Below are 126,358 nucleotides of genomic sequence, written 5' to 3' on the forward strand. Positions count from 1 at the left end.
TGCCCTGTGTAGGCCTACCCTGAAGCTGTAACACGCTGCAGGCAGGCTATATTAGCTAACAGTGGAACTTATGTCCCTCACTTGGGAACAAGTCCTGCCCCTGGGAGCTGCCGGCCAATCTGTTTGGCCAGCAGCTCCATCACTCCCAGCAGCGCCAGATCTCAGTAGTGGGAGCTGCGGAGAATGTAGGAAGAAGGCCAAAGAGAAACATGGCTGCCACAAGAAGGTAAGTCCTAGGATTTTACAGCAGGGAGGGATCCTAGATCCCAAAGACAGGACAGAGAGGGGTAGGTGGCTGGGTTCTGTCAGGTAGGCAATGCGGAAGGAAGGGGATTGGCATCTTGGGGGGTGACCCTGATGTGCACAGGTCACCCGCCGCACTTTAGGAAGGATGACGGAAGGCATTGGAGAATGTGCGAAAAGGATTCACGGGAACAGCTCCAGGAATGAGGAACTTCAATCATGGAGATAGATTGGTGAAGTTAGGACTGTTTTCCTTGGAGAAAAGAAGGCTGAAAGGAGATTTGTTGGAGGTATTCAAAATCATGAGGAGTCTGGGCAGACTAGATCGGTATAACTGTTCCCACTCATTAAAGGATCGAGAACAAGAAGGCGCAGATTTAAGGCAATTAGTGAAAGAAGCAAAAACAACATGGGGAAAATCTTTTTCACTCTGCGAGCGGTTAAGGTCTGGAATTCACTGCCTGAGAGTGTGGTGGAGGCAATTTCAATTGAGGCATTTGAAAGGGAATTAGACTGTTACCTGAAAAGGAAGAACGGTCAGGGTTAGGGGGAGAAGACAGGAGAGCGACACTAAGTGAATTGCTCATTCGGAGATCTGGTGCAGACATGATGGGGTGAATGGCCTCCTTATGCACTATAACAATTCTGTGATTCTGTGATATTGTGAACACAATCAGTTCCATAGGACCCAAGGAGGAATTAGAGCATATTTCATAAAATGTGGTGAATTCTGAGATGTAATAGTTTTGGCAACTTTTGCCACCACACGGAGATTATCATATCACTGCAACAAAGTAAGCAAGAGAAGATTTCAGTTCAGGACTGTACTGCTGTTTGCATACTTGTGATAATTGGGCCATTTGTAGGAGCACACTCTAAACTCAGCAGGAAGCTCAGCACAAGTAATATCTCAAAACTGTAATTCTTTGTGGGAAAGCTAGAAGTCTCAGAAACTAAAAACAAGCAAGTAACTTGTCATTTTGCTCAGGTATAAAACCCCTTCCATTCTATCACACACCATTAGTGAAAGGCGGAATTAATAAAACAAATGGGAGAACAGTTTGTCTATGCCATGCGTACATGTTGTTCATGCACAGAAGAAATCTCTTGAAGAATTTTTTCCCTCCCTCTCTGAAAACAATCAGTTTCCAGGAGTTTTCCCATTCTTGTAATTGCTTTTTGTACACTGGTACTATGGGCGTGCCCATGCTTTGATTTACTTGATGAAGTAAAGGGCATATCATCTATGTTAATAACATTGGAAGTGCCATGGAAGCACAAGGCAAACAAGTAGGTTGGTTACACTGGGAAATGCATCAAAAGGCCTGCCTTCCATTTCCTTTTCACACAAACTTTCTAGAAGACAATGTGTGTGTGTTTGTGTGTGTGTGTATATATATATTAATGACAATTTTGCTCCTGGGATCATTTGAAGGGTGTGATCATTGTTACTTTGTGTGCATTTTAAAAATTATTTATTGCACCTGTAAAGCTCCAGTTGCTGTTGCTGCCACATAAGGTGAAGAAACATAAATGTGAACAATGTCACCCACATGCTTTAGGCGAGGCTCTTCCAATAGTAGCATGCAATTTTCCTCTAAACCCTTTTCTTTCACTTTGCATTCAGTCATATTTCGCTCTTCTTTCAATTCCTGCTCAGTATCTGATCCCCTTTTCTTGTGAGTCACGTGGAGGTGTTTTGTGTGAAATTAATGTAAGTTTGTTATAGTCATTGACTAATTATTACAAAATTTCTTTCTCTGCTATTTTAACTGTCACAAACCCATTTGAAATAAATGTGCTAATGCCTCCATTAAAATAGCAGACAACAGAATGACAAATTAACTAATTAATCATTGATTCACCAATATTTAGAGAACCTAAATAAAGATACGAATGTAAAATAAATTGCATATCACACATGCAATAACCATAACACGGCAAAGCTTGCTGGAGTGGGGCACTATTGATCTTTTTCCTGCACTCTTCAGCTTGAATGTGATGTGTGCTATAACTTACTGAAAGTGCAAACTAATAAAAAAGTAAATGGGGTATTAGGGTCCCTCAGGAATAATGGGACCAACGGTTTATCTCCCAAACTGAGATTTAGGCTTCAAGAAAGAAAGAAAGAAAGAGAGGAACACCAGAGTAATTGGGGGAATTACAATCAAATCAGGTGGAGAAAGAGCAATACAGAGAGGGAAAGAAAAACTAGATAAAGAGAGAAATCAAAGGGACAGAAAGGAAATGTAAGAAAACTAATTAAAAATTTAAAATTGACGTTTTGTAAATCTCCAAGAAAAATTTAAATTGTTCCCTTTCTGCATCAGAGAGATTTATTGGTATAGCATGAACAATTACCAGATTGTTAAATGGGTACTTGCATTTACCCCATCCCTCTCCCTGACAACTGCCAAAGGCTGAACCAGACTGTTTGCTACCTTGCCATCTTATTTGACCCTGAGCTAAACTTTTGACCCTATATCATCTCTAATAGTGCCCATTTCCACCTCCATAACATCACCCTTCTCTGCCTTGCTTCAGTTCGACTGCACTGAAACTCTCATCAATTCCTTTCTTACCCCTAGACTCATCCATTCCAAGTCCTTGCCTTAATATGCCTCTTCTTACGCTGTAACTCTCCCACAATGTTCACAGGGGGTACACCTGCTGATCCTCCTCCATAAGGGTGTCCAAGGCAGACTCCTTGAGGAGACAAGGTAGCTGGAGTGAGATCAGGCTGCACTGCACCCCTCTCGCATACACACTGTTGGAGGCCAACTATGGCATCAGCAATGGAGTTCAGCCCACACAGCAGTGCAGGAATGATATCCTGGACTCTACGGCAGTTGCCATCCTACCAGTGTTGACCTCAGTGCATTGGCATGCTGGCTCTATCACCTCAGCCTAAAGGCAGATGGAATCCTCCATCGTGCCTTGCAATCTGATGCTCCTGAGCTCACCTCTGCAGCCCCAGCAACTGCGACATGACCGATTCCAGAGGCTCGTCATGCTGTGGATCAGATAGTGCGATGTGCTCACCAGATTGTGATCCCGAGGCTGCTCTAAAGCTAGGTCCCACCCGAGGTGTGTATCTCTGTGCTGGTGAAAGGTGTGGGTGAGTGCTGTGACAGGACTTTAGGGAGGGTGCCTTCAGATTCCTCTTCTGAGTTTCCCTCAGGGCTTGCTTGGAGGCTTTGGGTTGTGGACTCTCTTGGCTGTTTGGCAGAAGTGCCTGCGAAAGCAAGGAGAGATAATTAGTGTATGGCAGTGGCCTGTGGGACACATCACTCACAGCATGGTTATCTGGTGTATGTTGCACTGGCTGGATCCTCACTTGGTTGAGCACCGCTGACCTCACTGTCAGCACAGGAACGGTCCAGATCCTCGCCGGCCAGCTGGTTGGCTCTGTTTTCAAAGTCCGTGGGGACCTTGATTTCAGGCATTCCTCCACCAGTCTGCGACCTCTCCCTCTTGTTGTGTGCCAGCTTGTCCTGCATGAATACACATGGAGAGAGTGTAAGCAGGACGCCTACCAGGCCAGATGATAAGTATGCCTGGCATGTGTGGGTGGTGAGTGGCCCCATGGACGGGTTGAGGATAATGAAGGTGTGTGTGAGAAAGTGAATGGTGAACTGACAGTGAGTGAGGGCCCTGTGGATGTGTGATGGGTTTGTGAGTGTGTGAGTTGGGAGTGATGAGAAGAGTGACTTACCCTGGAGGAATGAAGGAGATCGTTCATCCTCTTGCGGCACTGGGTAGCTGCCCTCTTTTGCAGGGCGTTGACGCTGACCACCACTGTCACTGCCTCCCAAGCCGGAGTGGGGGTAGAGGACATCACGGCGGGCCTCCACTGCATCCAAAATGCCCTCAAGGGACACATCATTGAACCTGGGGGCTGCCGTTGTCTTGCCTTGCGGGGCCATGTCTTCCATGCAGCAGTCCTGGGCTGGAAGCACTGAGAGGTGTGTGTGAGCGGCTACACTTTAAATATGCAGCCCGGAGAGATGAAGTGGTGAGGTGATGGCATGGAGGGTGAATGAGAGCCTGAACGTCATGGAAACGGCGTGTTTCCCAGGAATGCATAATTAATGCAGCAGGTTTGGGATGATATGGTGTGAGAAGCCGCCATTGCGGCCGAAGGGTAAAACGTCGTTTTCGCTGTCCGCTACCGCACTTAGTGCAAATCTAGGTCAATTCCCACTGACTGAGTAAAAAATGACTGCAGTAAATTTTCCAATCCCATCTTCAGTAACATTGGACACCGATGCATGGCAAAACTGGCAGTTTTTCCACTTACAATGGCAAAAGTATGAGATTGCAACTGTCTTAATTAACAAGCCTGAACCAATAAGAGTAGCCATACTGTTAACACTGCTGGGAGGGACTGCTACAAAGTGTATGCCACACTTAACCTAACAGACAAGCAAAGAAAAGTGCTGACAGAGATTTTCAAAGCCTTGAATGCACATTTTGAACCGGAAGTGAATGTTACATGTGAACGTTATATATTCAACAATAGAGTTCAGAGTGAAAACGAGACCATTGAATGTTATGTGATAGCAGTAACGCAGCTGACAGAATCATGTGAATTCAGGAAACTAAAAGATAATCTGATTAAAGATTATTCCTAAGTGTGAGAGACCCCTCAGTGAGAGCAAGTCTACTGAAAGATGAGTAACTGATGCTGAAGAAATCGATAGATACGTGCCAAAATGTGGAAGTTATGAAACATTAGCTAGAGCATATGTATGGCTGAGCAAACCAGGAGATCCATTAAGCTGAGAAACAGTCCAGAAGCAATCGCAGACAAGGGGCAGGATACAAATACTGTGGAGGACAGTATACAAGGAAAGGGAGGATTGCCTAGTATGGGGAAAGCAGTGTCTTAATTATAAGACACTGAATCATTTCACACACAAGTGCTTGGCCAGAAAAAAGCAAAAAAACACTATACAGATGGCCACTGGAGAGATATCAGCAGACAAGTCTGATGAAGAACCATACATGATACAACAGGTTGGTTCAGTCAAGTCTATAGGCAACAAATGGTACCATGATGATGGCAGAAAGAAAGTACCAAGTGAATAAGAAATGCCAGATAGACACTGGCGCATCATGCAACATCATGAACTTCACATATCTGTGTGAAGTGGCCAAACATGGCAATCCGAAAATGAAACTCTCGAAAGTAAGATTGAGGCTACATGACAGCATGAAACTCACACCGAGAGGACAAATTAGTCTGAGGGCGCAATGTAATGGCAAGAAGGAAGATCTAGAGTTCCAGATCATCGATGGGACACAATGGCCATTCATTTCAGCTGAAGCAAGTCTAAAGTTTAGACTGGTAACCCTAAACATGCCAACAGCAATTCACAATGTGTCACGGCACACAAAGCCATTGACGGCAGAACAGATCCTAGAGGAGGACAAAGGTGTGTTTATACGGTTGTGATGTCTACCAGGAGAATATCATCTGGAAGTAGGTGAGAGTGTAAGACCAATTCAGCAGCTGCTGAGAAGAGTTCCAGCTTCCCTCAAGTCAAGCCTAAAAGACAAGATAGAAGAGCTGGAAAAGAGGAGAGTAAGCAAAAACGTGACAACTCCTACAGACTGGATCAGCAGCATGGTAACAGTGAAACAACCTGGAAAGCTGTGAGTATGCTTAGACGCAAAGGACCTAAATAAAATGCTGAAGAGATCTCACTGCCCGATGCCAACCATCAAAGCAGTGTTGCCACAACTTCCCAAGGCAAAGATATTCATTACTCCAGATGCGAAGGATGGTTACTGGCAAGTGAAGCTGGATGACAGCTTTCGAACTACATTTTGGATGCCATCTGGGAGATACAGATGGTTGCAGATGCCATTTGGCAATGCCATGGCTCCAGAAGAGAATCAATGCAGACAGCGTGAGATAGTCAATGATCTTCCTGGAGTGGAAGCCATAGTTGATGATCTACTAGTCTATGGATATGGAGACACAATGGAAGAAGCCATAGATGACCATGATCAGAATTTAATGTGACTGCTAGAGAGAGCTCACCAGATGAACCTGAAGCTGAACAAGAAAAAATTGCAACTGAAGATGTCTGAAATCAAGTACATAGGTCATGTATCAACAGGAAAAGGTCTTCGACCAGATCCTGACAAGTTGAGAGCTGTAGCAGTTATGCTGCATCCAGCAGATGTAAAAGCAGTGCAATGATTTGTTGGATTTGTGAACTATTTAGCAAAACTTCTGCCTAATTTGCCAGCTAATTGTGAGCCATTACGCAAGCTCACTGCCAAGGATGTGCAGTGATATTGGGGAATAGGACAAGAAAATAGCGTTCACTAAAATCAAACAACTTGTGATGATAGTGCCAATGCTGAATTGCTATGGTGTCAATGATGAAGTCACCTTGCAGTGTGACGCAGGCGAGATGGGTCTGGGAGCAACCCTAATGCAGCCAGGACAACCGGTCACATTTACACCCAGGACACTAACGCAAATGAAGCAACGCTATGCTCAGGTTGTCAGGTTGAGAAAGAGTGCCTGTCTATTGTTTTTTGCCCATGAGCATTTTCATCAGTTCCTGCTTGGGAGAGACAAAGTAACAGTGCAGTCTGACCACAAGCTTCCTCAAAGTATTTTTTGTAAACCCCTACCATCTGTTCCAGAACGACTGCAAAGAATATTACTTTGTTTACGAAGATATGATCTAGACATGACATTCAAGCAAGGGAAACAGATGTACATCGCAAACATGCTGCTGAGGGCAGTGCTCCCCATGAAGAAAGTTGAGGAGGCTACAACAGAATGCAACATTTTCCAGATTCAACGTGAAGTGGTAGCTAGACATGCTCTGGAAGCGATTGGCCCAGCAGATTAATTGAGTCTGACAGACAAGTGCCTTACTCAAATCAAGCAAACTACCCAACAAGATGCAACTTTAACAGAACCAGGAGAGGTAGTGATGAAAGGATGGCATGAGAGCATCAAGGACACATCTGTGGTCACAAGGGCATAGTGAGCAAACCAGGATAAATTGAGAGCCCAAGATGGCATCTTGTACAAAGGAAATAGAGTCATCATCCCTAAGAAATGAGAGGAAAGATGCTGGAGGGTATCCATGCAAGCCATCGAGGAACTGAATCGAGTCTGAAAACAGCAAGGGGTGTGCTTTACTCGCCAGCTATGAGCAATGAAATTGAAGACCACTTTGGCCGGTGTGGTGTGTGTAAAGAATACCAAGTTAAACAAGCTAGAGAGCTATTGATGACGCATGATATCCCAGACAGACCATGGATGAAGCTGGGTGTAGACCTTTTCACTTTGGCAGGACTGATTATCTTGTCACTGTAGAATACTATTCTGACTACTGGAAGTTAGACCAGCTGTCTCCAACGTTGATGAGAAAAATGGTAGCATGTCTGAAAGCACACTTCAGTCGATACGGCATTCCAGACATTGTGATGAGTGACAATGGCCCTCAGTTCACAAGTGAAGAATTCAGCCGATTCACAAGGGATTGGGAAATTTAGCACTACACATCATCTCCACACTACCCCAGTGGAATGGAAAGGCTGAGGTGGCAGGGAAAATCACCAAAGGACTCGTCATGAAATCGAGCAAATCTAGCACAGATGTATACAAGGAAATCCTTGAGTGGAGAAACACACCGATGGAAGGCATGGAAAGTAGTCCTGTCCAGAGACTGATGTTACGCCGCATGAAAACTACTCTTCCAATAGCAAAAAAGCTACTGAAACCAGAAGTAGTGACAGGTGTGAGTGAAATGACCTCGAAGTGAATGATCAAATATATGGACACAATCGCAGGCATATCCAAACAACTGGAGAAGCTGTTCTTTTACAGCACGAAACTCTTCCTTCATAGCAATCGGACAGTCAGGAAGAAGGGATCTCACCAGCTGCACTGAGTACAGAACTACCATCAATCCCAGAGGTCCACAAGTCCCTAACAACCGCAATGGAACAACAACAGCCACCAAAGCAACAAGGACCACGGGAACGACACTCTCCGGACAAGGAACATCACCCAGATGTACAGCCGATGTCAACATGCACGTGTTCCATTCAGAGACCTGCACAGTTTAAAGACTATGGTGGGAATTTTCTGCCCCCATTGGCGTCGGGCATCATGGTACACATGAGCGGACAATATGGCAAGAAGGCCAAAAATCAGTTTTATGCTGTTGTGAAACCAGTTTGCAATCGTCTGCTCCGCTCGTCAATGGCGGGCCATTTTTCCCACCATCCAACATCGGGAGCTTAATTTCAATGCATTTGCATCCCATCATTGTGCCTGACTGCCAGAATCATCGCCTACACTGGATCATCTGGGCATGTTGGCACGATTGCATGCCGACATGTTTCACAACTGAACGTAAGCGACGTGCACCTGGTGAGCAGCACTTCACTCAAGACTTTGAGGTTCGTTTGGCTACCTTGCTTTGGGCAACACACGTCAGGCTTTGCAGACAGCACCACCTCACTTTGAGGGGGACTCACGGGCAGGTGTCTACCTATCAGACCAGCCATAAGGCGGGGGTGGCTTTTCAACTGCTGCGGGGCTAGGGCTTGCTTGGGGAAAGGGGAGGAGTGGCCTCAGGCAAGAGAAGAGGCTGCAGGGCTATGGCAGTACTGGGGAAGGAGGGTATCCCAGGGTGTGTGTAGGGGGCACAAGTTGATCTGTGAAAGTGGCCTCAAGAGGGTGAGGGCTGAGGAGACAGTCTCCAGAGGAGATGAGTCCAGATGGAGATGCAAGGGTGTGTGTGAGAGAGTGAGTGGTGATGTCCCTTGAGCTGGCAGTGAGTGAGATGCTAATGAATGTGTGATGGACGTGAGTGTATGAGTTTAGATTGATGAGATGGTTGCCTTACCCTGGCAGACAGTATGAGATCATTCATCCTCTTTCTGCAGTGGATGGTGAAACTCTTCTGTGCAGCATTGGCACTGATCACCACTGCCACCGCCTCCTAAGCCAGAGTGGTGGCACTGATGGGCCTCCTGTGGCCAGAGCAGGGGTAGGGGACATGGCGGTGGCCCTCCATAGCGTCCAAAAGGCATTCCAGGATACGTCAGAAAACAGGGGGTTGCAATCTTCTTGCCTGTCGGGGCCATGTCTTCTGTGCAGCAGTCCTGGGCTGCAAGCATTGAGAGCTGTGCACACTGCTGCAGTTCAAATATGGCGTCTGGCGTCAGGAAACAGCGAGGTAACATGTGGTGGGCGATTCAGAGGAAGCCCACCGGTGAAACAGCATGTTTCCTGTGACTGCATAAATAATGAGGCAGGAAGAGGACGATATGGCGTGGAATACTGCCATTGCGGCCGGTGGGTAAAACGTCATTTTACACGCCCGCTACTGCTCTTACGGCAGAATTGACCCAGAATTGCACTGAGTGCAATGCATGTGCAGTGACTGACTAGAAGAACAAAGAGTTGTTAATGCATCAGAACAGTGGGTGTCTAGTGGGTAACTTGGGTAACTCACAGTCATACAGGATCATGCAAGCAAGCCTGTGCTATGTTCGCTAGGAAAAGTGCGTGTTTGTATCTTTTGTTTGATATGAAAACACCCCCCGTGTTTGGGTTTTGGAAATGCTGTCTTACTAAGTGTACCACCAGTGAACCACCTGGCTCGCTGTAGACATGTGACTCTGCCATGAGACAAGCACTGTAGGCTGCCATTTCTAACAAGTTCAATAAAGGCTCTTACTGAGAAAGGCACTAATGAAGACTGCTGTCCATATAAATAAAACAGGGACCCTGTGCAAGTCCCAATGTGCTGACCTCCGTGGGAATTGCTGGGCAGTTTGAACTTCCAATGTACAACTTCCCTGCTTTCCAGACCCTCTGTGAAAGTCTCCAACTCTGACTTCAGACAGTTCTGTGGGACTTACCTGAATAGCTACCCAGGAAATGTTAGACAGAAAATTCCTCGTCTAACTTCTGGGTAATTCCAGAACTGACCCCCAAATCATTCAACTGAGCCCCCCACCCCATCTATCCCCCTGACTTGACCCAAATACCACCTTACCCACCCCACCCACTCACCTCACCCACCCCACCCACTCACCTCACCCACCCCACCCACTCACCCACCCCACCCACTCACCTCACCCACCCTGCCCACTTATCTCACCTACCCTGCCTACCACCCTATCCATTCACTTATTCATCCATTCACTCATTCATCAATATTCACGCAGGATCTTTAAACTGACCATATGGCAGCTAGCGCAGTAAAAAGGGGCTCTGTCTTTCTTCCCCCCCTGACCCTACTGTGCTGCGATAGGGTTCTATGATGGACACTGCACCCCTTATTTCTGGAAAAGCTGGGTTCGAAAGACCCAGTAAGAAATATGGAGCAGTGCCGGGACATTGTAAAGTTTGAGCGGAGTGGTAATCCGAGGACGATTGCCGCTCTGTGGAAGATCAGCGCCAATGTTTTAAGGTGAATATGACACAAATATGAGGCAAAGATCTTCCATAGGTGGCCAATTAGGAGGCTACTTCAGTGTTCACTGTCCAATTAGAGACAGTGAACAGATTCCTGAAGCAGTAGAGGACATCACGGTGCATTCCAATGAAAACACCAATCCTCCACTGGAAGAGTTGATGGTCCGGAAAGGAAGAACGGCAGCTGCCATTAGTATCCATGAGGCAGCTGAAAGGTGACATGTGTATGGCCATCAGGGTACTCCACCTCCACTGGTTCAGACCTCAATGGCAAGACTGCAATACATGGACAGACAGCAGCCTTGCTATTTGCTGCCGATAAGCTCTTCAACAACCTTAGAAGTTATGAGGCTCCAACCACCAGGTGTCTCCTCTCACCAACTGGGGAGTGTACACAGTGAACATAGAATATACAAATTAGGAGCAGGAGTCACTTGGCCCCTTGAGCCTGCTCTGCCATTTAACAACACCATGGCTGATCTGATTATAACCTCAACTTCACATTCCCACCTACCCCTGATAACCTTTCACCTCCTTGCTTATCAAGAATCTACCTTTGTCTTAAAAATATTCAAAGACTCTTCCTTAAAAGGTGGTGGAAGCAGAGAGTTCCAAAGACTCACTACCCTCTGAGAGAAAAAAAAATTCTCCTCATCTCTGTCTTAAATGGGCGACCTCTTATTTTTTAAATGGTGGCCCCTAGTTCTAGATTCTCCCACAACAGGAAACATCCCTTCCACATCCACCTTGTCAAGACCCCTCAGGATCTTATACAAGGGATCTGTGGGCTACTTGCAAACTTTTAACTCTATCCAATATTAGGGCTTAATTTGCCCTTTTAATTGTCTTAATTGGCTACCTGTTGATGCAGTTTGAGTAATTGCTGCTGCTGGGAGCCTGCCTCTGGGAAAAGTGCTCAGAGGTGGGAAGACCTGGTCCTGATCCTGGAGCTGACCCGCCCTGCGGAGTTCCAATTTTCCACACCTCCGCCCCCAGCTCTAAAGCTGCCTTCAAAGGGCTAGGAAGATCCCAGTTTCTCCTCAAAGGTACAATTGTTCTCTGGTAAAGTTTACAGGTAGATATATCATGGCTAGGACAGATGCTTGGCTGCTAATGAAAGTACTTGCACTATATTTTCAAATTCTGGTTGCAACTCAAGTGAAGTATTTGTGATTTAATTGTATTAATTGGAAGAGTTTGAATGTTTAGTGGATAATGTGTGATTGGTGATATATTGACATTGTATCTATACCAACATCACCATATGTTGGCAACTACCTACCCATTAACTTTTCTTGAGCAACATTGATGTTTTGTAAAATCATCCTCAGAGCTATCTGAAGATTAACAGCCATTAAAATAATCTTTCGGAACATAGGAACATCGGACTTAGGAGCAGGAGGAGGCCATTCACCCCTTCGAGTCTGTTCTACCATTCAATAAAATCATGACTGATCTGGTTGTGATCTCAATTCCACTTTCCTGTCTGCCCCCCCATAAACCTTTGCTCCACTGTCTATCAAAAATCTGTCCAACTCTGCCTTGAATAAATTCAATGACCTAGCGTCCACTGTGCTCTAGGGAAGAGAATTCCATTGATTAATGACCCTCTGAGGGAAAAAAATCCTCCTCATCTCCATCTCAAAAGGGAAACCTCTTATTCTTAAACTGTGTCCCCTGGTTCTAGTCTCTTACACAAGGGGAAACATCCTCCCGGTATCTACCCTGTTAAGTCCCCTCAGGGTCTTCTATGTTCCAATACGATCACCTCTCATTTTTCTAAACTTGAAGGGGTATAGGCCCAACCTATTCAACCTTTCTTCATAGGATAAGCCCCTCATCCCAGGAATGAGTCGAGTGAACTTTCTCCGAACTGCTTCTAATACAATTATACCTTTTTACAAATAAGGAGACCAGAACTGTACACAGTATTCCAGATGTGGTCTCACCAATGCCCTGTACAGCTGCAGTAAAACTTACCTACTTTTATATTCCATTTGCCTTCCTAATCACTTACTGTACCTGCATACTAACTTTTTGTGATTCAATGCACAGGTACCGAGATCCCTCTGTACCCCCGAGTTCTGCAATCTCTCTCCATTTAAATAGTTTACTGCTTTTCTAGTCTTCCTGCCAAAGTTGACAAGTTTACATTTTCCCACATTATACTCCATCCACCAATTTTTTGCACACTCATTTAACCTGTCTATATCCCTTTGCAGATTCTCTACCTTATCTTGACAACTTAATTTCCTGCCTATCTTGGTGTCATCGGCAAATTTAGCTATGATACATTCAGTCCCTTCATCAAAGCCAGTGATATAGTTTGTAAATAGTTGAGGTCCCAGCACTGATCCCTGTGGCACTCCACTAATTACAGCTTGCCAACCTGAAAAAGACCCATTTAATCCCCTCCCCCTGGTTCCTGTGAGCTAACCAATCCTTTATCTAGGCTAATATGTTATCCCCAAACCATGTTCTCTTATCATGGGTACTAACTTTGATGTTGCACCTTATCAAATGCCTTTTGGAAATTCAAGTACACCGTGTCTGCAGGTTTTCCTTTCTCCACCACACTTGTTACTACCTCTAAAAACTCTAATAAATTTTTAAACACAATTTGCCTTTCAAAAAGCCATGTTGACTCTGCCTGATCACATTATGATTTGCGAAGTATCCTGCCATAACCTCCTTAATGATGAATTCTAACAATTTCCCTATGACAGATGTTAGGCTAACTGGCCTGTAGTTTCCTGCTTTCTGTCTCTCTTCTTTCTTGAATAAAGGTGTTACAATGGCAATTTTTCAATCCACTGGGACTCTTCCATTGCCGTTGTGCTTTGACACACCAGCTGATTTACTTAGAGTTATGCTGGATTTATACCTGCTATGAGTGAATCCATGTAAAAACCAGGGTAAGTATGAGGCAATGGGAAGTCTTCACCTAAGGACCGTGGTTGTGTGCACGTCAGGACTTCCTAAGCGTTGATGCATCTCCCATAAAGGAAGATATAGGCCAATAAAAACTTAAAATAAATAAGTAACTAATTCAATCCTTTCAACTTATGGTTATCCTGTAAATGAAGAACACAATTGTTTCATATGGAAAGAGAATTCTTTCTTGAATTCTCTGCCTGACAGGGAGGCAGGTCCCAAATCCAACCCAGCTAGAACTGGGATCAAACTCTGTGCTGTTGGCACCAATCTGATCCACACTGGCCAACTGAGCCAACCAGCACCTCAAGAAGTCTGAGTTACTGTGGCAACATACACTTTTACAGGCATATTGTACCCTGAGCTATGGATAGTGATGATAGAGGCTCCAATTTCTTTCCATCACATGGCTGACCAGGAATCTCTCCCACTCTTACCTCTTGCTATTGGTATATGTTGGAAGGATTAACAAGTTGATACTCAACCTGTTTGACCAAGTTATGAACACACCTTCCTTGGGCATCAAGTCCTGGAGTGGGACTTGAACCCAGAGTTTCAGGCTCAGAGGCAGGGATACACCCATTGTGCCACAAGACTGCCTAGAAAGGGGGTTATATAATTATATTCACCGTGATTTAAATTGCACCTAAGTGCAATAGGAATATTAATGAAATATTATTGTATCATGGGCCATTGGGAACAAGTACAGTCCTTCTTTACAAATTGGAATTTGTCCAAGAAAAACCAACATTCCTACTACCTGAAGAAATCAGGTAGGAATGCTGCGTACACGTTTAAGTCTAGAATGTGATGATTTTCACAGGACATATGCAGAACTCACAGATCCTAGGATGTGGAATTTGCCTTTATTTACATTGTCAGCAAACATGTGTACAGTAAATCTTGTTGTTATGAGGAGTTTATTGAATATCTATCAAGCAACAAATTTGAAGTAGAGCATATATAAGTCCATTCAGTCTGCCAGAGCTCATCCCTCTCATACCCTACTCTAATATCACAGCATTTAACTTTATCCTGAATAACCACTTTCTTATTACTGCTACAACCCTATGGGACATTACTTCAAAAATTTATAATTCCTATGTAATTGGGGGTATTTTCAAAGTATAAACAAAGTAGGAACAATGAGGTTTGTGACAAACCAATTGAGGCATCAATCAAGAATCTTTTAAACTAGGTTGGGGGGGAATAGGGCAGAAAGAAATTTGAAACTCAGATAATTGTAGAGTGAAAGATGGGTATAGACAAGAAATTGACAGAAACATATATGAACCGGAGCCCAGTAACAAGTGGACAATAGAGAGCAAGAAAGAAATCAAATCTAGGACAACAGACTGGTCCATGATCATTAGAAGTAGCGGATCTAGAAGTACAAAATTCTTGAGCCAATAGTGCAAGAGGAATATCAAAAATATCTACGACTTTATACAGAATGAAAACAGATACAAAACATAGAGTATTCAAAAAATATACAGTGGACAAAATATGAAATGATACAGCTGGGAGGTAAAGGGAGTTGATCCTGTAGGAGATGTGATGTCACATAATGGATTTACTTTGTGGTTAGATATCTTTAATATAACAAAGATAAAGCCAACAATAAATGAGCATGAACTTATTAGTTCAAAGTGAAAGGAGAGAAAACAAATCCCACAAAAAACCTTCAGGAGAAAAGACAAGGATGAATTTGGATGAATTAAGGAACATGCTAAAAGTATCATCATAGGGTGAAGTGAGATCTGGAAGAAGCATCTGGAGGATGCAAAGCATAAAGTAAGGCTTTCTTTCAGTATCAACAATAAGAACAGTGTTAGACATGAGATGAGAACTATAAACAATGTAACTGGAGCTGAAACAGAGGTTAATGTTCTGAATGATTACTTCCTCCAAGTATTCACAAGGGAAGATGTGAGTAACACTCCTTCCCTAAGCAGAGATAGCCCAAGCAGAATTAATTACCAGAAATAAATGAGATGGAAGTCCTTCGTGAAACGTAAACTTCTATGACCTTTCCTCATTGGCCATCTGCTTTAGACTTGAGATCAGTCTTCTTGTTTACTCTGCCCTTTCCAGTTTAAGCAGATCTACTTGGTGCATGATAACTGAAACTAAATACAATATATTAAGTGTGGTCCGGCCAGTGCATTGTAATGCTGCAACACATCTCTAGATTTCAAATTGCTCTGTTGCTGATCACATGTGTCACTATTAACCAGTATGTATCCTGTGATCATTGTTAATTTGCTGTTTTGAGTTTTTTAAAACAACTTTTCTCAGTAACTTTGTGCCCACTGAATAAGCTTTTCTACCAAACTCACAGCCAGAGGTGTTGCCACTAAGCCCAATGAAAAAGAATCTGGCTCTATCGAAGAACCCTGCATGTCTTCACCATTGGTATAGTAGATATTGAGCCCAGAACTCCCTTTGCCCAGGGGGTTGTACCCAAGAAGATATACTGGGGTAGCCCCAGAAATCCCAATGCAAGAACTGCACAGGAATTGCCTGGGAAGTTTAAACTTCCCATGGGCAATTACCCTGCACTAGGAACCAACTGAAACTCAGAGATTTTAAATCAGACTTCAGATGGTTCCAGATCTCTTAGCAGAATAGCTACTCAGAAAGAGTTAGAAGGATTAAAATCACATCTAACTCATGGGTAAATCTGCCACTGACCGCCCTGACCCCCAACTGGACCCTCCGGCTACACCTCTCACCACCTCCTCGACTACCTTCCCGAGCCCCTGACTACCCCTGACCCATCCTATACCCCCTAACCCATCCCACCTCACACCCATCCTACCACTTACCTTACACACTTACCTTCCTCCTAGCACCTCAAAGTGGCTGGGACCTTTAAATTGCCTTGGTTTACAGCAGCTAGTGCTGGAAAAAGGGGAATGGCTTCACTTCTCCCAATGCTGCTACCCTGCAATGAAGAATCCTAGGAACCAGTATGCTGCACATTCCTTAGCAGGTCCGAGTTGGAAGGTCAGGTGAGAAATGTGTAGCTCCCGACTAAGTGAAAAGGAGTGGAGTGGCAATCTGACTGCGATTGTCACTCCTCGGAAATGCTGGCCCCTAGTCTCAGAATTGTTAACTCATTCAAAACCTATCCATTAACAGTGGTGACCAAAAGCTTGGACAAACAGGAAGGCTTTAAGGAGCATCGAAAAGGACAGGAGAGAGGAAGAGAGGCAGAGAGGTGTTGGGAGTTCCAGAGTTTAGAGTGCAAACAACTGAAGAAATGCCTCTAAATGATGGAGCAAAAACCCAGAATTGGAAGAGCGCAAAGATCCTGTAGAGTTGTAGGGCCGGAGGAGCTAACAAAGACAGGGAGCAATGAGGCCATGGAAGGATTTGAAAATGGGATGAAAAATTTTAAATCAAGGCATTGCCGGTCTGGAATAGGGTGACAGATGAAAGAGATGTGTGAGTCAGGATACCGGCAACAGAGTTTTGGATAAGCTCACATTTATGAGGTATTATGAGGTATTATTATGCATTGCAAGGTAGAGTGAGGAGCACACGAGGAGACAGGCGACTATGTCAGAGTGAGATAGAGACTGAGCAAGTAGTGAATTAGGTTCACGTGGGAATTTGGTGCACGGGGGAAAGAAGTGTGATATACATAGGAATTATTCAAAGTTAATTAAGAGGGTAATTAAATTAAGCTAACTAAACTACATAAGAGAGCCCATAAAGCAGCAGAGAGAAACCTGGGAATTTACATGTAAAATCTAAACGTGACATCACAGTAAGTTGATTGGTTGGTAAGTGTAGGCCTTTCTGGACTTGGCACAGAGGAGACAATTGGTGAATGACAGGTAGGTTATTATATTATACCATACTGTAGTAAACACTTCATATAAAGTTTAAGGTATGTCAGTGCAGCTCGGTCATGTGCCCTTGACAACTACATCTGCAGGAAGTGTCACCAGCTGGAGGAACTTGAGCTCCGGGTTGCAGAACTCAAGCAGCTGGAGTCACTGTGGTGCATCTGCAAGGCTGAGAATTACGTGGATAGCATGTTTAGCGAGGTAGTCACACCACAGCTAAGAAGTGCACAAGCAGAGAGGAATTAGTAACCGCCAGAGTATCTAAGAGAAACAGACAGGTAGTGCAGGAATCCCCTGAGGCTATCTCGCTCTCAAACTGTTTTTCCATTCTGGATACTGGTGAGAGGGGTGGTTCCTCAGCGGACTGTAGCAAGAACCAAGTTTGTGGCAGCATGGGTGGCTCACCTGCACAGGAGTGGAGGAGGAAGAGTGGAAGTGCTATAGTGGTAGGGTATTCCATAGTTAGGGGAGCAGATAGGTGTTTCTGTGGCCATAGACATGACTCCAGGATGGTATGTTGCCTCCCTGGTGCCAGGGTCAAGGATATCACAGAGCAGCTGCAGGACATTCTTTTGGGGGAGGGTAAACAGCCAGAGGTCCTGGTCCACATTGGGACCAATGACATAGGAAGAAAAAGGGATGAGGTCCTGATAGCAGATTTTAGGGAGTTAGGAAGGAAGTTAAAAAACAGGACCTCAAAAACAGTAATCTCAGGATTACTCCCAGTGCCACGTGCTAGTGAATATAAGGATAGGAAGATTGAGCAGTTCAACACGTGGCTGGAGAAATGAAGTATGAGGGAGGACTTTAGATTTCTGAGGCATTGGGACTGGATCTGGGGCAGGTGGGACATGTACAAGAAGGACAGGTTAGACATTAACAGGACTGGGACTAAAGTCCTCTCGGGAAGGTTTGCTAGTGCTGTTGGGGAGGGTTTAAACTATATTGACAGGAGGATGGGAACCTGAGGGGAAATTCAGAGTGGAGAGGAGAAAAACTGGCAGTGAGAAGTAGATAAGTATTAACTGATAAGGAGGATGTATCAGAGAATAATGTCAAGATAAATAGAATACTTGGCGAGTTTGATAGCATTAGAGTAGGCAATAATAAGTCATTAGATGGGGTCAGAGTAAGGGGGAAAGTAAAAATGCCCTAATCAGGGTTAATGGGCATATATGTGAATGCATGGAGTGTGTTTAATAAAATTGGTGAATGACAGGCACAGGTTGACAAATGAAACTATGATATTATTGCTATAATAGAGACCTGGCTCAAAGAAGGGCTTCAAGGTGTTTAGGAGAGACAGGAAAGGAACAAAAGGGAGTGGGGGTGGCGAGTGGCAGTATTGATTAAATATGGTATTACAGTACTGGAGAGAGAGGATGTTCCAGAGGGGTCAAGGACGAAATCTCTCTGGCTAGAGGTAAAAAATGAAAAAGGTGCAATAACATTGTTTGGTGTAATATATAGACCACCAAATAGTGAAAGGGATGTGGAGAATCAAATCTGCAAATAAATTACAGAGGTGTGCAAGAATTATAGAGTAATTATAATGGGGTCTTTAATTCTCCAAGTATAGAGTGGGATAGGAATTGTGCAAAGGAACAAGAGAGGCGAGAGTTTCTGGAATGTGTTCAAGATAATTTTCTGCAGCAGTATCTTTCCAGTCCAATGAGAGGTAAGGCACTGTTGGATCTGGTTCTGGGGAATGAGTTGGCCCAAGTGGGTCAAATATCAGCGGAAGAGCCTCTAGGGGACAGTGACCATTGTATCGTAAGGTTTAGGTTGGTCCTGGAAAAGGACAGGGAACAACCCAGAGCTGGGTAATTAACTGGGGGAAAGACAACTTCGATGGGATGAGAATGCGTCTGAGTTGTGTGAGTTGGAATCAAATGTTGGCAGGAAAGACAGTGGCTGAATAATGGGCTACCTTCAAAGAAAAAGTATTGCAGACAATGTCAAGGTATATTCCCTTGAAGGGGAAAGGTAGGACAAATAAATCCAAAGTGCCTTGGATGATGAGAGAGATAGAGGTGAAGATGAAAAGGAAGAAGTGCACGTATGACAGATGTCAGGTAGAAATTACAATGAAGAATCAGGCCAAATATAGAAGGACCAGAGGGGAAGTGAAAAAACTAATAAGAAAGGCAAGGAGAGAGCATGAAAAGAGACTGGTAGCTCATGTAAAAGGGAATCCCAAGGTCTCTTAGCATATAAATAATAAAAGGGTGGTAAAAGAAAGAGTAGAGCCAATTAGGGGTAAAAAAAGGGAGGGAGAAGTAGCAAAGGTGTTAAATGAGTACTTTGCATCTAACTTTACAAAGGAAGAAGGTGCTACCCAGGCCGAGGTGAGAGAGGAGATAACTGGTACACTAGAAGAATTTACAATTGAAAAGTAGGAGGTTTAGAAAGGCTTTCTTTACTTAAAATAGACAAAGTACCATGACCGGATGGGATGCATCCAAGGGAAATGAGGGTGAAATTGCAGAGGCACTAATGATAACCTCACAGTCTTCCTTAGACACAGGGGAGGTGCCAGAGGACTGGAGAATTGCGAATGTTACACCCTTGATCAGAAAGGGGTGCAAGGATAAAGTTGGCAACTACAGACCAGTCAGCTTGACTTCAGTGGTAGGGAAACTTCTGGAAACTATAGTTTGGGACAAAATCAGTACAGGCTTTCCTCGGACTTATGACACAATTGGTTCCTGAAAACCGTGTCATAAGTCGAAACGTCTTAAGTCGGAAACGATTTTTCCATAGGAACAATCTGAAGGATTTTCCCCTCGCTGATTTGGGGGCGGGGCCCGATCGCCGAGGGGAAAATGATGCGGGATGAGGTCAAGAGGAATCCCCGACGTCATCCCAGTCCATTTAAACATTCAGGAAACTCTTTCGAGTTATCAACAGTCACAGATTGCAACTCTTTCGAGTACAGTCACAGTTCTTGGTTTTCCGGGAGTGGGACATGAACCCACAACCCTCTGATTCAAAGGCGAGAGTGCTATGAACTGAGCCACAGCGAAGGCGGACGGACAGCGAAATCAGCTGTCCGCCGGCCGACCTGTCAATGGCCAATTAAGGCCATTGACAGGCTAATTAACCTTGTTAAAGACCCTGCCCGTCCAAGCTAAAAATATTTTAATATTTCTCTATTTTTTGACTTTTCCTACCTGTCAGTAAATACCCTGAGACAGCACTTTGCCTCAGGGAGCAGTGCGCTCTTTCACACGCATGCGCGAAAGAGCGCACGTTGACAGTTGGGGATTCCCTCACCCCCCCCACATAGGAAGCGCTATGCGCTTCCTGTCGGGCAGGCCACTGGGCGGGCCAATTAGCGGCGGGCCGCATTTTGGCGGCGGGGATCGGCTGCCCGCCCACCGCCGAGCCGGTGGGACCCGCTCACCCATCAAGGGCTAAATTCTGCCCAATGTTATAAATGGGGGATTGGTTTGTGAACCAAGGCCCGATACCCTATTTACTAGTTACCCATTTCTCCTTTTCGACTTAGTCTCAGGAGTTTATGTTCAATATTTTGGTAAATGATTTCACACTTTTTAACCCGTTTTCGGGATTTTTATAGGGAGATAATGGATCTTTTTGGCCCATGAAGAACGACCTCCATCCCCATGTGTTTTACTGCTTCGACCTGGTTAATTTAGACCTCTCCCAGAAGGCTGCCCGAGGGCTGGCTGACTTGGCTTTGGCAGCTTTGGGTGACACTTGAGCAAACAGGTTGCACAGAGCCGGTCGGATGCAGCGTTCCAGGATGATTGGTGTCAGACCACAGGCACCAGAATCCCATTGTAACCAATAGGATTAAACATCCTGCACTTGTCTCAGTGTCTACAGGTAGTCCTTGACTTTGCGACATTCGAGTTAGGACGAGTGGCACTTAATGACATTTATAAATTGACACCTTGTTCTGACCTCACAACATTGGTGTCGAATTTATGATGCCATGCCAGTGAACGAGTTCAAACATTCATAAATGTGCATCGATGTTCTGCGCTGCCCATCTTTCATATTTTTATTATACATTGGGTCCCTGACCCAGAACGAGCCCGGGGAAGTGGGCAAGGCCACATATTTACCAACAAATCGCAACCTCATTTCCTGCAGGTTTTAGACGTTCGTCCTGATGCATTCAGAACTCTGCCAGAAGCCAATTTACTTTTGGGGCTGTTCGACATCGGCTGAGCACCCTCTGATGCAGCGAAGCATTCAGACACAGGAATTATTCACCGAAAACCATTTTCCATCTTCTGGGCTCTAGTTTGGCAGGGCAGCCGGTGACTGAAGGGTCCTGCGGGCCGAATGTTTGGAGGGAGATTTCTCCACTTCCCCGGGCTCGTTCTGGGTCAGTGACCCAATGTATAATAAAAATATGAAAGATGGGCAGCGCAGAACATTGATGTGCATGTATGAACGTTTGAACTCGTTCACTGGCATGGCATCATAAAGTTGACACCAGTGTTGTAAAGTCAAAACAAGGTGTCAATTTATAAACGTCGTTAAGTGCCACTCGTCCTAACTCGAATGTCGCAAAGTCAAGGTCTACCTGTAGACACTTAGACAAGTGCAGGATAATTAACAAAAACCAGAATGAATTCATTAAGGGAAAATTATGTTTAACGAACTTGCTGCAGTTTTTTGAGGCAACAGAGAAGGTTGATAAAGGCAAAGCTGTTGATGTGGTGTAAATAGATTTTCAAAAGACATTTGACACAGTGCCACACAACAGGCTTGTGAACAGAGTTCTAGCTCATGGAATAAAAGGGAGAGTAGACATTTGGATAAGAAATTGGCTGAATGGCAGGAAACAAAGATTAGTGGTAAATGGATGTTTTTCAGATTGGAGGAAGGAGCTCCTCAGGGCTCAGTGTTGGAACCCTTTCTCTTTCTGATATATATTGATGACCTAGTCTGTGGTCTTCGGGGCATGATTTCAAAATTTGCAGATGATACGAAGATTGGAAATGTTGTCAACTGTGATGATGATAGTCTTGAACTTCAAAAGGACATGTTGGTGGATTTGAGCAGACAAGTGGCAGATGAAGTTCAATGCAGAGAAGTGTGAGGTGATTCATTTTGTCAGGAAGAATATGGAGAGACAGTATAAAATAAAGGGAAAGACTCTAAAGGAGGTGCAGGAACAGAGGGACCTCAGTGTATTTGTACACAGGTCATTGAAGATGGGCATGTCTTGTTAAGAGAGCAATTAATAAAGCATATAGTATCTTAGGCTTTATTAATAGGACCATTGAGCACAAGAGTAAGGAGGTCATGTTGAACTTGTAGAAGACACTAGTTAGGCCTCATCTGGAGCTCTGCGTCCAGTTCTGGGCACCATACGTGAGGAAGGATGTGAAGGCATTGGAGAGAGTACAGAGGAGATTCACAAGAATGATCCCAGGGATGAAGAACTGTAGCTATGAGGATAGATTGAGAGGTTGGGACTGTTTTCCTTGGAGAAAAGAAGGCTGAGAGGAGACTTGATAGTGGTATTCAAAATCCTGAGGGGTATGGACAGGGTTAATAGTGAGAAACTATTCCCACTCAAGGGCACCAGAGGGCACAGGTTCAAAATAATTGGCAATAGCAATAAAAGTGAGGAAATTTTTTTTCATCCAGAGGGCTGTTAGAGTCTGGAACAAACTTCCTGAGAAGGTGGTGGAGGCAGGTTCGATCGAGCTATTCAAAAGGGAATTGGATGGCTCTCTGAAAAAAAAGAATATGCAAGATTAAGGGGATAAGGTAGGTGAGTGGGATTAAGTAGAATGCTCTTTCAGAGAGCAGTGCAGACTTGATGGGGTGAATGGCCTCCTTCTGCACTTCAAAGATACTGTGAGTCTGAGTCTGGCCAGGAGAACATTGGATTAGTTGCAGCTAAAGCAACAAACATATGGATGAGGATTTCAGCAGTGGATGAACTGAGGCAAGGCTGTAGTCAGGAAATGTCATGCAGTTGGAAGTAGGCAGTCTTGGTGCTTGTGGGAAATGGAGCCAGAATAATACCTCTCAGCGGCAGATAAAATATTGAGGTTGTGTACAGGCTGGGTTAGGGAGAGGTGGAGTCATTGGCTCAGGAATGGGGTTTGTGGTGGGGTCTGAAGACAATGCCTTCAGTCTTTCCAATATTTAATTGAATGAAATTTCTGTCCATCTAATACTGGATTTTAAACAAGGAGTATGACAAATCTGAGGCAGTGGAGGGCCAAGGGTGGTGATCATAAGGTAGAGCTGGGGTTCATTAGCATTCACGTGGAACCCAGCTTTCAGATTATATGTTCAGATTGTGTCGCTGACAATGTACCACAATTAAGTGATGAAAGAAGATAAATTAAATGATGAACACACAGAAAAATAGATGCGACATAGAAGAGATGAAGATGGGAAAAGTTACAAAATTATACCACAGCATTTTTTTTTGCTGCACCTACTATTGGTTATAAGGAGGGTCTCCTTACAGTTGATAAATCATTAGCTTGAAGTAACCTAAATGGAAATTATTTGAATAAAGGGATCTCTGATCTTGCCCTTTCAGTAAAAATGTATTCCCTTTATGAACAGTATTACCATCATTATAATTATCCTTGGAATGTAAGCTCTTTGAGCACAGAAACTCTCAACCTCTGATCCAATGTGAGTATTATGCTGTGCTGAATTACAGAAGCTCTTTGTCAATGTCCATTTTCATGTTAAATACTACAAGTGGGAAAACCTTACTGAATGAGTTTCAAATTAATGTAGATATGGTGTTTGCTATCTCTCTGTGCTAAAGTCAAGCAATGGGCTATAAATATTTTTGCCAAATTTGTAACACATATTTAGAGATGAAAACCAGGTGATAATTTTTGTACTGCACAATCAGAAGGAATTTCTATTTTTTAAAAGTTTATCACTACATGAGTTGAAGAGGACAACTTCTCTTTGATATTGTTTCATTACAATCTTCTGCTTGTTTTTTTGTTCAAATGTATCTTTTAGTTCTTATTTTTCCCAAATTCTTTTATTTAAGTGTAGCGTTATCATCCTATCATCAAAGAAACTCATTGAGAGAAGTTCCTAAGCTTGATAGTGAGGAAGCTGAATTAGTACACACAATTCAGATGACAAGATAATTGAAGCACCTGGGGGTAATGACTATCTGCTAATAATTCAGTTTTATAACCATTGAGTAATCATTTTTAGGTCTTGAGTACTGATACTGGCAAGAAATACCTAGAATGGCATCAGCACAGAGACATTGCAATGGATTATTCCATTCAACTCATGCAGATAATTATCAAACATATATTATGTTTTGGAGACACAAAATACTCTACTCATTAAAATTGCTTTCAATACTGGGGAGTGCACTTGACAACATACATCATGAATAAGAATGTAACATTGAACACGTTTCCACAGAAGGAAAACATTCTCCTTTATTATTCCTGTTAATGCCAACTCATATTGTGATTTCAAATACTTTGGTATATTTTGATACAGCCGATGGTAAAGGTTGAGTTGTTCAAATCCCAGAGGGAAACTTGAAACAACTGTCATAACCTTGTTTTGCAATTTGTATGTTTCAAGATGGAGGCTTTATTTATAAGGCTAAATTAAACATTTATTAATACAAGAAAGATTGTAAGTACATACATATTTGTATAAAATTACTACTATAATAACTACAAAAATCCCCAAATTAATCTGACTCTCAGTTACACTACCGTTAAGGCAACAGTAAATCTCATAGATTTAAGCAGACATCTGGCAAAGCACAGCCTGGACAGTCACATTCATAATGAGTTTCTTTCAGCTCTGGGTTCTTGCAGACAGCAAGGCTTACAGGCTTGAGGCTTCTTACACTTGTTGAATCTTAAAATGCCTCTGCCTTACACATAAATTCCTTTCTCCTTTATACATATCTTCCTCTTCAAATGTAAATTTTCCATTGTATCACTAGGCTTTTAACTTTACCTCTTCTAACCATAACATCCTTTAATCCAACCAATTTTATCAGTTAGCTGAAAAAATGGATGCTTGGCATCTTTTAGCTAGGTGTAAGATTTCATCTGAAATCTTGAATGGTTTCTTTTAACAAATGCAAATTTATGCTTTACCTTCTACCCTCCTTACGTTTACCTAATTAACATCTCAAAACTACTATATGTCAAAGCACCCAGGCTAGTTGGCTTTAATCCAATTAAGACACACACAGATATACACATAGACACAGATCCCATTAGAACTCTATTTAAAAAAATAATTTCCAATAACATTATAGACATTAATATCTCTTCATGATAAGTAAGAAAAATTGGATTATTCAATTTTGGATGCTGTGGTCATCATTCTTCAAATGAAGGTTAAATTTCATATAAAGGGAACAGTGAGATATACAACTGGGATAACCAAGCATCTGTGAGCGGAATTGTCCCAGATTCAGTAGCAGGCAGGAAAAAAGATGTTTTTCCCACCATCCGCAATGGCGGCTTTTCACACCGTATCGTCCCAAAACCCCCAGATTAATTATGCATTCCCAGGATACATGTCGCTTCAATGGCGGACGGGCTCCAATTCGCCTGCCACACCATCACCTCAGCGCTTCATCATGCCAGGCACCACATTTAAAGTACAGCTGCGCTCAGTGCTTCCAGCCCAGGATTGCAGCAAAGAAGACATGGCCATGAATGGCAAAAAGACTGAAGCCCTCGAGTGCCTTTTGGATGCCGTGGAGTCCCGCTGTGATGTCCTCTACTCCTGCTCTGGCCGCAGGAGGGGCAGCTACATTACCACTCTGGCCTGGTATGCGATGGCAGCGGTGATCAGTGCCAATGCTGCACAGAAGAGGTTAGCCATCCAATGCAGATAGAGGATGAATGATCTCACCTGTGCATCCAGGTTATGGCAAGCATCTCATCACTCTAAACTCACACACTCAAACCTATCAGACATTCACTGGCATCTCACTCACTGCCAGCTCAAGGGACATCACCACCCATTCTCACACACATACCCTCACATGTCCACCTGGCCTCATCTCCTCTGGAGACTGCCTCCTCAGCCCTCACCATCTTGAGGCCACTTGCGCATGTGCTCCCCCACACACCCTGGGATACCCTCCTTCCCCAGTACAGCACTTGTCTTGCAGCGTCTTCCCTGCCTAAGGCTACTTGTCCCCCTTCCCCAAGCAAGCTCTTGCCCTGAAAACACTGAAAAGCCACCCACATATGGCTGGTCTGGAAGGTAGAGACCTGCCCGTGAGCTCCCCTAAAAGTGATGTGTTGTTGTCTGTGAAGCCTGACGCTGAATGCGAGTGCTGACCGAAACAAGGTAGGCAAACAAACCTTGAAGTCCCGAGCGAAGTGCAGCTTGCCAGGTGCATGCCTTATATATGCTGTTGTGATACTCGTCGGCAGGGGCGGATGACCCAGCTGTGGGGGGTGGGGGCGGGTGAGTCCGGCGGGCAAGCCATATAACGATATGCTGATGTATTACAATGAGGTTCCTGATGTCCAATGGCGGGGAACGCAGCCCACCATCGATGGGCTGAGTGGATGATTGCAAACTGGTTTCACGATGTCATGAAAACCATTTTTGGCCTTCTTGCCATATTGTCTGCTCACGCCACCGTACATGCTCGACACCAGTGGGCACGGAAAATCCCAGTCTGTGTCTTTAAGAAATTTAAAGAAGGACACCTAGTGTAAAGTAAATTAGATATAACTCTATACCAGTTGTATTTCTTTTTTGTATTATTTTCTCTCATACCCTCCTCTAATGCATGCATTGACCCCTCACTGGGGTATGGTTTCGCAAGTACCAGTTGCTTTCTCAACCTTAGCCAAGAGACAATTATTCATGAGTGAACCTTAGCAACGAGTTGTTCAGCAGGACATATGACTGTGGAGGACATCACAACTGAGCTTGATTATGTTCTCGTTCAGCATCCACATATACTCACTTCCAGCAGAGGACACTACATAGCTATTAACAGGAAGAAATAAAAATAGAAAATTCTGCACATGTACAGAGGCCAGTTAACATGGGCAAGACAGATTAGGATTCATCAGGCTTTCATCAGTGATATGTTAGGATGCAAATCCTTCAAACTAACCTACATGTAGCTGAGTGAAAAACGAGGTTTGTAGAATGCACCCTAAATTTCAAAGATGATAACTGAACTATTTAAATTATTATTTAGATATACTCTTATGTATAACAGGTATCTGCCTCAGGTGGTACCTCACAGGATATGTCCTTGAATTTTTTTCAAAGAAGAGCCAGTTTTAAAAAATATAAGAAACACTGTCTTCAGATGACTTATTTGCTCTTGTGCTCACCAGGGAGGTGAGTGTTGACAGTGGAAAATGGAACACCCCCATTTTACGCAGCTTGAGTCAGCATCAGTCAATGTTCTGTCAAGCCTATGATAGAGTAGATGCAGAGTAACACTCTTTCTACTCTGCCCCAGGCTTACAACCGCCTTTTGTACTTATGTCTCTGCGAGTGAGATTGTAAATTGTGTTGTGGACCAGAAACTCGTTTGATACTGAGAAAACTTAGTTTTGAATAAAATGTTTACAGCCAATGTACAAGAGGACATTATTAATTCCAATAGCTGGGACTGGACTTAAACCATTTATCTCAGAGGTAAATCTCAGCAATATATCTTAACACAGTAACTCACTGCATCACACTGTTCCCTATTGTACATAGATTCTTTAACCAGACATATCTGTTAATCACTGATTGTGTTTTATACATTATTATTTATTATTTCATTTATTTTCCCATTTTTCCTTCTTCAAATCTCATCATAAATTGTTTTATTGTTAACACTATCCTGTTTCATAATGGATTTGGATGCACATGTTCAAATGAAAGACCACTTAGCCATTTAGTTCACTTGATGGCATTTTAAGGAGTCAGATACAGAACTGGTGCCCTTAATGCTATTTTTCTACTCTTCATCAACCTACTCAGCATCTAATTTACGTCTTCTACATCCAGATGCAGGACTCAATGTACCATACAATGCAAATACAGAGTTCAAAGGGACAGGGTTGGGTGACAACTAAGAATGCTGACTAAGGAAACGCAAAGCTGATTGGAGATTCAATCAACTAGATTTAAAGGTTATTCCTGTATTTCAATAGAATCCTTTCTAACCCATGTACCTATTGCCTTCTGTGGGTAGACAGGGTCAAAAAGAGTCACAGCAAAAGGCCATCCTGTAAGTGCATTCAACATAACTAAGAGTACAAGGTCAGCCTCCCACAAGCTGCCCTCTGTAAACTGGGCATCATTCAAAACCCCGCTGCCAGTGTTCTAACTCACACCAAATTCAGTTCACCCTGTGCTTGCTGATCTACATTAGCTTCCAGTTAAACCACGCCTAGATTTTAAAATTCTCTTCCTTGTTTTCAAATCCCTCCATGGCTTTGACCTACCTATCTCTGTAATCTCCTTCAGCCTCATAATCCTCTGAGATATCCTCTAATTCTGGCTTCTTGAGTGTCCCTGTAGTATAAGGGACTGGCACATAAAGGGTTAACGTGGGACTGAGTACAGTACTGCCCACACAATGATGTAAGAGAACACATGACCTGCACCTAGGGGTCAGTGTAGTGTTGGATAGAACAGTGTATAGAACAGTAGGAGACAGCTCCTAGCTTTGACCTTTACTGTACCTATGTATATAGCTTTTAGTAGATAATTCTTACTGTTGAACTACCTAAGACTGTGAATACCTTAATAAGACCTACTGAACAATGCCCAACACCTTACAACAGTCCTCAATTTTTGTTGCCCCACCATTGTTGGCCTTCATCTAGGTAGGCCCTTCCCCTCCCTAAACTTCTCTGCTGCTCTACCTCTTTGTCTTCTTTTAAGACTCCTTAAAACGTACCTCAGATCAAGCTTCTGAACATCGACCCTAATATCTCATGTGACTTGGTATCACGTTTTGTTTTATAATGCTCCTGTGCAGCACCTCTGGGACATTTTATTAACTTAAAGGCAATATAAAATTCCAATGGTTGTTATGTAAACATTTTTTTTTAGCAATTTTTGCCATTTTCTGAAAGAAAGGCATTTACTTACAAATTTTTTTATTCGTTCACAGGATGTTTTCATCACTGGCTTGGCCAGCATTTATGGCCCATCCCTAATTGCCCTTGAGAAGGCGGTAGTGAGCTGCCTTCTTAAACTGCTGCAGTCCATGTGGTGTAGGTACACCCACAGTGCTGTTAGAGAGGGAGTTCCAGGATTTTGACCCGGCGACAGTGAAGGAACAACGATATAGTTCCAAGTCAAGATGGTGTATGGCTTGGAGAGGAATTTGCAGGTGCTGGTGTTCCCATGAATCTGCTACCCTTGTTCTTCTAAGTGGTAGAGATCATGGGTTTGGAAAGTGCTGTTGAAGGGGCCTTGGTGAGTTGCTGCAGTGCATCTTGTAGATGGTACACACTGCTGCCACTGTGTGTTGGTGGTGGATGGGGTGCCAATCAAGTAGGCTACTTTGTCCTGGTGGTGTCGAGCTTCTTGAGTGTTGTTGGAGCTACACTCATCCATGTAAGTGGAGAGTATTCCATCACACTCCTGACTTGTGCCTTGTAGATAGTGGACAGGCTTTGGGAATCATGAGCTGAGTTACCCTCTGCAGAATTTCCAGTTCCTGACCTGCTCTTGTAGTCTCAAGCTAATCAGCATTTCTACCTGAATACAAAGCCAATGTGATTCACATTGCCATGGTGATGGGCTTTGAGAGAGCAGGTTGGTTGAGAGAAGGTTGGTTAGTCTTCCAGGGTGTGGGGGTGAGAGAGCAGCAAGAAGCCAAAGTCTCTGTGGTTTACTGTACCATAATGAGGGTGGAAGTTTGCACTCAGATTGGGATGACTAAATTTGTTAGAAGTTAAAATAAGCCTGGAAAATTCATCTAGTTTGAGCTAGAGGAGGAATCTGCAGGGAAAAAAAACCTCACTGTGAAACACAGTTCTGAAGTTATACGTTACCAGGCTGAGAAAATTGAATGTGAAATCTTGGTCATCCTTTCAGCTATCAACTGGAAGTTCAAATTTCTTTTTTTAAAGTTATCACTCTCTATAGGGATCGTAACACTTGTCTTCTCTTGTCCTGTGCTTTTCACTGTTTTAGAGCCTTTTCACTCCAGTTTGATTGCTGGGCATATCGAAATTCACGAGCATTCCATCCATGTTGCCGATGTGACATAATGGCTACTTGTGTTTTTGCCGCTGTCTGCTGATCTGACTGGAACTGGTAATTTTGACATCAAGGTATTTTGGTAATCTCTGAGTGATCTTGGTCTTCTACCACAACACTCCAAACATTTTTGTTCCATTTCAGAGCAACCAGCTGTTGCTCTGAAATCTTTGCTGTACTCAGGGTTCGATTTGGCCCACTTAAGTACACACGTATGCATTACATTTCTGGTGACAATGTAACCAGTCTGATGATTTTCGAGGACCCATTCCATTACCTGCTTCCAAGTCATGGCTGGTCCCTGTTCTCATGGTGCATTTGGCCTTAGGCATCTTCTTCAGGGCAGATTCCTTCTTTCATTCTCACACCAGTTTTTCACTGACACGGAATTCCAACATTGCAGCACAGTTATTTGATGAGTTAGCAAATGTTATGACTTTTAGCTTGAAACCAGCTTCATACTTCATTCCTTTTTGCAGGAGCAAAATTTCTGTTTGTTGGTCGCCATGGTCTGTGTGGGCATGTCTTAAACTGCCACGTATCTTCTTGGCAACACGCGTATCGACCCATATCATCTGCTTGATCCCATGTGCTGACATATGGCGAGTAACCTTAAACATATATTTCTGAGCTGAAAAATTGTGACTAATGTGAGTATAGTTCCAAACAGTATTTATTGACTGAAAAATGGTGGTCAACAGGTCTAAACATGCATTTTGGCACCGAAAAATAGGGTCGTCTTATATGCTGGGTTGACTTATACTCCACAATTTACTGTATTATAAAGGTTGTAATGAACTCTGTTATAAATATTCTTTGGTGAGCAAAGTGTTTTCAACCAATTAGGTATTGTGAGAGAATTGAAGAAGCCAATTCCATACTAAATCTCAGACCTGAAATGCTTAATTTTTGTCACGCTGACATCACATTAAATATCCATTGTGATTTCTGAGTAAATACAGGTAAGCGTTAAAGAGAGCTGAATGATTTATAACTCTGCCTCTCACAACTAAGACAGATTTTGATATTCTTTGATCAGTGTTCTGGTATTGACAGAAGATATATGGTTTTGCATCACTGGAATAGGGAGTACTACGAATCCAAAATGCTGATGTGAATGTTTAACGCATATTCACATTCGGCAAATTATGTTGTGAGGCTCGCCTTACAAAATTTACTCCACAATATGTTACACATGACCATTGACTATTTGAAGGTCTAACCAAACTAAGGGTGTTCTATACTAACCTTGTTTGAATATAAAATATTGGATATCACTCTCAGCATGTGGTCTCCAAATCTCAATATCATTACACCATCAGTTTTTGTTAAGATTTAACAACATCATAGAGGGCTACTACCATTACCTGCTCTGTACTAAATCAAGCTGCAAAATTACACTTTCTTATTTTAAAGGGCTCACATCTGCTGTGCGAGCTGCTCAAAAGACAATTCCCCCCACTGCAACAGAAAACTTGGTTAAATTCTGAATTAGAAAAATAAAGCCAATTACCTATCCTGAATTGCACTATACATGCTGTCTACGGCTCATATTTCGCCTGAAATTTCTCCTAAATCAAATGCCAGAGCTCTTTATAAAATATTTATGCGTATATAAACTACACAAAGGAACATGCAAGCTCTCGCAGCGTTCCTGGGCTACTTGAGTTTAGTTATGAGTTGTGTGAGCCAACAAATTGAAACATTCCCATTGGAAACAGATTGCAACAGTAATTGGCTTTACAGGAGAAACAAAGTTTCTTCATTAGAATTGCAATTTAAGTGCCCTACCAGGTTTGCTTTTTAACAATTTCAGCTACAGACCAGACTGTATATATGTTTATTAAGCAAGTGACTAAAACATTCCTGACCACAAAATGAATATGTTATCTTTACAACTTTTGCATTTAGACTGAATTCCTAAGAAGGCTCTGCAACCGCGGGTTCTTGTTACATTTGTGAAATGATGCATTTAGTCATTGAATTTTAAACCACATTGTCACCCATTAAAACATTGTGGAATTTTGCCACGTTGCTAAATGAAATTCCATCTCAGCAGTACTTGAGTAGAATGGTAACTTGTCTTGTGACAAGGGCATATCTTCCACCTGAATCGAAGGACCTGACAACCAAAATTTAAGTATCCCACAATACTCTGTAGTTCCTTTAATACCATTTTTTATGATAATATTTGTCCTTAATAAATATTACTTTGTTGCAATACCTTTGGATTGAATTCAGTAAATAAAAATGTGATATAGTTGTTGGCTTCTACTATTTTCCTGTACAGTGACGATCATCTGTGAAGTACTACAAGGCTCTGAGATACTCCTCAAAGTTTGCTCTAGATCTCAAGCCTCAGTTATACAATACCAATCATTTAAAAAAGTGTATATTTCTCAAGTGTGTAAATGAATTGAAAGACTTTATTGGAATGCAAAGATCATGAAGGACTTCATAGGCAGACAGTTCAAAAGTGTATTGAACTTGAAGTTGACAGATCAAAATTGATTATTTGAAAGGTCAATGATGTACATTCAATATATCTAATGGAGCATTTCCTTGTTTCAATCATTCTTATAACAGTATATAGGGAAACATACAAAATTAAGTAAATACAAGCACTTAAAAATCATTCACACCGCTCACTAATGAAAATAATAAAAGGCAAATTAGTCTAAAATTTCTTGGGTTCATTATCAGCATTTTGTTCAGTGGGTCTTTGAAAGAGAGACAACTTCCAACAGTACTTACTTACATGCTTTGCACTGTCTGAAGATTTATGAAACAGGCATGAGAAACCTAGGTGTGTCCCTATAAGCTAAGTCAGCTGTGAGCACATTTAAGAAACAAGATTGAACTTGCTCAGTAAAAGAGTAAATGTTAAAATACTATTTGAGGCGATTCAATAATTGACGTAGGGATCTGGCTTTTGCCATGGCAAAGTGACAATGTACCAAAAGTTACAAAGTTGATGCAATATATGAGTTGCAATTCTGGAGCTGATAATTTGCAGTTTTATTCCATCTTTGCAACTCATCCATCCTGAATCATGTGCCTATCCCCTTCGCCATACATATACGGCTGAACTATTGCAATATAATGAACAAAATCATTTTAGGTAATTGAGATCTATAGGTCACAGATCAACACAGCCTAATACCTCATTAAAATAGTTTACTGGCTATTTTCTTCAAATCTTTGCTCCATTCTCCAGGGAGACTGTAAGAAAGCAATAACTTTGCAAGGTTACATTCCTTTCTGCACTCTGTAAGAAAGTCATAAACCCATTCTTTAAAACTGGTTTAGGTTTTATTGCACATAGTGGGCAGAGGAAATCTTTTCCACAAGTTCGTAATTTATTTTTAAAAACATCATTATTTAAAGATACCAGGTGCAATACTGTCAAATTAAGATTTATTTCTTCTATAAGTTACAATGTAATTAAAAATTATGGATCATTCAATATCATAAGTACATTGAAATAGACAGATGTAGAAGATGCTACTAAAAAGATAATGCATAACTGTATGGAATTAGTTTTTACTGATTTTACACAGTTAAAAGTTATTAAAGTGGATACATTAATTTAACTCAGTTTTTACAGAACCACAAAATATTTAATGTGTTTAATCTTCAAGTCATTTACAATTACACCTTTGGAAAAGAGGATTTCTCCCAAAATTATTTAATTTCTATTTTAATGAATAAAGACACTAAAGACATTAAATGCTAAAGGAAGGCAGTATTTGAGAAAAGTACCAACAGGATGAACATTATAGCAGGTGTATTTCTCTGAAATCATAAGCAGATATCATGAAAATTTATCACTGAAACGGAAACATTAAAAAAGTCAAAGGTGGAATTCTGAAGCAATACTGTTTTATGTCAATAAAGTGCATTGTAAATTAGTTTGTATAAGGATATCTCCATCGCAGAATAGCTCCATCGGAACTCACACTGATTATGTGTTTTGCAAAGGGAGAGATCTTAACGCGATTGATGGCTCCACTGTGACCTATTCCAGTATGTGTAATCTCACCTTCATTGTACCCCCAGAATTTTATCAGCTTATCCTCACCGCCTGATTTAAAAAAACATGAAGATTCAATTTTATAATCAGTGCAAAATATGATATATTATGTGGAATAATTACATTCACTATATTGTGGTAACAATTTACAAAGCACAAAGGATATTAACTGGTTCAGACTAGTATAATTTAGAGGAATATATTGGAGCTTCAATAAATAGAACTGTTTATTCCTCCTGCACCTATGTTCCCCTATTTTAGGTCCTTCTGGTCTGCTTAATACACATTACATAGAAGGCCATTAATATAATTCGATTAGAAAATACATTGGAATAAGCATATTGATGCAACTCCAAATTGTGGTGTCATTGAGTAACAACTGAGTTTATGTTTGGAATTCCCTGGAAGGTGAGTTCCAGGGAGCTTACAAAGCAAAAATTAGCTGCCTTCAAACAAGAAGGAAGCTAAAAATAGAGAGTGGTGAGTCATCTTGGCTGTTCTTTTATATCTATCAAAGCAGGTAGCAAACCAGGTAGGTACAAGCCTGGGTACAGGACATCTGTCTGTACTCCCAAACAAGCAATGATGTTCTACAGTGAGAGACACATAGGAGGATGAGCAAATGGATACTTTAAAAAGAAAGACTATCAAGTGTAAATGATTTGCATGTTAATTCTTTTTAATACAATATAATTTGAACAAAAAGTTATAAGTTGTCCTCCATTGGAGGTGTAACTTGAGTTTTTATTAGAGTACTAACTTAATAATTTCTACTAAAACCTCTCATTAGCCATGAAAAACTACTTTCATATTTGTGGAGTGTTAAATTTCTCTGTAACGATAAAAATTTCCCACTTTTGAAATATAATTGTTTCCTTTTTTTACAAGATTTTTTATCTTTATTTTAGATTCCATCTTATTCAAATCTAAATCATTTATTTCACTATCTGAAAATTTAAATTAAAACTAAAGGATATTAAGTGCCTTTAAATTTGTGGTTTGCTATGTGTGAATACTTCAATGTGATTGGCTGCTGACCTACTTGGTGCCAGATTTAAACCATCATTGGGAAAGGGGAGGTCCATGCCACTGGGATCGCTAGATCTTTGTGGGCAGCCCTCCACGGGGTCACTTGTGAGTGCCCTTGCTTCACTGCTGAATGTGAAATCCAGGTGATTGTGAAGTGTAATTTTTTTTTGGATATAGTCCTGAAACTTTATTTTTGAATGGATTTTCAGTGTTGTCAGCCAATAAAATAAACTAGAGTTATTGCCAACTAAGGAACTAAGCCATGCACATGCATTAAAGCAAAACTCAGGGCAATGATGGTGTTGAAGGGAGGTGGTGTGTCGAGGAGAAGAAAGTCAGAGAAAGAGAGCGCACAAGAGCGAGAGAGAGAGAGACCTGTTGCACTGCAGTTTATGGGGACTGCCCTGATGCAGTTGTCTACTTGCAAACACACCCGCTCCTGGTGCCTCTCTCCTCCCATCCCACATCCCCACACCTGAGACTTCAGTTACATGGATAGATTGGGGAAGTTGGGGTTGCTCTCCTTAGAGAGGAGGAGGTTGAGAGGAGATTTGATTGAGCTATTCAAAATCATGACTAGTTTGGACATTAAATAGGGAGAAACTGTTTCCATTGGCAAAAAGAATTAGAGCACCTGGATTTAAGGTGAATGGCAAAAGAAGTAACAGTGATATGAGGAAAAACATTTTTACACAGCTGGAATGCACTGTCTGAGAGTGTGGAAGAAGCAGATTCAATACTAGATTTCAAAAGGGAATTGGATAAGCACCTGAAGAGAACAAAAACTTGTAGAATTACAGAAAAAAGGGTTGAGAGTGGGACTGAGTTGCTCTTGCAGAGACCTGGCACAGGCACAACGGGTCTTCTGTGCTGTAACCATTGATGTTTCCAACTAAAAAAATGAATTTTAATGAGGTTATACTATTTTTGACTACCAGAAGTTGTTGAATTGTTGCAAAAATCCAGCTGGTTTACTAATGTCCTTGGTTTGGTCTAAGAATTATTCCAGTCCCAAAGTATAGATTCATGCTTTTATGACCACGAGGCTAAGTGTCCCTAATGCCCTCTTTGCTGGCTCATTCCAAAAAAAGATAACTTGCCCAAAATTCAGCCACTCACATAAGTCCTGATTGCCTGCATTCTTCATGTCACTATCTATATAGGTTCTCTCCACCCCACCGCACCCCCACATATTAAATTTAAAATCATTATTCCTGTCTTCAACTCTCTCACTTGGCATGCCATCTTCAAACCTCTTCAGTTTTTTATTCCTTCCAGCTCTTATTTGTCCCTGACTCCTAGTCAGTCACTTCAGAAAAAAGTTCGATTTGTTACAATCTCCGAAGAGATCAATAACTTTTTAAAAGATATTTGAATTTCCAGTGACTGACTGGAAGGATCACACAACAAGATTTCAAATTTTAAGACTTTTAGTGTAACAAACAAGCCAAAAACAACATTGACTAACCATTATTTTGTAGGCCACTTGTCACAAATATGAAGTTTATAAGATTGTTATGTTTTGGGACTCTGTCTTTAAGATAAAATGGAGGTATAAAGAGGGTCATGTGGCCTGCTCTGAATTCTGCCTGACAACAAGCCTCTGTGCCTTGGTCGCTACGGGAACAAGAGCGAGATGTGCTGAGAACATACAAGGTGTTCACACCTCTGGACAATTGCAAATACATCTGTGCTGACTGTGGGTAGGTTGTCAGGGCAAATGGAGTGCAGCTGACAAACTGAGTGAGGACTTGGGGCAGAATTTTGCCCTTGGTGGGGTGCTTGGCGGAGGCAGGCAGGAGCGGTCGTGAAACTGACCGCTGCCCACGATCGGCAGCGCACCGCGATTTTACGCGGGCGGGCCAATCAAGGCCAGCCTAGCGTAAGATGCAGCAGTGGAATGAGCGTGATGGGGCGGGCGAGGGCAGGTGCTCAATGTCCGCCAGGTCCAATGGCGACCCGGCGGCCGATTCAAATGCAGCCTTGGTAGCCCTTGGAAGACTGTCACCAAAGGACGCGGAAAATTGTGATAGACAGTGTTGCGGGTGGACACAGCAGGTGGGAGGGCGGGGTGGCGGGATAGTCAGCCCCACGTTTCTCAGATAAGTGCCTTGCTGCCCTCCTGGAGGAGGTGGCAGCACGGGAAGAAATCCTTGTCCCCAGAGATGGAAGGAAGAGGCCCCTCCAACCTCACCAAAAAGGCCTGGGGGGAGGTGGCATCCAGGGTCAGCAGCCACAATGTGGTGAGGTGCACATGGGTGCAGTGCCGGAGGTGCTTCAGCGATCTACTGCGATCGGGAAAGGAGTAGCGTGTTGGCATGGCAGAGCAGTTAAGAGCTGCCCATCCCCCCTTGGACCTCAGAGGTGTTAGAGTGTGAGTGGCAAATGTCAATGAGGCAGCATCTGGGCAAGGGGGTGAGCCCTGGCTGCTTGGACTGAGTGCCTTGTGGCTCCAGAGTCACGAATTGGCTGAGCCTGCAAGGTATTCCTCAGGTGGGGTTGGCCAGGATGCGATGGCACTGCAGCTAGAGAGTGGACTAATCAATGCTCTTCTATCCTTTCAGGAGAAAACACCTCATAACAATGCAAAGAGGTTGCGAACTGGCGGGGGACCACCACACCTACTAATCCTCATTCGTTATGAGCAGGAGGCCCTGGAGCTGGAGAGGTGCTGTGTGCCTAGGTCAAGCAGCCGTGGAGAGGTTGGGGTGCCACAGGGAGGTAACAATGCAGTGCACTGGAGGTGAGAATGTCGGTAATTGCAACCATTCCACTGTAGTCTCTATATTGATGTGAGCCTCGAACCTGGAATTCCCATTGATAATGGAAAGACGAGGGTACCCTGATGCTCCCTGATCTCTGTCTCATGAGGCTGCCAAGAATGCACAGTAACAGCGTGATGACTTCAATTAATGACATGTCCTTGTTGTTCCTTTTAGGCTCACCAGCAGCTCTTCGGGATGAGTAGCCTGAAGGCCCATCCCTGACCCCTGGGGACCATACTGATCAGAACGCACCTGCGTCACACTCTCTCTGCCAAGCAGGCACCAGTGCAGATACCAACACCTCAGTGGGCATTAGATCGCTGGCTACTATCTCGGTGCACATTGGTGAGGGCACTTCACACTTGCTTGAGGTGCAGGTGGAGGTTGAAAATGCCCAGGGCGCCAGCAGTCGGAGGAATGCTGGGGACCAGGAACAGCTTGGTGGCTGATGATGTGCCTCTGGAGTCGTCCATGAGGCAGCAGATGCTGCACATACAGCAGGGTGTGCGGGAGGATCTGGTGGAGATACATGAGAGAATGTGTGCCATGGTCTCCGTAGTGAAGGAGTCCTTGCGTGGCATGAGCAATGCAATGACCCTCATGGCCGAGCGCAATGCCTCCTTCATGGAGAGAGTGGCGACTCTCATTGAGAGGCTCCTCCAGAAGCTGAATCAGGGGCTCCTGGGGATGCATTTGGACGAGCAAGCCCTTACACCGACAATGGCCTCAGGTGGTCAGTGTCAGTGCAGGAGATGGATTGGGCACCCAGTATCCTAGCTAGGTGCCCATCCATCAATGGTGAGCAGGGAGGTCCAGAGCGACCGCACGACGTCAGCACGAGCTGCCTGTTGTCTCTGCGGGCTCCTCTCAGGGCATTCCGGATAAGGGCAGCAGCTCCTCCGCCCCTCTGCCAGTGACTGTGGTATCTGATGAGGCTGCGGCGACTGGGGATATACCAGCCATAGCACTGGCTGCTCCCTCCCAGGCGGGGCCAGCACAGACTCCACGGGCCAGAGGACGCCCACCAAAGTCATCAAGGCCAACAGGACAGCAGAGTGAGCAGGCTGGACCCAATGCCAGTGCCAATGGGGGGGGAGCACCTAAATGTAGCACCTGCAAGCAAAAACGTAAAGCACCTTAATCACAACATGGCCTGAGCATGGGTGATATTTGTTTCCCCCATTTTTCCGTTCAGTGTTTATCGGTGTGATGGAAAACACCTGCCAATGTTAATTTGTAGAATGTATGCCAGGCACCATTCAATTAAATGTGCTGTTGTGCGACTGGCCTCTGGATGCTTCATTTGTTCTGCAGGTGCAGGGTAAGTTATGATGTTATGATGGACATATTTCTCCTTACATTATGTGCTATTTCAATAAAGTTTATGTTGTTGACCAAGGAACCGGTTCTGTCAGGGACCGAGTATGGAGCCTGCAGCCCTGGCATGTAGTGATGGCTCTTATTTGGTAGGCTAGCTGAGGGAACATTGGATCAAAGCGTCCTGGGTCGCCCAGCCGCTCTGGAGGTTGTCCCGGTCTGCATCTATGCCCTCAGCGTCCCCCCAACCATGCTCGTCCTCTGACTCATTACTAGATTCATTGTCTGTTGCCTGAGCAGTTGTGTCAAGATCTTCTTCCTCCAGTGGGTCCCCCCTTTCCAGTGCCAGATTGTGGGGAGCACAGTATGCAACCACTATCAGTGACACACTGATCTGGGGGGTATTGCAGTGCGCCCCCTGAACGGTCCAGGCACCGGAAGCGCATCTTGAGAAGACTGATGGTTCTCTCTACCACCGCCCTTGTGGAGGCGTGGCTCCTATTCTACCACTGCTCTGCCTCTGTTCTTGGATGGCGGAGAGGCGTCATGAGCCACCTTCTGAGGGGATAGCCCTTGTCACCCAGCAGCCAACCATCCAGCCGAGCCGAAGCACTGAAGAGCCTCGGCACCTGGAAGTGTCTGAGGATGTAGGCATCGTGGGAGCTGCCTGGGTGCCTTGCACAGACTTGTAGAATCTGCATCCTGTGATCACACACTATCTGCACGTTCATGGAGTGGAATCCCTTCCTGTTGACGAAGGCACCGGGCTCACCTGCTGGCGCCTTGATGGCCGCATGTGTGCAGCCTATTGCACCGTGGACGCAGGGGAAGCCAGCAATGGCCGCGAAGCCTCTGGCTCACTGTCCCTGACTTGCCTGGGTGCAGCGGAAGTGGATGAAGGTCAATGCCCATCTGAACAGAGCGTCTGTAACCTGCCTGACAGCTGATTGGGAGACACCGCAAAGATTACCCACCGAGCCCTGGAAGGAGCCAGAGGCATAGCAGTGGAGGGCAACTGTGAGCTTCAGAGCCACTGGCATGGGGTGTCTGCCCACACAGTTAGGACAGATCTCAGGGCCAATCATCTGACAGATATAGTTGACTGTCTCCTTTGAGAGATGGAGCCTCCTTCGGCACTGCACCTCAGTCATATTGAGATAGCTGCTTCGCCGCCTGTAAACCCTGGCAGCAGGATAGTGGCATCTTCTGTGGCCCCTTGCACCTTGGACAACCTCTTGGCCCTGCACTCCTTGTGCCTGCGCCTGGCCTCCCAAAGGTGGCTCCCCTGGAGGCTGATTGTCCAGTCCTGGCCTCCTCCTTATTCTATCCCTCCCTTCCTCCTCAGAAGAGCTGCCTCCAGTGAAGATGTCAGAACCCATACCCCCAGGCTAAATGGAGGCCTCCGGAAAGCTGCAGGCCCAAGAAAGATTACTGTCTGCAGACTGGTTTCAAAGTACACAAAAAGCTCTTGGAAATCGATGCGAACTGCTAACAATCAAACAGGCAACTTTAAAACACTTTCTGCAATTAAAAGTTCATGGAAAACATGACCAACCCCTCTGAGCCCACATATCCCGCCAGTGCATGACTTTGATTAAAAAAATCTCCTCCCCACCTGCCCGTTGGGCCCATGCACCGACCCAAAATTCGCACGAGCCCCTCAAAATCCTGGACAATTGGCGAGTTAAGGGCCTTAAGGAGGCCATTAATTAATGGTGGGTGAACTGCTGAGTGTGCCCGCCAACCGAAATATCGTGACGCCACGCGCTGATGTCGGGACGCTCGCACGACGTCAGCGCACAACATTTTAAGCACTCCACCACCCGCACGTCAGCCAGAAAATTCTGCTCTCAGAGAATTGGTGTCTCAAGGGTCTTAACTGGCTACTTCATTAATGGCAGGCGCGCCTCCGTCTTCATCGCACACCCGCCTAGCGAAATATCGCAAGAGTGCGTGTTGACGTCAGCACGCTCGGCCAACATCAACGCACTTTATTTCACACTTGGGTGTGTTGTACCCACACACCAAGCCAAAAATTCTGGCCTTGGAGTTTGGTGAGAGGGGAATTTTAATATTAATTTTGTTCTAAAATTTTGCTCTTAAAATCTAATCTAGTCTGTAATTAGCAGTAACTGGAAAGTACTGTGTAAGCAGGCTAAGTTCTTCCTTTCTTTCTTTCAGTTTAGAAAGAGTAAACCCACTCTCAGCTGTAGGAGCTGAGCAGTTAACTAGCTACCTGGTTGAATCTGGTTTCTGTAGCCCTAGCTCTGTTTGCTATAATTTCAGGGTTCTTTAGTGCAGCCTTGGCAAACGGAGTGCAGTTGACAAACTGAGTGAAGACTTGGAGTTTGGTGAGAGGGGAGTTGGGGAAGGAGTTGTTTGTTTCCTCTTTCTCATCCCATAGAAATTGGTTCTTGCTCTAATACAGGGAAAGGAGCTAGCAGTTTGGTGAGTATCTGGTAAGTGGGTAAGTTCTATTCTATCCCTAAGGTTTAAAATAGTACACAATTTGATGGTAAAGTTAATCAAATATGTAAGAAAACAACATTAAATAAGTGATTAATATAACCAAATAATTATTTTAAACACATTAATGATGGCAGGACAGGTGATGTGTCAAGGCTGTAGCATGTGGGAGCTCCTGGATAACATTGTGAGGGCAAACACATCTGCAGTAGGCATTTGCGGCTTGGGGAACTTTGGCTCAGAGTCATTGAGCTGGAGGCTGAGCTGCAGACTCTGTGACACATCAGGGAGGGGGAAAGTTACCTGGATGTTTTATACCAGGAGGCAGTCACACCAATTAGGAAAGGGTCTTCTGATTTGGTCAGTGGCAAGGGATGGGAGGATGTGACTGCAAGTGAAGCAGGTAAGGGGACCCAGAGGTCAGGAGTGCAGGAGTGTGAGCCTCTGCAATTGTCCAGCAGGTGTGAGGTTCTCTCAGCTTGTTTGGATGAGAGTGGGGGCTGCAGGGTGGATGAGCAAACTGACAATGGCACCGTGGTACAGGACGCCATCCGAGTGGGGGGAGCAAAAAGGAATGTAGCTGTAATAGAGGACAGTATAGTAAGGGGGATTGACACTGTTCTCTGTAGTAAAGAGCGAGAGTCCAGATGGCTTTGTTGCATGCCGGGTGCCAGGGTTTGGGGCATCTGCTCAGGACTGGAGAGGAACTTGCAGTGGGAGCGGGAAGATCCATTGGTCGTGGTCCATGTAGGTACCAACGACATAGGCAAGATGAGGGAGGAGGCTCCGCATAGTCAGTATGATGAGTTAGGCACCAAATTAAGAAGCAGAACCTTAAAGGTAATTATTTCTGGATTATTACCTGAGCCATATGCAAATTAGCTTGGGACAAATAAGATTAGAGAAATGAATGCGTGGCTCAAAGGCTGGTGTGGGAGAAGTGGGTTCCAGTTTGTGGGACACTGGGATCAGTATTAGGGAAAGTGGAATCTATACCGTTGGGATTGTCTGCACCTGAACCTTGCTGGGGCTGGTGTCTTCGCAAGCTGCCTAACTAGGGAAGTAGAGAGGGTTTTAAACTGAATAGTGGGGGCAAGGATCAAATTTGGGAAGATATAGTAAACCAAAGTGTAGAGACAAGGCAAGAGAGACAGGTATTAATATGGAAAATGATGAACAATCTATGACAGGAAGGGACAGAGAGTATAATTCTAAGAAAAAAGCAGCAGATAAGGCTAGGTGCTACAAAAATAACAAAAGTACAAAACTAAAGGCTCTGCATCTGAAGTCACGTAGCATTTGAAACAAAAGAGTTGAACTAATAGCGCAAATAGAAATAAATAAGTGTGATCTGATAGCCATCACGGAGACATGGCTACAGGATGACATAGATTGGGGCCTGAATATTGAAGGGTACATGACATTTAGGAAGGACAGGAAGTTAGGAAAAGGTGGAGGGGTGGCTCTGTTAATTAATGATGGTATTAGCACATTAGAGAGCACTGACCTAAGTTCAGGAAATCAGGATGTAGAAGTGGTTTGGGTTGAGATGAGGAATGATAAAGGCAAGAAGTCACTTTTGGGAGTGGTGTACAGGCCCCCTAATTGTAACTACATAGTAGGACAGAGTATAAAAGAAGGGATGATGGGAGATGACCAGAAAGGTGCAGCAATAATCATGGGGAATTTTAATCTACATATAGACTGGAAAAATCAGATGGGCAAATGTAGCGTAGATGAGGAGTTCATAGAATGTTTTTGGGATAGTTTCTTAGAACAGCATGTTCTGGAGCCAAGCCAACCAGAGAGCAGGCTATACTAGACCTGGTATTGAGCAACGAGATAAGATTAATTAATAACCTCCCAGTGAAGGCATCCCCAGGCAGCATAACATGATTGAATTTTACATTCATTTTGAGGGAGAAATGAGTGTGTCCAAGACTAGTAATTTAAACTTTAAAAAGGGCAATTATGAGGGCATGAAAGCAGAGCCAGCTAAAGTGAACTGGCATTAGAGGTCTAATGGCAGATATTAGAAGGGAAATTTCAGACAACAGAGAATAGATACATTCCAATGAGAAAGAAAAATTCCAAGGGGAGGGCCCACCATCTGTGGTTAACTAAAAAAGTTAAAGACAGTATCAAACTTAAAGAAAAAGCATATAATTACATAAAGACAGGTGGTAGATCAGAAGGTTAGAAAGAATATAAAGAACAGCATAGAATGACAAAAAGACTAATAAGGAAGGAAAATTACAGTATGAAAGAAAGTTATCTAGTGAAACAAAGATGGACGGTAAGAGTTTCTGTAGATATATAAATAAGAAAAGAGTTAACAAAATGAGTGTTGGTCCTATAGAAAGTGCATCTGGGGAATTGATAATGGAAAGTAGGGAAATGATGGATGAATTAAACAGGTATTTTGCTTTGGTCTTCACCATAGAGGACACAAGTAATATCCTGGAAATAGCTGTAAATCAGGAAATGGAAGGGAGGGAGGAACTCAAGAAAATTACAATCACAAAGGAAGTGGTATTGAGCAAATTGTTGGGGCTGTAGGCTGATAAATCCCCAGCTCCGCATGGACTTTACTCTAAGGTCTTGAAAGAAGTGTCTAGTAAGATAGGATGCACTGGTTTTAATTTTCCAAAATTCCCTAGATTCGGCGAAGGTTCCATTAGATTGGAAAATAGCAAATATAACTCCTTTATTCAAAAAGGGAGGGAGACAGAAAGCAGGAAACTATAGGCCAGTTAGCCTAACATCTGACATTGGGAAAATGTTAGAAGCTATTATTAAAGATACTATAGCAGGGCACTTGGAAAAATTCAAGGCAATCAGGCAGAGTCAACATGGTTTTGTAAAAGGGAAATCATGTTTAACCAACTTATTGGAGTTCTTGAAGGAGTCACATGTGCTGTGGATAAAGGGGAACCAGTGGATGTACTGTGCTTAGATTTCCAGAAGGCATTTGATAAAGTGCCATGTCAAAGGTTATTGTAGAAAATAAAAGCTCATGGTGTAGGAGGGTAACATATTGGCATGGACAGAAGATTGGCTAGCTAACAGGAAGCAGAGAGTTGGCATAAATGGATCTTTTTCTGGCTGGCAGGATGTGATGAGTGGTGTGCCACAGGGATCAGTGCTGGGGCCTCAGCTTTTTACAATTTGTATAAATGACTTGGATGAAAGGACCAAAGGAATGGTGGCTAAATTTGCTGATGGCACAAAGATAGGTAGACTGTGAAGAGGACTACAAAGTGACATAAATAGGTTAAATGAATGGGCAAAGATCTGGCAAATGGGGTATAATGTGGGCAAATGTGAAATCATTCATTTTGGCAGAAAGAATAAAATAGAAGCTTATTATCTAAATTATGAGAGATTGCAGAGCTCTGAGATTCAAAGGGATCAGGGTATCCTTGTGCATGAATCACAAAAGATTAGTATGCAAGTACAGCAGGTGATTAGGAAAGCTAATAGAATGTTATCATTTATTGTGAGGGGAATTGATTACAAAAGTAGAGAGGTTACGCTTCAGTTGTACAGGGCATTGGTGAGAAAGATGTAAATGTGTTAGAAGGAATTCAGAGAAGGTTTACTAGACTAATACCAGGAATGGGCGGGTAATCTTCTGAGGAAAGATTAGGTTTGTATCCACTGGAATTTAGAAGAGTGAGGTGACTTAATTGAAGCCTTTGAGATCCTGAGGGGTCTTGACAGGGTGGATGTGGAGAGGATATTTCCTCTTGTGGGAGAATATAGAACTAGGGGTCACTGTTTAAAAATAAGGGGTCGCTCATTTAAGACAGAGATGAGGAGAATTTTTTTTCTCTCAGAGGTTTGTGAGTCTTTGGAACTCCTTTCCTCAAAAGGCAGTGGAAGCAGAGTCTTTGAATATTTTTAAGGCAGAGCTAGATAGGTTTTTGATTAACAAGGGGGCGAATGGTTATTGGAGGTAGGCAGGAATGTGGGGTTGATGTTACATTCAGATCAGCCATGATCTTATTGAATGACGGAGCAGGCTCAAGGGGCTGAGTGGCCTACTCCTGCTCCTAATTTGTACGTTCGTATCGAAGTCTCACAGGGAGGTGTTATGAATGTCAGGTTTTATAAATGATTATACTTTAAACTGTTTAATTCTAAGACAGAATAGAGTTGGGGGTCTGGAGGATAGCTAATTGACATTTCATCTGGATATATGATCCATGTGATCCATGAGGCCATGGAGAAGAGCTCTGGGAAGGCAATTGCCTATAGCAAGCTATTGTAATATCAGGGGCAACATTTTCCCCCTGACAGGGGGGATGTGTGGGAGCGGGCACGGGAGGGCGGGTTCCCGATCGGTTCCCAACCTTAAGGTTGGACGGGTAGGTCCATTAATCACTTTAATTACTTTTTTAATGGCCTTAATAGGCTTTTGACAGTTCGGTGGGCGCACAGCCGATTTGGTTGCGCACCCGCCGAACTGAAAATCCAAATGATGCGGGCTGACGTTGGGACGCACACCCGATGTCACCCCATGTCATTTTACGTGTTGGTGAGCAGGCCCCACCCCCTGCTCACCAACCGGAAGATACAGCCCCAGGAGTTCCTAAGAAATCACTGAACCTTATAGACCCAAGTGAGTCCGCAAGAATCTGAAAGAAAGGGAGTAAGAAATAGAGGCGGCTAGTCCTGCATGTGAAGCAGAGAAAATGCTGACCCTATTCGTCATCAGGCAGGATATGGACAGAGCTCACGCTCAGATTGAAATGATCGAGTTTATGAGGGTTTAAAGGAGGCTGGAAGATGCATCTAGCTAGGGTTAGAGGGGAAGAATCTCCAGTGTAACCCTCATAGTGAAAGTCAGTTCTAGGATAAGAAGTAACCCAGCTGAGAAAGGAAAAAAGGAAGCTGTCCCATTTGGAGCAAAGAATTGCTTTGGACTGGTTCCAGGAGGATGCAGTGTCTACTTAAGAGATAGTGACATGTCAAGGAATTTTCGGTCATTTTAAAAGTTAAATAAGGACATTTTTCAGTACTTTAGAGTCTAAGTTACCTACAAAAATAGTATTTAGTCAATGTTGCTTTTCGTCAGTTTATTACAGTAAAAGTCTTAAAACTTTGAAATCTTACGTGTTCTTTTCAGTTGGTCACTGGAAATTCAAATATCTTTTAAAAAGTTATCAGTCTCTATAGGGATTGTAACAAATTTATACTCTAAACTATAGAAAGGAAACTCCCCATTTAAATTCTAGCATGACAGAAGGTATCCCACTACGGTTATACATTACATTGTCCCTTAAATAGACACTTAATTCTCCTGGAACCAGAGCAAAAATATTATCTGCTCAGAATGGCCTGCTTCCTTTTTTCCCCCTTTCTCAACCAGGGAACTTCTAATCCCAAAACTGACTTTCATCGTGAGGGTTACACTGGAGATTCCATCCCTCTAGCCCAAGCTAGGTGAATCTTCCACATTCCTTTACATCCTCACAAACTCAGTCTCTTTAATCTGAGTGTGAGCTCCCACCCACATTCTGCATGGTGAATAATAGAAATTAATCTTAATGAAGCCATCTGGGAACTGTTTCAGTAGAAACTGATGGCCAGACATCTGGGTTCTCAACTTGTGCTCATTATGAATGCTTTGCTGAGCTCCAAGACTCACAAATGCATTCAGCAGGAGTTTTGACAACTGAGTGGAGTGTTTACTTGCTTGATTGGCATCTTTATGTGACTATAAAAAGGTATTTTTTCTGTGATCTCTTTTGTCAATGTCTGACTCTTTACTTAGGCAAGAATAATTGCCCTGTCTGCTTGACAGAATATAGGGTTGTAAGAGCAGCAGTTTTTTTTTCTGGCAAAATTTTTGAATGAGTGCTTTTTCTCAGCATTTCAACTCTTGCCATTGTTATTATGTGGCTCATTGGTTCTATACATAGTGCACACTGGATGTTTGGGCATGGAAGGGGCATGGAGGCCAAGGAGGTGGCATGGAGGCCTTGGAGGGCATGGGAGAGGCTTTGAGGCCATGGAGGGAGTATAGAGGTGGCATGGGGGCATGGAAGTGGCACAGGGGGGATGGGTAAGACCTTTTAAACTTAACTTTCAGAAGTTCCCAAATCCAGACAATGGTTCACAACTCCTCTGAGGGGCCGTGAGCCACAAGTCATGGAGGAGCTGGCCCAACTCCATAAAAATGAGGGGGTGCGGTGCTATGAGATGCCGATCCCTACAGTGGAGCCAGCCAGGTTGGGAATGATTCACTGTCCACATCCTGCATTGGCAAAAATAGCTAGTGCTGGAAAGTGGAGAGGTGCACAGCGAGTCCTGCAACCGGGTCCTATGTACCATTTTTAAATGGTTCCGCCCTGCAAAATTCTAGGCCCAACAGTCTACCCACACCAGCACAGCTGCCCTCTCCATTGTCTACAGGTGTGAACATCTTGCACCTTCTTCCGAGTAAATCAACTTGGGCCCCCCTTTTAACCTTTAGCAACCAAGCCACCCAGGCTTGTTGTCGGGCAGAATTCAGAAGAGGTCACATGACGCCCTTTACTAGTTCCTTTTAGCTTAAATTAAAAAAAAGATGCAAAACATAACTATCCTATAAACTTCATATTCATAACAACTTATATAAAATTGCATTGTGGCTTCTTTGAAAGTGTGAGACTCCCTTAAGAAAACAGTTATCCTTAAATGTAGGGAATTTGTGTCGCTACAATATCATTCATATTTCAGAACTTTTTCCTAATAGGTTTAAAAGCAGCACAGCTTATTCTGTATAATGTTTAAATGTGAATGTTACATTCCCTTATCAATGAGTTCCTGCTGTTGCTACAGGTATAGCAAGTAGTTTTACACTGATATCACATATATGCCACACTGGTCGATAAACAGCTCTAAAGCAGTCCAGAATTCAATTTATTCAATGGAATGAAAAAGATTTCTATCAGTAAAGACGTTAAGTAGTTTTTGAGTAAAATAAACAAAAGATAGAGAATAATAAATATGTTGAAGCAAATCTAAAAAAAACCCACTGTAAATCAATAGAGAGGATGTCAAACGCAATGCAAGTGAAGCATAAACAATTTATATATAATAATAACATAAGAAATAGGAGCAGGAGTAGGCCATTTGGCTCCTTGTCGCTGCTCTGACATTCAATAAGATCATGGTTGATTTGACTGTGGTTTTAACTTCCCTTTCCTGCCTGACCTCCACAACTCCCTTGTTGAGCAAAAATCTATCTAACTCAGCCTTGAATCAATTCAATGATCCAGCCTTGACTGCTCTCTGTGGAAGAGAATTCCAAAGACTAATGACTCTTTGGGAGAACAAATTCCTTCTCATCTTCATCTTAAATGGGAGACACCTTATCTTTCAACTGTGTCCCTAGTTCTAGGTTCCCCCACCAGGGGAAATATCCTCTCAACATCTACCCTATCAAGCCTCCTCAGAATCTTGTATGTTTCAATAAGACTACTTATCATACTTCCAAACTCCAATGAGTGTAGGCCAAAACTGGTCAACCTTTCCTCAGGAGACAACCTCTTCAACCAGGAATCAGCTTAGTTAACCTTCTCTGAACCACTTCCAATGCAAGTATATCCCTTGCTAAATAAGGAGACTAAACCTGCACACAATACTCTTAAGTGTGGTTTCACCAATCCCTGTTCAGTTGTTGTAATGCTTTCCTACTATTATACTCCATCTCCCTTGCAATAAACACCAACACTCCATTTGCCTCTGTAATACTTGCTATACCTGCATGTTTAACTTTACACTGATGAGTTTTTATGGTCATACCGAAGTCAATAGACTTCTGAATGGCTCTCCGCATGTCACGGCACCGCCCCCATAAAATTCCACCCTTTGTGATTCATGTGCAAGGGCACCCAGATTACATTGTACCGCAGCATTCTCCAGTCTCGCCATTTAAATAATATTCTGCTTTTCTATTCTTCCTGCCAAAGTGGACAACCTCATATCTTCCCACATTATACTCCATCTGCCAAATTTTTGCCCACCCACGTAGCCTATCTATATCAATTTTTAGATTCTTTGTATCCTTCTTACAACTTGCTTTCCTACCTATTTTTGCATCGCCAGCTAATTTGACTATAATTCAGTATGTCCCTTCATCCATGTCATTACTATAGAGTGTAAATAGTTGAGGTCCCAGCACTGATCCCTGTGGCACTCCACTAATTGCAATTTAGCCAAGTTGAAAGTGACCCATTTATCCCAACTCTCTGTTTCCTGTTAGTTAGCAAGTCCTCTAACTATGCCACACTGTAATATATCCTCCCAACGCCCTGAGTTCTTGTGTTTTTATGTGATAACTTATCAAGTGCCTTTTTGAAATCCAAATACATCATATCTACTGGTTTCCCTTTATCTACTCTGCTTGTTCCATCCTCGAAGAACCAAATAAATTTGTCAAACACAATTTCCCTTTCATGTTGACTCTGCCTGATTGTATCATGATTTTCTAAATGTCCTGCTACTACATGCTTAATAATGGATACTAACATTTTCCCAATGACAGACATTAGGCTAACTGGCCTATAGTCTCCTGTTTTCTGTCTCCCTCCATTCTTGAGTAGAGTTGTTGCATTTGCAGTTTTCCAGTCTGCTGGGACCTTTCCAGAATCCAGGGAATTTTGGAAGATTATTACCAATGCATCCACTTTCACTTTTCAGACTCGAGGATACAGGTCATCAGATCCAGTCGAGTTGTCAGCCTTCAGTCCCATTAGTTTTGTCAGTACTTTTTCTCTGGTGATAGTAGTTATTTTAAGTCCCTCACGCCCTTTTGCCCATTGATTTTCTACTATTCTTGGGATGCTTTTGTGCCTTCTACTGTGAAGCCAGGTACAAAATACTTGTTCAAAATCTCTGCCATTTCCTTGTTTCCATTATTAATTCCCCAGTCTCATCCTCTTAGAGACCAGTGCTTACTTTAGTTACTCTTTTCCTTTTTATATACTTGTAGAAGTTTTTACAGTCTGTTTTTATATTTCTTGCTAGTTTTATTTAATTTTTCCCTCTTTATTATTTTTGATCATCCTTTCCTGATTTTTAAAAAAGATCCCAATCTTCCACTAATCTTCACAGCATTGTAAACCTTTTCTTTCAATTTGATACCGTACTCAACTTCCTTGGTTAGCCACTGATAATCCATCCTTCTCAGAGTCTTTCTTTCTTAATGGAATATATCTTGGTACCCTCAATACTGAGATTAGATTAACATCTTCAAATACATCCTTATTATTGGTAGTTTTTTTCCCAGTAATGTGAAGTTTTAATTTTATATAAGTTTTTATTGAGTTTTGTGCTTACAATGCAAACATCAATACATTCCCTGTTACTGATTTATAAAGATGAGTGTATTACAGGATTGCATTTTGATGTTATTGCTGCTAGATTATTGAGAAATAATTTAGATGTGATCACTGAAAACTTATTTCACAATTATTTGCATTTCAATCTGAAAATCATCATATTTCTTTGGCATGGATTACTTTGGAAATCGCTGTACATTGAGCACTGCTGCTAGTAAAACGCAGAAACAGAAGAGAAACATTGTTCATTATGTTAACTACACACATTATTTTTAAAGTAGACATCCCCAATGATTGGAAGGCAGCAATCTAGAAATTTATGAAACCTTCAAAACTGCTTTATTAGATTATTCCATGATCACAATAACTAGAGAAAATTATTTCATAAATGAAAATTTCCAGCCAAATCATAGTTTGAGATTTTTCTTACCAGTAACATAGTAGTCACCATTTGCTGTGATGTCCATTCCATTGACAGAACCTGACAAGGAACCATCCAGCTCTCTGATAACTGATCCATCATATACTTCCCAATAACCAATCTGAAATAAATAACAGCAATGCAGTATGTTTATGATTGAAACAAAAACACCCCCAAACATGTATAAACTAACTATTAATTCAGTATTATTTTACTTTAAACTGTAAATAATTTCTCACATATAGGAATGGCATTTTTCCACAAAACAGCATAATCTCTTTTTAAAAATCTGTCTTTCTGCCAGTTCTCCTTACAACAGTCCTTAGTCTAATATTATGAAGTTAAATTACCACCTCTTCTTATCTCATGAAGAGGAGCTACATCATAAAACGCGGTGGCTAGAATAGTCGTAATAGAAGATGCAACGTAATAAACCTTCAAAAGCAAAGCTCAGATAAGATAGAAAAGTAGGGTACTATGTAAATTCAAGTTCTTTCTACTTTTAAACTGATGACAGAACTAAAGGACATACGTTTTATTTCCCTGCCTGGAGTAGAAGATAAGGGTAACAGACTTCTGCCCTTTCTTAGTTTGAAACTTGCCCCCTAACCTATTGTTGTGGTTTAGTTCAAAGCACTTCAAAATTATCCTTTTTATACCATTTATCCTGTTTATCTCCACAATATTCCACTCCTGCTTTCTATAAAGTTTTCAGGGTTTTTTTCATAAATTAATTGCTGATAATACGAATCAGTACTTAGCTGTTCTTCAGATTACCTCCAAAACTTGTATCTGACTGACCAGAACCTAACCCCCAAAGTAGAGTGGCACCCATTTCATCAATGTAACATTACTTTTTCTTAAACCAGCTCTCTTTCTACATGAGAATGCCAATTCTGGGGTGGGAAACCTGCCTCAAATATGCATATTTTCACATAATGTTGATTGCTACTTATTGCTGTTCTGGATTTACTTGTTTTAATTCCTTGATTCTTGAGGATGGGTGTTATTTATTGTGAAATTTTTGGTGGATAAATCCTAAATCCACCAACAGGAGCATGAATAACAACCACCAAGATTCAAGAGCCACAGAATTTAAACAGATGAAACCAGTTCAGCAACAAGAAAGGAACAGCTGACTTTGAGGGGCAGTAATTGGTCTGGGTCTCAGCAGCAACTTTGAGACAGCATTCAACCCAACAAGAAGAGAAGAAGCAAATGTGAATGTGGGAAAGTGTGTTTTGTGAGGGAAATATGCAGTGCGGGTTAGGAGGTTGCTTGCCCTGAGCTGAGAGCACAGCATGCAGCCCAATGGGCAAGGCTGTCGCCAATCGGTCAGTTGGAGTGGGGCGGAGGTGGGCGGGGTTTTGGGCAGCCATGCAGCACGCTAAACTCTGGCCATCCAAGTGGTGGCCAGCACTCTCTGGGATGTGTTAAGGAGCCTTCAGACTTAACCAAAGAGAGGTTCTTAGAACACCCATGCTAGCCCACGAATGTAATCACGCCAACATGGACAGACAATCCAGTGTTATGGGAGGATGATTCCAGTGGGCTGGCCTTATAATGATATACAGGGAGGAGTATATCAGGAGCATGGAACCTGGTGAATTAGCTGTATATCTAGTGGTGTAGAGTGCGAAGATGACATAGAAGAGAGCAATGGAGGTGTCTGGCTGTGCAGAAGGAGGGGCAGCACCTTCAGGAAGAGGGGCGGCAGGGGCTCTCACACACGCCGCTGAAGAGCCACAGCGAGCTGTCACTGGTCGGCGCCTAGCTAGAATCAGGGTCTATAGACATCATCTTTCATTCCTACAGGTAACAGAGAACCAGTGTCGCCAAAGACTGCACATGTCTTGGGAACTGGTCAGTCACGTCTGCCAGTTACTGCAGGATTTGACGACACGGGGGCATGGAGGGCATCCACTGTCAGTGGCTGTGAAAGTGACCATGGTGCTCAATTTCTATGTCAGTGTCTCCTTTCAGGGCTCCACAGGTGACCTCTGTGGGAAATCACGAGCCTCCGCCCATAAATGCATCTATGAGATCACAGATGCCAGTTTCACGAGGGCACACAACTTTGCGCATTTCTCCCAGGACCAAGAGTGCCAGGATGCAAGAGCGATTGGATTTATCCAGATCTCAGGTTTCCCACAGGTGCAGGGTGCCATTGACTGCACTCGTGTGGTGTTCAGATCTCCATCACAACAAGTGATCAACTATATCAACTGCAAGGGCTTCCATTCATTGAATGTGCAGCTGGTGTGCGACCACTACAAATGCATCCTGCAGGTCTGCACACGGTGTCCAGGGGGTGTCCATGACTCCCACATTCTTAGTCGGTCATAAATCCCTGACATCTTCCAGGGCCCATAGAGGCTCCAGGGATGGCTCCTCAGGGATAAATGCTACCCACAGAGGACATGGCTAATGACACCCGTGCGGCGGCCTCAGACTGCAGCAGAGTGAAGGTATAACAAGGCTCATGCTGCAACTCACAACTTAGTGGAGCAAACCATCGGGATGCTGAAAATGCGGTTCCAGTGCATGGACCGGACTAGCGGAGCTCTGCAATACAGTCTGCAGAGGATGTCATGCATAGTCATCGCCTGCTGCACCCTTTACAACCTGGCGCTGCAACGGGGAGAGGAGCTGGCTGAGGAGGAGATGGAGGAGCTGAAGGTCTCCTCCAATGAGGAGGAAGTCGATGGTGATGAGGGTGAGGAGGTCCCCAAAGGTCTTGAGGCCCTCGCACTGGCCAGACGAGGTAGGCGCACTCCGGAGGCCCTCATAGTTGCTAGATTTTGGGAGGATGATACCGACATGCAGCGAGGAGACACCATAGATCCTCACATTGCATCTATGAACTTATGACTCCAGTCTGGCTTATGGCAGCGCCAATACTCTCTGTGAGCATGCTCCCGTCATGGAGACACAGTGGTGGTCCTAACAGTCACTTTATTGCAGGAGGATGATGACAACATCCAGTGAGGACACTCCATAGATCTTCACATAGACTCTGAGAATGTGACTCCTGTCTGGCCAAGGGCAGCTCGCTTGCACTCTCTGATCAGGATAACATGGAGACACAGCCATGAAACTTTAAAAGTGTCTGATCCTTTGTTTGCCTTCAGCACCTGAGCCCTTCAGGAGCACAGCATCACTGGTCACAGATGATGAAGAGATGGGGTCAACCCCACCATAAAGGTGTTGAGAACACACAGAGAATGACGGAACTCTGATGCCTGCTCACGACATTCTGGCAGCAATGACAAGCACCATCGAGGTGGAGGCATCACTAATGTGTCCAGGGAGTGTGAGGCCGGACCATCATTTTGGTCTCAAGGCTGCACAAAGCACAGGGAAGAGGCCCTGAACTGAGACACCTGCCTTTATCTTGTGCAGAAAAGTTTCACATCTGAGTGACATGAATTGCCCTCCCACCTGACATCTCCAGCTGCCGGTGAGTTCATTGTTCATTGGTCGGCATTGGACCCGGCGCCCGACAGACCCTTCACCCCCACCTGGCCCTTGCCGACAATTGAGAAGACGTGTTTCACGCTGGGCGGACCTTAATTAACCATCCAGCATGAAATCGCGTTTGCAAAGTGACCACGGCCAGGAGCGGATTCCACATCTGCTGCTGCTCCCACCGATTTGGCACGCATGCCAAGCGTGAAATTCAGGCCTATATTTTAGTTGTACAGATGCTCGTGACCTAACCAGGAGCTCTGTATTTAAATAAAAGCAAAATACTCTGGATGCTGGAGATCTGAAATAAAAACAGAAAGTGCTGGAAAACTCAGCAGGTCTGGTTGGTTCCAATGAACAGTCATATTGGACTCCAAATGTTAACTCTTTTTCTCTCCACAGATGTGGCCAGGCCCGCTGAGTTTTTCCAGCTTTCTGTTTTTATTCCTGCATTTAAGTTTTGGCATTGCACTTCAGGAAGGATGAAGGGTCCTTGGCAGGGCTACAATAAAGGTTCACCAGAATAATGCCAAGATTTAAGGTCTAAATTTCAAGGGTAAATTGCATAAACATGCCTTGCATTCCTTTGAATATAAAAGTTTGAAAGAAGAATTGAAGCAGTTAACTGATAAAGACATTTGACAGTTTCTCTTTATTTTCTCTGGTGGGCCGATCAGAGCAATAGTATGGAATCACCAATTTGAATGAGGCCATTAGGACAAAATTATGATGGGCTACATTTGCTGCCAAAGCAGAGCATGCACAGCTGTACTGTTTACTCCGTGATGTCATTGAGAGCGATGGAGTAGGCAGCGGCCAGGGCAGAAATGAAGGAAAATAAACTGCAATTATATCTTTGGATTTAGCTTTCAGTTCGAACAATGTTCAGCGCTCTGACCCATTAACCCGAGCTTCTACACAAATGCTACATGATCTTCTCATTCTCCCCAGCATTTTCCATTTATATATGTCATTCTTTCTGTATTTTACCCTTTTCCCTTTTGCTTGTTTCATTGTTGGAAAATTATGTGAGGCAACTGGAGAGCTGACAGACGAATAAAAGGTGTGCAATGTTATGGGATGTTTTACAGGCTGGACTAGCATTAGTCTATACTACAGCTAGTCTCTGTGAGGCTGGTTTATATTCATATTTCTTATTTGTATGACTGCAGCTCTCCACTCATTTCATTGATCATGCAACATCAATTTATAATGGTATTTTATAATTTAAAAATAGCCCCTGACACAACCCGAGTTTGGAAGGGCAAAATGCGTCAGGATTTTCTGAACGTGTGCAGACAAGTGCGCATGCACAGACGGGTATCGATGGCCAACTTGTGGCCATCTTGTGTTGGCAGGAGACACAGTGACTAAGATGCACTGTTTGACACAGAGTGGAACTGTAGAACACTTTTCCTCCAAAGGCTGTGTACGATGAGTCAGTTGAAATTTTCAAGACTGAGACTGATAGATTTTTGTTAGGTAAGGTAATCAAGGGATATGTGGGGACATATCTTGAGGACTAGAATACAAGCGGGTAGAAGTCATGCTACAGCTATACAAAGCACCAGTTTGAATACAAAAATAAAAATAGCTGGAAAAACTCAGCAGGTCTGACAGCATCTGTGGAGAGGAATAGCTCCGCAGATGCTGTCTGACTTGCTGAGTTTTTCCAGCTATTTTTATTTTTGTTTCAGATTTCCAGCATCCGCAGTATTTTGCTTTTACCAGTTTGAATACACCTGGAGAACTGTGTTCTGTTGTGAGAATCACACCTTAGGAAAGATATACTGGTCTTGGAGGGAGAACAGTCTTACAAGAATTATACCCGGACTCTTAAGGTTTAAATAGGACAGATTAAAGAATTTGGATTGTGTTCCCTGTAATTTAGATCATTACGGATGATTTGGTTGCAGTTTTCAAGATATTAATGAGAAACAGATAGGGAAGATGGAGAGAAACCATTTCCGCTGTTTAGGGATCATACGACCATGGGACATAGCCTAAAAATTAGAGCCAGATCTTTCAGAAGAGAAGTTGGGAAACACTGAGCTCATTGAATCCTAAAGTACATAGCTGCTACACTGGGTCTGTGGCAGGTGGTGGGGGACCAACAAGAGGGAAAAACCTCCTTGACCTTGTCCTCACCAAGCTTCCTGCCACAGATGCATCTGTCCATGATAGTATTGGTAGTAGTGACCACCACACAATCCTTGTGGAGACCAAGTCCCACCTTCACGTTGAGGATGCCCTCCATCGTGTTGTGTGGCACTACCACCATGCTAAATGGATAGGTTTTGAACAGATCTAGCAACTCAAAACTGTGCATCTATGAGGTGCTGTAGGCCATCAGTAGCAACAGAATTGTAGTCAACCACAATCTGTAACCTCATATCCCCAACTCTACCATTACAATCAAGTGGGGGATCAACCCTGGTTCAATGAAGAGTGCCAGAGGGTATGCCAGGAGCAGCACCAGGCATACCTAAAAGTAAGGTACCAACCTGGCGAAGATACGAGAAAGGACTACTTACAAAACAGTGTAAACAGCATGCGATAGACAGAACTCAGATATTCCGCAATCAACGAATCAGATATAAGCTCTGCAGTCCTGCCACATCCAGTCGGGATGGTGGTGGACAATTTAACAACTACTGGAGGAGGAGGCTGTACAAATATCCCCATCCTCATTGATGGGGGAGCCCAGCACAGTAGTGCAAAAGATAAGGCTGAAGCATTTGCAACCGTCTTCAGCCAAAAGTGCCAGGTGAATGATCCATCTTGGCCTCGTCTTTAGGTCCCCAGCATCACAGATGCCAGTCTTCAACCAATTTGATTCACTCCACGTGATATCAAGAAATGTATAAAGGCACTGGATACCGCAAAGGCTGTAGGTTCTGACAACATTCTGGCATTAGTACTGAAAATTTGTGCTCCAGAACTAGCCGTGCCCCTGGACAAGCTGTTCCAGTAAAGCTACAACACTGGCATCTACCTAACAATGTGGAAAATTGTCCAGGTATGTCCTGTATACGAAAATCCAATCCAGCCAATTACCACCCAATCGAACTACTCCAAATAATCAGCAAAGTGATGGAAGGGGTCATCAAGCGGCACTTACTCAGAAATAACCTGCTCAATGATGCTCAGTTTGGGTTCTGCTAGGGCCCCTCAGCTCCTGACCTTATTACAGCCTTGGTCCAATCATGGACGAATGAGCTGATCTAAAGAGGTGAGGTAAGAGTGACTGCTCTTGATATCAATGCAGCATTTGACCAAGTGTGGCACCAAGAAGCCCTAGCAAAACTGGAGTCAATGGGAATCACTGGTTGGAGTCATACCTAGCACAAAGGAAGGTGGTTGTGGTTGTTGGAAGGCAATCATCTCAGCTCCAGGACATCACTGACTGCAGGAGTTCCTCAGGGTAGTGTCCTAGGCCCAAACATCTTCAGCTGTTTCATCAATGACCTTCCCTCCATCTTAAGGCCAGAAGTGGGGATGTTTGCTGATGATTGCACAATGTTCAGCACCATCCACAACTCAGACACTGAAGCAGTCCATATGCAGCAGGACCTGGACAACGGTCAGGCTTGGGCTGATAAGTGGCAAGTTATATTTGTGACTCAACAAGATCTCAGTGAATGTCAGAACAGACTCCGGGAGCTGAATAGCCTATTCCTGTTCCTATCAGTTTAGGTGATCCATTTATGTATCAGCAGAGACCTCAATGAAGGGATTGTTTATTGTGATTTTTGTTCTGGTGGCACTGGATTAGTCTAGGGCACTGGTCCACTGCAAAATAGTTCATGGTTGAAACTGCTGAATACACCCAAACAGATACCTGCAGGCCCTCCTATGCCCTTTGTGTGTTAATCTATGCCAGCCTATTATTTGCATATATTCAGGAAGCTTGTGTGAAGCACTGGGGGCAAAGCTATAATTAATGAACGAATGGCTGAGGATTTTGGTGGACGTATCTCAGAGCATTACAAAAGATCAAGGTATTTCAGAATTTTATTATACTACTGGCATAAATCAATTATGTGCAAACTTCTACGTGAAAGAAATGACACAATTATGCTGCTATTGTCATGTCAGAATGTTGCAGGAAATTTTGGTCCCACATGTTTCATTTGTGGGTTGGTTAAAAATTAATCTGAACTATACTAAAGCGATATGCCCAAATTATCTCCCAGTGTACCAATAAATTGTAATTACTTCTCATTTTAAACTTACAGGCAGGTAATGTCAAGATGTCAAGATATCAACAGCATTCTGTGAAGCAGATAATTTGAGCAATGCAGACATAATGATGCAATCATCTTAATAAAAACATAAGTTTGAGTGAACATGACTAAATGTATGGAGGGCTTTGGGGATTACCTAAAATCACCAGTCATTGTTAATTAATAGTTGAAATTGTAACATGCATTATTCCTTCATATTATTCCAATGAGTGAGGATTATCATAATTGGAACATGCTTGGAAGAGTTACTGATCGAATAAGCATTTGCTGTTTTGAAACAAAAATCAAGATAACATCAACCATAACAGAAGGGGATGGAATATACAAAAATAAAGGCCAGGATTTTCCGGCCCTGTCGTGGTGGGATTCACCACAGGAGATTCAGCAGCCCAGCCAAAAATCCATTGACTGTCGGCGGGACTGGGCGATTCTGGTGGTGGGCGAGGCCAGAAAATCCTGCCCAAAGTAAAATGAGTCTGGATCCTTTTTAATGGTTTAAGTCAGCAGCTCCATCCAGTAAGAACAGAACAGCAAGGCCGTGGTCTTGATCACTAGTTTTTATGGGTTATCTGATTCCAGCAAGAATAAGAGGAGGAGTGGAGTGAATAGGGGCCAAAAAGGGGATTTACGCATGCAGGCAAAGGGCAAAGCTGAGGTATTAAACGCCACACTTTAGGAAAGATGTGAAGACATTAGAGAGAGAGCAGAAAAGATTCATGAGTGGAGTTCCAGGGATGAGGAACTTCCTTGGAGAAGAGAAGGTTGAGTGGAGATTTGATAGAGGTATTCAAAATCATGAGGGGTCTGGACAGAGAAGGTAGGGAAAAACTGTTCACACTGGTGGAAGGATTGAGAATGTGAAGACGCAGATTTCAGGTAATTGGCAAAAGAAGCAATGGAGACATGAGAAGGAACTTTCACACACAATGGGTAGTTAAGATCTGGAATGCGCCACGTGAGAGTGTGGTAGAGGTAGGCTCAATCAAGGCATTCAAGGGGAAGTTAGATTATTTTCTGAAAAGGAACAATGTGCAGGGCTACGGGGATAAGGTGTGGGAGTAGCACTAGGTGAACTGCTCATTCAGAGAGCCAGCACAGGGACGAATTGCCTCCTTCTGTGCTGTAACAATTTTGTGGTGAAATGGAGATTTTCTTTTGGTGAAATAAAATCTTCAATCCCCAAAAATAACATTATTTAAAAATAGGTTGTTTGTTTATACAAATTGATTGAGTTGCATGTGAACAAAAAAAAATGGTCATATTGATTGTTGGCAATGTTTCCCCCTAAAGCAAGAAACAGGTCTCCAGGTACAATTCTTCTTACCTTCCTGTCTTTTCCACTTGTTAGTATTTGATATTCCTCAGGGTGGTAACAAACACATTTAAAAAGGGTGTTTGCCAAAATCATTTGATTTCTTGCATAGCGTCTGTAAGAAACAAGCAACATGTAATTTAGGGATTAACAATAAATGCAGTAGCTAAATGAGCTAAGGTTAGGTTTAAAATTCATCAGGGATAACAAAAAAGCTCCACTGCCCCCATCCACTTCAACTTCTCTCTTTTTTCCGCAAGATTCCAACTAGTACTATGTTACAGCTCAAAGCCACCATCCACACTCGGCGACCGAGCGCAGGCTCTGAGTGGCAGCAGACTGTTTGGCCATGTGGTGCATATTTTGAACATGATCTCCATACAAGCTTTCTGATCATTATTCAGGGGCTGAATATCATTAGCAGGAATCCTTTCATACAATTTTGCCTTTTTAGTCCAGGGAGTTATAATGCAGGCCAATTGAACCACTGCGAGTGAAATCTAGAAATGACGCACAGGCTAAGGATTGGATAAAGCAATGCATCTCATCTGCATTGCTCAATTCCATACCGGTACATGTGTTTATCAACTGAATCATGATGAGCTGCAAAGTAATCTTTAAAGAATTCAAACTTACAACATGGAATTGGATTTCTACAAACACAGAATATCAAACTATTCACAATTCATATTATAAAGCCAACACCACCATCTGCTGGTAGATAAATGTGAACACAAATTCCCAGGCGCATTTGTCAGAGAGAAAAAAACACTCATTCCAAGGGACAAAAAAAAATTGCTCGTTGAAACGGGTCTATGGCAAGATGGTAGAGTTTAGATTCAGCAGCAAAGATGGCTCAAAAAGGAGGAAAACCAGTCATTACCATCAGGAGAATTGGAAAAGGAGAATCTTGACAAATTGGACCTGTTATTTTTATTTTAAATAAAACACTAGGGATTGTGTCAACTTAGCTGTTGCCAGCACTTTTGAGTCACGATGGTGCAGGGTCAAACCTGAATCAAGAGGCTTCAGCTCATAAGCTTAGCTGAAAATTTAGTGCTGCACTGAGAGAGTACTGCACTGTTAGAAATGCCGCCTTTCAGATAAAACTTTAAACCAAGGGCTGTCTACCCTCTCGGGTGCAAGTAAGAGATCCCAGGTATTCTTCAAAAAGAGCAGAAGTCTGGCCAACATTTATTCTTCAACCAACATCACTAAAAATACATTAACTGATCATATATCTTGTTGCTGTTTGTGGGATATACTGGTGCACAAATTGCCTGTCACATTTGCCTACGCAGCAACAGTGAGTACATTTTAAGAGAACTTCATTGGCTGTGAAGTACTTTGGGATATCCTGCTGATGTGAAAGGCACTATATAAATGCAAGTGTGTTCGCTCAAGTGTCAACAATCTACAGAAACTGGTGAATTTTGCATTTGAAAAAATTTCCAGTCCGTAGTTTTCTTTTCAAAGATATAGTTATTATCTTTCCCTTGTATGCATAACCAAAAGCTATCTTTGATGACTTTGCACACAGATTGATCTTAATCGATTGGCATTCTTGGTCTTACTATCACATCTGACCTCAAATGGAATTGCGGCATTATTCAATGCTAAAGCTACCTCCAAGGATTTTGATTTCAACATCAGGAATTAACTGCTGTTCCTCTATCTGGAAATTTATTTCTCCTACATCCCCAAGCAGGATACAGAGAAATAAAAAGCATTTCACTGCTAGCCCATTGTCCCTTTAACTGTCCAACCTTTCTTTCCATCTCTTAGTTGTTGTTTTTCTTAAGACTTGCTCCTCTGAACTTAACACTAAAATGGTCACTTCTCTTCTCCCTTCACCCCGCCATTGGCAGCTATACTTTCAGCCATCTAGACTCAATGATTTGGAATTTGCTCCCTACTCTCCTCCATCTTTCTATCTCCTTCCCTTCTTTTTGATACTATTCTTGAATCTCGTGTCTTTAAATAAGCTTTTGGTCACCTCTCCTAACACATCCATTTTTCTCTGATCACACCTCTGTGAAGCACCTCAGGATGATTTTTGATGTTACAGTTGCCATATAAATACAGGCTAAGGTTGTTTCTGATCTTAAATAACTATTAAAGATGGAGGAACAAATTACATATGCAGAATACATGACAACTTCTGTCCCGATGCACAGGAGCACAGTCATGCAATGCATGTTAACATGACCAGACAACTCTTTCAATTAGAGTTCAATTAGAGTAAAAAAACAAATATATCATAGCTTGTTAAAAGGTGTGTGAGAAGCAAACTGAATTTTAACAATTGTTTTGAAAGTCCAAAGAGTAAGTGAATTTTAAACCATCTCAAATGTATGTTAATGTATAAATCTTCAAAAAGTCTGACACCTAATGTGATTTTAGCTCACTCAAAATCAACCCACTTGCAGTGTTAAAATCAGAGCTAAAATGGAACTAAGTTTATTTTCCAACCATGCAGTGTATTGAACTTTGCTTCTTGGCCCTGATCAACTATGAGGGCCATAAGTTTAAATGCCCCCTCTGCCCTGCCCACACAGTAGGAAGGCTATGTTGAAGGGGTGAAAATTTTAGAATATGCGGTGGAGCAAGTGAACACCACATAAGAGGTCTAATTGAAAGAGATTGTTAATAGGTAAGTGGTGGGGGTGGGGGAAAGGTGTGGTAAATTGAGCAGTGACTGACGTTAGTGGTTCAGATGGTAGGATATGACATTTGAAGATACATCCACTGACCTTGATTACTCATGTACGGTCATTGAATTTCTTGCAGTAATGTATCCAGGTCTTTGAGGTTTCGACTCCTAACTATCTGTTCCCAATCCTTTCTGAGTACGTGTCGGAGGGCCTCTTGGTCCCTCTCTTCCTCTTAGACAGTCTCTCTCCTCATTTCTGTCTCCTCCAGTAAGTCCTCCTGTACAGTGTCCAATACCTTAGAGCTAGATGCCATTCTTCAATGTTGCCTAGGTCAAAGTCACTTCCATCATGACTCTGGCTCCAACCACAATACGCCTCCACTTTAAGAGGTGCAGACCAGCTTTAAGCAGTGCAAGCTAGCTTTAAATGCTGCTAGCCACTCATGATACTGGCCTCCTGATGATGCATCTAGCAAGGCAAGTGGAGGCTGGACACTAAAATCATTGAAATAAGCAGCTAGCACAAAGTTGATGTGCTGCCTGCATCAAATCAATGAACACAGGTTAATCGCACATTGCTTTTTGGTGCTATCGAACTTAGACCCCATGGCCTTTTATTTGAGGTCAATTGAGAGCCACTCTAAATAATAATATCCATACAGTAGCATTCAATGAATGCAAGACTCACAGTTGAATGCAGTCTATGATACTAAGTTGTTAATTTACTAAATGTTTTTGCAAAAATTGGAGACAAATTTTCATGAAATAGAAACACACAATTGTGTTAACTGTACAATGATTCAAATTGAAAATGGGATAGGGTTTATATTATTTTTATATTTGTACGTAATAAAAATAAAAAAATATTTCCCAAAACAGTGGAATTAATTGATTTTCTGGAGCCTCGAAATTACTCATGCTCCACACAACAGTGGTGAGACCAGGACCAGGAATTGGGAATGCTGAATGTGGATATCGCAGTGACATGATAGAGGCCTATACATTTTATAATGAAATTACATTTCCAGAACTTACATTATATCCCAGATGATACAAGTACCATCAAAACTTGCTGTTACGCATTCTTGGTCATTTTTCTTAATTTTAATGCATGACACAGTTGATGAGTGCTCCTTGAGACCTGCAGTAAATTTCTGACTTTTTGAAGTAATTTCCCATACCCGCACCTGAAATCAGAAATGTAAAGATAGTTTTGAAATGGGTAATTAGGATGGTTAATCAGATGGAGATGGGGAGGCAGAATCTACATTAGTGGAACTCAATGGAATATAGACATTACATCTTTGAAATGCAGAGGAATATAAAGTGTAGATTCTACAAAGGCTGTAATTTGCAAGCATTAGGGTATCATCTGGACAATGATTGCTATTGCTGTTAATAGCTGCTGTTCTAGCAATTACAGTGCCAGTGATGGCAAGAAGAACAAAATAATCAACAATGCCTTATTCACAGCCACCTAGCTGACACCCGGTTTTTATACAAACTCACAATGCAGTCCCGCTACATTGGGGAGACTAAACGCAGGCTGGGTAACTGCTTTGTGGAACACCTTCGGTTAGTTCACAAGTATGACCTAGACCTTCCTGTTGCTTGCCATTTCAATTCACCATCTTGCTCTCATGCCCACATTTCCATAGAACCATAGAGCCACAGAAAGGTTATGGCACAGAAGGAGGCCATTCAACCCATTGTGGCTGCACTGGCCATAAAAAAAGAAAAAAGGTAGCCATTCATTTTTATTCCCATTTTCCAGCACCTGGTCCACAGTTACAGCACTTCGGGTGCATATCCAGGTACGTTTTAAATGAGTTGGGCATTTCAGCTTCAAATACCAACTTAGGCAGTGAATTCCAGATGCCTACCACCCTCTGGGTGAAAGAATTTTTCCTCATGTCCCCTCTTATCTTTCTGCCAATTACCTTAAATCTACGACCCGTGGTAATTGACCCCTCAGCTAGGGGAAACAGGTCTTTCCCATCTACCCTATCTAGGCTCCTCATAATTTTGCACACCTCAATTAGGTCACCCCTTAGCATCCTCTGTTCTAATGAAAAAAACTTTAGCCTGTCTAATCTTTCTTCATTGCTGCAATTTTCAGGCCATCGCAACATTCTTATAAATCTCCTCTGTACTCTCTCCAGAGCAATTATACCTTTCCTTTAATGTGGTGACCAGAACTGTATTCAAAATCCCAGCTGTGGCCTAACCAGCATTTCATACAGTTCCAGCATTACATTCCAGCTATTGTATTCAATACCTCATCCAGTAAAGGAAAGCATTCCATATGCTTTCTTTACAACCTTATCCACCTGTCCTGCCACCTCAGGGACCTATGGACATGCACTCCAAGGTCTCTCATTTCCTCAACTCCTCTCAATATCCTCCCATTTATTAAGTATTCCCTTGCTTTGTTTGCCCTCCTCAAATGCATTACCTCACATTTCTCTGGATTGAATTTCATTTGCCACTTAACCGCTCACTCAATCAAACCATTGACATCATTCTGGAGATAACAGCTATCCTCTTCACTATCAGCTACGCAGCCAGTTTTTGTGTCATGTGAAAATTTCCTAATCATGCCTCCCACATTTAAGTCCAAATCATTAATATATACAACAAACAGCAAGGGCCCCAACACTGAGCCCTATGGAACACCACTGGAAACTGCTTTCCACTCGCAAATACATCCATCACCCATTACCCTTTGTATCCTGTCACTGAGCCAATTTTGGATCTAACTCGCCACTTTCCCCTGTATCCCATGGGATCTCACTTTTCTAACCAGTCTGCTATGTGGGAGCTTCTCAAATACCTTACTAAAATCCATGTAAACAACATCCACTGCACCTACCTCCTTGTTACTTCCTCAAAAAATTCTATTAAGTTAGTAAGACACGATCTTCCCCTAACAAAACTGTGCTGACTATCTCTGATCAATTCCACGTCTTTCTTAGTGACAGTTCATCCCGTCTGTCAGAATTGATTCCAATAATTTGCCCACCACCAAAGTCAGGCTGACTGGCCTATAATTTTCTGGCCTATCCCTCTCACCCTTTTTAAATATTGGTACAAAGTTCGCACACCTCCAAAGCTCTGGTATCTCGCCTGTATCTAGTGAGGACTGGAAAAGGATCCTCAGAGCATCCGCTATTTCCTCCCTGGATTCCTTTAACAGCCTGGGATACAATCTATCCAGCCCTGGTGATTTATCCACTTTCAAGGATGCCAGTCTCTCCAGTACTTCCTCTCTCATTATGCTTATTGTATCTAATATTATGCACACTACCTCTTTAACTAGAATGTCTGCATCATCCCTCTCAGTGAAGAAAGAGACAAAGTACTCATTGAGAACCCTACCGACATCTTCAGCACCAACGCATAAGTTACCATGCACATTTCTGATAGGCCTTACCCTTTCCTTAGTTATCCTCTTGCTCTTAATGTACGGGTAAAATATCTTTGGGTTTTCTTTGATTTTACCTGCCAATATTTTTTTGTATCCTCTCTTTGCTTTCCTAATTTCCATTTTTTAATTCATCCTTGTACTTTCCATACTCCTCTAGGCTTTCTGCAGTATTAAGTTTTTTGTGACTATCATAAGCTCTCTTTTTCTGCTTTATGCTTCTGGATAACCGGGGCCTCTAGATTTGGCAGCACCACCCTTTCTATTTGTGGGGACATGTCTACACTGTGCACATAGAATCTCACTTTTGAATACCTCCCACTGATTGGACACTGCTTTCCCTTCCAGTTGCTGTATTCAGTCCACTTTTGCCAGTTCGCCTCTCAGCTTTGTAAAATTTGTCTTTCCCCAATTTAGAACTTATACTCCTGTTCTATCTTTGTCCTTTTCCATAATGATGCTAAATCTAACTGTATTATGGTCACAATTCCATCCTTGGCCTGCTGCAATGTCCCAGTGAAACCCAATGCAAACTGGAGGAACAGCACCTCATCTTCCGATTAGGCACTTTACAGCCTTCTGGATTTAACATTGAGTTCAACAACTTCAGGCCATGGGGCAGGACTTTCCCCTCATCAGGCAGGCACGGCAGGCGGGCCAGGGAGCGGCCGTGAAATGATCCGCTGCCCGCGATCGGACCCTTACCGCGATTTCACACTGGCTGGCCAATTAACGGCCAGCCAGCGTGAATCGCGCGCTGATAACCTTAGCGCTGCCAGGTTGGGGGCGGGAGGAGGACGAGTGCTAAAGTGTGCGCATGCACGGGGGTGCACTCAGTAAAAGCTCCCTGAAGGCTCAGGGAGCTGAAGATTTTTAACATGAAAAAGAAAGATTTTAAAAATAAGGACTCTGTCACATGAACAGGGACATCTGAAAAATGAGCTTAAAAAGTATTTATTGTTTTTTTTAGTCACTGTTGGAAACCTCACCCCGCCTGTGAATGAAGTTTCGCAAAAAATGCAAAGGCCATCTGGCCTATTCACCCGCCTGCCAACCATAAGGTTGGACAGGCAGCGAAAAATTGTATTTAATTAATTGATTAATGGGCTTAATAGCTCTCTTAATTGTTGGTGGGAGTGCTGCCGACTCTTGCACAACCGAAGTATCGTGCACTATTTCATGCTCGTGCGTGTCGGGCGCGCACACACAAGCTGAGCTGAAAATCCTTCCCATTAACTCTGTCCTCTATTTCGATCTTTTAAAAAATGTTTCCCCAACCTCCTCCCTCCACAGGGCCATCTGTAACTTGTTCTTATGTTTTGCTGCTGGTCCGTTGTTCTGTTATTAACACATTCTGTTATCTTACCTTTATGTTACTATTAGTACCTTCCTTATTCTGTAACACTACATTAAAATTCCTATTGTTTTGATCCATGACATCTTTGACAAATCTCTCCTGAGCTCTGACCTCTCCCTGACCTTCTATCTTCTATTTTGCTGCATCTGTTCCATAACCCTCCCCCTCTTCAAGTGTATAAAACCCATCACATTTCTGCCTCTCTTCAGCTCTGAAGAATAGTCGTACAGACTCAAAGGCCAGAGTTATTCCGTCAGCGATTTGGGGGCGGGGCCCACTCACCGATGGGAAAATGATGCGGGATGACGTTGGGAGGAACCCCCGATGTCATCCCGCCCCATTTAAATATTCAGGAAGGTGGGCGGACAGCGAAATTAGCTGTCTGCCCGCCAACCTGTCAATGACCAATTGAGGCCATTGACAGGATAATTAAACTAATTAAAGGCCCTGCCCGTCCAACCTTAAGGCTGGCGGGCAGGCCAGGAACCCCAGCAGGAAGGAGAAAAAACATGAAACCTCATCCACTGGCGGGATGAGGTTTCATGTCTGTTTAAAAAATCTTTAATAAAGTTTATGTAATATGTATTAACATGTACCATCTTGTGTGACATTGTCACATGAGGGGGACATGTTAATAATTTTTTTATTTTGCTATTTTTGATGTTTTTTAAACTGTCACCAATCTCCCTGAGACAGCACTTAGTCTCAGGGAGCTGTGCGCTCTTTCACGTGCATGCACGCAAGAGCGCACTTTGGCAGTTGGGGAGTTCCTCTCCCCCCCCCCCCCCCACCCCCCCTCCCACACTGCGCTTCCTGTCAGGTAGCCCGCTGGGTAGGCCTTAATTGGCCCGCCCACTCAAAATGGCGGCGGGGCCCGTTTTGGCAGTGGAGTTCGGCTGCTCGCCCGCCGCCGAGCCGGTGGGGCCCGCCTGCCCATCGAGGGCTAAATTCTGCCCAAAACATTAACTCAGTTTCCCTCTCCACAGATGTTGCTCGACCTGCTGAGTTTTTCCAGCATTTTCTGCTTTTATTTATAAAAACGGGCTTGCTTCAACAAAGTACCACATATTTAACAGAGATAACACAGCTGTATCAACTCAAGGAATGTTGAAATCATGCAAGTAATTTAATTGAACAGCTTTTACTTTGGAGCTGTTAGAAGGTGAGTACAGAGTCAGCCTCCTGTTTTCAAAAAATCTAAAATGTATACAACAAAAATAACGATTCTAAAGAAATTGGTTCAGCTAAACACTATAGTAATAATACAGCAGCAAATCTATACCGATACAAATGTAAATTCAGTGCAACATCAGCAGTATTCCAATAAAATGCTACCATAAACCACTTAATGGGAAGGACTGGAGGCACTGGGGTACTCAGAAAAATTTCAGGAAATATAAACCCTATCTTGAGTGAGTTTGGAGCAGTTGTAATTTTAGTATAGAGACATGTAGAGGCCATTTTTTTCTAGCAACGTTTCATGTGCACCAATTTTTGGAGAATTACGGCAAGGAAATAGGAATAGAGTCCTCACGCAATTTTTGTTTGATGTGCTTATATTGGGTTGGGGTAGGTAGCTCCCATCTGAAACAGGCAGGAGCATTTAAGTTGTATGCAAATATGTGGGAACAGCATCATAATGCTATCTTCCATGAATTCTGCTGGGCAACTGTATGGAAAGAATGACCATACAAAATGGAAAGGAGGTGTTGTGGGACAGGTAACAGCTTCCTCTAAACTCTTGGCACACTGGGCTGCACTGTAGCGGTGGAAATACTGTGACTGCTACTCCTGACAATTCTGCTCAGAATTTACACTGGTGCCATGCACAACTTCCCTCTAATTTGCAGTGGGCTCCGATTAAAAGGTGAAAGTCTCACCCAGCAGTTGTTCAACAAGTAAAAAGCAGCTGAATAATAGAAAATATAGTCCCATCTTATTTTAGTTATCTAAAGTTAGTTGTAAAGTACTGTACTCAAATAGGGCTAATTAAAAGTAGTAATTGAGAAGGAAATCATAGTTTTCATTGTATGTCACTACATGCACAAAAAGTGGAACAAATCCAATCCAGTCATTTATTGCCCCATCAACATACTCTCATTCATCGGCAAAGTGATGAAAGGTGCTGCTGAGATTGCTATTAAGCGACACTTAATCATTATTAACCTGCTCACTGATGTTCAGTTTGGGTTCCACCAGGACAACCTGATTCCAGGCCACACTACAAACTTGGTTCAAATATGGACAAAAGAGCTGAATTCCAGGGTTGAGATGAGAATGTCTGCTCTTAACATCAAGGCAACATTTGACCAAGGTGGCATTTTCAAAAATTAATTTGTTCATGTGACATGGACATCACTGGCAAGGCCAACATTTATTGCCTATCCCTGTTTGTCCTAGAGAAGGTGGTAATGCGCCACCTTCTTGAGCTGCTGCAGGCTGTTTGGTGCAGGAACACCCACTGTGCTTTTAGAGAGGGAGTTCCAGGATTTTGATCCAATGATGTTGAAGAAAGGTGATGAATTTCCAAGTCATTACTTGGTGTGTAACATGGAGGAGAAACTTGCAGGTGGTGACATTCCCATGCATCTCAGCCCTTGTTCTTCTAAGAAGTAGAGGTTGTGGGTTTGGAAAATGCTGTTGAAGAAACCTCGGCGAATGCTGCAGTACATCTTGTAGATGGTACATGCTGCAATCATAGTGCACTGGTGGTGGAGGAAGTGAATGTTTAAGCTGGGGATGGGGTACCAATCAAGCAGCCTGATCTGCCCTGATGGTGTTGAGCTTCTTGAATGTTGTTGGAGATGCATTCATCCAGGCAAGTGGGGTGTATATCATTACACCCCTAACTTGAGCCTTGTAGAAAGGCTTTAGGAAGTCAGGAGGTGAGTTAATTACTGCAGAATACCCAATCTATGGCTTGTTCTCGTAGCCACTATATTTATAAAGCTGGCTCAGTTAGGTTTCTGGGCAATGGTGATCTCCAGGATGTTGATGGTATGGGGAAGTTGTTGACGCAAACCATTGAATGTCAAGGAGAGATTGTTTGATTTTCTCTTGTTGGAGATGGTCACTGGCTTGCACTTATGTGGTGCAAATGTTACCTGGCACTTATCAACCCAAGCCTGAATGTTGTCCAAGTCTTGTTGCATGCGGGCATGAATTGCTTCAGTATCTGAAGACATGCAAATGATACTGAACACTGTGCAATCAACAGTGAATATCTACACTTCTGATCTTATGATGGAAGGAAGGCCATTGTGAAGTAGATGAAGATGGTTGGGCCTAGGACACTATCCTGAGGAACTCCTGCAGCTGAGATAATTGGCCTCTCAACAATCACAGATATCTTCCTATGTGCTCCAGTCAGTGGAGAGCTTTCCTCCTGATTCCCATTGACTTCACTTTTACTTGGGGCTCCTTGTTGTCATACTTGGTCAAATGCTGCATTTCTATCTAAGGCAACCACTCTCACGTCACTACTTGAAATCAGTTATTTTGTTCATGTTTGAACCAAGGCTGCAATGAGGGCTGGAACTGAGTGATCCTAGCAGAACACAAACTGAGCATCGGTGGGCAGGTTATTGCTGAGTAAGTGCTGTATGATTGCACTGTTGACTACATCTTCCATCAAATTACTCACACTTGAGAGTGTGTTGATGGGACAGTAATTGGCCAGTTTGGATTTTTCCTACTTTTTGTGGAAATAATAACACACCTGGGCAATTTTCCACTTTGGTGGGTAGATGCCAGTGTTGTAGTTGCATTGGTTCAGCTTGGCTAGGGGCTTAATTAGTACTGGAGCACAAGTCCTCAGCGCTACAATCAGGATGTTGTCAGGACTCAGAGTGGAATTGTCCCAGGTTTGCACTAAGTGTGGTTACAGGCGTGAAAAAAGACCTTCTACACACTGACTGCAATAGCGGGATTTTGCGCCGTATCATCCCCTTCCCTGCTCGTCCCACCTCATTAATAATGCATTCAGGAAACACACCGGATCGCTGGCGGCGGGTTTGGATTTGCCTGCCACAGTGTAACCTCAGCACTCCCTCGCTCTGGGCACCATATTTAAAGCGCACCAGGCTGCAGCCTACATCATGTCTACAGACCAGGACTGCTCCAGACAACAGATAGCCCTGAAAACAAAGGTGACGACAGCCCCCAAATTTAGTGATGCCTCTCTGAGGCGCCTGCTGGACACAGTGGATGTGCTGTACCCCTGCTCTGGCTGCAGGCGATCCACCAGAGTCACCAATCCGGCCTGGGAGGCGGTGGCAGCGGCAGTCAGCACCACAGGGGCACAGAGGAGGTCAGCCATCCAGCGCAGGAAGAGAATGAACGCTCTCATCCATTCTGCCAGGGTAAATCAACCTCATCACTCTCAACTCACACACTCTCAAACCCATCACACATCCACAGAGATATCACACCACAAGGGACAACACCACTAACTCCCACACAAACCCTCACATCTCCATCAGGCACATATCCTCTGGAGCTCTTGTCCTCAGGAGAAGCTGGCTCACAACAGCAGAGAGAGGTGCCCGGCCATAGGTGGAGGGGCCTACATTAGCCCCCTCACTCACTTTGAGGAGTGTGTCATCCTGATGACTGGTGAGGGTGTGGACCCAGCCTGCAGTGACTGTGAGGTTGCCATCGAACACCCAATTGAGAAATCTACACCACATCATCCCAATCTGAATGCGACTGTGAGTGCTCTCTCTCCTGCTTTTGACTCTGCTGCCATGCACTAACTATCTCTACTTTGGTTCACAGGGAGCTCAGCCAAGCGACCAATGCCCTCAGCCAGCCAGTCCCTCAGCTCCATCCACGTCCTCACCTCCAGTCAAAGGCCTCCTCCATTGAAGAACTGGAAATAAGCAGCCTGGAATACCCGTCACAGCGCTTACCCACACACATCACCAGTGCAGAGGCACACACTTCAGTAGGACCTAGATCTGGAGCAGGCTTGGGTTCACAATTTAGTGGTAACTGTACAGACACGTGTCCGCAGCAGGAGGAGGCAGGTTCGGCCAAGCTCTCTGGCACTCAGAGGATTGCTGGGGAAGAGGCATCTGTGAGTCTGAGTCAGATGAAGAGCCTCTGGATTTGGCCTTCCAAATCATCCTGGAGAGTCAGCAGAAGGTGGGGGATTATCACATAGAGTTGTTGGAAGCCCTCAACAGAGTGGCACACGAGTCGGATGAGTGCGTCTGCCTGCTCTCTGAGGAAGCGGTGCCCACATGTGCGCATATGGAGGTCTCCATGGGGAAGATGGCAGACACCACAGAGACCCTGCTTCAGCAGAATGCAGAGATTCACGCAGACCTGCACCCCATGGATGAGTTCCTGCAGTGGCAATGTGAGATGGAAACAGGGCACCTCAATGTCCCTCCAGGTGCTCCTTCCCCTCAAGGAATCAGGCCAGGGTCCTTGGGCACTCGAAGGCAGGAGGAGCAGCAGCTGGATACCCCTGAGTTATCCACTCTGGAATCTCAGAGGCTGTCCGCTCCTTTTGAGTCCCGTTTGCCTGTGACCCCCTCAACCTTGTCCTCTGTCACCACAGAGGGAGCAGCTGGCCCACAGGAAGACAGCCAAAGCAAACCCGGGCCCTCAAGGCCTCCAGTGGACACATGCCAAAGTTATCAGAGGCAATAGGGCCAACCATTGCACAGACATTCCACATTGCTGGGGATGTCACCTAGAGGAAGAGGTGGGCCTAGAAAAGCAGTCTTTCAGATTCATTGACAGGCTTCGCGAGTCTTCCCCCTGAATGCCACAGCTAGCCTGTATCTCCGCCCACCCATTGATTGTATTCCCATCCAGCACCTGTGCCTGTCCAGCAAGAGGCTCCGTGCACTTTCGATTTCTGCAAATGGTAGTTGTCAAGTTTCTTGTAAGCTCCCCCATCCTTTCCCCTCCTCCAGTTACCCATATTCTTTCCCCCATCACTGTGGATCCCCTGGTATCGCCTTCTACCTCCCCACCGTCACCTACAGCCCTTGTCATTCCAGGATGTCCAGGTGAATGTGCACGCACCTGAAAATCCCACTTCCATCCACATTGGCCTCCCCGACTTCCTCCTTCCCGCTCCCAGGGTCCGTATCTGCCTCCGAGTCCCCACCAACCACTCTTGCCGTCCCTTCTACCATTACCAATGCATCCTCACCCTCCCACCCTACCGATTCCTTGTGTCCCCTTTCACACTCACCATTCCCTCCTACCACGCCTACCCTCAGTTCGCTCTCCAGGAAGCAGTAATTGACTCCACAGACCCCTCCCTTACACATTCACCTGGACATACCCCCTCCCACCTTACTCTCTCCTCCACCCTTACTCCCTTCTCCCTCTGGACTCCTTTCCCCCTCCAAACTCCCTCCCTTACACCTTCCTCCCTGCCTTACACCTACCTCCCTACTTACAGCATTCTCCCCATTATAACCTCCTCCCCCCCAATACTCTCTCCTCCCCCATACTCCCTCCTCCCCCTGAACACACTCCTTCCCCCTCCAAACCTCACACCTTCGTGCCCTCCCTCTCAAACTCACCTCCCTCCCACCTTCGTCTCCCTCATCCCAACCTCAACCCCCCCACTGACATTTTCGTCCCCACCCTCCCAAGCTCACTCCCCTGACACCTTCAATCGCCAACCCCCCGCAAACACACCCCCCCCCCCCACCCCCCGGTACACCTTCCTCTCCCACTCAGGCCGAGAACTCCTCTCCCACCACCCACCCTGGCACTCCTTCCTCTCCCACTCACAGCTAGAGCTTCCTCTCCCACTCCCCCGCTTCACCCAACATCCATAGCAGCCCATGGCCAAGACCATGATGTCTCAAATCAGGTTCGAAGCATCAACGGCGACCTCCCACTTTCCAAGAGCTGCTTCGCAGCGGAGCCACGTGCATGCGGATGCACCCAGCATGCAATACACGTGTTCTTCCAGGGCCTAGTAGTTGTAGGGTTCCAACATCTTCTTCTCCTCGGATGTTTGCAATCTGAGCAAGGTCCTAACGGTAAGTCCCAACTTCTGCATGGCACACTTGTCCAGATGTGTTCTAGACCAGCATGTTTTCCTGCCAGCACAATGGTAAATTGGGTGTGTGGGGATGATTCCGGTTGGGCCTTATTTTGCATCCATTACCAGGGTGCAAATCACGTTCACGCCAGCCTCCAGTGAGATTTGTATTCTGTCACGGCAGACACCATCAGATGACCCCGCTGTGATTTCACACTGACTGGAAACCGATTTCTGCCCTCATGCTGAATTCTAACCCCCCTCCCCCCCACCCCCACCTGCCATGATGCCCGTCGCCAACATGACTGGACAATTCCAACCATAGCCTTTTGTCAATCAAGTGCAATCAGCCGTCCCCTAATATCAGGTGAAGTGAATGGAATAAGTTGAAGACTGGCATCTGTGATGCAAGGGATTTCAGAAGGAGGCCAAGATGGATCATCCACTCAATGCTTTTGGTTGAAGATGGTTGAAAATGCTTTTCTTTTCCAGTCACTTTCTAGGTTCCCCATCATTGAGGAAAGATTTTTCATGGAGCTTCCTCCTCCCGTTAGTTGTTGAATTGTCCACCACCAATCACAACTGGATGTGGCACAACTGCAGAGCTTTGATCTGATCTGTTGGCTGTGGAATTGCTTAGCTCATCTATTGCATGCTGCTTCTGCTGTTTTGCATACACATCGTCCTATGTTGTAGCTTCACCAGGCTGGCACCTCGTTTTTAGGTATGCCTGGTGTTCTTCCTGTCATGCTTTTCTACACTACTCATTGAGCCAGGATTGGTCCCCTGGCTTGATGGTAATGGTACAGTGATGGATGAAGCTACAGGCTGTGGTGGCATACAATTCTGCTCCAGTTGATGGCCCACGTTGCCTTAAGAATGGCTAGATATATTCTGAATTCATCCTGTTTAGCACAGTGGTGGTGCCACACAAACAAGATGGAGGGTGTCCTTAGTGTGAAGACAGGACTTTGTCTTCAAAAGGACTGCGCGTTGATCACTCCTACCAGTACTGTCTTTGACTGATGCACCTGTGGCAGGTAGATTGGCGAAGACAAGATCAATTAAGATTTTTGCTCATGTTAGTTTCTCACCATCTGCTACAGGGTCAGTCTGGCAGATATGTCGATCAAGACTTGGTCAGTAGTGGTGCTACCGAGCCACTCTTGGTAATGGACATTGAAGTCTCCCAACCGGAGTACATTCTGTACCCTTGCTACCCTCAATGCTTCTTCCAAGTAATTTTCAACATGGAGGTCTACTGAGGGAGGGCTATAGATTGTAATCAGCATCTATCATTGTCCATGACTGACCTCCTGGCATGTGAATTCATGGGGTCCAGAGTCAATGTTGAGTGGTCCCTAGGCCACTCCATCCCAACTGCATACCACTGTGCTGCCACGTCTGAAGGGTCTGCCCTGCTGGTGACTCAGGACATATCCAGGGATAATGATGGAGGAATCTGGGGCTTTAACATTATGGCATGATTCGCTGAGTATGACTATGTCAGGCTATTGCTTGACCAGTTTGTGGAACTGCTCTCCCAATGTTGGCAAAAGTTCCTAGATATTAATAAGGAAGACTTTATAGGGTTGACTGGTAGGGTCAGCTGTCCTTTTGTCATGTCCAGTGCTTAGGTCAATGCTCGGATATTCCATCCGTTTTTATTCTGACTGGACATTTTTGTGGCGGTTTGATACAACTGAGTGGCTTGATAAGTCATATCACAAGGCAGTTGAGTGTCAAACACATTGGAGCCGTATGCAGGCCAGATCAAGTAAGTATGGCAGATTCCCTTCCCTAAAGTGCACCAAGAAGTCCAAGTAAAATGGAAGTCAATGGGAATTGGGGGGTAAACTTTCCACTGTCTGAAGTCATAGCTCACACAAAGTAAGATAGTTGGCCAATCATCTCAGCCCCAGAACATTGCTGTCGGAGTTCCTCCTGACAGTGTCATGGGCTCAAAAATCTTTGTCAATGACATTCCTGCATCATAAGGTCAGAACTGGAGATGTTTGCTTATGATTGCAGGGTTCTGTTCAAGGGAGCTCCTCACATAATGAAACATTCTGTGCCCATATAGAAAGACCTGGACAACATTCAGGCTGATTGATAGGTGACAAGTGAGATTGATACCACACATGCCAGCCAATGACTAACTCCAACAAAAGAGAGTCTAAAGATCTCCCCTTGACATTCATCATCATTATCATTGCCAAATCCCCCACCATCAACATTTGCAGGGGTGGGGAAGAGGGGAGGGGGGGGTGACAGGTCATCATTGACCAGAAACTTAACTGGACCAGCCACAAGAGCAGATCAGAGGCTGGAAATTCTGTGGCCAGTGACTAAGCAAAGTCTTTCCATCATCTCCAAGACACAAGTCAAGAGTGTGATGGAATACATTCCACTTACTTGGATGAGTGCAGTTCTAAAGACACACAAGAAGATGAACATCATCCAGGACAAAGCAGCCCACTTGGTTAGGCCCCCATCCACCACCTTAACCATTCCCTCTCTCTGCCACCAGGCACCATGGTTTCAGTGAACACCACCTACAGGATGCACTGCAGCAAGGCTTCTTTGACAACACCTTCCAAATTCATGAGTTCTACTGCCTAGACGAACAAGGGCAGCAAGAACGTAAGAATGCAACCACCTGCAATTTTCCCTCCAAGTCACACACCATCCTGACTTGGAAATATATCACTGTTCCTCCATCGTCATTGAATCAAAATCCTGCAACTCCTATGCAACATCACTCTGAGAGTACCTTCATCACATAGACTGCAGCAGTTCAAAATGGTGACTCACCACCACTTAGGAATGGGCAATAAATGCTGGCCTCCAGGTCCCATTAATAAATGAAAAAAATCCTTCCCTCATGTTCCCTTCTATATTCTGTCTCCTGATCAATCTTCCAATTTTCCTCCTCCTTTCTGTGATCTGTGGGAATGACAGCAAGCTATTTTGAAGGGACTGACCACGTGGTTACTCTGAAATTTTCTTTGTTATATTGTGAGAATGGATTTTTAAAAAACATTTTGTGGAATATTGTGTTATTCTATAAACGTTCTGTCTGTGCCTGTGTGTGTGATTTAATTAAGCAGGCCATGAGCTTGATAGGATTCAGGGTGTCAGGGGGTTTAGAAACATGAGAAGGGTAAAGGTAAAAGCAAAATACTGCAGATGCTGGAAATCTGAAACAAAAACAGAAAATGCTGGCAAAACTCAGCGGGTCTGACAGCATCTGTGGAGAGAGAAAACAAAGTTATTGTTTCGAGTCCTTATGACCCTTCTTCAGAGCTGAAGAGAAGTGGAAGTGTGATGAAATTTATACTGTTTAAGGGGGGTGGGGCAGGTGGAGCTGGATAGAAGGCTAGCGATAGGTGGGGACATAGGAGGGATTGACAAAGATGTCATGAACTAAAGGATAAAGGGAGTGTTAATGGTAGTGGCTAGTGCTAAAAAAAGGTGCTAATCGTAAGAAAGCAGAATGTGATTGTAGCAGAACAAGGATAGCATTGTGTAAAAGGATAACATGGAACAAGTAACAGATGGCCCTGTAGCGGATGGGGTGGGGGAGGGGGCGGTGGTGGTGGGAAAAAGGATAGAAAATGGGATTAAAAAGGGGATAAAACTATGGATAAATGAATAAAAATAAAAATAAAATAAATGGATAAAAAATAAAAATGAATGTAGAAGAAAGGGGATTTTAAAAAGTGGGTCAGGATGAAGGAGCGAGTTCATGGTCTGAAGTTGTTGAACTTAATGTTAAGTCCAGAAGGATAATGGTGTTAAGTTTGATATACAAGTAAATAGGTTAGATCTAACATTTGCATTTTTAGATAAGCTGAGAGGTTGTTTGAAGGGGAGTCACAGGTAACAAGGAAAATGTTTGCATTTTGCAGGAGTTAATAGGTAAACAAGTATTGGGGATATTATATTTTTATTGACCCAAAAGTAGAGACAAGATGGAAACATGAAAGACCTTATATTTGGAAGGGTTTGAGTTTCAAAGGGGTGTGAGAACAATGGGATTGAGATGAAAGGGGAAAAGGGTATATTAGAGTTACTGTGGATAGCTGTTGCGCCATTAAGCTGGAGATGGCTGGAGATAGCTGGAGCTGTTTGAGCTGTTGAGAAGTCTTGGGTTGCAATAGCAGTTTTTTCTGAAGTGAATTCCATAGCAAAGTGGAAGGGGGTTCAGGTCATGTGGTACACCTCTATTGCAGCTACAGCAGTCTGCCGTGTGTGATATTACTGAATTCCATATTTAAATATCTATAAGGGAGTGTTGCCTGGAAAGTGTTTACTTGTGGGGGAACGTTTTGTAAGACTAACCTTAATTGTATAACCGTAATCTTGTGTGCTTAAGTTTTATTTTCTTTTATTTGTCAATTAAACTTTTACTTTTCACTTTTAAAAACACAAAAGTGTTACTGGACCTATTACTGCTGAGATTGGTACATCTTCCTCTCCTTATCAGAATACAAAAAAAAGTTTGTGGCCCGTAAGCCAAGCTTTGCTCTGGGATTTGGTTTGCGCAGCAGTTAACACCAGCAGTGGTCTTAACAATATAGAGAATCGTCCTGGTGCAATGTAAAATAGTTACTCTGTGAATACTCTTAAGTGCCACATATGCAATGCAATGCAATGTTGGCATTTATTTCGAGAGGACTAGAATATAAAAGCAGGGATGTGCTGCTGAGGCTTTATAAGGCTCTGGTCAGACCACATTTAGAATATTGTGAGCAATTTTGGGCCCCGTATCTCAGGAAGGATGTTCTGGCCCTGGAGAGGGTCCAGAGGAGGTTCACGAGAATGATCCCAGGAATGAAAGGCTTAACATATGAGGAACATTTGAGGACTCTGGGTCTATACTCGATGGAGTTTAGAAGGATGAGGGGGGATCTGATTGAAACTTACAGAATACTGAAAGGCCTGGATAGAGTGGACGTGGGGAAGATGTTTCCATTAGTAGGAGAGACTAGGACCCGAGGGCACAGCCTCAGAATAAAGGGAAGACCTTTTAGAACAGTGATGAGGAGAAACTTCTTTAGCCAGAGAGTGGTGAATCTATGGAATTCATTGTCACAGAAGGCTGTGGAGGCCAGGTCATTGAGTGTATTTAAGACTGAGATAGATAGGTTCTTGATTGGTAAGGGGATCAAAGGTTACGGGGAGAAGGCGGGAGAATGGGGTTGAGAAACTTATCAGCCATGATTGAATGGCGGAGTGGACTCGATGGGCCGAATGGCCTAATTTCTGCTCCTATGTTTTATGGCTTATGGCTTATAATAGACTTGTTAACCCATGGGATTAAAGAGACAGAGCAGGTGGATACAAATGAGCTAACAGACAGAAAGCAAAGAGTAGTGGCAAATGTTTTTTTCTGGACTGCAGGGAAGTATACAGTGGTGTCCACGAGGATCACCACTGTTCCCTTTGATATATATGAATGCCTTGTACTAGGGCATAATGTTTATAATGTCAAAGTTTGCAGACAACACATAACGTGAAAATGCAGAAAGCGTTGAGAAGGTCCGTAGCAGACTTCAGGCAGACACATGGCAGACAAAATTTAATGCAGATAAGTGTGAAATGACACTTTTAAGGCGAAGCTCAATAAACAAATGAGGGAGAAGAGGATAGAGTTAGATGAGGAAGGATGAGATAAGGTTCAAGTGAAGCGCTTTTTTAAATGGATATGGACTCATTGGGCCAAATTGTCTTTTTGGTGCTGTACATTCTATGCATTTCAGAAAGTACAATGAGGAGGGGCAATATAAATTAAACGGTACAATTTTAAAGATGATGCAGGAACAGAGAGATCTGAGTGTTAACATACGCAAATCTTTGTAGATGACAGAACAAGGTGATATGGCTGTTAAAAAAGCATATGGGTTCCTAAGCTTTATAAATAAAGGCAAAGGTCATAAAAGCAAGGAAGTTATGCTAAACTTATATAAATCAGTGGCGGGGCCTTCACTGGAGCACTGTGTCCACTTTAGGAAGGAAGTCCAGGCCTTGCAAAGGGTGCAGAGCAGATCTATTGGAATATTACCAAGAATGAGAGACTTATGTGAAGAGACCAGAGAATCTGGGATTGTTCTCCTTAGAGCAGAAAAGGCTATGGGGAGATTTAATAGAGTTGTTCAAAATTATCAATGTTTTTGATAGAGCAATTGACACAAAACTGTTTCCACTGGTAGAAGAGTCAGTCAGTCACCAGAGGCCACAGATAATTGACAAAAGAACCAAAAGGGAAAAATACTTTTTTCCTTGTGCAGCAAATTGTTATGATCTTGAATTCACTGCCTGAATGGATGGTGGAAGCAACGTTGGGGAAAGGGCAGAGGAGTGGGACTAATTGGACAGCTCTTTCAAAGAGCTGATAGAGGCAGGATGGATGAACTAGCCTCCTTGTGCTGTAAGATTCTACATCTGTTGCTTATTTATTCCGTACCACAAATATGGAGGGCAGACAGGCAACAGTTTTAAGAAGTTAACCAAAACCACAATATAGCAGTATTCCAATATCATCATATATTACTAGCGTGATTGGTAGTATCTTATAATCATGAAAGCAAATCTCTATCGTGTTATTCAGTAAAACATCATGCACAACCCAATAATAAAGAATTATTTCAAGATATATATTAGGCTGTGACGTGTTGTACATACCTGTCCTTCACCACCTCCACTGATTATTTTCTTGCAGTCACTGGTGGCAGCAATTGCTGTGACACCATCCGGATGGGCATTATTGATTGTATACATTAATTTGCCCGTCTCTGGTGTGAAAGCACGGATCTTCCCATCATTCCAAGCTATGAAAATTTCAAATCAGAAAATAACTCAGGAAATAAGGTGAAATGTATCAAATGTAGGAGGATGAAATTCTAATGGTTTTAACAACTGAGTAAATTCTATTGCTTACCACTAATAATGCTTCTCCCATCTTGCATAAATTCAATGGCATTGCAAGTCATGTTTGGCACAACGATTCGCAGAAGTTCTTTATTGGTAGGGGTATGCCAGATTCTTATTTCAGACTTAGAGCATGTTCCAAACAGGTCTGAGGTTCCACTATATTTGGAACAAAGAGATAGTACTTAAAGAAGTTTTTCTTCAAGATTTCCCTTCAAAATCAGTTGCAAAAAATGATGGTTAATTAAAGAAAAAGTCCTATACAACTCCTTTGGCTTTTTTGTACATTTGTGATCTGTGAAGAGACCTATAACTTTTAAAGAGAAATTTGAACTTCCAGTTATGAGCTGAAAGAAGACCACGCAACAAGATTTCACGTTTTAAGACTTTTACTGAGACAAATGTAAAAAAAGCGCTTTTTACTAAACACTATTTTCATTTTTGTAGGCAACTTATACTTTACCAAAAACAGAATGTTTCTACTTTTAATGACAACCGAAACTCCAATTTTGTTACGTTACTCGGTCTCTTCAGTAGATATCCAATTCTCCTGGAACCAATCCTAAAGTGATTTACAACTCCCAAGGGTTTACTTCTGTTCTTTCTCAATATTATCTGACACTGTGAGAGTTTTCTGGCTGATTCTCCCTCTAGCTCCAGCTAGGCAAACCCTCCTATTTTTTAACTCCTTATAAACTTGGTCTTCAAACTGGGCCTGAGCTTAAACTTGCATTCTGCATGTCTGCAAATTTTCTCTGCTTAAAGTGCATGTCTGGCTGACTCTAATTCTTTTGCTTTCCACCTCCCAGCTGGCTGCAGCCCAGACAAGACATAAACTGCAACTGCCTCCTATCTGTGATATTTCTGGGAACCCTGATCTCAAAATGGCTTCCTCTATCCCCTTTTCCATGGCAATGGGAAACACACTAGCCCTGAATCCAAGAATAAATGTGAATTAACTATCTCTGATCACAACTGTCTTTCATCTTAAAAACAAAGGGACAGTTTCCAACACAGCTGTCTAAAACCTGTTATTCATAATGCCTTTCTGGCTCTTAGGAGACTTTGGGTCTCCTCATTGTGGACTTGGAAACAGTAGTCATTGTACCCAAGCGTAAATACCTGTCTCCTCCCTCTCAATAAAACAACCTGGGTCTTTCTTTGATCTTTAACAATTAAACCACCCAGGCTTACTTTACTGTCAGGCAGATCCCAGCATAGGTCACATGACCCCTTTCATGTGCCCTAAATTTAAAGATTCAGTTTCAAACGAAAACACTCATTTAAACCACAAGATACAGTCCTAAAACATAATACTCCAATAAACTTAATAATCGTAACAGTGCACATTGTTTTCACATTAATAACTTGGAAGAGTGATTGGAATGTGTATTCCAAGGGGGTTAAATTAATATAGTATAATTTGCAATGGTAGTGATAAAGGGTTCTAGTCTCAGAAAACGTTTTGTAGTCATTGGCCTGAATCTCTTCAACCACTTTTTGCTCCATAGGCTGGAATTTTCCGTCCCTGTTGGTGTCGGGCGTGAGTGGACAATATGGTGAGAAGGCCAAGAATCAGTTTCGCGACGGTGTGAAACCAGTTTGCGATTGTCCGCTCCACCCATCAATGGCGGGCTACCTTTCCCATCACTGCATGTCGGGTACGTCATTTTCATATATCTGCATATAATTATAAGGTCTGCTTGCCAGAATCATCCCCCCACACTGCATCATCTGGGCATGTCGGCCCAGAACACGTCTGGACAAATGAGACATGCAGAAGGCGGCACTAACCTTTAGGGCCTTGCTCATGTCATGGACATCCGAGAGCAGAAAATGCTGGAGATCTACAGCTACCGGACTCCGGGGGAACATGTATATCGCATGCAGGGTGGAATCTCATGAACATGACTCCGCCTCAAAGCAGCACATGGAAGGTGGAAGGTCACCGCTGATGTCTGGGGTCTGCTTTGAGACATCAGGGTCTTGGCCATGGGCTGTGATGGATGATCATCAAGGGGGTGGAGACGAAAGTCTAGGTTTGACTGGGAGAGGCAGGTTTATTGGGGGGGCGGGGAGGTTGCGGTTGGGGGGTGCGGTTGGGAGGGGGGAAACGATAGTGTTGGTGGGGTGAGGTTGGGGGGTAACAATGGTGTCGGGGGGTGAGGTTGGGAGGGGGGAATGATGGTATTAGGTGGGGGTGAGGTTAGAGAGGAGTAAAGGGAGGGGGGTGTAACTGGGGAGAATACAGCAACTGAGGAGGTAGCCGTAAGGGGGCAGGAAGTGTAAGGGAAGGAGTTCGGAGCGGGAAAGGAGTTCGCAGGGAGGCAGGACCTCGGGGGGAGGAAGGAGTTCAGAGGAGGCAGGGAGTCCGGGGCAGTAAGGAATCCAGGGGAGGAAGGTGTCTGGAGGGAGGGTGGAGTTCAGAGTGGGGGGATGGAATCTAGGGGGAGCAAAGAGGAAGGAGTAACGGTGGAGGAGGGAGTAAGGGGGGCTGATGTCCAGGTGAACATGTAAGGATGGACCCCTCCTGACTGCCTTCTGAGGAGCGAACTGAAGGTGTGCATGGTAGAAGGGAATGGTGAGTGTGAGATAGGGTAGAGTGAGCCTGTAGGTTGGGAGGGTGACGGTGCAATGGAAGCGATGGAAGGGATGGTGAGGATGGTTGGTGGGTACTCGGAGGCAGACAGGGACTCTGAGAATGGGAAGGAGGAGGTCGGGGAGGTCAATGTGGATGGGGGTGGGATTCTCGGGAATGTGCACATTCACCTGGACATCCTGGAAAGAAAAGGGTTCTGGTTGGTAGGTGACAGTGGGGAGGTGGAAGGTGATGCCAGGGAGGGTCAACAGTGATGGGAGAAAGAACATGAGTGACTGGTAGAGGGAAAGGACGGGGGAGCTGAAAACATACTTAACAACCGCCATGCTTCTGAAATTGAAGGTGAGAGGAGCCTTGTGTTGGACAGGCACAGGTGCTGCATTGGAGTGCGGTCAGTGGGTGGGCGGAGATGCAGGTCAGCTCAGATGGACAACTGAAAGAGATTTGCAGGCAGCATTGAAAATGCTTGGGACATTGAGATGAGTGTGATTGAGGAAGGCACCATGAACGTGGGCGAGTGCTTACACAGGGCTCCGAAAGGCCCTGCCACACACACACTTCTCCCTCCAGAATCACTCGTGGGCCGGCTGCATGCAGCTGAACTGTTAATTGGGGGGATGTGGGGGGAGGACTCGTGAAGCCTGTAAATGAAGCTGAAAGACAACATTACACATTATTCAGTGAAAGTGAATATATTTTCAGATTATTAAGTGACAAAATGTGTTCACCCGTGCAACCACTTATGATCAGAAATTCTTAATTTTTCTCAGCCTACCACTGCTTCTAGATGCTGCCCTGACATCTGCAGCAGGGGTGGAGACAGCCTGTGCAAAGGTTGGTCTTGTTGCCTCTGATGACTTTGGCATGGGTCCACTGGAGAGCTGAGGCCTTGAGGGCCCAGGCTTGCTTTGGCTGTCCTCCTGTGGGCCAGCTGCTTCCTTTGAGGTTGAGAGGGTCCCAGAGAAAGGGGACTCGGAGGGAGAGAACAGTCTCTGAGATTCCTGAGTGGATTACCCCGGGGCGCCCAGCTGCTGCTCCTCCTCCCTTCGGATGCCCGAGGGCCTCGGCCTGACTCCTTGAGGGGAAGGAGCACCTGGAGGGACATTGAGATGCCCCATTTCCCTCTCGTATTGCCACTGCAGGAACTGACCCATGGCTGCCGTGATGGAGTGCAGGTCTACATGCATCTCCACATTCTGCTGGACCAGGGTCTCCATGGCATCTGCTATCCTTCCCATTTAGGCATCCATACGTGCACATGTGAGCACCACTTCATCATAGAGCAGGTGGACGCACTCCTCTGACTCACATGCCACTCTGCTGAGGGCTTCCAACAGCTCTGCATGATTCTCCCCCATCTTCTGCTGATTTTCCACGATGAGTTGGAAGGCTGAATCCAGAGGCTCGTCATCTGACTTGGACTCACAGATGCCTCTTCCCCATCAGTCCTCCGAGTGCTGGGGAGTTCAGCTGAACCAGCCTCCTCCTGCTGCAGATATGTGTCTGTGCGGTGACCACCAGGTTGTGAACCCAAGGCTGTGCTGGTGAATGGTGTGGGTAAGTGCTGTGACTGGTCTTCCAGGCTGCTTATTTCCAGCTCTTCAATGGCGGAGGTGTCCTCTTCATTGGCGGTATGGACCTGGATGGAGCTGAGGGACTGGCTGGTTGAGGATGTTGGTCGCTTGGCAGAGCTTCCTGTGAACCAAAGTAGAGATAATGAGTGCATGGCACCAGAGTCAAAAGCAGGAGAGAGAGCACTCACAGTTGCGTTGAGAGTGGTGAAGGATCATCACATGGGTGTTCACCACTGACCTCACTGTTGTCGCAGGCACAGTCCACATCCTCACCAATTAATGCGATGACACGCTCCTCAAAGTGACTGAGGGATCTAATGTGGGCCACACCACCCCCCGGTCTGGGACTGCTCCTTGCTGTTGTGAGCCAGCTTCTCCTGCATGAAAACAGATGGAGAGAGCATGAGCAGGACGCATGGCACTGCACGGAATGTTTTTGTGGTGAACGGAGCCATGGACGGGATAAGGATGCAAGCTCCAGAGGATATGAGCTTGATGGCGATGTGAGGGTGTGTGTGTGAGAGTTAGTGGTGTTGTCCTGTGAGGTGTGAGATCCCTGTGGATGTATGATGGGTTTGTGAGTGTGTGAGCTGAGAGTAATGAGAAGAGTGACTTACCCTGGTGGAACGGATGAGACCATTCTGCCTCTTGCTGCACTGGATGGCTGTCCTCTTTTGCAGGGCGTTGGCACTGACCACCCCCTCTTGTAGTATAACGGTCTGGTATATACAGGGTTAATGTGGGACTGAGCACAGTACTGCCCACACAATGATGTACAAAGGCACATGACCCGGACCTAGGTTCAATGTGATGTTGAGCAGAGATGTGTTAAGATCTAAACATGGACATAGCTCCTTGCCTGTACCCATTACTGTATGTATGAATATAGTTTAAGTAGTTAATAAAGACTTGCTGTTAACATACAAAGGCTTCCTTAAGAGACACGTTCTGTAACCAGCACTGTTATGAAATGGGGGAGGGGGGGGGTTGAATTAATATAGTACATTATACCGCTTCAAGCTCCTGTCTGAACGCATTGTCTTTCCTGATAGGTGAGGTTGATTTTCCTCACCACAATGCCAATGTGCACCAGTTTGCAGGGCATTAGTGTAAGGAAAAAGGGTAGAGACCTGTAACATCATGTTTCTGTCTTATTTCTCCATTACATGCATTTCTGGTGGGCAATGTGGAGGCAGTTCCTCTGTGACACAGTCAGAGATTCATCCTAATGTTTAAATCACACAGGAACATTGTTCTGATATCTCCTGTATCTCCTTCCTTCCTTAATGCTTGCCCTGTGTTATCCCTGTGTTTCCTACTGAGTTGTTTGAGGTGGATGTGTCTCTGCCCCATGTAGACCTTATCCCATCTCCCCATCTTGACGCCTACTGTACCATCGCAAATAGGGACCACCCTCATGAGACCCTCGAGTGCCCACCCCTACACTACCTGTTCCTGATCTACAGGCTGCAGGTGCCTCCCCTGAGTGTGACTGTGCCATCTACGGCTGAGTACTATGCTAGGAGCTCCCCGGACTGCCATGCGTGTGATGACCACGTCCTTCACACACTATGCTGGGCGCAACTGGCAGTGGACAGACATGTCCTCCCCTTCCCTGGACTGGGACAAAGACAGTCTTTGGAAACCCAGCAATGTAAGCTGAAGCACTTCTTCTCTCCGCAATCCCACCTCTCTGGCCCAAACTTACTTATGTCCTTCTGTAAGAGACTCTCTCCCAATTCTGGCCCCAACATGTTTATGTCCTCCTGTAAGAGACCCTCTCCCAATCCTGGCCCCAACATGTTTATGTCCTCCTGTAAGAGACTCTCTCCCAATTCTGGCCCCAACATGTTTATGTCCTCCTGTAAGAGACTCTCTCCCAATTCTGGCCCCAACATGTTTATGTCCTCCTGTAAGAGACTCTCTCCAAATTCTGGCCCAGAGGACACTTCCATGCCTCACTACACCTCCCCTAGTCATGTGATTGAGTGCAAACTCCCCCAGTCAAGCACTTGCCCTCCAGCCCCTTCCATTGCCTCTGTCTTGTCTTCCCCCCAGTTGAGCCCTTGGCCTCCAGCCCCGATGCACCCCACGCCCCTACACTCGAGTTGAGCCCTTGCCCTGCAGCACATTACAACCTACCCCCACCTTACTGCTGGTCTGCTATATAGAGCCTTGCCTCTGTAACCCCCTTGAACGTGGTGGTGTTACCTGCAAAGCCGGTGGGAAGACTGAGGTGCTACCAGCACTACGTGATGCAAGGTAGGCGAACAAACTTCGAAGTCATGAATGAAGTGCAGGTTGCCAGGTGCACGTAGCTTATATGAGGTTGGGAATCACGCCAATTTAATTAAATGCCAGCGTGGCTTTTTGATCCAGCATTGGGGTGTGATTCAAATAAGCTGCCTTGATAATGAGCATTCATGATATTCTAATATATTCAAATGGCATTCCCGACATGGTGGGCTGGGAAAAGCACGCCGTGATTGAAGGTGGGAGCAGACGTTCACAATCTGTTTTTACGCTGACGGGAAACTGACTTATTCGTTCCCGCTATATTTTCCCCTCACACCTGCTATTAGGAAGGACCGGAAAATCCCGGCCTTTCTTAAGCCTGCACTTGGGATTTCCTATCTCTTCAGTTTTGTCTGCAACTTCTCAATTCACTGCCACTTGACCTTTGGAAAAGTCAACAGATGGGTTAAAGCTTTCAAAATGTTGTCACTGGGGCATGCCTCTTCATTGTTCTCACCCCTTTAAATTCTACTTGCATGCAACTGTTCTCTCCCAGAAGTAGTATATTCTTTATGAATTCTGCGGAGATTAATTCACCTCCTGACTCGCCAAAACTTGTCCACTATCTACAAGGCTCAAGTCAGGAGTGTGATGGAATACTCTCTACTTGCCTGAATGTGTGCAGCTCCAACAACACTCAAGAAGCTCGACACCATCCAGGACAAAGCAGTCTACTTCATTGGCACCCAATCCACCACCTTTGACATCCGTTCCCTCCACCACTGACACACAGTGGCAGCAGTGTGTACCATCTACAAGATGCACTGCAGCAACTCACCAAGGCTCCTTCGACATCATCTTCCAAACCCGCGACCTCTACCACCTAGAAGGACAAAGACAGCCGACGCATAGGAAGACCACCATCTGCAAGTTCCCCTCCAAGCCACACCCCATCCTGCTTGGAACAATATTGCTGTTCCTTCACTGTTGCTGGGTCAAAATCCTGGAACTTGCTCCCTAACAGCACTGAGGCAAAACCTACACAACATGGACTGCAGCGGTTCAAGGAGGTGGCTCACCACCACCTTCTTAAGGGTAATTAGGGATGGCCTAGCCAGTGACGCCCACATCCCGTGAAAGAATTTAAAAAATTACTTGTTCTGAGCTGCACTTTAATCTGTGCATGTGACACAAATGAGCCAATTCAGTAAATGTGACTGCTATTTGTACTATGCCATTCAGGTAGACTTGGATTCTATTGTTCAGATTTTAAACAAGACTTTCGCCTGCAGAGGAAAGTTGTCTCCCTAGTCTGTAGTCCTGTTGTTTCTTAGAGATCGGTACTCTGTCATTGCATTTCTCTCTCCAGCAAAATAATTTAATTCTTGTTTTGACATCTTTGAATTTCGGTAACATTGAATGAGCAATTGAATGAAGTCTGCAGGTATTTCCAAATAGCATTTTCCATAAGATTTTGAAAATAAAATATTTTGATAACCATTTTTTGTTTAGTAATATAGGTAAATAACAAATTGGGTAAACGTCGACAAATATCACAAGTTCCACAAACTTACCAGGGAAATGCTACATCAAGAACAGCGTCACAGTGACATGTGGTGATCAGTTCCTCTTTGAACTCAGTGAAGTTAAATCGATATATCTGGCACGTAATGGTACCAACAAAGAACTGGTGTCCTTGACCACGAAGACTGATTGAAGTAATACCACCTTCCACCTGCACTTTTCTGGAATGAAAACAAAAGTTTTCCCATTGTGACATTAAAATAATTGGTTAAATGCACAAATTATAACTATGTACTGAATTAAATAGACATTATTAGACAGAATATTGTGTACAGTGCATTACAAGTGATCTCATCTAGTTTCTTTGGTATTGATTGACCTAGATTTTGTGGTAGTAATGACACTAAAGCTGCCAGCGTTCACTGTCATTGCTCCTCTGAAACTGACAGCAGCTTTTGGACTCCACATGTGTGCAGTTAAATGTGGAATTCCAAAAAATTGTCAGTGGTTCTATGCTTTCCCATAGGATGTGCTGTTGAAGTTGCACCCACCTCTCCCCGATCCCAGAGTGCAATCAAATAGAAATTATTGAACGTCCACTTTTATGCTATTAATCTCACTATAAAAATCCATGAAAAAGTCATACCATGCAGAATGAGGATTAACTGGGTTTTTAACTGGCTGAGCAGCTGTTACTAATTGGAGAAGGTTAAGGAATTATTCTTAAGTACATATAAAAACATGTTTCCATCTGTGTGGGGGGAAGAAAAAGGGAGTCTGTGCCTGTGTTTTCTGGGTTTTGTGAATAAGCCTATGTTCAGGAAAGATTGGCTCTAGATTCCTCCTTTACTCAGTGATTTATCACATTACTGTCTGTGAAAATACTTCAATACAATTGGCTACTTACTCCTCTAGATGACATCACTGTTGCTAGACACTTGGAGATCCCCTCAACTTGGCACCAAATTCAAACTGGTGTTGGAAAAGGGGAAATCCAGAGATCACTCGATTATTGTGGCTGGTTTTCTTCAAGGTCAGCAGTGAATGCTATTGCTTCACTGCTGACCACAAAATTCAGGTCAAAATTAGTTAAGGTTATTTCATCAACGCTAGTCAAACGTGTCAATTATATTGATAGAAGAGTATTAGAAATATTTCAGAGAGGCTGAAAATAAACAATTTGTGATAGAGCTTAAAATCTTTACATCCAATCTAAAAAGGTTAAGGTTGTAATAAAATGGAGACACTTATTGCTAAAGTTTGAAGTTTTAAAAACAAGTCTCTAAGGAAGCAACAAAAGTAATAATACACACCCTAGAGTGTCATTCAAATGTTTTGAACATCTTTAAAATTAATGGATGGAAAGTCATCGGCCGGGATTTTCCATTCCCAATTATGATTGTTCTCACTAGAGCGAAGGAGATTGAGGGGTGACTTAATAGAAGGTTACAAAATTATTAGTGGCATGGTAGATAGTCAGAAGCTTTTTCCCAGGGTGGAACTAGGGGACATAAATTTACGGTGAGAGGAGAAAACTTGCGGGGCAAGTTTTTTACGCAGACGGTAGTGAATGTCTGGAATTTGCTGCCAGAGGAGGTGGTGGAAGCAGGTACGATAGTGGTGTTTAAGAGGCAGCTTGACAAATACATGAATAGGATGGGAATAGAGGGATACGGACCCCGGAAGTGCAAAATGTTTTAGTTTGACGGGCAATATGATCGGCGCAGGCTTGGAGGGCCGAAAGGCCTGTTCCTGTGCTGTACTTTTCTTTGTTCTTTCTTTGTTCTTTGCTATGGGTATGTTCAGTGGCGAGATCGGAGAATCTTGCGAGAAGGCCCTAGGCACGTTTCCCGGTGACGTAAATCCAAGAAGCAATTGTCCCCTCCGCCCGTCAATGGCACGCCGCATTTCCCACCCTCAAACGTCAGGAACTTTATTTGAATGTATTTGCATCTCATTATTGTGGCCACATGCCGGAATCAGCACACCCACATCAAAGTAAAAGTCTGTGTGATTTTACGATGGTGTGATTTACACTGCCTTTAAAAGGCTTGGGCCTGGTGACCTGAACTTCAAGGGGAACTCAGAGGTGAGTGCACACAACATTGGGCAGCGCTCCTAATGATCCCAATGCAAGGAAGTAGCTCTGCAGATTCGGGGCGGGGTCATAGGCAAGTCGCCACTGTGGCTTCTTTGTGGCTGGGCAACAGTGCCGGGGGAAGGGAAACTCAAGGCAAGGGTGACAGTGCAAGGGGGGAAGGGGGAGAAGGGAGCCTTGGGCAAGGGCAATTGTGCCAGGGGAGAAGGAAACCTCTGGGCAGGGGGCGACAGTGCCACGGAGCAGGGAACCGTGGGGCAAGGGTGACAGTGCCAGGCAGAAGGGAAGCTTGGGACAAGGACGACAGTGCCGGCAAGAAGGGAACCTCGGGATAGGGGCTACAGTGGAAGGGGTGGGGGTCATGGCAGCACAGCCTGAAGTTTGAACACAAATGCATGCTGGTGGGGCTGGGGGTGGTGGTGGTGGTGGTGGTGGGGGGGGGGGGGGGGTGTGTGTGTGTGGAGAAAACGCCCAGGCAAGTGCCAAAACATGTCAAATATTACCACTAATCTGCAGCTGACAGCATTTAGCTTGAGCTAAATTGGCATGTTTGGAGTCAGGCTAGTCAAGCAACTGTGCCCTTTCAAGCAGCACTAATCCCTGACAGTGCTAATGATTGCTCCTCAACTGTTAACCCCTCATGCGCACACTTCAAACTCGAATGAGTGCTATGGTCAGAACCATTGGGTGATTGGCCAAGCTTGATGGTCCTCTTGGGAAAGGTGGCCATGGAACATTAACAGAGGGGTCGCTCCTAATCCCTTGCTTATGTTTACGTTGACATTGAAATGTCTCTCTCATGGTCCAAGCAAAGCACAAAATCTTGAGTGCAGGTTAGGGAAATGCCTGCGCCTGAGCTGAGAGTTCAGGATGCAATCCAGAGTGGCCGAAGCTGTTGCCACTCACTCATGTGGTGTGGGGCGGTGCTGGGTGTGGGCATGGTGAACAATCATGTGCAATAAACCCTTGGCATCCATGTGGTGGCCTGGACTCTCCGGCATGCGTTAAGAGGCTGTGAGAGGAAGCCGCAGGTGATGACTTGACCAAGAGTGGTCCTTAGGGGAAAACTGCTGACCCTTGCATCTCTCTCTTTGATACTGCAGTGAGGAGACTATCAGGAACACGGAGCCTGATGATCTCGCTGTCTGCTTGATTGCTTATAGGCAGAACGGAAGAAGAAGAAAAATGCAATGGAGGTACCTGGCTCGCCAAGGGAAGAGCAGAACCCTGAAAACCAACTAACGGTACGGCCTCCTCCGCACACAGAGGTTGAACCCCACAGAACCTTCATTCATAGGCTCAGGGTCTACAGACAGCACATGAGCTAACTGTAGCTGAGTGGGAACCAGTGTAGCTGACGCCTGCGCATGTCAAGGGAACTGATCACACACATATGCCACCTTCTGCAGGATTCGGCACCACGGGAATTTGGAGAGCATCCATCACCAGTGGCAGTTAAAGTTACCACCGTGCTCAATTTCTACGGCAATAGCTCCTTCCAGGGCTCCACTGGGGATCTTTGCGGGATCTCGCAAGCCTCCATCCACAAATATATCCAGGATATCACAGATGTCCTTTTTGCCAAGGCACACACCTTTGTCAATTTCGACAGAGATCAGGCCAGCTGCAAAGAATATGGAGAGAACTCCACTTTTTGATGAAAATATGTTGATGGTCCTACCACTGAATGTGTAGGGAACCCATGTTTGGACCTAAATTATGCACCTTGTTAAAGCAAAGCTGCAAGCTTCATGAACAGAGCGAATTTTGGATTCTTTTGCAAATATGCAAGGCATTTACAGTTGTCAAAAAGAGTGCTAAACACAACTCCATTCAAATTTTGAAACACCTGGCTATGAATGGATAACTTCCAAGACAGTGCGTATATTCTAAAGAGGGCATGCAGTTAAGAGTCAATCATATTATCATGGGTCTCCAGTTACATATGGGTCAGATCAGCCAAGGGTGGCAGGTTTCCTTCCCTAAAGGATATTAGTGAACCAGTTGTGATTTACAACAGTCCAATAGTTTCATGGTCACCATTTCCAAATTTATTTAATTAACTGGATTTAAATTCCCCTGCCATGATGCAATTTGAACACATGCCTCCAGGTTATTTGGTCAGGCCTCGGGATTTCTAGTCCAGTAGCATAACCATTATATTATCCAATAAAAATCTGTTTACAAAAAAAAAATAATTGAGCGTCTAAGAGAATTCTAACATACATTAAAAGATAAATGTAATTCAACTCAACAAAGCAATGTCAGGTGACTTTGATCTGAACAATAAACCATTGTTTGTCTTTTTAAAAAAAAGTGAAGTTGTGCTGTTTTTACAACAAAATGCTGCTGTATTAAACTCTACATTTATCAATTTTGCAATTCCTCTATGAAACAATACTTAGGTAATTACAAGTAGTAATTTATTAGCACACAAGGTTAAGAAAGAGACATTTAAATATATTCCAACATACTTGAGTGGCTTGAAGTTTGGTGCTTTGCACAGAGCTACAACACCATCTCCTGATCCAACAAGGATGTCCCCCGATTTTAGCTCTACTATTGCAGTGATTCCCTGAAGACGACATGTGAGATGGAGCATTCAAATTCTCAATTCACTTGAGTGATAATTCTTGTACAGTAAATGCCAACATTGAAGTGTGAAAATTACAAAACCAAAGCTCATAAAATATCAAAAATCTTCTAGTAGCCTAGATAGCTTTATTAAGATGATTCCCCTCCTTTTTTTGATTCCTCCAGACTGTCCCTTACCTGAAGCAAATAGGTCCTAACCCTCTCCCAATAACACTACATCTCTGGCCAAATGAAAGGAGATTGCATTTCAAAACAAAGTGACAACTATTGTAAAACACTTACATCATTAATCAAATTCTATACAGTCTGACTAGAGTAGCAGCACTGAAAGCATTCCAGAAAGATGTTCCTCCTGTGCCTCTGTTGTGCTTGACAGTTGTTCCCACTGGTGTTACCAACTATCTTGTTATGACACAACAGTTGGTAAAGGCTGAGTTGTTTAAATCCCAGAGGGAACCTTGAACAAATGTCATAACCTATATTTTCAATTGGTATGTTTGAGATGCAGCTCTGAATTCAGAAATTAGACCACCGAGCCTCAAGCGTTTTTTAATATAAAACTAAATTAAACATTTATTAATTTAACAACAAATTAAACACACACATGTCTACAAATTACTACCATAATAACTTTTTTTTAAAACCCCAAATTAATCATTCCCAGGTAAATCTTCACCAAGGCAACGGTAACCCATAGACTTTAAACAGACACCAGGCAAAGCACATTTGATCTTACAAATTCCAAATGAAGTTTCTTGCAATTTGGTTCCTTTGCAGACAAAGTTGTAGGCTTACAGGCTGGTTAGATCCTAAATGCCTCTGTTTATACCTAGCTTTTCCTCTGAATGTAAATTTTCCATTGTATTACGAGGTTTTTAATTTGACCTCTCCTAACACTAATATCCTTTCATTCCACCAATTTAATAGTAGGTGAAGAGTGCACAGGTGGAAAAGGAATGGGTGACCACCAGACAGAGTAGAAGCACTAAACTTTAGGAGGAGTCCCCTGGGCCCATCTCCCTCTCCAACAGATTTTCCCTTTTCAATATCACTGGGGAGATGGTTTCACAGGGGAAAGGAGCAAGAGCCATATCTGTGGCACCACGAGTGAGCTCAGCTGCACGGGGATGGGGGAGAAAAAAGAGTGGGAGAACAATAGTGATAGGGGGTTCTATCCTAAAGAGAACAGATAGATGTTTCTGCAGCTGCAGACATGACACCAGGATTGCCTCCCCGGTGCCAGGGTCAAAGGTGTCACTGAGCGGCTGTAGGACATTCTGAAAGGGGAGGGTAAACAGTGAGAGGTCATGGTACATATCGGTACCAACGACATAAGTAAAAAGAGGGACAAGGTCCTGAAAGCAGAATATAGGGAGCTGGGAAATAAATTAAAAAGCAGACCTCAAAGGTAGTAATCTCAGGATTATTCCCAGCGCCATGTGCTAGTGAGATCAGGGATAGGAGAAAAGATCAGTTGAATGCGCAACTGGAGAGACGATGTAGGACGGAGGGATTTAGATCCCTGAGGCATTGGGACTAATTCTGGAGAAGATGGTACCTATACAAGCTGGATGGGTTGCACCCCGGCAGGATCAGGACCAACATCCTTGAAGGGGTATTTGCTTGTACTGTGGGGGGGTTTAAACTAGAATGGCAAGGGGGTGGGAACCTGAGCCGGGAGACACAAGAAAGGGAAACAGATAGAAATGAAAGACAGAAAAATAGAAAGCAAAACTGGAAGGCAGAAGAAACAAGCTAGCAGAAAATAGGGCCACAGTACAAAAAAGATGTGTAAAAATGTTAAAAAGACAAGGCTAAAGGCACTGTATCTGAATGCACAGAGCATTCACAATAAGGTAGACAAATTAACAGCACAAATAGATGTAAATGGGTACGATATGATTATGATTACGGAGACATGGCTGCAGGGTGACCAAGAGTGGGAACTGAATATCCAAGGGTATTCGATATTTAGGAAGGACAGGTAAAAAGGAAAAGGAGGTGGGGTGGCGTTGTTAGTTAAGGATGAAATCAATGCAATAGTGAGAAAGGATATTGTCTCAGAAAATCCAAATGTAGAATAGGTCTGGGTGGAGCTAAGAAGCAACAAAGGGCGGAAACCATTAGTGGGAGTTGTCCATAAGCCTCCAAACAGTAGTGGTAAGTTAGGGAACAGCATTAAACAGGAAAACAGAGAGATTGGGCAAACCAAATTAGCAATAATTATAAAGGAAATATAATTTTTTCCAAATATTACTATGGGATACTTTAAAGCAGGCTTGTGGGGCTGTGTTGTGTGTGTGTGTGTGTGTGTGTGTGTCTAGTTTAACTAAACTGCAGACAGTGAGACTTTTGGGAACTACTGTAAGGCTAAATTTAACTGTGCAACTGTATCAAATTAAAACATTTTAATTTAAATCTTTAAAATCTCCAAAGGTGGTAGTGGCCTCTTTACTTCTCATAATAAATACAAATTGCAAAATTGTTGGGATTTGATTAGCCTGGCAAATACCACCTGCCTGATCATATCATAATACTATGGAGGATGAATTCCTGCAGTGTGTACAAGATGGTTTTTTAGACCAATACGTCGCGGAACCAACTAGGGAACAGGCTATCCTAGATCTGCTATTGTGTAATGAGAAGGGGCTAATTAATAACTTAGTCAAACAACTAGTTTAGTTCTATCTTCATGAAAGAAGACAGAAAAAACTTCCCAGAAATGATTGGGAACCAAGGCCAGGATTTTTCCTGTGGCGGGTGGGCTGGGCGGGAGCGGGCACAGGCGGGTGCGGAGCTGATCACTGCCTGTGATCGGCTCCGCGCTGCCACTTTACGCAGGCAGGCCAATTAAGGCCCACCCAGTGTAAATCGCAGCTCCCGAGATCAGCAGGAAGGGGCGGGTGGTGGCGGGAGGCCAACAACCGCTGGGTCCAATGGCGACGTGGGAGCCTATTCAAAAGCAGCCTAGGCAGCCATCCTGAGGCTGTCATTGATGTCGGACAGGAGCATGACAGATAATGTCCTTGGAGAGCAAGCCAGGCGGGAGGGCAGGTTGGCGGGGCAGTTGACCCCAAGGTTCTCGGATGAGTGCCTCACTGCCTTCTAACGAGGAGGTGGCAGCACTTCACGAGATCCTGGTGCCAAGGGACGGGAGGATGACCCCCCCCGCCCCGCTCCCACTCCACCCCCACCCCACCCAACATAACAAAACCTGCCTGGGAGGAGGCAGCAGAAAGGATCAGCTCCCATAGTGTGGTGAGACCCACCTGGGTGCAGTGCCGCAAGCGGTTTAATGACCTCTTGCGATCAGGAAGGGCGAGTACTGTGTTGGCATGGGTCATTTAGCACAGCAGTTAGGTGGTCCACACACACACACACACACACACACACACCCCCCGCCCAAACTCAAAATTTTGTTTTTGTATTCATTCATGGGATGTGGGCTTCGCTGGCTAGGCCAGCATTTATTGGTGGTAGTGAGCTGCCTTCTGAAACTGCTGCATGTGGTGCAGGTAAACCCACAGTGCTGTTAGGGGGTGAGTTCCAGGATTTAGACCCAACGACAGTGAAGGAGCAGCAAAACATTTCCAAGTTAGGATGGTGAGTGACTTGGAAGGGAACTTCCTGGTGGCGGTGTATGCATCTATCTGCTGCCCTTGTCCTTCTAGATGGTAGTGCTCGTGGGTTTGGAAGGTCTTAAGAGTTTGAGTAGCAAATGTGATGGAGGCAGCATCTAGGCTGCTTGGATTGAGTGTATGGCGGTTCCAGGGTTAAGAATCAGATGAGCCCTGCAAGGTATTCCTCAGGTGGGGGTGGCAAGGCTGCAATGGCAATGCAGGTACAGGGTGGACTAATCAATGTTCCTCTCTCCTTTCAGGAGAAGACAGCACACAATGATGCTGAGCGGCTGCGGGCTGGCGGAGGGCAGCCCCACCTTCTCATCATGACCAGATATGAGCAGGAGGCACTGGAGCTGGAGAGGCGCCATGCACCCAGGTCAACCAGCCGTGGTGAGGTTGGGGTGCCACTGGGAAGTAAGAGTGCCGTGCGCTGAGGTTACAATGTCTGTCAATGCAAACATCCCACTGTTGACTATTTATTGATTTCAGCATCCAACATGGGTTGCCCATTGATAATGGATGCAGCATCCTGATCCGGGTGCCAGGCATACACATTAACAGTGTAACAACTTCAACTAATCAAATGTCCTTGTTCTTCCTTTCAGCCTCACCAGAGCATGCCCGGACTCAGGAAGCAGAGGGGCCGCCGCTAACCCCTGAGGGCACTGGAGATATAAACACACCAGCGTCACACCCTCTCAGCCAGGCAGGCACCAGCGCAGATACCAGCACCTCGGTAGGAATAAGATCGTCAGCTAGTATCTCGGTGCACAGTGGTGAGGGCATTTCATATTTGCTTGAGGTGCAGGCAGAGGCAGTCGTGTGCCCAGGGCGCCGGCAGTCGGAGGAATGCTGGGGACCAGGAACATGCTCAGTCGGTGGCTGATGATGTACCTCTGGAATCGTCCCTGAGGCAGCAGATGCTGGAAGTCTAGCAGGGTGTGTGGGAGGATCTGGCAGAGATACATGAGGGAAAATGTGCCATTGTCTCTGTGATGGAGGAGTCCATGCAGAGCATGAGCAATGCAATGACCCTCATGGCTGAGCCCAATGCCTCCTCCATGGAGAGAGTGGCGACTCTCATAGAGAGGCTCCTCCAAAAGAACAATCAGGGATTCCTGGGGATGCGCTCAGACCAGCAAGCCCTCACAGCGGTAATGACCTCAGGTGGCCAGTGTCAGTGTGGGAGATGGATTGGGCACCCAGCATCCCAGCTAGGTGTCCTAGTGAGCAGGGAGGTCCAAAGCCACCTCACGTTGGCGCACAAGCTGCCTGTTGTCTCTGCGGGCTCCTCTCAGGGCGCTCCAGTTGACGGCAGCAGCTCCTCCGCCCCTCTGCCAGTGACTGTGGCATCTGATGAGGCTGCAGCGACTGGGGAGATGCCAGCCGTGCCCTGGCCGCTCCCTCCCAGCCGGGGCCAGCACAGGCTCCACAGGCCAGAGGACGCCTGCCAAGGTCATCAAGGCCAACAGGACAGCAGAGTGAGCAGGCTGTCTCCAATGCCGGTTCCGACAAGGGGGGAGCTTCGAGACGTAGCACATGCAGGCATAAGCGTAAATCACCTTAGGCACAACACGGGCTTATCACTGCCGGTTTTCTTTTGCCCCACGTTTAAGTTGTTTTTAAGTTGGTGTGCTGTTCAACACCTTTTAATGTACTTTGATTTCTGTATGCAAGTTGGCAATCATTAAATGTTTTGGTTCTCAACAAGCCTCTGGGTGCTTCATCAGTTCTGCAGGTGAAGGGTAACCCATGATATTATGAATGACTTGTTTGTCATTGAGATTTATTGACAAGTCACATAGTTAATGTTACTGACCAGGCAAATGTTGCTCTCAGATATCAAGTAGGGAGCCTGCAGCCCTGACATGTGGTGGTGGTTCATCTTTGGTCGACTAGCTGAAGGAGCATTGGATCAAAGCCTCCCGGGTGTCCCTGCCTCCCTGGAGGTTGCCCGGGTTGGTGTTTATCCCCTCAGCGTTCTCCTGAGCGTGCTCGTCCTCGGACTCACTACTGGATTCATCATCTGCAGCCAGAGCATCTGCGTCTACATTTTCTTCCTCCACTGCGTCCCCCTTTCCAGCGGCAGATTGAGGAGAGCGCAGCATGCAACCACTATCAGTGACACATGATTTGAACGGTCCAGGCATTGGAAGTGCATCTTGAAAAGACCGACGGCTCTCTCTACCACAGCCTTTGTGGAGGCGTTGCTCCTATTGTACCGCTGCTCAGCCTTTGTTCTTCGATGGCGGAGAGGCGTCATGAGCCACCTTTTGAGGGGATAGCCCTTGTCACCCAGCAGCCATCCATCCAGCCGGGCTGGAGCACTGAAGAGCCTCGGCACCTGGGAGTGCCTCAGGATGTATGCGTCATGGGAGCTGCCTGGGTACCTTGCACAGACTTGCAGAATCTGCACCCTATGGTCACACATTATCTGCACATTCACAGAGTAGAATCCCTTCCTGTTGACAAAGACTCCCTGCTCACCCGCTGGCACCTTGATGGCCACATGTGTGCAATTAATTGCACCCTGGTTGCGGGGGAACCCAGCAATCATGGCAAAGCCTCTGGCTCGCTCTGCTTGGCTGGCCTCATCCGAGTGGTAGTGAATGAATGTCACCAGCTTGACACAACTGTGCACAGCTGATTGGGAGACTCCACAAAGATCACCCACCGATCCCTGGAAAGAGCCAGAGGCATAGAAGTTGAGTGCAACCGTGACCTCAGCGCCACTGGCATGGGGTGCCCACCCACATATTGGAGCTGATCTCTGGGCCGATCATCTGACAGATGGAGGTCACTGTCTCCCTTGAGAGGCGTGGCCTCCTTCAGCATTGTACCTCAGACATATTGAGGTAGCTGCATCGCCGCCTGTAAACCCTGGCAGCAGGATAGTGGCGTCTTCTGCAGCCCCTTCCGCCTTGGACTTCCTGTTGGCACTGCGCCCCTTGTGCCTGCACCTGTCCTCCCACAGGTGGCTCCCATGGAGGCTGAATATGGACTCCTGGCCTCCTCCCCCTTCTGGCCCTCTCTTCCTCCTCAGAAGAGGTGCCTCCAGCAGAGAGCACAATCCCCATTCCCAGGATAAGGGAAGGCTGTCTGATGCCTGGAAGGCCCCAAGTGTTATCATTCCTCCAGAGTCCTGAACTGAAGCCTGTTCTTTCTGTCAAAGCAGCTCTGAAGAGAACTGAAGCTGTCCTGTTCACATAAGCAAGTCGCAGTAGGTAAAAAACTAAAGTTCCAACTATTCGCACTAGTGAGCCCACTCACCCCTTATCCCACCCGTGAATGAGGCTTTTAAAAATGTGGCCTACCTGCCTGCCCGTTGCGCCCGTGCGACACACTGAAAATCGTATGGGCTGTGAAAAATTGTCTTCAATTGCTACCTCAAGGGCCTTAACTGGCCCGTTTATTAATGGTGGGTGTGCCTCGGAACTCATAGCGCCCGCCTTCTGAAATATCGCGATGGAGCGTGGTGACATCAGGACACACAACCGACGTCAGCGCGTGTCATTTTATGCGTCAGCAAGTCGGGCCCACCCCTGCATGCCGACTGGAAAATCTGCCCCAAGGGTCTTGTGAGCAGGAGGAATTTAAGAAAATTAGTATTAGTTAAAAAAATAATGCCGGAGGAATTAATGGGACTGAAAGCCAATAAATCCCAAGGACCTGATAATCTACATCCCAGGGTGCTAAAGGAAGTGATCATGGAAATAGTGGATGTGTTGGTTGTCATCTTCCAAAATTCTGCAGATTCTGGAACAGTCCCAGCAGATTGGAGGGAGGCAAATGTAACCCCCTATTTAAAAAAGGAATGGGGGAGAAAACAGCAAATTACAGGCTGGTTAGCCTAACATCAGTAGTAGGGAAAATGCTAGAGTACTATGAAGGATGTGATAACAGGACAGTTAGAAAATATCAACAGGATTGGACAAAGTCGACATGGATTTATGAAACGGAAATCAGTTTGACAAACTTACTGGAGTTTTTTAAGGATGTAACTGGCAGAATAGATAAGGGAGAACCAGTGGATATGGTGTATTTGGATTTTCAGAAAGCTTTTGATAAAGTTCCATTTAAGAGGTTAGTGTGTAAAATTAAAGCACATGGGATTGGGGGTAATATATTGGCATGGGTTGAGAATTGGTTAGCAGACAGGAAACAGCAAGTAGGAATAAACGGGTCTTTTTCAAATTGGGAGGTAGTGACTAGTTGGCAGGATCAGCGCTTGGGTCCCAGCTATTCACAGTATATATCAATAATTTGGATGAGGGACCAAAATGTAATATTTCCAAGTTTGCTGACAACACAAAAGTAGATGAGTGGTGAGGAGGATGGAAAGAGACTTCAAGGCAACTTAGACAAGTTGAGTGAGTGGGCAAATACATGGCAGATGCAGTATAACGTGAATAAGTGTGAAGTTATCCACTTCAGTAGGAAAAACAGAATGGTTGAGTATTATTGAAATGGTGATGGATTGTGAAATGTAGATGTACAAAGGGACCTGGGTGTCCTTGTACACCAATCACTGAAAGCAAGCATGCAGGTGCAGCAAGCAGTTCGAAAGGCAAATGGTGTTGGCCTTCATTGCAAGAACATTTGAGTACAGGAACAAGGGTGTCTTACTGCAGCTGTACAGGGCCTTGGTGAAACCACACCTGGAGTATTGTGTGCAGTTTTGGTCTCCTTACCTAAGAAAGGATATACTTGCCATAGAGGGAGTGCAGCGAAGGTTCACCAGGCCAATTCCTGGGATGGCAGGATTGTCGTATAAGGAGAGATTGCGTCAACTAGACCTGTATTTACTGGAGTTTAGATGAATGAGAGGAGATCTCATTGAAACGTATAAAATTCTGAAAGGGCTGGAAAGACTGGATGCAGGGATGATGATTCCTCTGGCTGGGGGGCCTAGAACAAGGGGTCACAGTCTCTGGATACAGGGTAAACCATTTAGGACTGAGATGAGGAGGAACTTCTTCACTCATAGGGTGGTGAACTTATGGAATTCTCTGTCACAAAACTATGTGGAGGCCAAGTCACTGAATATATTTAAAAAGGAAATGGATTGATTTCTGGACTCTAAAGGCCTCAAGGGGTATGGGGAGAGAGCAGGAGTATGGTGTTGAGATAGAGGATCAGCCATGATCATATTAAATGGTGGAGCTGGCCCGAAGGGCAGAATGACCTACTCCTACTCCTATTTTCTATGAAATAGTTTTATTTACTGCTTAGCATTGAATGCAACACTGGAGAACAGTTTAAAAGAACAATACTTATATTAGTCAATGCATATTAAACCTAACATCTATCATGGGGGAAATGCTAGAATCCATTATTAAGGAGATAGTAGCAGGACATTTAAACAATCATAATACAATCAAGCATAGTCAACATGGTTTTGTGAAAGGGAAATCGTGTTTGACAAATATATTTGAGGATGCAACAAACACAGTGGATAAAGGGGAATGAATGGATGTAGTTTATTTGGATTTCCAAGAGGCATTTGATAAGATGCCACATAAAAGGTTACTACACAAGTTAAGAACTCATGGTGTTGAGAGTAATATATTAGAATGGATAGAGGATTGGCCAGGATAAATGGGTCATTTTCAGATTGGCAAACTGTAACTAGTGGAGTGCCACAGGGATTAGTACTGGGGGGTCTCAAGTATTTATGACCTATATTAGTAACTTGGATGAAGCAACAGATTGTATTGTAGCCAAATTTGCTGATGTACAATGATAGGTAGGAAAGCAAGTTGTGAGCATACAAAAAGTCTGCAAAGGAATATAGATAAGCTAAGTGAGTGGGCAAAAAAATAACAGATGGAGTACAATATGGGAAAAAGTGAACTTGTTCGCTTTGGCAGGAAAAAGGAAAGGCAGCAAATTATTTAAATGGAGGGAGGCTGCAGAATGCGGCAGTACAGAGGGATCTGGTTGTCCTTGTAGATGCATCACAAAAAGTTATAAAGTTATAATGTGGACATAGGTAACACAGTGCAAATCATAAAATATCTAAATAATTATAGTGTCCCCTACAACAATCACCAAAGACGCCAGGATTTCCAAACTCTTTCTCCTCAACAGATTAATTATATCCTCCTTAAATGATGCTTGAGTATTTTTCTGTGGAGGTCCATCACCTTGTATCTAGGTCTATATCTACGTGCATGTCCTGTTAACATTTTTAATTATACTTTCCTACGTATACATTTATGTTGAATACCACCGAGCTAAACTTAATGTAATTATACCCTCCCACCAAAGAAAGCACTGCAACACTACAATTGAGAAGAGAGAGAAATTCAAGTGTGCAAGTTTACATAGGTAGTTTTCATTATAAATGTTGACAGTGAAATTTAAAATGGAAATATACATAAAAATAAAGACAAAATTGATTATTTTAAATTGGGATTGAGTTAACTCTCAAAGCTCTGGTTTAATTATCTGTCACCTGTTCGCCTGAAGAATGCACTTAACTCTCTGTATACAAGTGGTAATGACCTGTAAAATCACTGCTGATGTAGATGGTGGAAACGGAGGTGATCAATGACTTCAAAAGGAAATTGAATAACCAGATGAAAGAAATAAAGTTGCAGGGCTATGAGGATAGAATGGGGAAATGTGACTATCTGGATAGCCCGACAGAGAGCCAGATGGCCTCCTTCTCTGCTGTAGTAACTCCATGGCACTATGACCTGTTGTGGAAACTATTACCAAGACTGAAAAGTAAATATTTATCTGAAATAGTGTAACATAAGAGTATCTGGCAAAGCAAGGGTTAATGTGGAACTGGGAAACAGTGCCCATTGTGTGATGTAAAAAGACACATGACCTGAGCCTAGAGTCAATTGTGGACTGGACAGAGACCTGTGTAGAAGTAAGCATGGAGTTAGATCATAGCTTGGGCTATACCCTGTATATACGTACATAGTTATATGTTACCAATAAACAGCTAATGTTCAACCATGCAAGACTCAGAACCTCTTTGTGAGACCTACTAAACATATGCATACAACAAATAGGACATTTCTGGACACTAATTTAGCATTCAGATATTACTAAATGCTTGCCTATCTTCCTCATTGCTTTAATTAATACAATACTATCTGAAAATAGCATTGGACACTTTGGTACGCAGTAAATTGTATCCACTGCTCAAGTTCCCAGCTTACCAAACTGAATTTATTCTTTAATGGCCCGTAATTGTTAAGAAGTCCAGTTTTCATGCTGATCATCAAAATATCACCTGAAGTACTTCCACAGTAGAAGAAGCTATCATCTTTTGTTACCTATCAATGGAGAAGTGAACAAACCATGAGATCAGCTGCTATTAACAAATAGCACATTTATGCTAAAAGTAGACAAATTGCCAGGCAGTCACTAAATAAAAACATTAACAAGAAGTGTATTTTGAAAGTAAAGGCTGACATTTGGAAATACTTTGTGGCTAAGTTAACTTGACAGCTCTTTTCTTTTAAACTTGATTGATGACCTGATTGCAACAAAATATCCGCTGACACTTGATAAGATTCAATGGCATCTTCACCAAGAGACTTCAGATACCGAAGCATTCCCCATGCAGTCTATAGTTAAGCTGCAACAATTAATTTTGGATGTCTTAGCAACATAAAGCTGATTCAACTTGTCTTTTCATTCAATTCATTTGACTGCAGACAATTGAGAGTGAAAAGTATTTTTGGCATTTATCTTGGGTTCATTTTGAATTCTTGCTGTTTTACCTGAATCACTTCATTAAAACTGTGATTGTGTCTACCAGTAAATGAAAGGAGAAAGGCCTATAATATACAAATCCATCTTCCAAAAACTTGCAGTATAGCAAATTCTCAACTCCATCTGTTAATATCACAGCAACATGTTGGTGGCTATCTGATAATAATTGACTTTGCTACTTTAAACAATTATAATGCTTTGTGTTTTTTTGTACAAGCAGAACATTTCAGTGTGAGGTGCACAATACCATGAGGGAATAAGCTGGTTGTACAGGTATTCCCCATTGGTGACAGGATGGGTATTTATGGTTGATTCATCATAAGGAGATGGGCTTATTGAGCCTAACAGTGTTTTCCTGTTCCAAACAATTCTTATATCCTTCAGGTGTCATTGATATAATTGAGAAATAGTATTCCTTCAAGGTATTATTACCTGTATTCTAAATATAGCCGGACTTGGAAGGAACTGAGCAATAAAAAGTGCAACTCACTTCAATACAGTTGATCATTCTTTTCAATGGTCCAGTTTGGCATTCAGTGGGACGAATCTTTCTGTTGGGTAAATCTAAGAGCCAGAGACGTAGTGTACCACTACAGAAAGGAAACAAATCGTCTAGAAGAGTATCAGCTCATGCAATTTCCTACTTTACATGGTGTTTCAGCTGCAAACCCTCTGAGCCAACATATTAACCTGGAATTTTCTGGAATATTTCAATGTAAGTTATAAATTTATAAAAAAAATTTCAAAGCAGGTACAATAGTGGTGTTTAAGAGGCAGCTTGACAAATATATGAATAGGATGGGAATAGAGGGATACGGACCCTGGAAGCGCAAAATGTTTTAGTTTGATAGGCAATAAGATCGGCGCAGGCTTGGAGGGCCGAAGGGCCTGTTCCTGTGCTGTACTTTTCTTTGTTCTTTGTTCCTCTTTGTAATTACAACACAAGGGTGGACATACATCATTTTTTTTACCTGAGGAAACTTACCTTGAAGTGACTTGCACCAAAATATCATTACAAGTGAATTTCCACTATCATTTTTTCCCCCGAGCAAGTGTGCTGAAACCCTACTCATCAATTAAAATAGCTCCACGCCGTGCAAAGAAACAGAGAATACCAGTTTCCTGCATTTACACCAAACAAGCGTAAATTTAAATTCGGTTTTAGAATATCTGGACCTGGTGTCACTATTTCTGGGCTTTTTAAAAATTTTACATTACTGTGATCTGCACTATGTTCTATATATTTGAATGTTTATGGCATCAGAATCTGTTACACTAAAAAGAGAAGTGTTTCTATAATTTCTTAAACATATTGTGCTTAACATAAGTGATAATTTGATGGCTTCAACACTTCATTTCCATAACATCAAAAAGATATAGAGTGACTTAAAAAAGGAGGATGGTGTATGTTATGTGCTGGGTCCTCGCTTGTCCACATTGATTTCCACTTGCTTTAAGGTGCTTTTTATATTTCAGCATATTCTCAATAAAGCTCAGAGCAAGATCAAAGTAGAAACAAGCATAGATCTGAGTCATTTCAGCACCAAGTCTGATCAAGGAAATCTCAATCTTCTTTGCCAACTTACGTTCCTCCCGTAATAAAGGTATCATCCATATTGTTAGCGAATTTTATAATTAGTGCATTTCCCGCAGTAGCAATACAAGCAGGACTGCCACAGATGGATGATTTTGTTGCAATATTCCAAATGACAACACTGTAATAGTGAGAAAACAAACGATTAGTGTGTTTCATGATCATTGTGAAGCCTGACAGAAATAAAAAAACGTAATAATCCAGCCTTCTGAACAGCTTAAACAGAAAAAATAGAGGACTGGATGACATAATGATTATTCTTTCACCTCAAGAAACTTGCTTTAAACCTTCATCTGATATCCACATACACACTTTTCAACATAGAATGGCAATACAAGAAGACTGGGGCACTTGAGGTACTTTGGCAAAAATATTAATCAAGGGCACCAGGTGAATCTTTAACCCCTTCATCTTCTTTATCATTGAAACTATCAGGGATTGCCACTTAGTTTATGCTTAGGAGTTAATGCTGCTCAACAATAACTTATCAAACAATTTTACATCAACCAGTTTAAGCAGTTAGACTGCCAACCTCCTATCAGGATGTGCACAAGCTATTGAGTGAATTAACCTTTACTGATATTATCAGAGAAGAAATCAGACAACAATGTCACAAAACAACTGTTTGTTAATCAAAGGATTGCTACAGCACGGGAGGCCACTATTCGGCCCTTCAATTCCATGCCGGCTCTCTGCAAAAGCAACTCAGCATAGTCACACCCACCCCACACCCCCCCCGACTTTTGCCCATAGCCCTGCAAATCTTTTCTCTTCAAATATTTGTCCAATACCCTTTTGAAAGCCACAATTGAATCTGCCTCCATCACACTCTGAGGCAGTTTAAACTTCAACATTGAATAAGCTAGTAATTAGCAAGTAGAGTAAATTGAAAAAATAAATCACAAGGATACAAGAACTCCTTAGTGTAAGGAACATATATTTTTATTTTCTGAAACAAAAACAAAAATGGCTGGAAAAACTCAGAAAAGCTGCTGAATTTTTCCAGCCATTTTTGTTTGTTTCAGATTTCCAGCATCCGCATTATTTTGCTTTTATCTTAGTGTTTAATTGACTGCCACTTCTCTTCCAGGAATGCCTACCTTGAAGAAGTACTGCTCTTCTCTTTTGCCCTGCTCACCTTCATTGCTTTCCATTTCTCTCCTGGTGTTTGACAAGGTGTTTGAAACTCGCTTTCACAGCCATATTTCCTGCCTCAGTGACTGTCTCTATCTCAACCAGCTTATATTTCACCTCATTTCTAATTTTCCTTAGTTCTGATGAAGAGTCATACAAACTCAAAACGTTAATTGTATTCCTCTCTGCAGATGCTGTCAGACCTGCTGAGTTTTTCCAGCCATTTTTGTTTTTGTTTCAGAATTCCAGCATCCACAGTATTTTGCTTTTATTTTTATTTTCTGTTGGACTGTGGATTAGAATTACAATGGCTGCAGGTTGAAAGACATGTCCACTGGAACAGGATGAGAGATATAAACAACGTCGCAGTCCTGGAACAGAGTGTGCCACGAAAGACAGGATGGTGCCAGAAAGGAGTCATGGACCTAGGGAGCTGCCTGACAACAGCATTTTAATTGGCCTTTGACCAGGTAACCAAGGTTTTGTATGAAGAGCAAGGCAGCGGAATAGCTCCTAGCCTGAAAGGAACAAGACCTAAAACCTCTCTCTCTCTCCTGTGTGTGTAAGATTCCAGTAATCCTACAACAAAAAACTCTTGGCCTGCAAAGAGAAAACATCTAAAATCATTTTCTTCTCATATCTCTATAACCTGCTCTCTCTGAAAACCCCTGTCAAGAGGCAAAGGGGAAAATCACTGTTAGAGACATTGAAAGGCAAGTGCTCAACCAGTGAACTAAAACTGAAAGTGCTGGAAGATCACCTTGTGTCATCAACAAGCACTGAAAGGAATTTGGAAGACATCAATCAAACTCAATCCATCGAATCCTGTACTCCGGAATTGGTGCTATTGAACAGTTTTATCCCACCCTTAAAATCCATGTTTTTGTGTGTCTAGTGTGTCTTGTATGTGTGTGTATAGGGATTTAAGAAGGGAGTAGAGTTTAAGTTATAGTGTTAGAAATTAGCAGTTCATATTTCTTTTCCCAATGGTTAAAGACAATTTGTTCAATAAACAGTTATTTACTTATTGAGTTTACAAATCTGGTGCTCGTATTATGTTAACCTAAGTTAAACAATTAGGTAGAATTGGGGCAATCCGGTGGTTCGATTAAACTATTTCACATTTGTCGCGGCTTGGGGAACAGTGGGGCTTGATATTACAGTGCACTATCCCCAGTGAGTCGTGACATTAGATATGTGATAAACTAACAGAATTTGGTATCCAGACTAGGCTGAAGTCTATTTGCTTGTACTTCGAAAGATTTTTTAGTATTTATCTAATTGCATCATTATGAGCTGACATCGACGCCTTGCCTTCCTTTGGGACGGTGGTGTTAGACTTTTGAGACATCAAAGTGATGAATCTGCATTTGTTGAGCTGCTGTTGCTCCTGCATCATTTGGTCTTGGGTGAACTCACCTTCTGTGCTGGTGGCTGCATCTTGTCTAGGTATCTCTGCATCTAGGTAGCTGTCCTAAACCTCACCTGTCTTGATCTTCTAAGTGACATATCTGCCTGTACTGGCTGGTATAGCTGTACAATCTTAACTTCTGTAATCTCTCTCTTTCTTTCTCTCTCTCTCTTACTCTTTCTGTTGGTGATGCACTGATTTAACAGAGACATCTTTCTACATATAATAGACAAACAACTCCTTCTACTACAAGGACTAATATTCATTGATGAAACCACTGAACATAGTTGGGCCTAAGACACGTCCCTGAGGAACTTGGCCTGAGCTGAGATGATTGGTCTCCATTAACCACAATTACCTTCCTTTGCAAAAGCAAAGCATTTTGGATGCTGGAAACCTGAAATAAAAGCAGAAAATGCTGGAAATATTTAGCAGGTCTTACAGCATCCGTGAAGAGAGAAACAGAGTGAATGCTTTATGTCAATGCATCTTCGTCACCGTCACGTCATCGACATGAATTATTAACTCTGTTTTTCTCTCTCCACAAATATGGCCAGACTTACTGAATTTTTGCAGCTTTTCTATAACATCTTCCTTTGTGCTAGGTATAACATCGGCTAGTGGAGAGTTTTCCCCTTATTCCCATTGATTTCAGTTCTACTAGGTTCTTAATCTATGTTACCTGCCATCATCCTGACCTCCAAGTGATACCAAATAGAGATCATTTGGGGAAAATGCCAGCCCTTCAACTTTGGCTTGGTGAAGAGTCATAGTTGCATGAATTGCTTTTTCAACATAGTTATAGATGATGATACCAGCCTGCAAAGATATACAATGCTCAGCTTTCAGTCTAGATCACACCGAATACTACTCATTACAATACGAAACCTTGGCACAGTGGATCTTCCACTTGTTCTCTTTTATGGGTACTTTAAATGGTCACAAAATCCATATTGGAGAGGATTTGAAATTGAAAGTAAACAATACTGTTTGGAATTTTAAAAACGCTCTCCGAACATTAGAATTTATTCTAGTGCTAAATTAAAGATAATCTTAGACTGCCACCTGAAGTTATTTGCCCTTAGAATAAATAGATTATGTTGCACTTGTGATAGCAGTATTAATAGCTTTAAATTCCCCGGTTGGTTTAAAAAAAACTCATGCATGTTTATTTATGAACTAAAGCCAATATTGTACCATTTCAGAACAATATCTCTTGATTACACAAGTTTTTGGTAGTGTTGCTGTTCCTGCATTAAGATGGCATTTCATTCATTTTCGGTGGGTTTCTAACGTTTATAATGTATAGGCTACTGCTTCTGTTGAGCTGTAAATACAGCAGAATGGTTTCAAATATTCCTGGAACATATTTTGCCACAATATTGGTCTTATCATCACGACTTGTACAGTTGCCTGAGAATAATAATCTAACTCCATGTTATCAAAAAAGATTAAACTGAATGAGTTTCCGCTTCTGGTGATCTGGTTAACTTTTTGAAAAAGAAAGACTTGCACTTATATAGCACTTTTCATGAACACCGGATGTTTCAAAGTGCTTTACTGCCAAAGAAGTACTTTTTGAAATGTAGTCACTGTTTGTGATGTTGGAAACATAGCAGCCAATTTGCACTCAGCAAACTTCCACAAATGGCAATGTGATAATGAACAGGTATCTGTTTTTTGTGATGTTGATTGATGGATAAATATTGGACAGGACACCAGAGATAACTCCCCTGCTCTCCTTTGAAATAGTGCCATTACATCTTTTACATCCACCTGGGCAGGCAGATGGGGCCTTGGTTTAATGTCTCATCCAAAAGACAACATCGCCAACAGGCGATGCTCGCTCAGAATGGAAGTGGAAACTCTTTCGAGTTATCAACAGTCACAGATTGCAACTCTTTCGAGTACAATCACAGTTCTTGGTTTCCGGGAGTGGGACATGAACCCACAACCCTCTGATTCAAAGGCGAGGGTGCTATGAACTGAGTGGAACTTGAACTGGGAACCTTTTGGGTATAAATTGCTTCCATAATCTGATTCGTCTGTGATAATCATGTGCTCTATGCCTCCATTACTCTTCCAATGATTTGACTGGAATTAGCTTTCAATTGTATGTTTTCCAGAATCACAACTCAGTAATCTTCAATTGTTGCAAAGAGGTTGAAGAGGGAAGGGTGGGATAAGACACTATAGCCACAGTCTCAGAAGATGTCATGGTGAATTTGCTTTGGGCCATTTCACGGCTGTGGCAGGGATGGAAACCCTTTGGGAGTGATTCAAATATGAAATTATAGGAAAGATCGGCATGGGTTTAGGAAGCAACAACATGTTCAAGAAAATTAGAGTAAATGGTTAGAGATGGAGCAGTAGTTTGCAAGGACAGAAAGGCTGACAGTGGGTTTATATGGAAACAGGAGTAGTTTATTCAGCACATAGGGCCTGTTCTGTCATTTAATTCAATCAAAAATTGTTTGGCAAGGGTATTAAAGATGGAGATAATGGTGGCAGTTCTGAAAGGAAGAGGGGCACGACCTGTCCTCTCACAATTAAGATCAGCTAGCACAGGGCCCAGAAAGGGTGGTCACCAGTTTAGTGAAAGTTGGGTCAAGGAAAAAAGACAGAAGTTTCATTGACAAAATGAGCTCTGAAACAGCACGAGAGATATGAAATGAGCTGGTGAAAGACACAACTTCAGGGATAGGGCACAGAGGGCTATGAGAGATACAAGGAAGTGGTCACGGATGGCCTTATCTGTGGGGGGGACCATTGGTTTAAGAAGCTATGCAAGATGGTAAGGCTGAGGGGATGGGTGGAGGGTTTATATGCAGGGAGAAGTTTAGGGAGAACAGGAGGTCAGTAAATTCAGGGGAGAGGGGACAAGGATAGCTGAGTTAAAGATTTAAATTACTGTGGTTGAGGGTATCTTAGGGCAGAGTAAAGGAAAAGGATATCTCAGTGAGAAACAGGATGAAGCTTTGGAAGATGGTTGAAAGATGAGGTATTTAAAGGATTGTGGTGGAACAAATTGAATAAGTGCTAAAGATGGAGAACGTAGCAGTGCACTAGGGATAGAGAAAGCAAAGTGCGATTTGGTGGCATCGGGCACACTGCCATCCTGGTGGATTGGGCAGGGCAGGTGGTGGAGAATATAATTAGACAGAAGGTTTCAGTAAGAGGCAGGGTGTTGCCACCCATGAGTTAAGTTTTTGTCAAAATCATTATGTCAATGTAATCATCCACAATAAGATTGTAGATGTAAAGAGAGGGGCAGTGATTGTTGACCAAGCCCAAGGCCACAGTGATGATTGGGATGAGTGGGAGAGGAAAGGAGGATGACAAATTTTGCTTCTAGAGCGTACACAGGATAAAAAGGTAGGTGAAAAGTAGCTGCTGCTCATAAGCAGCAAGCAATGGGTGCTTTGATGACCCTTTCAGAGAATGCCAAGAAAAGTTTATAGCACAGTTGCGGTCTTATCCATGGGGATTCAAGCCTGGGTAAAAGTCTGTAAATTGATGCATTTTTCTTACCTTGAAACCCATATAAGTGACCTGTCCCGTTGCAATATATTTCCCACTCCTACTAACCGCAACAAAGGAGATATTGTTTGTATGGCTTTCCAGGAAAGCCTGGCGGCTGGACTTCAGGTTTTGTACGACAGTTGTACATCCCAGAGGGTAAATTATATTTTCACAATCAGGATGCACAGATAAGCCAAAAGGTACTTTCCCTGTAAACACAGCAAAGCAATCTCAGAGTTCAAACTTCACCAGAATTTAGGAAAATGCTATGTTTTGCATTATGCCATGCTCTCAAAACATTGAAGGCTTGTTGTTCAGTAGCTTATCCACTTGAGTATACAGGCAGTTGGGTTGTCATTTATCTTGTACCATTGTACTACAGAACAGTAGTAGATTACAGGGGAAGATTACAGAGATAGGGAGGAACAATTGATTGGGAGCCAATGTAAGTCAGCAAACGAAGGGAGGATAGGGAAACAGTGCTTGTTGCGAGTTAGCACCAAGTTAGCGAATGAGCTTAACTTTATGTGCAACTCCAGTGCAATGATCTTGGTGTGCAATTAAATTTTAAAAGTGCTAGGGTTATCACAGGGTCATAGAGTCATAGTCATAGAGGTCTACAGCACAGAAAAAGGCCCTTTGGCCCATCGAGTCTGCACCAGTCAAACAAGTACCTAACTATTCTAATCCCATTTTCCAGCACTAGGCCCATAGCCTTGTATGCCATGGCATCGCAAGTGCACATCCAAATACTTCTTAAATGTTATAAGGGTTTCTGCCTCTACCACCCTTTCAGGCAGTGAGTTCCAAATTCCCACCACCCTCTGGGTGAAAAAATTCTTCCTCGCATCCCCTCTAAACCTCCTGCCCCTTATCTTAAATCTATGCCCCCTGGTTATTGATCCCTCCACCAAGGGGAAAACTTCCTTCCTCTCTACCCTATCTATGCCCCTCATAATTTTATACACCTCAATCATGTGCCCCCTCAATCTCCTCTGCTCCAAGGAAAATAACCCCAGTATATCCAATCTCTCATCATAACTAAAACTCTCCAGCCCAGGCAACATCCTGGTAAATCTCCTCTGTACTCTCTCTAGTGCAATCACATCCTTCCTATAATGCGGATTCCAGAACTGCACGCAATACTCTAGCTTGTGGCCTAACCAGCGTTTTATAGAGTTCCAGCATAACCTCCCTGCTCTTTTTATTATGCCTCGGCTAATAAAGGCATGTATCCCATATGCCTTCTTAACCACTTTATCTACCTGTCCTGCTACCTTAAAGGACATGCACACCAAGGTCCCTTTGATCGTTGGTACTTCCCAGGGTCCTACCATTCATCGTGTATTCCCGTGCCTTGTTTGTCTTGCCCATGTACATCACCTCACACTTATCCGGATTAAATTCCATTTGCCACTGATCAGCCCATCTGACCAGCCCGTCTATATCCTCTTGTAATCTAAGGCTATCCTCCTCACTATTTACCAGCCCACCAATTTTCATGTAATCCCCGAATTTACTGATCAACCCTCCTACATTCAAGTCTAAATCCTTTATATATACCAGAAACAGCAAGGGACCCAACACCGATCCCTGTGGAACCCCTCTGGACACAGGCATCCAGTCACAAAAACACCCCTCGACCATCACTCTCTACTTCCTGCCACTCAGCCAATTCTGGGTCCAATTTGCCAAATTGCCTTGGATCCTATGGGCTCTTACCTTCGTTATCAGTCTCCCATGCGGGACCTTATCAAAAGCCTTGCTAAAGTCCAACTAGGCTACGTCAAATGCACTGCCCTCATCTACACACCTGGTCACCTCTTCGAACCCCCGTCTGCTGGCTCGCTTAAAAACTTCCAGCTGGCAGAAAGAAATGAGTCGAGACCCGCACATGAACCTATTTTAGAGTTTAATATTTTAGAGTTTGTGGTCCTCAGAGCATGGAGGCAGCTTTCGATGGAAGCAGCAGGGACATGACTCCCTCCAGACTGTCACCAGAAAGCAATCACCGTGGACCCTGTGTCTGCCAGAGCTTCCATCCCTTACCATTAAACCCAATGATGGATTCCAGCGCGAGTTGAGAGATGTCCTCAGTGTCCTGGGCCATGACTTGTCGGTTTGAGAGTCCCGTCAATTTCAGCTGAAGAAGCTCAACAGCGACTAGGCTGTGTACAAGCTGTCGCTAGGAGACCGACAATGACATGCGCACTGAGAGCAGCGATCCAGGCAAAGACATGCGAGCCAGCGCACTCTAGGAGAGCGAGCCCGGCAATGACATGCGTACTGAGGGGAGCGAGCCCGGCAATGACATGCGCACTGAGGGGAGCGAGCCCGGCAGTGACATGCGCACTCTAGGGGAGCGCGCCCGGCAGTGACATGCGCACTCTAGGGGAGCGAGCCCGGCAGTGACATGCGCACTGAGGGCAGTTCGGACGTTGCGGGATGAGGATCGAACCGGAAGTTGTTTGATAAGAACAATTTGCACCGGAAGTTTATAAACAATTTACCAATAAATAGGCATTTTTTCCCCTAACTGAAGCCTGATGTTTGATATCTGTGTCTGAGGAACAACCTGATGGTTATATTATTTGTGAGCTGGGTCGTCTAACAAAGAAATGCAAATGTACATTTTAGGCGAATCCGGTGATGATAGATTTAGAGACCATGGGTTTGAATTGAATGATTTACTATTGTTGGCGTCAATTCAAGATAATCATCAGAGCAAGAAAATTAAGCTGCAGTAAAACCACTTAAAAACCTGTGCGTGGTGTTGAAATGTTCCATTAAAATATTTTAACGAATTTCTAGAAGAATAAACACATGTGGAACCGAAAACAATTTGTTAAATTCACCTTAGATAAACTCATGGCCTGTCTTTCCCGGGCGGTTTAGTTAGTTAGCACTTTTAATCCACACTCAAATCTGAGTGGAGTCTTTATGGTGAGTCTTAATTACGATAGAAATTGTTTGCATAACATGCTATACCTTATGAATAAAACTAAATCAATAAAATAATTGCGTTATGCATTCACACTGAATAGTGCCGCCCTAATCTGGGGAAATGGTGCACTCAGATTCCGCTAGTGGGGGTTCCATGGTGTAATGGTTAGCACTCTGGACTCTGAATCCAGCGATCCGAGTTCAAATCTCGGTGGAACCTTATTATGCTGCTTTTGTGCAGCAACCCCCTTTTAAAATACAGAAACGACTTGAGTTGTTATTTTATATGTGGGTTGTGTTTAATAAATACTAATGCAGGCAGAATGTGCATTCCTTTAGGAGGATCAGATCTGTGGCTCTAGCGAATTGAATTTTAATAACCATGCAAGTGCATTGCAAGAACTTAAATGAGACCAACGGTGAGCGAGATGGAATATATATATATATGTAAAAGGGAAGGTATAAAAATAGATATGAGATTTTCTTTTACTGTGTTCAATAGATATTTACACTGGAGCACAGAGGTTGATGGATTGAATCAACTGGAACAGTTTCGACAATCATACAATAACCACAAGGCACTTTTATTCATTTTGATAATAGGCATAGGCTACATTGAAAAGTAAGATAAATGCATAATGCGGCAAGTATCGAGAAATAAAGTGAAAACAATGGGACTACAAATGATAGATCAACATAATTAATTGATGTCATAATGCAACTGTCACGACTCATCATTGTGCTGTGTAAGCTTTAGAGTTAAATGCTATCAGTCAGGTTCAGCAAAAATGGAGTGGACTTTCTGTTTCTGGCTCAAGTTTAAAAATTGCAGCCAAAGTGCACTTGAAATTGTGTCCATTAAATTTCATTTGCATAATCAAAAGTCCAGAGTGCTAACCATTACGCCATAGATCCCCCATTAGTGAACCCCCATTTGCTCCTTTGGTTATGATGCCACTATTCATTGTGAATGTACAATAGTCATTTGTCTAAATCTGTCATATATCAATGCAACCGATAACATTATCGAATGTAATTATTTTTCTTTTCTTTCCATTAAAAAGTATTCCTTCACGTATTTAAGATTCTTTACCTAGTGTAGTTTCCTTAACACACTTGAAAATGAGTTTATTACAGTTTTTCCCCTCCTCTAGCTGAGAGTAACCTGAGAAGTTTAAACAAAAGTGCAGACTAACATTCAGTAGCTTTATAAATGCCACTTGTGAAGAGGAAAGGGTCCGTGGTATTCTTTTGTGGGCAGGAGAGAAAGAGTTAAATTTGTTTCATAGGTGGGAAATGAGTGGAGATAACAGGAAAAACCCAGACAAACCTTTTGAAAAATTCAGCACACATCTCCAGCCAAAATCAAATCATCAGATCTACAGATATGAATTCCTAGAGTTGAGGCAGGAATCAGGTGATAAAAGCAAAAAACTGCGGATGCTGGAAATCCAAAACAAAAATAAAAATACCTGTAAAAACTCAGGAGGTCTGGCAGCATCTGCGGAGAGGAACACAGTTAACGTTTTGAGTCTGTATGACTCTTCAACAGAACTAAAGAAAAATAGAAAAGAGGTGAAATATAAGCTGGTTTGGGGGGGGGTGGGGGGGTGGGACAAGTAGAGCTGGATTGAGGGCCAGTGATAGGTGGAGATAGCCAAAAGATGTCATAGACAAAAGGACAAAGAGGTGTTGATGGTGGTGATATTAGCTAAGAAATGTGCTAATAGGTGACATTAAGGGTAGAAAGCAAGACGAGCAAGGTACAGATAGCCCTAGTGGGGGTGGGGTGAGGGGAAGGGATTGAAATAGGCTAAAAGGTAGAGATAAAACAATGGATGGAAATACATTTAAAAATAATAAAAATAGGTGGGAAAAGAAGAATCTATATAAATTATTGGAAAAAAGGGGGATCGGAAAGGGTGGGGATGTAGGAGAGAGTTCATGATCTAAAGTTGTTGAACTCAATATTCAGTCCGGAAGGCTGTAAAGTGCCTGGTCGGCAGATGAGGTGCTGTTCCTCCAGTTTGCGTTGAGCTTCACTGGAACATTGCAGCAGGCCAAGGACGGACATGTGGGCATGAGAGCAGGGTGGAGTGTTGAAATGGCAAGCGACAGGGAGGTCTGGGTAATGCTTGCGGACAGACCGAAGGTGTTCCACAAAGCGGTCACCCAGTCTGCGTTTGGTCTCTTCAGTGTAGAGGAAACTGCATTGGGAGCAGCGAATGCAGTAGACTGAATTGAGGGAAGTGCAAGTGAAATGCTGCTTCACTTGAAAGGAGTGTTTGGGCCCTTGGACGGTGTGGAGTGGGGAAGTAAAGGGACAGGTAACCTTCTGCGGTTGCATGGGAAGGTGCCGTGGGAGGGGGTTGAGGTGTAGGGGGTGATGGAGGAGTGGACCAGGGTGTCCCGAAAGGAACGATCCCTGCGGAATGCTACCAAGGGGGTGAAGGGAAGATGTGTTTGGTGGTGGCATCATGCTGGAGTTGGCAGAAATGGTGGAGGATGATCCTTTGAATGCAGAGGCTGGTGGGGTGATAAGTGAGGACAAGGGGGACCCTATCTTGGTTCTGGGAGGGAGAGGAAGGTGTGAGGGTGGATGCGCAGGAGATGGGCCGGACACGGTTGAGTCTGTTTCAGTTTCTGTTTCTGTTTCAGGTGAGTCTGTTGACAATTTCATAAAAAGACTGGAAAACAGCCAAAAAATGTAAATTGAAGGACACAGACAAAAAGCTTCTAGATCAACTCATTTGGGATTCTGCAGACCCTGAAGTACAAAAGATTTAATTGGAAAGGACAAACTCACAATACATTGCCAGAGCACATGAAGCCATGTGTTGACAAAGGAAGACACTGACTATCCAAATGGCTAGCTTTTAGTTAAATCAAGAGAAAGGCAGCTGGGTTGATGGAGTGAAAAAGCAACAAAAAATACACAGCAGATAGAGAGAAAGATGTCCAAGAGCTGCGGGCGACCACATGTGTTCACAGCCAGAAGAGAATGTCCCACACATGGGTCAAAGATATGCAGAACTAAGAAAGTTATCAGAGAAAGAGCAACTGAGAATTAAAGGAAACCAAAACGTCCATACCTGGAAGATGACAATGAATTTGAGAATACAATAGGCATAGGAACCATACAACTGCATGAAATGGCTGGATGTGACGGTTTCCAGAGGGGAAAAAAATCTACACAACCATTCAGATCAGGAAAATGGCGAGCAATAAATCCATAACCATAAATCTGAAGCTTGATGCTGGAGCACAGAGTAACATCATCATACTCAGACTATACCAGAAAATTTGAAAGTAAATGGGTACCCAAGGAAATGCACCCTGAAACTGAGTAACAGTGCACTAAATGCATAAGGGAGAACTGAGATTTGGTAGCTAAGAACAACTCAAATCGGAGGGACACACAAAGGAAAAGATGTTAACTATATGTTCTATACCACTGAAACAGTTGGTCCAGCTATGCAGGAGTTGAACAGTTGCAAAGATCTCAGTAAACCAGAAAATGAAAGAGGCATTTATTGATGGTTGAAGGTGACCTTTGATCAGAAGCAAGGAGGATCTAGTACAAAAACACCCAGAGTGTTTTGATGAGATATTTGGATACTTTTAAGATTTTGAGTGTCACATCACTATTGATCCAGCGATGAAACGAGTGATTCATCTCCCATATAAAGTACCAATAGCACTAAAAAGGAAAGCTTGAAAAAGATCTCCAAGAGGTGGAAGAAAAGAAGGCGGGTGCCGGAGTCACGCAGCCTTCAGGTTGTGCAAATTCCTTTGTGCTGAGAAAGAAGCCAAATAGATGGATTAGAATATGCCTGGATCCCAAAGATCTTAATTAAGCATAAAGAGGAGGGAGGGAGAAAACAGTGAATCACCAACTGGTTAGCCTAACATCAGTAGTAGGGAAAATTCTAGGCTCTAGATTATAAAGGATGTGATAACTGGACACTTAGAAAATATCAACGGGATTAGACAAAGTCAGCATGGATTTATGAAAGAGAAATCATGTTTGACAAACCTACTGGAGTTTTTTTTAAGGACGTAACTAGCAGAATAGATATGGGAGAACCAGTGGATTTGATGTATTTGGATTTTCAGAAAGCTTTCGATAAAGTCCCACATAAGACATTAGTGTGTAAAATTAAAGCACATGGGATTGGGGGTAGTGATTTGGCATGGATCGAGAATTGATTAGCAGACAGGAAGCAGAGAGTAGGAATAAATGGGTCTTGTTCAGAGTGGCAGGCAGTGACTAGTGAGGTACCACAGGGATCAGTGCTTGGGCCCCAGCTATTCATAATATATATCAATGATTTGGTTGAGGGAACTAAATACAAGATTTCTAAGTTTGTTGACGACATGAAACTTGGTGGGAATCTGAGCGGTGAGGAGGGTGTTAAGAGGCTTCAAGGCAATTTAGACAGTTTGAGTGAGTGGGCAAATACATGGCAGATGCAGCATAACATGGATAAGTGTGAAGTTATTCACTTTGGTAACAAAAACAGAATGGCAGAGTATTATTTAAATGGTGATAGACTGGGAAATGTTGATGTACAAAAGGTCCTGGATGTCCTTGTACACCAATCACTGAAAGCAAGCATGCAGGTGCAGCAAGCAGTTAAGAAGGCAAATAGTATGTTGGCTTTCATTGCGAAAGGACTTGAATACAGAAGCAAAGATATCTTACTGTAGCTGTACAGGGCCTTGGTGAGACCTCACCTGAAATAGTGTGTGCAGTTTTGGTCTCCTTACCTAAGAAAGGATATACTTACCATACAGGGAATGTAGTAAAGGTTCACCAGACTGATTCCTGGGATGGCAGGATTGTCGTATGAGGAGAGATTGGGATGATTAGGCCTGCATTCACTGGAGTTTAGAAGAATGAGAGGGGATCTCATTGAAACATACAATTCTGACAGGGATGGACAAACTGGATGCAGGGATAATGTTTCCTCGAGGTGGGGGGATCTAGAACAAGTGTCACAGTCTCAGGATACGGGGTAGACCATTTAGATTGAGATGGAGAGAAACTTCTTCTCTCACGGGGTGATGAACCTATGGAATTCTCTACCACAGAAAGCTGTGGAGGCCAAGTGACTGATTATATTTAAGAAGGAAATAGATTTCTGGACTCTAAGCCAGGGAATTATAGGCCAGTGAGTCTCACGTCAGTGGTAGGGAAACTATTGGAGAAAGTTCTGAAGGAGAGTATCTATCTCCACTTGGAGAGGCAAGGTTTGATCAGGGATAGTCAGCATGGCTTTGTCAGAGGGAGGTCAGGCCTAACAAATTTGATTGAATTTTTTGAGGAGATGACAAGGTGTGTTGATGAGGGTAGTACAGTTGATGTAGTTTATATGGATTTCAGCAAAGCCTTTGACAAGGTTCCACATGGGAGGCTTATAAAGAAGGCAAATGCACATGGGATACAGGGTAATTTGATAAGGTGGATTCAAAATTGGCTTAGTTGTAGGAGGCAGTGGGTGATGACTCAGGATGCTTTAGTGACAGGAAGCCAGTGTCCAGTGGCATACCACAGGGATCTTTGCTGGGTCCCCTATTATTCGTCATTTATATAAACAACATAGATGACTATGTGGGGGTAGGATTATTAAGTTTGCGGATGACACAAAGATTGGCCGGGTGGTTAACATTGAGGTTGAGTGTCTTGGGCTACAGAAAGATATAGACTGGATGGTCAAATGGGCAGGTAAGTGGCAGACGGAATTTAACCCTGAAAAGTGAGGTGATACACTTTGGAAGGAGTAATTTGACAAGGAAGTATTCAATGAACGGCATGACACTAGGAAGTTCTGAGGAACAAAGGGACCTTGGTGTGTGTGTCTATAGATCTCTGAAGGCAGAGGGGCATGTTAGTGGGGTGGTGACAAAGACATATGGGACACTTGCCTTTATCAATCGAGGCATAGATTGCAAACATAGGGAGATCATGTTGGAGTTGTATAGAACCTTAATGAGGCCACAGCTGGAGTACTGTGTGCCGTTCTGGTCATAGGAGAGGAGTTTCAGCAAACTCAAAGTAGTTTGCAAGGAGGCAAGTCTGTCATACCACAACAGAAATAAACCTGTCCCTCTGCAATTGATGTTTCTACAAAAGAATTGGGAGCAGCCCTGGTACAAGAGGGAAAGCCAATAGCATTCCCATCCAAAGCTCTAACTTCAGTTGAGACCAGATATGCCAACATAGAAAGAGAGCTTTTGGCAGTCGTGTATGGATGTGAGGAGTTTCATTCATATCTCTATGGGAGAAAGTTCATAGTGGAGAGTGATCATCGTGCACTGGAGCAGATCTACAAGAAGAATCTGTGTAAATCACCAGCAAGAATAGAGAGGTTTCTCTTGAGGCCTTAGGATAATGATTTCACTCTGAAATACAAGACAGGAAGAGAAATAGTGCTAGCAGATGCCCTATCTTGGTTGTCACCACAGAAGAAACATGAGATATAAGATCTAGATATAAAAATCCATCATCTGGTGAATGTAACATCACCGAAACGGAGTCAAATTAGAGATAAGGGCAGCAAAGACAGAGTTACAGATGCTCTCTTAGCAAGTGATCCAAGGATGGCCTGATAAGATACAGCAAACACAACCAACAATACGGCAGTCCTGGTATATCAGAGATGACATCTCACTAGATGATGATGTTCTGTTAGCCAAATCTGGAATAACCCAAAACAATGCAGGAAGAACTTCTCCAGAAGATACATGATGGCCACATGGGAATAGAGAAGCTCAGACCCAGATCAGCTGTGTACTGAATTGGTATATATATAAAGACATCAAAAGAATATATCATTGTGACCAAAACAGGTAAGCAGATGAGAAGGAACAGAGTCCATATTCGACCAACACCTGAGCTGGCAAAGCAGAAAAGCTGATCAACAACATCAGCAATTTCACTAACTGCTCTCCTAATCAGCCATGTGGCTAGTTCACCCTTGCTTATATGTTTCATATATTGATGCTAGGCTTTTCAATGTATTACAGCACTAAACAATTAATTTATAATGTACATGGTAGAATGACCTTGCTATTTTGAAATTACACTCCAAAATAGCCACCCTGTTTATGCCAAAGAGGCATCAATTCAGTCATAGAAAATATTACGCACTACATGACCCTAAACATGGTTACCGCACAGAAGGCCATTCAGTCCATCATGTCTGTGCTAGCTCTCTGAAGGAATCAAATCAAATCCAGACTGAAAATGTTGATCAGTGAGCAGCTTTAAACAGAACCAAAAACATACATTTTATTCTTCATCAGTACAAACTGAAAACAAACAGTTTTTAAACAATGAACAAAGGGAATATGGAGGGAACACACAAATTGGAATCACTGTAAATTGCTCAGATGAAATTGTTGTTCACGTGTATCATGTATGGCTGAGCAAAGTGAACCAATGGTGCAACTGCAGCCTGGTGGTAACTTTCTGATTGTTTGTTAACTCCCCCAACTGATATTGGTAACTCAGCAAAATACCAGATGACAGATGCAACCTCACAGTCTAACCACGTGGCACCAGTAATTGGAGCTCTTGCATTTTGCAGTACACTAGTCCTTAATAAAGTTTTAGTGGCTTTAATTTCCTGAATTTAACTGTTAAGAAGTTCAAAAACAAAGTATGGCAGATGCTGCAAATCTGAGATAAAAATATACATTGTTGGCAATACTCAAAGTCAGGCGGCAACTGTGGAGAGAAAAGCAGAATTATGTTTCAGGCCTGTGACCTGTCCTGATGAAAACTCATGGAACTGAAACGTTAACTTGGTTTTTATCTCCACAGTTGCAGCCTGATCTGCTGAGTATTGCCAGCATTTTCTGTTACTGTTTAAAAAGTTCACTTTTGGAAGCCTTCTGCCATTCAAATCCATCTTCCAGAGACTAGGCTGTAACTTTTGCTTTGTGTTTATAATCCTACTCATTCTCCTTAAAGCAAAGATTCAGTTAGAGGTGGTTAACATTTCGAATAAACGGATAGAAAGAAATTATTTTGAGTGGCAAGGGGATTGGTAACCATAGGGCACAGAAGTAAGGTAATTGGCAAAAGATTCTAGGGGGGCAGATGCCTTTTTAAATAAATACTGCAAATTGTTTTGTTCTGGAATCCACTGTCAGTAAAAGTGATGGAAGGAAATTCAATATTTACTTTGAAGAAGACATACTTGCAGGGGCATGGGGAAAGAGCAGGGTCTGTGGGACTCATTGCATAGTCTTACAAAGACCTTACAAGCAGGCATGATGGGCTGAATGGTCTCCATCTGTGCTGTGTAATTCTATTTGCACACTGTAAAGTAAAACATTAATAGTCCAAATTCCTTAATTATTTCAGTTAATAGACATTTGCAGCTCTATCATAATATTATCACATGCTCATCAATTTTATCACTTGAATCAATAATCACTAAACAACCTTAGGCTTGAAAGGTGAGTCAGCCTGCTGGAGATTTTACAAAGTGATGTGTCTATCATTAGGATATTAGAGTGTTGTACACAATTTAAGATGTCCTGCTAACACAGAACTTTTGTGCTGTAAACCTGTCACCATTTTGAACTAAAGATCCTTACAGGAACTTGCCAGAAAGGCAAGTTTGAATTGGATTTGAATTGAATGTTGAAAATTCCAACACAGTGGCAGGCTTACTTGTCATTAACTACTTAAGACACTATCCTAATGATAAGACACATCACTTTGTCAAAGTTCCAGCAGGCTGAGACTAACCTTTCAAGGCTAAGGTTGTTTAGTAATTATTGATTCAAGTGGTAAAGTCAATGAGCATGTGATGATGTTATGATTGAGCTGCAAATTCTATTAACTGAAATAATTAAGGAATTTGGACTATGAATGTTTTACTTTACAGTGTACAAGTATCATTGCATGATACTCTCGAAAATCAACTGAAAGGAAATATCAGCGTGTTTTCTAAAGGAAGCGCAACAGAGACATTTCATACGAGACATTTGGAAGCACAGCCAATCCTCTGTGAAGGATAGGCAAATATGTATCACAGCATTTATGTTAAAGAAGGCAGAAACACCCATTTGTTTTTAAATTAATTTTTGTTTTATGTGAGGTTACTTATATCAGGCACATTAAAACAATGCTACTTCTCATTAAGTAATTATAAATGAGCAAAAAAACCCAAAAAATTATTTATTACCACGTGGTAGTAACACATGCACAAACTGCTGTTGAGCTTACCAAGAACTTCACAGTGTTCACAATCACATT

At 43.5% G+C, this 126,358-nt stretch overlaps 1 protein-coding gene and 1 non-coding gene across 2 annotated transcripts; one reads left to right on the top strand and one right to left on the bottom strand.

The window, feature by feature from the left end:
* Nucleotides 1-33,121: 33,121 nt before the first annotated feature.
* cfap52 (cilia and flagella associated protein 52) lies at nucleotides 33,122-116,263 on the bottom strand. Its single transcript, XM_078570608.1, has 14 exons — nucleotides 116,191-116,263; nucleotides 114,151-114,350; nucleotides 111,302-111,438; nucleotides 108,067-108,195; nucleotides 106,971-107,070; nucleotides 105,922-106,038; nucleotides 95,000-95,100; nucleotides 90,478-90,648; nucleotides 82,506-82,654; nucleotides 82,250-82,395; nucleotides 64,799-64,950; nucleotides 61,123-61,225; nucleotides 52,093-52,204; nucleotides 33,122-34,804 (listed from the first exon to the last, which is right to left on the bottom strand). The coding sequence occupies exons 1-14, from the start codon at nucleotides 116,249-116,251 to the stop codon at nucleotides 34,629-34,631; spliced, it is 1,854 nt and encodes a 617-aa protein (XP_078426734.1). The 5' UTR covers nucleotides 116,252-116,263; the 3' UTR covers nucleotides 33,122-34,628.
* Nucleotides 116,264-117,232: 969 nt separating this feature from the next.
* Nucleotides 117,233-117,304, top strand: trnaq-cug (transfer RNA glutamine (anticodon CUG)). Its single transcript has one exon. It is a non-coding gene; the product is annotated as a tRNA-Gln (tRNA).
* The last annotated feature ends 9,054 nt before the right edge of the window (nucleotides 117,305-126,358 follow it).

The sequence above is a fragment of the Cetorhinus maximus genome, chromosome 24 (genome assembly GCF_964194155.1).
Source record: "Cetorhinus maximus chromosome 24, sCetMax3.hap1.1, whole genome shotgun sequence".
Lineage (NCBI taxonomy): Eukaryota > Metazoa > Chordata > Chondrichthyes > Lamniformes > Cetorhinidae > Cetorhinus > Cetorhinus maximus.

Excerpts from the sequence above, each read along its gene's own strand:
- cfap52 (XM_078570608.1), bottom strand. The coding sequence starts at position 116,251 with ATGGCCCAGGACACTGAGGACATCTCTCAACTCGCGCTGGAATCCATC. Across the intron at positions 108,196-111,301 it reads GGAGGTCAGGATGATGGCAG|TGTTGTCATTTGGAATATTG; the intron begins GTAACATAGATT and ends TCACTATTACAG. Across the intron at positions 64,951-82,249 it reads GTGGAGGTGGTGAAGGACAG|GTGCGGGTATGGGAAATTAC; the intron begins GTATGTACAACA and ends TTCTGATTTCAG.